Here is a 144,179-nt window from a genome sequence, read left to right as displayed (position 1 = left end):
CTGTGGATGGGGTAACAGACGCGTACTCCTGCAAGCACAACATCAAATCCTTCACCTTGTTATCCATACAAACTCTTTGGCTTCCAAGAGTCAAGTGACAGAAGAACTTGTTAACTTATTTGACAACTTTATATATTGCTTTAATGTTGTGGTTTGTCTTTCTGCATTTTTTTCTGTCTTTATTCCTTCAGGTGGCTCTGGATGCATACATGTCATAAGGCATGCTACCGCGAACACACACAAAATAGTTCAAATAAACTAGACTCACCCTTATGTTCTTTTTTGATTTCAAGAATGTTTTATTGAGAAAGAAAATTATACAAATAGTAAAAACCAGATACAATATGAGTGATACAATCAGTCACAAGCTGAAAAAATGTCTATCGGAGCCCAACTTGATAAATGAGAACAATATGTGCGAATAAGATACAAATGAAATTGATGAAAAATAAAGGGTCTGATCCAATAAAGGGCGTCCGTGGACAAAAAACAGACCGTATCACCATCTGATTGAGGAATGGGAACAAGGGAGGGAACAGAAGAAAAGAAAGAGAAATAGAAAGGCAAAGAAAATAGTAGCAAAAGAGATGAAAGGGAAGAGAGGACAGGAAAGCAGAAAAAAGAAGGATTCCCACAGGACTAACCCAATCTAGAGCCAAGGACAGAGAATAATTAGACAGACAGAGCAACAGGGAATTGGGGGATTAACCCCTTCGAGGAAAGTTCCATATATTCATCCAAAGCAGTCCATACCCCCTTAGAAATGGAAGGTGTAAGGTGTGCTAAATCGACCGAGGTGTGGGCGCTACGTAAAAAGGAGACCCATGCCCACCACGTATGGTAAGATACAGACGAAAAGGATTTCCATTCCATAAGAACGATTTTAACCGCAACAGTCAAAAGAAGATCTAGTAGCTGCACTACCAAAGGGTCCAAAGGAAGAGGGGTAGGAGCAGCCAAGGGACCTAATAAAACTAAGGGAAAGGAGAGATGAAGCTCAATGTTAAAAATAAGAGATAAGTGTTCTTGGATGAGATCCCAAAAAGGTTTAAGTAAGGAGCAATGATAAAACATATGGGGGAAATCCCCAGCCTCCAAACCGCAGCTCCAGCATAGATCATCCTCTTTAAGATTGAGCGAGTGAAGACGTACAGGCGTCCAGTGGAGGAGATTGATCGAGAAAAACTTGGATTGCATAAGGGAGGGAGCTATTTTATTACGAAGAGACAATTTACCAATGGATTGCCAAGCTTCGGAAGAGATATGGTCCGTGATATTATGGTCAAAATGCCGTAACCATTTTTGTTGGACAATCGTCTGATCAGGAAGCGAGGTAGCAGACAAAAATTTATAGGTTTTAGAGGCAACATGTCCAGATTTGATCCAGATGTGGAACATCGAAATGGTGGAGGAAGAGGGGTGCAGACGAACTTTAGAAACGGCAACCTTAATTTTAAGAAAGGTATAAAAATCGAGATTTGTCAAAGAGTGTGTGTGTGCCAAGGAAGAGAACGGTAAGGGGTCCCCGGAGGCACTATACAGATGCTGAACAAGCGAGATACCTTTTGCTGCCCAATATGTCATGAGGGTGGGAGAAATATTTAGTTTAATTTTGGAGTTCCTCCAAATAGAAGACCATCTAGTTTTATGTAGAGGAATGGCCATCTTTCTAATTTCTTGACCGCAGCAATTGTATCAAGAATAATAGACCGTGAAAATAGAATATGCAAAGACGATGTAGTACACAAAGAAGCAAGAGGTAACGGTGCCGCCAAATCTTGTTCCACGAGCAACCACGAGGGAACATGCCGAGATGGAAGAGCAAACCACAACGCTCCTTGAGAGGCCAAGAAAGCTGTCTGGTACTTCTCCCAATCAGGAAAATTACAACCTCCCATTTCACAGGGTCGACGCAAATACTTATATGCTAAACGAGCTCGTTTGCCATTCCATAGGAATTTAGATGTTATAGCATCAATTTCCCGAAAGAAGGAGACAGACAATTTAAGCGGGAGCATGGAGGAAACAAAATTAATGATCGGCGTGATCATCATTTTCAAAGTTTGTAGGCGACCCCACCATGAGATGTGTTTTGGAGACCATGTATCTAACAGACTACGGACCTTGAGGAGAGTCTGGGACTCATTATAAGCCACAGTGGCCTGAAGAGTGGAGCAGAAATAAATTCCCAGATATTTGAGATGTTTAGATTGCCATTTACAACCAGCCAAACCCATATGGGCAGGAAAACAATAGGCATTTAAGGGGAACATCTCCGTCTTATCTTTGTTGAGGGTGTACCCCGAGACCTTTGAAAATAAGGAGATGGTATCAGAGATAGCAGGGATGGCCAAGGCGATATCATCCGAGAAAATTAGAACATCGTCCGCGTAAGCGGCAGTTTTAAGACAATGAGGGCCAAAAGAAAAACCTTTTACATCAGGGTGTAAGTCAATCATCCGAAGAAAGGGATCAATAGATAATAAAAATAAGAGAGGGGACAAGGGACACCCCTGTCTCGTGCCTTGACGAAGATTAAAAAACGAAGACGTAGCACCATTAACTCTAATATTAGCTTTAGGTTGGGAATATAGGGACATTACCATGTTAATGAAAGAGTCTCCGAGGTTATGAGCGCATAAAACAGCTCGAAGGAATGGCCAAGACACCTTGTCGAAGGCCTTTTCCGCATCAAGGGCCAAGGCCGCAGCAGGGAGATGCGATCGCTTGGCAGCACCGATAATGTGACAGAAAGTGCGTATATTATCCCTTGCCAGACGGCCTTTTACAAATCCCGTTTGGGAAGGATGTACCAGATGGGGAATAAAGGATTCTAATCGTTTAGCTAGGATTTTAGCAAAAATCTTTGCTTCCATATTTAGGAGGGAAATAGGACGAAAGTTTTTAGGATCCGAATGATCTTTCCCCTCTTTTGGGATCACCACAATGGTGGCTTCAGCAGCCGAACCAGAAACCGAACCATTCTGAACAAAAGAATTAAAGACCGCTTGTAACTTAGGGACAAGCGAGGGAAGAAATGTTTTATAAAATAATATGGGATAACCATCAGGGCCAGGGGCTTTACCAGAACGTGTGGCCTTAATAGCATTCACTATTTCTTCAGACGAGATAGGGTAATTGAGAATAGAGCGATCTTCCTCAGAGACTGACTGAATCGGAATCGATTTTAGAAAATCTTGACATTGGGCAAAAGAGGATTGATTGGAAGGAGTATACAATTTATTATAGAAGTCGCGAAAGACTTCAAGTATTTCTTCAGTTTGGAATTTTTTAGATCCGGTGTGGTCCGTAATAGAAGAGATTTGTGAGGACTTAAAGGAATTATCTTGAAATTTTAACGTGGCAGCTAGAAGTTTCCCAGCCCTATTCTTTAATAGCAGTTTTTTAGACTTTTGAGCTTGGATACCAATATGAGCCCTTTTAGTAACAATTGTATTATATTTGTACTTCAAGAATTTTAATTGTTGTAAGCAAGACGGATTCTTAGTATGTCGGAAGGAGGCCTCAAGAGTTTTGATTTGAGAGGATATATCTGTAAGTTCATTTTTAATCGATGAGTTACGCTTGGACATACATTTAATAACCTGTCCCCTGAACGTACATTTAAAAGAGTCCCATAAAACGATCGGAGAAGAGACAGAGCCTTCATTTTCACGGAAAAAAGTGTCTATTGCTGTAGAAAATTCAGCAACCTGGGAAGAATCATATAGGACTTCAGTATTTAATCTCCAGGAACGAGAACGTGGTTTAGGGGCGAAAGATGAAAGCGTAAAACTTACCGCGGCATGATCAGAGACCACAATAGGGTGTATGAGCGGAGCGGAAGAAGATGAGAGAAGAGAAGAATGAACTAGGAGATAATCAATACGAGAGAAGGAAGAGTGTGGCGAAGAGAAGAAAGAAAAATCACTGCCAGTGGGATTATGAAGGCGCCAGATATCCTGAAGATGAGAGATGGAACACATGTTAAGCATTTGTTTATGGGATTTTGGAGGCCGAAACTGAAATGAAGAGTTCCTATCTAAGAGAGGATCCATTGGTAAATTAAAATCGCCACCAACAATGAGGTTACCGGCATGAGGGGTGTTATTCAAGGTGTTGGTAATGGCTTTCCAAAAAGCGGGATCATCCACATTCGGAGCATAGATATTCATAACATATAAATCATGTTGACCATCCGACAATTTAGACAACAACCACCGACCCTCAGAATCATGATTAGAAGAAATTATGGATAAACCAGAGGTCTTCGAGATCAAAGTAACAACCCCATTCCGTTTGCCGGAGGCATCAGAACAAGAAACATCTGAAACCCAATCCTTCTTTAGAAACAAGGCCTCCCTAATAGTAATCTTGGACTCCTGAAAAAGAACCAAATCTGCAGAGAGCGACTTACAATAGTCCAAAATTTTCGACCTCTTCACCGGATGGTTCAACCCCTTAACATTAAGGGATAACACATTTAAGCCAGGCATGAAACAAGAGAAGGGTAAACAGAGGACGACATCGATATCAGGAAGAGAAAATACGACATAAAGACAAGGGACCAACCATGAAACAACCGATAGACCGTGGGAGCGGGCCTGTGGGAGGACCAGGAGAAACAAAGAGGAAGAAAAGATGAGAAGAGAATAGAAAGAAGAGAGAAAAGATGGAGAGGGGAAGGTCTAAAAAAGACCCACATCATGCAAGGGAGAACGTGGAGAAAGCGAGCAAAGGACCCGAACAAGGAGCAATATTGGGTAAAAACAGTATCCCAGTACTAAAATAGAGTAACTGATAGCAACAAAAAAAAAACAGAGCAGTTAATAAGGAACAAATACTGTCAGAAATACAGCGTCACAATGTAACGAATAAAATTGATAATGAAAAAGTACCACATTGCAATAGTAGGTAAAAGAACCAGCTAGCAAAAGAGCTAGCTAAGGTATGTCACAGCAATATAATGAATATCAACCAAAAACTCATAGGAGAAAAAGCCAGAGTAGTATAAACCTTGACGTGAATAAAATACTAATCATAAAAGCTAACTACCTAATAAAAGCGCAAAATCTAACAACACATTAGATTACTATAGAGTTGAATTAGGAGAGAAAAAAGAGATGTATGAAAAAGAGACTAGCAAAAGACAGTATCGGAAACGAGTAGAGAGAGAAAGAATAGAAGGAGAGGAACCAGAGAGATAAATTGCAATCTTAATACTGAAAAGAACTATATCAAATACAATATACTAATATCTTAGCAGAATAAATATGTGTAAAGAATAAGAGTAGTAGGAGAAGGAAGATCACTGTAAATATAGAAGATACATCCGAGCAATTAGATAAATACAAGGCATAAAATACACTCATGTGAACAAAAAGCACATCATAAATGAGAAAGAGGCATAACTGTATAGGATAAGAGTAAAAACGTCAGATATATAAGGGAAAAAAGTAGGACTGTAATGTAGCATAAAAAGAGGAAAAAAAGAAAAAAAAAAAAAGAGGAAAAAGGAGAGAGAAAAAGAAAGAGAGAAAAAAAAAACACGTACTAGAAGAAGGAAAGAAATGTTAGAGAAGTGGAAAGGAGGGACCGAGAAGGACGAAAGCAAGAACCAACAAAACTAGAATGTGGATAGGAATACAATACAATTCAAGAAAACATTAGAGAGCCAACAAGTGGTCACATAGAAAAAGAGACATACCAAGAAGAGAGAGAATCGAGAACATCATGAAGAAAAAGAATAGCAGATTGAGCACAAACAAAGCATGAGGGAAAGACCTGCTAAGAAACCAACTGGAGACAGATCAGAAGCAAGCTATCAGAGAGAAACAATCAGAAACACACAAAAAACAGTTCAAGTTCCCGAAGACCCAGGAGACTGCGAAGTTGCTCTTTGGATTTCCATCTCTATCTCCAACTGGTTGTCCAGGAACGTAGCCAAGTCCGCCGGTTCATCGAAGATTCTAGTGCGACCTTTATGAATGATGCGAAATTTTGAAGGACCAGCAAAAGAAAAAGGAATTCCCAATTCAGACAGACGTTTCCGCAGATTTAGGAAGCCTTTCCTCCTTATAACTGTGTCTCTGGCAAAGTCTTGTGATATGGAGATGCGATGGCCTTCCCAGCTGACTTGTTTAACTTTCCGCATATGAGAGAGAATCAACTCAGTATGCTGATGGCGTAGAGGCTTAAAAATAATCGCTCTTGGCTGGGTCGCTGCCTTAGGACGAAACGTTGGAACACGGTGTGCTCTTTCAATCTCAAACTCTCTGTGGAAGGAGATTTGTAAAGTGTCCGGGATCCACTGAGATAAAAACTCTATCATAGAAGAAGCAGCCTTCTCCGAATCCTCCGGAACACCAAAAATACGCAGATTAGATCTACGATTACGGTCCTCCTGCTCAGTGAGATCTCTGCGCAATGCCGCCATTGAGCGCTCCAAATGGGTGAGAGATCTAGACTGCTTGTGCATACCATCCTCAGCTGAACTAATTAGTGATTCTGTGGCTGACACACGAAGAGAAAGGGCTTTAAAATCATTTCTGATAGCAGAGACCTCCACTTGTAGCAAGTCTGTGTTAGTTTTAGTGGACTGCGCAATATCATGTACCTCATTAAGGCGCGCCAAAATGGTATCCAACGTGGAAGCAGTGTCTGCCGGAGGAGACTCGGGCGACGGAGAGAGTGACTTGAGTCTTTTCAACGACGAGCCCACATCTTTTAAGTCTTTGGCGGTCGTAGACCGATTCATATTTGCAATTGTGAGGTGAAATACTGCAAGAATACCACTTGAGAAGAAAAAAAAACGGTACACAGGAATTGCGCAGAATGTCACAGAGAATACGAAATAGGCGCCCACACCAACGTGTGCCAGGAGAAATTAGCAGCGAGGGAATGCACAGAGCAGGAAAACACAATAGTAAAATAGCAGGAAAAAATATCAGCACTTTGTATGACAGAAGTGCGCCGAGAAATAAGCAGCACGTCAGCAGCTTCAAAAACCAGCCAAGCAGCAATGAAATACTGAAAAAACGATATAAATGTTACCAGTAATAAGCCTCATGAAAGGAACGCATTAGGAAGCCAGGCGGCACTTCAAAACTGCAAAATTGTATCCATGGCGGTGCCTCTGAGGTAAAATGACAGGAACGTCAAAAGCGGGAAGATGGCGGCCGCTCCTCAGGAATGCGAGCGCTGGCGAAGAGAGCGGCGGAATCCATGGAACCAGTGAGCCAAATGACAGGAAAAGAGTTTCAAGCAACTCTCCCCATGTTCCGCTGGTGAGGTGTGCCTTTTCCGCTAAGAAGGGCAGCCAGAAGCGGAGAAAATCGCTCCACGGGCCGAACTCGCTACGGAGCTCAAGCGCAACCCGCCATGTAGAAGCGGCGCGCAAGCCACGCCCCCCACTCACCCTTATGTTCTAAGCTCTAATTCTTGTTTGGAAAATGTGAGTTTTCTCATCACCACCACAGGCAGCAAACTGAATCAGTAGGCTTTACCTTTGACACCAAGCTCTCCTCCAAGACCCACTTCAGCAAAAAGATTGAGACAGCATGGTACCCCCATAAAAGGACCAAGGTAATTTAACCACATCTGTGAACTAACTCCAATAGGCATCTCTGCAGGCCAATATCATCTTTGAGGCTTGGTACATCATGAGCAAGCCTATTACAACCACATCAGCATCATATCTGACAGAAGAATTCCTTGTCTCAATGAGGAGTCAACAATACAAGGAGTAAACGGATGCTTTTAATGCTGTCTGAAAATGAAGTCCTCTGACACAAAACCATATTTAATGAATAAGGCATGGAAAAATCAATTGCTTGGACAACAGGATTCTGTACTTGAATAGGTAGAAATCTTTGTTTTTGAAACAATCATCTGGCCTATCCTCATTATCGCTTGTACATATGTATATGTTTGCACTGTATATAATGTTCACGCAATAAAAGCATCCGTTTACTCATGTTTGCTCTACCCGACAGAACCATTCTTGTTATATTTATATACTTACCCAGGTTCTGAGGGACACAGGGTCACCCCTTTTTGTATAAACAACAATACAAGGAGTCAAACCATTTCATTCCTCAAAGAAAAGAAGTGGAAAAAGTGATGTAGGGAAGATGACTTGTTCGAAGCGTGTGTGGCTGTAGATACACATGCTCTGCATATTCCTTCCATCTTGTGTTGGGCCCGGATGTGTGCAAGTTGTTTTTCTTTGAAAAAGTCTTTGTAGTCACAAGGTATTGTGACTCCTCCTCTTGTTGGTAATGCTCTGGGGCATCAACTCCATTGTTAGATTGTTTTATTTTCGCTATCCGGCTCGGATGTGTGCGTCCGTGCACCAAATCGACACAGTCTGTGCTCTTCTCGGTTACTCTCCCTCCATAAGTATTGTTTTCTATTCACGTTCCTTGAACTAATGCCTTGGGTCAATGTCTGGGCTCCATCACTCCGAGCGACTCTCTGATTGTCCTCAGCCCATCGTGGGGCCTTGCACTTTGAGGCCTCCCCATCTCGTCTCCTCCACTTGTCGACAATGGCTAGACTGTTATAGAATAGACACCCTTCCGATACTGTCATCGGTGTTAATCAAAATGTCCCAGAAGCAATCTCTACCAGGTGTGTAACCTCGGTCTCTCACCTGAGCATGACGAGGCTGCCTGTGGCTCCTTCCTCTCGAAAATGACTTTCCGCAACTGCTGGGTCTGTCACCTTGAGATGTCATGTAGGAGTGGAGATGACTCACCAGACCTCTTCAGCACCCAGGATCTAGAAGGGGAACAATCTGCGCACCTTTTGTCCACTGATGAGGAAGCTGTCTCACCTGATGCCAGTTTTGGCTCCGATCTGGAGATCAAAGACCTTCCACCGGAAAAGATGGTGGAGAGTACAGCTTCCCCTAACGATTCCCCTCAACTCCACTTGAATGTTGAGCATCCCTCTGGGGAAGGGTGTCCAGCTGCTCTGGACCCACAGAGCACAGCTTCTGAGCCACCACAGCCTTCGGGCCAAGGTCGGCAAAAACATCTACATCCGACGCAATGGGCAGCCTTGACTCGGCTCCAAAGAAACCATCAAAGCCAGCTGCCTTGGCACTGTTGGGTCCAGCCTCAGCTCAGACCCACCCGAAATTGACGTCGGTCCTGAAATCACCACTGAAGCTCTCGCCCCTGACGACTTCCAAACCAGTCTTACAAAAACTGAAGGATGAGATCGACGCTCTGCAATTGCACATTGTGATTTTACTCACACACAAGCCGCATTATCACCCGCCCACCAGTGACTGCCCCCAAATGCATCCTGATGTTTGAGGAAGGCCTCTGTGCCCATTCCAAAAAAACATAGAAAGAAGTCGGGCAAGGCCACCAGCCCCATGCCATCATTGAGTTACCATCACCTCCTTCATCTCCACCAAGACCACAGCATTCTCCAACCCCACCTGATTCAATACCTGGCCTCTCTCTCCAATACACCCCTGGGGTTGCTGCACTCAGTAACAGGTGAACATTTATTTATTATTTATTTATTTATTGAGCTTATAGAGCGCGACAGCTACCCAATGGGTTTCCCGGCGCTAAAAGAAGACAGTGAGCAATTGGACCAGAAAGGATTCCTACGTACTGGAGAGTTATTTATTGAACAACCAGGTCTCGATAGCTCTGCGAAATCGGACATAGCTGGTCTCTGTACGGATGTTAGGGGGGAGAGAATTCCAAAGTTTTGGACCTAGAAAAGAGAAGGACCTACCACCCATTCTAGCGAGTCTGTATTTGGGCACGCTAAAAAAGCCTTGAGATGAAGATCGGAGGCAGCATGCGGGAGTGTAGGTGTGGACAAGGGATTGCAGGTAACTGGGGGCGATACCCCTCTTTATTTTATGCATGTAAATCAAGGTTTTAAATTTGACCCGACTCGCCACTCTCAGCCAGTGTAAGTCACGGAGGTGCCCCGTAATATGATCAGTTCTGTGACTTTTGCATAGCAGTCTCGCAGCGGCATTTTGAACAAGCTGGAGACGTCTTGTTACTGCCTTAGTTGCCCCTAGATAAAGGACATTGCAGTAGTCCAGCCGAGAGGTTATCAGGGCATTGACCACGGACTTCTGGGTATCAGGTGGCAGCATCCAGATAATTTTCTTAAGCCAACGCAGAATGGTAAAGCAGATGGCTGCCACCTTGTTTACTTGACACTGCGTAGTTAGACCATCGTCCATGGTAACCCCCAGGTTACGCACATGTTCTGATGGAAGAGGGAGGGCACCCATCTCTGATGGCCAATGCTTAGAGCTCCAAAGGTCTTGCTTTTGAACGAGGACTAACGGGATTATACCTGTGATTCCTTGGATTCCTATGATGTGAACCCTCAAGGGGTACTGATCCTGACCTATACCAAGTCTGGCCCTTACCCTCAGATGACTGCACATCTTACTGTGAGCTGGCAGCGTCGTTCCACAAGGTTGACATGTTTGTCAACCACATAGAAGAGGATGCTGCGAACAGCCCCTGGTATCTTTCAAGACCCAGTCAGAGCTAAGGTTATCAATCCCCAGGTTAATAAAAAAGAGAAAGCTTCTCGAACTGACTACATCTACATTAGGGGCCAGCTGCCCCCCAACTCCTTGGCAGTATATAACACGCGCAAGTGAGCGAACTCGTAGGCCACCAGTGACACACCTCCACCGGATAAGGAGAGCAAACAGATTGACGGCACAGGCAAAAGAGTCGCCGCGCATCACCAATTCGATTACCACCGCACCCACTTGGATGAAATGGAGGTGGTTCTCCAATATCTCCCAGATTAGCACAGAAAGAGGGGACACATGCTAGTCTCTGAGGGCAAACTCATCTCGAACACTACCATTTGCTGTGCCCTGAATACAGCTGACACTGCCGCTTGAGGCGTCCACTCAAATTTACTCCTTAGTAGGCATGATTGGCTCCGTAGCTTTGGCTTCAAGCGGATCATCCAGCAACAGCTGCTCAACATACCCTTCGACAGCCATCACCTCTTCAGGGAACAGGTTGACCAAATGCCAGAAAAAATAAAGAAAGATAGAGAGACGGTAAAGGATATAGGCGCCCTGAAAACACTTGAATCTTGCGGGTCCTTTTGCTGCACACCTTATCGTGGAGGCTCGAAGGCCACTGCCCCCGAAACCTCTAACTTTCCAGCATCCACAGGCCAAGCAGTCCTCCCCTAGAGGCTAATTTAGGGGGTCCTATCAGGGCAAACATGCTAAAGGTGGAGGCATAGGTGGCTGCCCAAAGGGAGCTGCCACCGCCACTATGTCCCGACTTGCTGCTTCTCCCCGATCACAAAACACCTGTTAGGGGGCATCTACAAAGGTTCTTCCCCATGCGGTGGAATGCCATTTCCGACCAGAGGGTGTTAGACATTATCCAACATGGTTACTGTCTGGAGTTTACTTCCACACCACCCACGAACACAGACTCTTCCCAGAACACCAATGTCTGCTCAGGGAACAGGTTACAGTGCATCTCCTCAAAGGGGTCCTAGATTCTGCCCCACATCATCTGCAGGGCACAGGAGTCTACTCGCTTTACTTCCTGATCCCTAAGAAGATCAGCTCCCTCCGAACTATTCTAGATCTCAGGCCCCTCAATAAATACATCCTATCAGAGCATTTTCACAAAGCCACTCTCCAGGATGTTATTCCGCTGCTACAGCAAGGCAACATCATGGCCGCTCTCGACCTGAAAGATGCCCACTTCCACACACCAATCCACACTGCTATCTCAGGTTAGTGGTCAGCGGAAAATATTAACCGTTTGAGGTGCTTCCCTTTAGGGTTACCCCTGTGAATATTCACCAAGTGTCTTGCAGTGGTGGTCGCTCACCTGCATAGAAGGCGGGGTCCATGTCTTCCCCTAGCTGGACGACCGGCTGATCAAGAGCACCACTCCAAAACAATATTGTGAACACACGCAGTCTAACATAAACCTTTTATATGAGATAGGGTTTGCGATCAACAAGACCAAATCCCACACCCAACCCGTCCAAGTCCAATCCTATCTAGGGGCACTCCTCTACTCCAAAATCAGCAAGGCCTACACAAACCCTTCCCCGATATAGGTCTTCCAGGTACAAGTACCTTTCTTCCAACCTGGTCGACAGTTTACGGTCAGGACAGGCACGGGCCTCCTCGGCTTGATGACCTCCTGTATTGCTATAGACCCCCCATGCAAGGTTACAGATACGTCTGTTGCAGGAGTGCTTAGCGCACCAATGGTCTCAAGTGAAAGGTTATGTTATGTTAACTTGGTTTTGTATAGCGCGTAATCACCAGCAGGTCTCTTTGTGGTTTGAGAAGGTAGCCAAACCCACCAGCAGTTACAGAAGCAGCACTTAGAGGGATTTTATGCTGTGTCCAGAGCCTCCCTCAACAGCAGAGTCATGAGTTGTTTCCTGAAAGGGAGGAGTGCGGATTCATTGCGGAGATTTTCAGGCAGACGATTCCATAGTTGGGGAATTAAAACAGAAAAGGCTCTATCGCGATTAGATGTGGTTTTGAACCGAGAATGGACCAGGAGTCCTGCCTCGGATGACCGAAGTGCACGTCCTGGCACATAGTGCCCTAGACACTTCTTGATGGAAACCCAGGGCCTGGCCATGAACAGCTTTGTGGGCGATGCAGAGGCCTGTGAACTTAGCTCTCTGTTTAATGGGGAGCCAGTGCAACCGGTGCAGCAGGGGGGTAGCGCGAGCTCACCTGGGAAGTCTGAAAATCAATCTAGCTGCGTCATTCATGGTCACCTGCAGCTTTTTGATAAGCTTCTCTGGGAGACCGATCTATGTGGTGTTGCCATAATACAGTATGGACACGATCATAGCTGATACAACAATCTGTAATGTGGCTGATGAGAGGAGCGGGGCAAGTCTCTGCAGCTGTCTCGTGCCTAGACTTGTTCCGACCACAGCAGAGACTTGATTGGCCATAGACAAGTTGGCATCAATCTTGATGCCAAGGCTTTTTGCAACCGGAGCTGGCATGGGGGTGGTGCCCAGCTCTTATGGCCAGAAGAGTACACTCCAGGGATTATTTTTAGAGGGAATGATGAGGACCTCAGTTTTATCATGGTTAATTTTTAGGGAGTTGGATGTCATCCAATTAACCGTGTATCTGAGTATGTTTTGCACTTAGGTGTGGGTGTGGGTCTGAGGGGAGTTATCGATCTGGAGAATCAGTTGTGTGTCGTCCCTATAGTTAAATACTTGGCAGCCCATGTGCATCAGTGCTGCCACAAGTGGCTGGAGATAGATGTTGAATAGGAGAGGCAAAAGTGCTGAGCCCTGTGGTAACTGCAGGTGAGTGCACCAATTTTCGACACCTGCTCACCCAGTTGGACCCTTTGAGAAGGGTCATATAGGAAAGACTCGAGCCATTGGTGTGCCAGCCCACGGATGCCCAAATCGAAAAGTCGGGTCAGAAGTTGCGAGTGACTGACCGTGTCAAACGCCGCTGATAGATCCAAAAGGACCAGGGCGCTCCGCTTTCTATTGTCGGCCATGAGCCTAAGTTCGTCCAGGACTGACCGCATCACCAGTTCTGTGCTATGATGGGCCCTAAAGCTGCAGTAGCTGTTGTTCTTCCGTAAATAACTAAAGTGTTTTGAGGTCACGTTGTTCCACTACTTTCGCCAGGAACGGGAGCTGGGAGATGGGCCTGTAGTTCTTTAAATTAGGTACGTCTGCCCCCAATTTTTTTTTATTAGGGAGATGAATCTGGCTTCCTTCAGGCTGGCCAGCATACATACTATCACCAGGGAGCGATTGAGTAAATCAAGAATCTCCCTTTCTATCCTAGGAAGGGACATTCAAAATACCCTTGGGGGACAGGGGTCCGCAGGGAGCCCGATTTAAAAAGGGTCATCAGGGGTGACAGGGAGGCAGAGTCTAAGCTAGGAAGAGAGGTGAGTAGCTTGCCAGGGATGCTGGGGGCTAAATCCTCTTCCCAAGGGTGGGTTCTGATGTTGCCAATATCTTCTAAAAGGTCAGTGACTTTTTGAATGAAGGAGGCCTGAAACGTATTGCAGTCTGCCTTCTTGGGTATGGATTTCTGCTTTGATTTCTGACTAAGTTCTTTCAGGGCTCTGCAAGTTTCTTTCTGTATATTTGTGGCATCTGCGATTCTTGCCTCGTAGTATTCTGCCTTCCTGGCCATGAAAGCTTATTTGTAGGTGGCTAGCTTAGTTTTGTAGCTTGCGAGAGCAGCTGGGTCATAAGATTTGCGCCAGAGCCTCTCAGATTAGCGAAGGGTTTGCTTCCTTCCCCTCAAATCCTCATTAAACCAAGGGGCCCCTCTGCCCTTGTTCCTGACTCTCTCCCTCTGAGCAGGTGCTACCTGATCTATGGCCTCTCTTAAGATGTCAGTGAGGGCTGTGTTCTCCTGGTCAAAGTTGCCCTTTATAAAAAAAATTGTGAGGGATACTGTGCAGGGTATCGACTAGATTGCCGGTCTCAATTATATTCCAGCCACATACCACTCTCCACACTGGGGGAGGTTGTGTTGGTTGGCCAGCGGAACCCAGGAACTGATAAGTGAGTGGTCTGACCAGGCGCAGAGGCTAATCTCTAGTAGTTTAGCCAGTGGTCGAGTGGTACAAATGAGGTAAAGGACTTGCCCCTTGATATGGGTGGGAGAGTCAACCAGCTGATGGAACCCCATTGAGCTAATGGCTTTCTCAAACTGACTGGCAAGCAATTCTCTTGGTGCTTTATCCCAGCGGTAATCAAAATACCCCACCACCAGGAGTCATTAGCACCGTGAGCAAAGGTCACTGATGATTTCCGTGAGTGGCTCGATAAACCTGGGTGTTGATCTTTGGGAGCCGTACACTACTAGGAGTGCCAAGCAGGAGGATTTGGAGCAAATGTTTACCCCCAAAGTGTCCAAGCTATCAAGGCTTTCTGCCACTATCTTCTCTATCGTTAGTCATTTGTTAATGAATATAGCTATTCCCCCCCTCCTCTAGACTTCCCTTGTCTGTTGTACTATAGGACATCAAAATCCCCAGGGAGGGCCGCCACGACATCCGGGATTGAGGGGTCCTCAAGCCAGGTTTCAGTAACCGCCAGGATATCCATAGCCCCATCCTGGAGGAGAGAGAAGATTTCAAGAATATGTTTCTGCAGTGATCGTGTATTTAAAACTGCCACCTTGAGTCCTGGCAGGTTACTAAACAGTATTTTTCTGGGGAGATGGTCGTGGGGCCATGCACCTGCCACCCCCTTCATTTCCCGGTATATGTTCTGACCTCAGAGTGTCTTTAAGCCTTTTGTTCAAGGAGTAGTTCCCAAGGGCTAACGCCCGTAGATCTTCCGTGGAGTAGGTCATGAATTGACCTGAGGTCCTGGCCCCTGGACCAGGCCAGGCACGGACAGGTGCAGACGGGCTTGCCTTTGGCACGGCACCAGCATGCCCACTGCGGCGCCATCAGCCGACTTTGTAGCTGACGCTGACTAACTGGAGAGAGAACTAGAGAGTCTCTCCTCCAAAATGGGGACTAGTGTGGCACACCGGAAGTGAGTATTCTGATGGAAAGACCGTCTGATAAGGACCTCCCTCCACTCAAACAGCAGTTAACTGCTGCGGTGGACCGGGGACGCCAAAGTAGCGTGGAGTGTTACAAGATTGAAAACCCCCAAATTAATGTACCCCTAGTTAAAAGTCCATGAAAAAGCAAGGACGCAGATAAAAAACACAAAAATACACTTTAAAATATACTGAGTGCCAAAGTGTATTGGGTCATTGAGATGGTGTAGTGTTGATCAGCCATCACAATCCTTACTCTCTACAGTGGTGGAACACCAACAACCTTTTGCAGGGGTGGCCTATTCTTGACCTAGTTCCGCAGATGACCATCACCACAGATGCTTCCCTTACTGGGGGGTGAGGTGAGGTGAGGTGTAGTTATAGCACCTGACTGCCCAAGACCAATGGGAAACCAGACATCAGGGTCTCCACATCCACTACTTGTAGCTGTTAGCCGTCCACATAGCGCTGATGGCTTTTCTGCCCCACGTGACTGGCAAGGTTGTCCTCATTCGGACGGACAACATGATAGCCATGTTCTACCTACAGAAACAGGGTGCTACTCTATTTCCCTAGCTTTCTAAGTTTGCCTAGAGCATTTGGTGGTGGTCCCTTTGTCTCAAAATCCACCTGCTGGCTGAGTACCTCCCAAGATTGGACCCACCTTTTGAGCTTCTCCACTCCAATTTCTCTCCTGGAGGTGACTTTTCTTGTTGCCATCACGTGACTCAGGCTTGTTAGGGAGCTTCAGACATTAACACTGGAAGAACCTTTCTTTCAAGTACACTGGGGTTGGAGCAGAGGACAACCCTATCCCTAATTCCTTGCAAAATTGGTCTCCTTTTCCCAACTGAACCAGTCAATTGAACTTCCCGCTTTCTTTCCACAACCTGACTCTGTTGCGAAATGGGCTCTCCATAACTTAGATGTAAATTGAGCTCTCAAGTACAACATAGACAGGACACAACATTTGAGGAAGATGCAACAACTGTTTGTTGCATTTTCCAAACCCCATAAAGAGAGGTTTCCATTTAAAGCAGGAATAACCAGATGGTTAGTCAAATATATCCAAACATGCCAAAAAGTGTTTTGTCTCTTAGAGCCCCCTCTCCATGGAAGAAGGGGGCCTCTATGGCTTTCCTGGGAAATATTTCCATAGCTGACATCTGTAAGGTAGCTACATGATCCACACCAGACACCATCACAAAACACTAATCTGTGGGTGTGCTGACCCAGCAACAAGCCAACGTGGCCAGGCAGTAGTCCATACATTCCCTCAATTTTCTGCAGAACCCACAGGCTAACCACTACTTTTGTGGCAGGACCGCTTTTAAGTCTATGCAGAATATGTGTATCTACAGCCAAGCATGCCTCGAACTGAAAATTTTACTTAAACTGTAAGCATCTGTTTGTGGCTTGTAGAGCTGTAAATTCACATGTTCCCGCTCTCCTACCCTAACACTTTGGTCAGTGCAGTAAACGCTCTTTCTTAATATTCGCTCTCTCTTGCATGGACATCTCTTTCTATACATTGCTTCGCTCCATCTTTATCCTCACCCACTACTCGGGAAAACAATCTAAGAAAGGAATCTATGCCCATGTGCATTACCAACAAGAGGAGGAGTCACAACACTAGATGGCAGGAATATGCAGAGCATGTGAATCTATAGCACAACATGCCACGAGCAGACACTTACTGGGTAAGTAACATTTTCCCTTCAAGCTGTGCATCCGGAATCTGGAATGCCTTCCCAATGTACATGAGACAGAAAAGAACAGAAACCCATGTCTGGGCGGAACATCTCATCTATATATATATATATATAAAAACCAAAGTATGTCCGTTTGTCCTGTATGCATTACTACACCATTCATCCGATCGGCATGAAACTTTGGGAAGTTGTTGAGTACACTCCTGCGAAGGTTTCTGGCAAAAAAAAAAAAAGAAGAATTTGTTAAATATCGGCCCCTCGGCCACCCAGGGCCCTCATAATCTTTACAATACTGAACGTTTACAGTTTACGGTGCAACTCGTTTTTGAAATGACCATCAACAAATCCCAAGGACAATCGCTGCAAGTGTGTGGACTAGATTTGGAGAATCCGTGCTTCTCACATGGACAACTGAATGTGGCCAGCTCACGTGTCGGAAAACCTTCTGATTTATTTGTGTACGCACCAGACGGAAAAACTAAAAATATGGTGTGTCCACAAGCACTCGAATAAATTAAAAGAATTAAAACGACACTTTAAAATGTTTTCCAAATTAAAATAGAATACGTTTCAATAAAAATTACACAATGTAAATTGAATGTAATCATAACAAGTTTCATTGCATTTCCTTTCTTCTGAGATCGCAGCAACGCGCGACGGGTAAGCTAGTTTTACAATGAAAATCATATTGGCTAAGTAGGTGAACCCACCCGGCTGAAGAGACACCTGCATTCTTATTTAATACACAGTCATGAATCATTACTTAGTATTCTGTCCAGTTTTCCTTTTTTTTTTTTTTTGCAGAGTTTTATATAGCGCGAACTTGACCCGAAACCGAACCGGGTATCAGAGCGCTTTACATAGCACCAGTTACGTTACATGAGGACACCCATTCTGTCCAGATAGGTTTATGCAAAATACCAGTGTACTCAGACAAAAATATACACATATTGCCTGGCATCCAAACCCAGCCCCTAACCATAGGGGTGACCACCAGCTGAGGAAGGTGAACAAGATGATTGCACTGAGTGATGGGTAATTGTCCTTCTAACCTTGGATGAGGCAATGGTGGGCTATCTTTCACATGCTCAATTAAACAAAAATCACTTTATTTATTTATTTATTAAGAGTTTTGTATAGCGCGAACAAGACCCTTGGGTATCAGAGCGCTTCACATTACATGAGGTAGTTCTAGTCCTGCATTGTCAACGTAGTTTTCACAATATTATGAAGTAGGTACGTACATTATGCAAAATGCGACAATATCACTAAGATTAAAATTTCTACCAGAGAATAGCATACAGTATGATATAACTTTTCGTAATAATTGGCATATAATGTATAAAAGAGTCAGTCAGTCCTAATGGACTATTTCCTGTGTGAGTTTTAGCTCCCGTCCTTAAGCACTATTACTGACTTCCCATGCCTCTTCTATATGAGTTTCAGTTCCAGTCCTTAAGCACGATTACTGACTTCCCGTGCCTCTTCTACGGAAGGAATTTACTCATTAGGAAGATCTTCGTTTCCCTCTTAAAGGTTGCTGTATCTTCAATCTTTCTGATGTTCGAAGATTTATATAATAACAGTGCTATCCATCCATTTGTCTCCCTGTATCCGAAGACAGACATGCATCTAGAGATGACCCTGCAAGGCCAGTAAAGTTTGGCAGAGGTCCTATTCACACACATTGTAGCTTGGAACAGCCTGTAGAATACACTAAAATACCATGCGGTCTGTTATCAGCCTATGTTTGGCATCCACAAGAGGACTTACCTTTTTGAATAGTGTCAGTCATGCCCTGGTGTGTCTTGAAAACCTTGGCTACTGTATAACCTATCTGCACATTACTTATGCTCAACTTCTCAGACTCTGTATTCATGGTACAAGTGGTCAAGGCCATAGACTGTATTTCTGTTGACTGGAACTCCAACAGGGAACCTTAAAATTGGCCAGGTAGGCTGGCTTATGAGAGGCAAATGAATCATAATATCCTAGAGAGTATGATTTTAGTTGCTTGTTATATTAACATGGCATGCATCAAAGTCATGTTAGCTAAATATCTAAGGCCTTGTGCACCTGAGGTAGACTGGTGGCAAGACCCTGTACCCAAGAAAGATGCTGCTGTGCTCCAGGGAAGGTTAGTGACTAGCCTTCCTGTGCACATACCCTTAGTGGACACTTTAGAAGGTCGGATTGTCATTTTGAGAACCCCAATGTAAGCAAAGAGAAGCAGAGAGGTTCAGCTAAAGAACAGACCAGAGGTGAGCTTGAGAGAGTTAGTTTATTTTCGAAGAGGGGCACTTGGAATGTGGAGGCCCTGCGCAATTGCTCACTTTGTTCATGCCTGAAAATGTCTCTGATTGGTTAATCTCTAAAAGGCAGTTTAGGTAATAAAGAATTAGTGACTAACAAGATGAATGAATCAGTGAAGAAGTGTTGGGCAATTTCCTATTATACAGCATCACCGAAATAGGTTTAACGACATACCGTCGGGATTTTTATTATTGTTTACTCCATTACACAACAAAAGATTCAGGAAGAATAGAAAACAGGATAAGGAAGGTGTCATAAAAAATGTGTTATGCTTGCCTGGTAGCCTATGGTTCCAGTTCAGCTACATGTAACTGCGCTTTAAACATTTGAAGGTGTAGTGGGTAGATGTAGTCCAGAACACAATCTGATAATACTTGGGGCCATAAATTTATATTTGGATTATGGCCCAGATTTCCATGACATCCTCCATGAGTTCTTGCAAGACTTAATGGCCAGAAGTAACACGATCATTGTGCTGGGAAATTTTAATATCTGCGGTAGTGTTTCAAGTAGCACCATGGCTATTCCTGCAAGGCTGTTGTAGGCCCAGGTGATCTGAGTCCATCAGCTCTACTTGGGATTGACACTTGTCTTGAATACTTTGAAATGATAAGAGTTGGCCTGGTCACTGAAATTTGTCATTTGCTCTTCGACTTTAGCCTCCATACCTGTAAAACTGATTGCCTACTGTCTCTATGAAGTGGGTGAGAATCCCCTCCAGCTATTTCTACAGGGATCTATGCTGGGTGGGATATTGTACTGAGGTTACATTCCTCGTCCCTTTTCCTCACCATGTTTGCATGGCATCTAGTCATAGGTTTAGTAAAAAAAAAAGTCTGGCATGTAAAACTCAAATTCAAAAATAATTTATGCAGGGCTGAGGAAAAGTATTTTTGGGGCAAAACATGCTGCTGAGATATGGTTTGTTCATCCAATAACAAAGCAGATTTTGTTTTTATTCTGAAGTAGCAGTTTATAGTTAGGTTTTCCTGTTTCAGTTTCTACTTTTGGTAAATACTGGTGGGATTTTTTTAGTGTTTTCAATAAGTTAAAACAACTGTGGTTATCAGTGTTTACACATTTTCGTGCCATTAGAAACGACAGAAATAGTGTATTCCGGTGTTTATGGAACGGTTTGCTTTTATTATTGCTTGCTTTGTGCACTGATAGAGCATGGTGCATAGACAGTGTAAGTATAGTGTATATGAGGTCCAAATAGATTTTTGCAAATAAACTTATTGTGGTACACCATAAAATACTACTTCTATGAGTCTATGGTCATGTGAGCTTGCTCTTTCCTTCCCATGTAAACTTCTGTGAAAAGGCCCTCTCAACATTGGCCCTTGAGATGGCTAAAGCCAAAACCGCCAGTACACAATTTGTTAACTCTGGCCATTGACATAGCTTTCCATGCCAATACTGGTGCACTTGAAGATTGCGATTATCAGGGCACGATCTGCAACATTTGCATTGAGCTGGGCACTTACGCACTCAGAGTTATTGAATCAGTCAAATTTGAAGAAGCACTTTTGAAACTACAGAGGAAATTCCCCTTTACGGAAGGGATCTAGAACTTGTACATAGTACCACAGTGATGTTTCATTAACTTCAGATGCCATTGGTGGTGAAGGGACATTTCCATGCATCATTTTAAGCCATTTCTCATACATTGTAAAATAAGCAGTCCTGAATTGCTCTTCAACATTTATTTGCTTACCAAGTGGCAAGCAGTCTAACATGGAACATGTTTCAGCGCCAAAGTCACTAAAGGTGTTGCCCAGCTCCAGGAGATGTTTTACATCTACACCAATTATGCTGAGCACTTGGCAGACAAGGGTGTTTTCAGACTCTAGTTTTTTTACTATGTCCACTACAGCAGTTATGTTTTCCTGTAAAAATCTAAGAATGCAGTAGAGTTTACTTTTTTCACATCACTATCAATATGCGACCAAAGATCGTCGCATTTCTTGCCTTTGGCTTCATCACTCAAGAGAAATTCTGAAAATTGATAATATAGCGTTCATAGCCCCTTGGACTGAGAACCATCATCTAAGGGACACAGTTGGGATGACTCTTTCTTTGATGCCACACAAAGCACAAAATAATAAATATTTGTGTTTTAGTTTCTGTGCATAAGAAAACAGTGCATCAGAATGGAATAAAAAGTCAATAGAATTCCTCTAACTCTGAAGATTGTAAAGATGCTTTCAGCATACCATCTAACAAGTGGCAAGGATCTCTTACAGGGAAGCACTTCAGCTCGGGTATCAATTTTGACAGGTCCTCACACAAAATTGTTATATCTATAGCTGAATCACTGCAAATACGTACAATATCACTCCAATCTTTGTTGAACATGGAAAGGACCTTTTTTGCAGAGCATTCCAAGTGACACTGTATTCCATGTTTTCCAAAAGTCTGGTGTCATGTTTTCATCACTATCCGAGATGCTTGGTGATAGTGCTTTTTTCACATATACTTGTCACTATACCTTGCATTGAATGTTTATAGCCTGAGGTGTTGGTAATTTACCTACTATCAATACTGACTCACTAGAAAATGGGGGCTGATACATTAAGGTATTTTACCCATTCTCAGTGGGTAAATGTGATGACACACATTAGGAAAGAGTCTTATGAAACCAGACATTTTACCTATCAGTAAAAGAATCAAATGCAGACAAAATATCAAATATGATTTTGATATTTCCTGATTCACTACAGTTTATAAAATAATTAAACAAGACCTAAAAACATGCTTATAATCCCTGCATCTTCAGACCAAAGACCACAAAACTGAAAAAAAGAAAAAGGAAGAAGAAACAATATTTTAGTGCCATTCCTAAACAACAAAACTCAAGCAGAATAATGTTAACTCCGTCTTTCTTACTGCTAGCTTGTATAACAAAGTTACATTGTATTGGCCCTTTCAGAAAGAAAATAGGACAGAGACGCGTCAACCAAGATGGCCGCCGCCACCGGAGCTCCGTGATCCTCGGAGCCTATAACATCATTTAACGACGAATTCCTGTCAGAAAGTCGGCGAAAATACAGGCGCTTGCCTCCTGATGCGACCTCCTACCTGTGGAATCCTTTCTGTCGAGTTTCTGAATCGGAAGTGTTTCTCCAGCCTCCATGGTTCCTGCTCCCAGCTGCTCTTCCAGGTATTGCCGGAATTGAGTGCCTGGGGGCGGAGTAATATTTATGTCAGAGGCTGGCTTGGGCCTAGCTCCGCCTACTGTCCTATTTAGCTGCTGCACCTGTGATTCTAGTTTTTTTTGGGGTGTTTTGGTCCTTATTTACTACATTTCTCTCACATTTTGAGGTTATTTTTCCTCATTATATTTATTCTACACATTAAGGAATATTTTTGCACCTCAAAATGGATTCTAAAAATTCCTCCACTAATAAAAGGAAGCAGCAGGTTTCTCCTCCTCCAGCCAAATCTAAGGTGGTGGAATCCTCAGAGCCTTCTCTTGCTCTAATTTTGGAGGAAATTAAAGCCTTACGTCTGAATACTGACACCATTGCCTCAGAAGTCAAAAATGTTCGTAAGGATATGGCTTCTATTTCGATGAAGGTATCAGATAATGTCATTAAAATTCAAGATAACAAAATAAGTTGGACGCTTTTACACCTTTAATGGCCAAAATTATTCCAATGCACACTCAGCTGCTGGACTTGGAAAATCGCAATAGGCAATATAATCTTCGTATTTTTAATTTGCCTGAAGAAGTTGAAGGGACGAATTGTCGGCTCTATCTTGAATCTCTTCTGCCTGGTCTCTTGAATATTAAATTCACTGAAAAATTTGAGATTGACAAAGCCCATAGAGTCCCATCACACCGGAACCCTCGTCATACCAAGCCAAGGCAAATGATATTTAAGGTGTTGCGTCATCATCATTTGGTTCTTATTCGAAAAGCTGTGAGAGAAATCCCGTCATTGTTGGTGAATGGAACCAAAATCTTCATCCATCAAGATTTTGCTAAAGAAACTGTGGCTATTCGTAAAAGAATTTTCTTCCCTTCGTCCACAGCTGAGGAGCCTTGGTTTCAAATATGGACTATTTGATCCTTCTACAATGCGTGTTTGGAAAGACAATGTCTCCAAATCCTTTCAGCGTCCGGAAGATCTTCGACTTTTCCTTGATCAACAAGCTCCCCATTCCATGGATACACAAGATCCTAATTCCTGAATTGAGTTCGCTGACTTCATGTGGCACGTTTATGCATACATTTATTCATGGGCTCCAACGGTAACTGGCCAAGCTTGAGGAACGGGTGTGCGTTTCCTTGTCTTTATTCATGTTGCTTGTTTGTACCTTACTCTCTCTCTTATGTTTTTCTCTCTCCTATTTTTCGCTTAGAGTTACTCTTTTAACCTGTCTTTCTCTTCCTTCTTCTTGTTCTCACTCCTTTCTCTCCTTTCCCTTAACTCTTAATGGCTACTATTCACAATATTAAAATCGTTTCTCTTAATGTAAAGGGTTTAAGACACCCAATTAAACGTATGAAAATTTTAGATTATTTAGGTAGTTGTAAAGCTGATATTTGTTTGTCCAAGAGACGCATGTTGAAGATAAAGTTTTACACTATATGAACAAAAAGTGGGTAGACTCTATTGTTTCTTCACCTGCTGCGGGTAAAAAGAATGGGGTCGCTATTTTCTTTGCCAAAAGATTGCATTGCCAAATTTTAAATAAGATTTCTGACTGAAGGCAGATATATTATAGTCAAAGTCAAAATTCAGGACTCTATTTTCTTTTTGTTTAATGTGTATGGTCCTACAGCGGATGACTCTGTTTTCTGGGCTACTGTTACGACTGAAGTTCTAAAGTTGGGGAAAGTACCCTTGATTTTTGGGGGAGATTTCAATGTTTTTGCGGATCCATTGCTAGATAGATTATCTACCTTTAGATTTAGACCGTCCAAGTCTTTTCATGCCTTTAAGACTTTTCTTCAAACCACCAAGTTAGCTGATATTTGGAGATTGCACTATCCCACTGGTAAGGAATTTTCTTTTTTCTCCAATCCTCATAATTCCCATTCCAGAATTGACTATTTTTTACTTTCCCCCGCTCTCATTCAATTTGCAAATAGTCCTACCATTGATATATCCTACCATGCAATGATTTCTTTTGTTTTAAACGTTTCATCTTCTTTTGCTAAGCACTCAAGATGGCGTATGAATACTGACATTGTCCTTAATGACACTTATAAACCCAAATTGTTGCAAGCAATTCAGGATTATTTTACATTCAATCCGGAAGGCTCTACCTCTGTTACTAATCGATGGGATGCATTTAAAGCCTATATCAGTGGGTCTACAATTTCTATTATGGCGCATGAAAATAAGAAATTTAATTCTAATGTCAAATCTTTAGAGAAACAAATAGCTCATTTTGAGCGTTTATTTATTACGTCTAGTGATCCTCAATATAAACTAAAACTACAAAAACTAAGATATGAATTTAATGCTATTCTTAGTACGAGGGCTGGGGTTCAGCTTTCTAAGTCTAATGCTAGATTCCGTTTTAACACCAATAGGTCTGGTAAGCTTCTTGCTAATTATTTACGTATTAAAAGGGATAAAACGCAGATTACTTCCATTCAAGGTCCTCAAGGTAAAATTGCACTTTCCCATAATGATATTGTTCAAGAATTTTAAAATTTTTATTCCACATTATATAGTAAACCAGATTTTTGTAATGAGTATATAATTGATGATTTTCTAAAACATTCTGATTTACCTCATATTTCTCCCTCTGATAAACTTGGGTTAGATTTGCCTATTACTAAGGATGAAATCCTAACTGCCCTTAAATCGCTTCCAAAAAACAAATCCCCTGGTCCTGATGGCATCCCTGTCGAATTCTATAAAGAATTTCAAAATCATCTTTTGCCTTATTTGTACCAGATTTTTTCTCATTTTTCTTCGTCAGGTACCATTTCCGGCTCTTTTTCAGAAGCATTAGTTGTTGTACTTCCTAAACCTGATAAAGACCCTATCCTTGTTGCTAATTATCGTCCCATTTCTTTGATTAACCAGGATTGTAAATTATATGCTAAAATTATTGCCTCTAGGTTAGCTCCTGTCCTTCATTCTATCATTCACCCTGACCAATCTGGTTTTATGAAAAATAGATATTCTGCTAACAATACGAGAACGTTATTACATATTATTGAACAAAGCTCTACAATTCCTGTCCCAGCTGGTGTTATGGCATTAGATGCAGAAAAAGCTTTTGATAAAATTCATTGGCAGTTTTTATTTAAAACTTTGTTTTCTTTTAATTTTGGACCATCTTTTATTCGTATGATTTCTGCTCTATACTATGCTCCCACTGCTCGATTGTTTATTAATGGCTAGATTTCTAACCAATTTTTCCTTTTTCGAGGGACTCGTCAGGGTTGTCCCCTATCCCCTCTTTTATTTTTATTGGGAATTGAGCCTTTTCTTAATTTCATTCGTAAATGTGACAACATTCATGGTATCACTATCAAAGATGTTACTGTTAAAACGTTGGCATATGCTGATGATGTGTTATTATTTATTAGTAATCCTGCCTCATCTGTTCCATTTTTACTTGATATTATTTATAATTATTCAGCTGTATCAGGTTATAAATTAAATGTTAGTAAAACGGAATTTTTTCCGTTAAACATGTTATGTACTCCTGATATGTTACCTTCACCGGATATTGTCTGGCAAAAGAGTACGTTGAAATACCTTGGCATATTATTTTCATCATCCCTACATGCTACATTGAAATTAAATTGTGAGTTCATTCTTGATTATGTTAAACAAAAAACTTCCAAATGGTCTTCCCTTCATCTTTCCTGGTGGGGGAGAATGGAGTCTATTAAATTGACTATTGCTCCAAAAATATTTTATTCTCTTGCTATGATACCATCTCAATTTCCACTTATATTTTATAAAGATATTGACTTACTATTATCTAAATTTCTTTGGAACAATAAACCTCCCCGTATTGCCTATAAAAAATTAAAAATTCCTAAATGCCAAGTTGGTTTTGCATTACCTGATTTCTTTCTATATCATAAGGCCTTTATACTAAAACAAAGCTCTTTATGGTTTAATATTTCGCCTATTATTAGTCCTCCTATTTGGTTTCACATTGAGACTTCCCTTGTAAAACCTTTTCCTTTATTGTCCTTGTTAACTATGTCTCCTACTTCTAAGATTATACATTCTTCGTCTATAATCAAATCATCAAGATTAATATTTAATGATTTAGACTCCAATTTTGCATACCCTTTACTTTCTACGGTGCATTTGTCCCTGTGGCACAGCGCCTTAATCAAATTAAATAGGAATATCTCTTTTTGGTCTTCTTGGATTACTAAGGGTATTTTCTATCTTAAGGATGTTTTCTTAGGTGATGCATTTATTCCATTTAGTCAACTCCAATTAAAATTCAATTTGCCATTGTCAGATTTGTTAAAATATCAATCTCTATGTAATTCTATTTTAGATTCCTTCCCACATGGTATCCCATCTATTGTATCAACTGATTTTTTAATTTATGTCAATACTGTTTCTTTATCTTCTAAAGCTGTTTCTGTTTTTTATAAGAAACTTACCGTCTCATTAGGCTCCAGTGTTGATACAATCTACACTTTTTGGAATACTGAGGTCTCTTTGTCTATGTCAACTGATTCATGGTCGTTAATTTGGGCTAATAGTATTTCTGGATGTTTACCTGTATCAATTTATCAAACCAATGCTTATATTTTGTTTAATTCTTTATGGACTCCATTGCGTTTATTTAAAGCTAAATTATTACCATCAAACCTATGTTGGCATTGTAATTCTCATCCTGGTTCTTTACGTCACATGTTATTTGATTGTCCTATTATTATGACATTTTGGTCTGAAGTATGGAATGTGATATTGAAAATTTTACCTCTTTCTGATTCACTTTCCTATAATTTGATTATATGTAAATCAGTTGGTTTGAGTATTCCCCTTGAAGATACTGAAGCAAAGTTATTTAATTTTTTGGTTTCGGCTGCGTTAAAATCAGTCACTTTGTTGGAAGGATGCTACTTCTCTTTCAGTTCATGCTTGGTGGTCTTGGATTATCTTTACAAGAAGAGGTGCTCAATTATCTCTACAAGGTGTTCATCATAATTCTTCGCATTTTCAATCCTTTTGGTCTCCTATAGATTCTTATGTACAGTTATGATTCTTGTTCTCTCAATGTTAATATTTTATTCATTGATTACCATAATGTTTTTTATATCTTATTGGTAACTCTATTTATCTAAGTTATTATGCTATGAACTGTATATTTCCCCTTCCCTTCGTCCCTTCCCCTTCCTTCCTTCCCCCCCTTCATTGAGTTATCCTTTGATTGACAATCCTATTTTGCGATGTATTTTATTTGTGACTGTTTATTTATGATTATTCCTATTCGTTTTCATGTAATTTAATGAATTACTTTTTCAGTTTTTGTATGTATTTCTGTGTTTCTCCATTGTCAAAATTCAATAAAATTTTACTGAACTAAAAAAAAAGAAAGAAAATAGGACTCTTTCACTCTCTTTTTCAGTTCTTTGAATGACATTTAGTTTGTGGTTGTGCGGGTGTTTTTTCAGTGTTTGTGACATTTAGTTTGTGGCTGTGCAGGTGTTTTTTCAGTGTTTATATGTTTTCGCTGTTGAGGGTTATTTCTCATTCAATGGGGTTTTATCAGTTATTATAGGTTCAAACCTAAAACCAGACACCCTATTTATAGTCACAGAAGATGGAAAATCACTTCATGATATTCTTCTACAAAAAACTGTATATGAATAGTAAAGGACTTAGACCTGCTTTCATCCAAGTGCTCTACAAATCTTCCCTCTAGATACCCAATCTCATGGCTTTCGAATGGTTACACTGGAAGAACTGTACACAACGTTCGAGAAGCCAGACTGCTCCTCTGCTCTGGATCTATGCATTCACAACTGTATTGAAAACGTTGGCGTCACTGATTGCACCCACATTTCTTGATAATATAAAGTGCTTCTTTACCGATGGTATGCTCATCACAGTTGTTAAAAATTCACACGTTGTCGGTTTATGACCAGCAAGTTTACAGTGAGCTTGGATTCATCATACGTTATGTTATGTTATGTTATGTTAGGGCTATTTGTATTGCGCACGGCTGCTCCAGCGAAGGAGCGTCCCGGTTACTTATTCTTAACAGAGATTGATACACACATTCATTGTGTCATTCACATCCAGATTGGCCTGGTTATGTTGTTACCAATCCCTTGTCCAGATGAAGACACCAGATGATGGTTTGTAAGGGGTTAAAATGTCAACATTTAATGGGTCGACCCATATCTTTAATTGTAGGATTTCCAAACTCAAATACTCATATCGTTGGGTATGCCACTGTTGTATTCTTGTATCCAATGGGTCTTGACCCAATGTACATATTGTAACTATTTGTTGGTCACACCTGTTGGTTGTCTTGTATGACTCACTGAACTGCACTTGCATTGCACCGTCACTTTGAGCACCTACTGATCAGTGTATATCCTTGGGTTTATTTGTTTTAAGTAATTCCTGGCAGAACTTTTGCTTATATGTCCCTATAAAGGTCAGTTGACAACTGAAGACTCAGAAGGTTTTCATCTTACTTTAGCCCCACCTCTTGCTGGCAGAGTTATGGAGACATTAAAGGGTGCACTCGGCAAGATCTGCCAGCTGGAGCTTCGCCTGGGCCATTGGACCACAATTCCTTTGATGAGTAAAGTCTTATATGCATGTGAATGGGTGTAGCCAGTAAGTTTGACTTTACCTGGATCTCAAGGTTGACCTGGACAAAGTGGTTTATCTACTGCTGATTGAGAGGTTCAAGAATATGACCCAGCTGAGTGCGGAATCGATCCCTGCTTCAGGAGAGAGCAAAACAGACCAAGATATGTTCACTTTGTAATGCTTATAGAAACGGCCTTCTCTTTTGCAACATCTTTTATTTATGGCTGAGAGCATGAGAAAGCATTGCCTGAAGTTTTACATATGTGCATATTACTTCGAGCTGTAAGTACAACTGAGTAAGGAGTGGAGGAATGCTGGCCATATGCATTGTTCTTGGGGGATGTCTACACATCAATGCAAGAACACCTGGTATCCTTGAATGTGGCAAAACAAAGGTTTCAGCATTAACCAAGGATGCACTGATGTATACATGTTAATTTGTGATTTATAAATCACCTGCAAAGCATAAGAGCAATTCACACAAGACAGGAACGTGAGAGGAGGCTGGCCAAGATATTGTTCTTATCTTTTATCCCCTGTGTGCCTCTAGTAATTACTATTTCAAAGAAACCAGTGAAACCCTAGGAATCCAAGGAACCTGGGGTAATAAGTATTATGAAACGACAGAGGTCCTAGGTAGAAAAGGTAACACAAAATGCCAAACAACATATGCAAATCAAAACTAACCTTCTTAATATACAATAATCCATCCATAATTAACATTCCAAACTAAGTACTGCAGTGTACTGTGAACAAAGGGACGTGAATATAGTGAGGGAAGTATTCAGGCAAAGGTGTAATACATGTGACAACAAAGTATACTGTTTGTGCCACAATTGCATTTGCAAAGATACAGGCTATAATATACAAAATAAATCAATGTAAACTGGGTCTGAATATATTTTCGACAGTGTTTGAACCTTAGCCAAATAATAGGATCGTCATCAGGACAGGTACAATCTAGGTCGGAAGTACTAGCAATGCTAAATGGCTTCACAGGAGATGAGGAATCTTCAAAATCTTAATGAGGATCTGAAGGTATTGAGAATTTGTCACCCTTGACTGGGGAATCTTTGACCAATGTCGGGGCATTAAAAGTAAGGGGACTGTTCAGGAGATAAGCGAGGGCTCACGCTGTGACTTGGAACTGCTGGGGATCACGGTTAATTCCATCAAGGCTCCACCTCTCACTAAAGGCAGCACACATGCTTCAAAGGATAGCAGTATCGCCGTCCACTGCAGAAAACTGGGGTTATACTAGTCGCAGGGACACAGGTCAAACTGTGGCTACTGGATCCCAGAATTGGTGGTTGAGGTAATTTGCCACTGTGGGCTGTCTTATGATGGCTCTGCAAACTGGACCAAGTGCAAAGTCTTCTCTACTAGACTCTCAGATTAGTGATGCCAAGCAGTCACAGGCTTTCCAGAGTGGTAGTGTTGGAGTGCTAATGCTCAGAACTCAACAATCAGCCAACAGACACAATTAATTCAATGTTCAGCCCAGTGCATGCCTTTTAAGAAAAAGAATGACACAGGGGTACTAAATTGTATAAATTTCAATTTAAGATACACGTCATTGACCATGGTGATGCTTTCCCCTTGTGGTGCTACACCCCCAGATTCTCCTCTTGGTTTTAAATTAAACCCAGGAGACCACCTAATGGCCAGTTCCCCTCGTAGTGATGGCAAAGACGTGAATTAGGCACAAGTGCAGTCTCTAATGTTCTACAGAAGTGGTATCCACACACAATCCACTTTATTTCCAAGCGTCTTACCTACTTTGCTCTAGTGGATATGCAGCAGTTCCTTGAGCTATCTCTGTAGTATATCCAGCACTTCTGAGTCCTTCCCATGGATGAGCCAAGGGTGAGCAAGAGCTCACTTATGGGCTGCCACATTAGCCAGGTGCCGATGTGTCTCTTAGCACACAGCCACCCCTGGAATGAAGAAGTCCAAGTGTGTTATGCGTTCTAGAACTGCCTTTCCGTTCACCAATTATACTGAAAAATGTGCTTTCAAATGACACGTTCAAACTAGTTATACAAACAAAAACGGTCACGGGGCAGAACCCACCCACTCAAAGCATCACTAAAACTACACTAACTCGCTCAGTGACACTTGACTTTGAGGCTATTGTTATCTAAGATTTACCTAAAAGAAACAGGGCAACCTTATCAGTCAAGAAGAACCTACAAGTTCAGCGCTGACTGCTCGAGGGACTGAGGGGTTACAGACTATCTGATATTCACAAGTTGTGAACCGAGCGACCGAGCACGTGCCCTGCATGCCGTCACGTTACAATGGGCTGTGTTCCACGTGCACGACGTTGGCGCGTGACGTTAGTCCTTCCTCTCTGTCTATGAGGCAGAGGAGCTGTTTAGAGCCGTTGGTGCTGAAGTGACCGCGGAGGTGGAGGAGGGCAGCGCCGGCCGTGGCTTCTGGTCTACCAGTCAATGGTGTCCTTCCTCTGTTGCGGGCCGAAATTGGCAGCTTGTGGGATCGTGCTCAGCGTCTGGGGGTTCATCATGCTGGTGAGGGTTCAAGGAGAGACTGGTTGTAGTAAGAAGCCTTTTGGGGTGCCGCAAGCCTTTGGCATAATGCCCCCCTGTAATTTATGACACAATGAGGCTGTTCTTTGTTTTATCAACGTTCACGCTGCATTATGGGAGTTGTAGTTTCGCTTTTCACATTGCAACTAGAGGCTCAGAGCCCAGGAGGATGCGAGTGTTGTTGACTTGAAGTGGCCGAAGGCGTCACACTTGAAGGGGCAGCAGTGCCAGTCTTTGTGGGCTAAGTGACCAGTGCTTAGGCGCTGTTGAGGTACATTTACTAAAAAAAAATAGTGCAATGCAGTACACAAACCAAAGTTGCTGTGCTGATTTGCCTTGGGTTGAGAAATCAACACAGAGGCATATCTATTGAGATACTTTCCTGCTGCTCTCTATCAGTGCTGACCAGTGGTTGAAGTGGGGAAAAAAGTAGGGGACCTGTGGACAGAGAATCATAGGGCGGAAATACCCCGTGGATCGGGTCAGTGGGCCGAGTCAGAGGGTGTGGCCTGAAAGAGCAAAACATCCCAATTTTTAGTATTTGTTTGGCAGTTCACTGTCCAGTTGCAGCTTATTACTGTATTTAATTCAACCATGGATACACATGTTTATTAAAGGTTTAATATGAGTTATTCACATCACAATACATTCACAAAGCGGAATATGTTCCCAATCACAGAATGTCCCAAATACACTTTTTACATTTCTTTATTTATGTATTTATTAATTTCCAATAAAGAAAAGCAACAAAAACAATCACAGTGGTATTTCAGCATCACTCAGTGTGTGAAAGATTGGTTCCCAAAATCTGGTGACCGCTGGATATGTCCAAGCAACATGCAAAAACCCAGCCAGACAAAATTTGCAACGCTCACATTCTGCAGTGTCGCGCAGACCATATCGGCATTGCCTTTCAGGAGTGTGTGTAGTATATTCTATTAAGAAACTTGAAATGGATAAGGTGGTGCCTACCATTTAATGAAACATGCTGTGTGACCTCGCAGCAATATCGCCAGGTGGCATCAACTAGCGCCACTCCCACGTCATTCTGGCAATCCAATCTGGCTTTAGTGTAGTGATTCCTGCAATACTCTTTCGTTTTGCTGTAGATGTTGGAAAGCATCTTACTGGGTGCGCCGATCGTAATAGCAATGAGAAGGAGGCTACCTCTGTGAGCTCCAGATGTCCTCGCCTAGCATCTCACGGACTGCATGTCTTACTCTATAGTAGTGGGACAGCACAAGCGGCGTGTAGTTATGCCCCTCTGCCTCAATCTCAGCCCACTCTCGTATTTTACAATTAGAGAAGAGATTCCCTATTGTAGTAATGTTGACTGATGCCAAAGCCCGGACCACCTCCCTCTCGCAGAATACCGGTAACCAATAGCACCATTCCACCGTTGTCAGGGGGGGAGTATAGGACAGTGCGCGTCTATCGCTTAAACAGATTTTGTCATGCGTGCGTGACAGAGTTAACTGTATCCAAAGAGCCTGACCGCCTAGACGGGTCATGAAACAGCAATTCTGACAGGGGGAGGGTGCCGCCGCAACCTTTTCGATCTGCAGGTGCGGGAGGCCAGCCTGTTCGTGGACCTAGTGATAGGCATGTGAGCGTTGCGCCACTCGATAGTATAACTCCAAATCTGGGGCGCCAAGTCCTCCCATAGTGCAAGGTAGTGAAAGGATATCCCACTTAACACATGAGTGTTTCCCTGCCCAGGCCATTTTCAGCAGTACTGAGCAAATAATCTTGATGATGGGGGCAGGGAGTACCATTGGAATATTCATAAACAGAAATAGAAACCTAGGGAGCACCACCATCTTCATTAGGGATATGCGTCCCATGAGGGACAATGGAAGACAGATTCATCTCGCCACATTGTTTTCTGGTTCTGCAATTGCCTTGCCATAGATTTCATTTAAGACCAACTCAGAGTCCGTGTGCACCTGAATCCCCAGGTAATGCACCGGATCAGAGGTCCATAGTAAAGGGAATTCCATTTCAATAGGCTTAATAGCCGCGGTGAGAGGGAAAATGGTTGACTTGGCCCAGTTAATTTTAAGACCGGAGAGAGTACCATATCTCACTTCTTCGACCAGGACAGGGGACTGGTTAGACTCCGGTCCCTGATATACAGGAGAGTGTCACCTGCGTACGCTGACACTATGAGATTATATCTCAGAAAACGGATTCCCCTTTGCCCATGATACTCCCTTAGTGCACAGGCCAAAGTTTCAGCTACCAGGGCATATAGCAAAGGAGATAATGGGCATCCTTGACGGGTGCCCCTAGATATAGTGATGGAGCAGTCACTATGTCTCTAACTCTTATCCTGGCTGTGGGGGATTTGCATAGGACCGACACCATTTGTAGAAATACCTCTCCCACTCCCAACCGTCTCAGTACTGCCTGCATGAAAGGCCACTCCACAGAGTCAAAGGCCTTCTCTGCAACGAGGAAGACCGCAGCCTTCTTGACCTCCGGTTTGAGGTGTTATATGGCCCCAAACACAGTTCGCAGGTTGTAGGACAGGTTACGCCCTGGTACAAACCCTGATTGTTCTGGGCCCACCATGCGTGGAACCAACGGCGCTAGCCTATTAGCTAAGATCTTTGCAAATAGCTTTATGTCAACGTTAATAAGTGACAGAGGTCTGTAAGATGAGCATTGGTTGGGGGGTTTATTTGGCTTTAGTATTGTGAATATCAAAGCTTCCCTCATGGAGGGGGCATTCTTCCATCCTCTCCCATTTCCTCGAATAGCGTGATATGGTGAGGAATGAGCAACTCCTTGAATTCTTTATAAAAGGTAACAGTGAGGCAACCTGCCCAGGGGCACTACCTGATTGCATTGTTTTAAGAGTCTCAAGTATCACTCCAGCATCTAATGGCCTCATTAAATATTCCCTGTGCTCATCAGCCAGCCACTGCATCTTGATATGCTCCAGGTAGTCTTGGATCGCTGTATCTTCTGCATTTGTTCTAGATCTATAGAGGTCGGAGTAATACTGGTGAAATCTGTATGCTGTTTTATCTGGGTCTGTCAGCTGTTCACTCCCCTCTGCCCTCAGCTTGTCTCTGGATTCCCCCTATCTCTCAGCAATGCCACCAGAACTGCACCGGCCTCTCCCTTTACCCATATGTTTTGGCTACTGCATATTTCCCCATACGCTTAATCTCACTGTCCACTATCTCGTGGTATTTTTCCAGAGTGGTTTTCAATTTGCCCATTACCTGGGCATTCCCTCCCACCAAAGCCTCTCGCTCAAGATCCTTCAATCGACTTTCCAAGCAGGCTAGTCTCCCTCTAATAGAGCGGAAGACCCCAGAATGTTTGGACATAGCTATTCCCTATATATAAACTCTGAATGACTCCCATACTGTGGAGAATCAGGCAACTGATCCAATATTGATGTCAAACGAGCTTTCTATGGCCTCTGTCATTTCGGACCTAAACACGCTATAGAGCAAGGAATAAGGGGGGATTTGCCAGGTAAAAGGGGCAGGTCCTTTCTGTGGACACTCTATGTCTAGCATTATTGGGGAGTGGTCTGAGAGGGAGCGGGGATGAGTCCCTAATCTAGGGGAACATATGTCTAGAAACAACCCAGTAGTCAATTCTGGTGTGGAAGTCATGCGGTGCCGAATAATGAGTAAACCCTCCAACGGTTGGCGCCCGCATCCGCCACACATCTAACATATTGAGTTGGATTACAGCATCCACAATGACTTTGGCCACAGCTTAAGGGCGCCGACAGGCACCACCAGAGCGGTCTATTGCTGGTTCAAGCACACAATTTAGATCTCCTCCCCATATTTGCAGTAGAGAGGAAACTTTTTTCTTTTTAAAAGTCTGTTTATTGAAACATGCATCGTTTCAAATAAACAATACAGAGGACTCAGAAAATGTATAAATAATAGCGACTTTCGGAGCAGGAGGATTACATTTCGACATAGGAGGAGAACATCACGGGGTAAGGGGGACATACAGATTTCTCCCAGATATCTATTCCAAAGGCTCCAGATACGCGCCCATTTTTTTGGGCATCCCCTAGCGACATATACCGTCTTCTCTCTAAACATACACCAGTCAAGGTCTCTCTCCCAGGTCTCCAACGTAGGTGGTTTAGCAGCTCCCCATTATTGTGCGATGTTTCTCTTGGCTATCATGAATCCCAGGGTGGCCCATTGTGTCTGGTGAGTGTTAAGATCTGTGGGTTTCCATATGTTGAGGAGGCATCGCCTCACCTCCGGTGAAAGACGGGTGTGTAGTACAGCAAATATTGCCTTGTGTACCTCCTGCCAGAAAGAGCTGACAAATTCCCATTCCCATATAATGTGTAAAAAGGTTCCCAGTTGACGTCATCCTCTCCTACAATCCCCTTTATCGGTGACCCCCATATGAATCAAGCGTGGCCTGGTTATGTACACACGGTGAAGGATTTTTAGCTGTACCGTCCCAAGGCGCGCCAGTATGGCGACCACTCTACGTGAAGACACTGCTTCTTGCCAGTCTTCATCGTCTATCTCAATCTCGTCTCCCGTCCATTTCTCTCTTAATGCCTGTAGGGGATCGTCATATCGTTTATCAGTTTTTTGTATATTAGGGAAATCGTCTTTTCGGAAAGATGGCCATCTAGGATTCTGTCCTAGATGAAGGATTTAACTCCTCCTTCCCCCCAAAGATCTTTGATTTGTGTGATGTCAATGAGATCCCATCTGTCGAAGGCTTTTGATCTCCATAGGCTGCCCAGAGATTCAGAATCCCAAAGGGGGTTGACAACGTCAGTTTACATCCCCACCCAAGAGAATTGGTTGTGTCATGCCAAATCTGGATCAAATGTTTGGTGGGGCCCGTCAAAATACATTTAGTTGGCTGCGGATAGAGTGCCCTGTTATAGTTACCTCCGGGGAGGAGCCATTTGTCCATGGCGTAGCCAGGGTCATCGCCTCGTCCATAGTGCCATGATTTATGGCGGCCAGGTGTGCAGCCCAGTCATATTTTTTAATGTCTGGAAGGCTTATGCCACCATCGTACCAGTTTAGGGTCAATTTATTTAGGGCGATACGCGGTTTTCTGTCCCAAAGCAATTCTCTCTGAAGACCCTCTATTTCTTTTATTGTGTAGGTACCAGGTCATGGGCATTTTGCAATGCATATAGAAATCGGGGCAAGGACATCATTTTAAACAGGGCTGCTCTGCCCAATAGGGAGAGGGGATGCGACTTCCAACTTTTAATATTTTTTTGAGTCTACGCAGGGGCGGGAGGAGATACCTGACTTAGGGTTAACCCAGGTGAGCACACCCCTAGAATGTGTAGTAAACCCGCCTCATGAAAGGGCCTATGGAGCCGCCTGCAAGTAGGCATTTTACTGTCTGCAGGAAGATGGGACTCCTGCAGCAAAGCAACATCAATCCCATGCCTAGCGAGATACGCCACCACCTTTCACAGTTTTTGAAAGTCGTTTAGGCCCTTGATTTTCCATGTCAGTGGACAAAACTTATTGCTTTGTCTCTGTGCCATACCAATCTGAGCTAATCAGCAGTATGCCCTGGATGTCATTCATGTGCTTCAACAAATCTCCAATGACAAAAAGCACTGTATGAGTGTTATGTAAGTAATGTATACACACTGCCATTGTGGAATCGGAAATACATCCCCCAAAATTAAAATACCTCCCCACCCACGCTATGCAAACCCCAACAGAGCATAGACGAAGTTCCCTTCCCTCCCCCACAATTTAAATCTAGTGTACAATGCTAACAGCATTCGCTAGAGAACTTTCTTGGCAAACTGCCATACCGTGGGTAACACGCAGAGGTGGATGTTACCTGCTCCCCGCTTAGATCAACACTGACAAATAAACAATAACAAGTTGTAGCCATCTGCACAACATTTAACCCCTTCTCCGGGCGCCCTATGCGCTGGGTGCGTATACAAATCAAGGTAGTCCCACTATCACTTCCTTAGGTGCCACCCATCCAGATCGAAGTAAACCAGCAGCAAGTAATACCTGTGCTAATGTTCAATGTCTGACTCAATTCACACTGCACCAAGTTCCACTCAAGTCTATGGTGCGTTCTCCTTCAGAAGTGGGCAGCAAGCATCCGCATGCCCCATCAGGCATACATCTATCATCGGAACATGTTCGGCCTACCTGTACATACATGTTTGTGAGTGAGTCAATAGGTATCCACATCATTCCTGCTCCTCCAGGTCGCCGCCAACTGCTCCCGCCAGCTCCCTGGTATTTTCTCTAAGGGCCTTATGTAGTGCTTTTGGGTCAGTAAAGATTTTCGATTTCCCATCCATGTTAACCAGCAGCCTGGCCGGATACAGCATTGCATACTCCAGGTTATTTTCATGGAGGCACTGCTTCAGGAGAGCAAACTGACCCCTTGCCTTCTGCACCCTCATGGTAAAGTATGGGAAGAGCAAGATCGAGGAGTCCTCAAATCACAGTTCATGTTCTTCCCAGGTCTGTTTTAGCTCGGCGTTCCTATCTCTGTGGTTCAATAATTTGGCTATTACAGGCCTAGGGGGAGCTCCAGGTGGAGGCCAAAGGCCCAGGGAACGGTGGGCGCGCTCCACCACAAACATGTCTGAGAATGTATCCCGGCCCAGGAGCGACACCAACAGCTGTTCCACGAACACTTCCATATTTCCCATAGTTGACAGAAACAGGAAATAAGAGGAAGAAAGAGAGAGGGGGATGCAGCTGCCAGCAGCAGAGCAGGAGAGTGGACACTGTACTTGTCTTCTCTGGGCAAGAAGGAAGAGGCAAAATCCTTTTCCTTCTCCGCCCACCCTGCCCATCCCCGAATGGCTGAGCCTTATCTGTAGGCTTTGGCTATTTCTGCCGTCCTGGCACGCATTTTTAAAGTAAAAAAGTTGGGCAGTGGATTGTATTAAATTTTAAAAGATGGGGTACGCCGCACCCTGCCGATCCCACCCACTTCAACCGCTGGTGCTGCCACAAGAACAAGCTGTCAAGTCCTAAATCATAGCTTGCACCATAGTGGGAAGGTGTATATATAATGTGAAGGATAGGTTTGGTGACGGAATGGTAACCTTGCACTAAAAAATACTATAACTAGACACACTTTTAAACTTTTCACACATTGGATGTGTGTTGTACAGTGTAGTACATAGACAATGTGTGAAAAGTTAAGCTACATTAAAAGATTTCTCCTACTTAGCGCCTGCCTCAATGAAACTTTCTTTTTTTTGTTACAGAGCCCTGTCTGACAATTTTAGTAGATAGGACTTCGTGCCAAAAACCTTGTGTGACAACGTGGGAACACCTATCGTCCACTCATGGTGCCCTCCTTTGAGGCACGGCAGCACAAAGCGCGCAAAGTACTATATGCATTATCTGAAGAGGTACTTTTCAGCTCAAAAAAGTCAATACTTTATCAGCACTGTGTCTTTTTGCATCACTTGGCATGACTTTACGGTGGTGTGAATTGTTGATAAAACTGCTCTAAATGTTTAGTGGGTTAGAGGTTGTTAGAGGTTGTTATGTGGGGGCCAGAAGCCAAGGATGAGTGTTTAGGGCTTAGGGGGGAAAGGGGAGTCTGAGGGTTCTGGCCTCGAACTGAATACTCATTGCTTGGGTCAAACAGACTGAGGACTGGAGTGCCTAGTGTCTGGCTGGAGGGTCTGAAGCACTAAGACCCAGATTAATCAAGCCTTTGCGTTGTCCAAGGCAACAAAAAGTCAACATAAAGACTTCAGTAATATTTAGAAATACATGCAAGGAACGATTTGTGCCACCTTGTGTGGCTTCGTAAAGAAATGTAATGGAGTATACCTGCTTGCGCTGCGTCATGTTACATTTCAACCTGGGAGGTGTTATATGGGCGGTCCTATGCATCCACCCATGGATTTGGAACATTCCCAAATTTACTACAGCTATTAAACCTGGAAACTCGTTTAAACTCAATTCCTTCCCCCAATGTTCCCTTTAAATATTTTTCTTGGTGTACAGCAAAGCAGTGCCTCTGTGCCTACTTGTCAGAGCTTTGTGTGCAAATAATACATAACCGGAGTCACTGGCACAGTAACTCCTCAAGGCATGATTGTAAGGAAAGTAGTGTTTCCTTTCTGAAAGAAATGGCTTAAATATACATTTTAAAATATTATTTCACTCCACTGGCTAATATTTTTAGACAGTGGGGGCTCATGAAATAAATAATCCATTGCTTCAAAATTTACTAAGGTTGGGGCGCTAGAATGCCTGGCTACAAGATGGTTGCACTAGTGTGAGGCTACTCGCTCCAGGCACAAATATTCTGTTTTATATCCAAAATTAATGCGTCATATCACCTTCATTTGCCAGCCTTTTCACTCCTATCCACAGATAGACCCGTATCTGTTCTTGGAACTCATCGCAGGCTCACAGAGTAGCTGTGCGGAGTAATGCAGTCACCCCTCTTGGGACTAGACGTGGCAGCGAGCATGCATGGTCCTTGCAAGGGTGTCTCCAGCTGGGCCATCGCTAGAGAGGGAGAGGACTGCTGGAGCCCAGGGAGCACGCAGTGGCTAGCAGATCTGAGGGGCGACTCATTAGGGCGGCCGTTGCATCAGAGGTTGGCTGTGGGACCCGATTGGGATCTCGGGGACTGGTGAGGCCTTCATTGTAGTGGCGCCATTTTGGGGACTCCGATTGGCGCAGCGGGTTCATGACTGCCCGATAGCAAGTGGAGGTTGTGCTCGCTTACTGAGTGACAGACGAGGTGGCCATTGTGGACTCTTGGTGTGGGGCGGAGTCACTGGGCCTGCTGAGCTCCCCAGAGTGTGTATACAAAAAGGTTTTGGGTCCGACAAACAGACCAGCCTGGACCTCAACAGTTGCGAAACAGAACAAAATGGCTGGCCAGAGTATTTTAATTACGAATTAGAACCCACACAGCCCATGAGTACTGCGTGACCAAGCCATTTATTTAGCAAACCATTTATTTTGGTTCATAGGCAAGTTTCAAAATTCATAAAAACATGACATCAAAAGAAAAGCACTGTCAGAAACAGTCAAGTCAAAAGCAAAAACTGACAATTGTGCACACAATGAATACAAAATATACAAACGTGAATACTAAATATTCAAACAATCGCATAACACATGACACCAAAGTGAAACTTTGAATACAGTACATACAATCCAAATCAATTGTAGTCAAATAACATATAAAGCTAGAAAGGAAAAGACCAGTCCTTTGACTGAAATACCAGTGGACAGGCGGAATCAAGGGTGGAAAACAACTGCCTGCCTGTCTCACAAGACCTGTGACTAAATGTTCAGTCTGGTTGCACGCAAGGGCCCACACCAGTGGAATAAGTTGATCCCTAGCTGCACCCTCCTTTGTTGTCACAGGCTGGGGGTCAACGCGTTTCGAACCAAAATGATTAGAGGTTCTCCTCAGGACAGGGACTGGGTACGATCTTCACTGTGAAAAAAGTTTTTTAAAAAAACAAGTGGTGTCAGACTAGTAGTGTCACAATTAAGGGGACTTCTCTGTCATTCCACAAATACGAGACAAAGCAAATTACCTGCCCCACGAGCAAAAGGAATTGCAGGAGTGGAGGTAGACTGTAGAACAGGACAATTTAATCTGTAAAAAGAAATGAGTGGCAATCAGGGCAAGACGGTTTGGAACTTTGGCACACTCACCAAGCTTGTGTGTTTTCATGTTTTTAAGGGTGCTCAAATACCTGGAGTTGTGAAGGTGTCAACAACACGGGGCGCCCGCCAAGCGGTGCGCTGTTGAGAAGTCACAGGGTTCACATTCCTTGAATGAACTAAGAAAGAAAAGTAATATTAGCCCGCATGAAACAGCGAACACCCACAGAGTAAACGCAGACCAATACCAGAATGTGTGACGCTTCTCCTACCTGCACGTCATATGCTAAAGGAACCGGCTGTGTAGAGGCAAAGTCAGAGATTCTTTCTCAAGTGAGGCGAGATTAGTTCTGCCGCATGGAGACGCTGCAAAGAGCAGAAGAGAGGCACATGTAACAATGCCTGGGAAAACGGGTATTGGGTCTGCTGGAGTCGGCTGAGGGTCGGGAGAAACACTTACGTGTGTAACAGGGATTGAATCCAGACAGCGGCCGAAGGCGTTCAGAGAGTCCTTGGCGCGAGCTCGTTAGGAGGAAACTAATAGCTAGCTCAATGAAAACACAAAAAGCGAGGAAGGACACCGGAAGGTTCAAAGGATGCTTGTACTTGAAGTCCGTACCGCCGGTCCCACTCGTAATTCTGAACAATAAGTTATCATTATCCAGCAGAGTCTACGGGCATCGAACATTGTGTTTTGTACACTGGCACATGAATGAAAATATCTCACATTTCATTTGCAAGAATAGAATCTTCAAGTCTACAGGCAAAACCTCAGTGTGTAAAAAATCAAACATTGTGATGTGTACAATGGCACATACTTGCAAATATCCCACATTTCATTTGCATAAATCGAATCCTCAAATGGACTGCGGTCATAAATGTATCAACATCACATTTCATTTGCATAAATCGAATCCTCAAATGAACTGCAGTCATAAATACATTAACCATTGCAGATAGTATGTATGTACAAACTTACACTCCGCATATAGACATATTTATAATATCCATGAACTGGGACTAAAACCTCATCGATGTTATGAACACGAGGGGGACCAGGCATCGCCACTGATAGAGGGGATGCCACTCACCATGACCTGAAGTCAGTAGCATGGCAGGTGTTTGAAAAGAAAAAGGATTTATTATATAACAGATGCGGTTCTTGACCACAATCCAAGCAGCACGGCTTACAGCTAGACGCAGAAAGACCAGAGAATCAGAGATTGCCGAGTTCCGACATTTCATTGAGGCCAGAATTAGAAGTATCAAATTTCAGAATGAGATATGCCTCTTTTTGAGAGAGGCGTGCATCCGGGTCCCCGCTGCCACCTCTGATGACGGCAAGCACGGTCCATCTTATATCATTGGCTGAGTGTTTATGTTGTATGAAGTGGGAAACCAGAGGAGCTGTTAGAGTCTTATTGTTTATTCTGGATCAGTGTTGAATGATTCGTTGACGAACCTCCTGAGTTGTCTTCCCAATGTACACCTTTTTACAAGGACATTGAATGGCGTACACTGTGTTTTTGGTTTTACAATTAGTGTGTTCGTCGTGCCTCCAAAATTTATTGCCGTCTGTAAAGAGGGAACCCTTCATGGTAAGGTAGCAGACTGTGCATGTCCCACATTTACGGTGCCCCTTGACGGGGTTGGACCCGAAGATGGTACTTTGAGTATCTCTTTTGGCAGGAGGCCGTGTCGACGTAATCATCTGGCCGATGCTCCGATTCTTTTTGAGAGCAAACAGCGGTACTCCCACATCTGGTAGCACTTCCTCCACCAGGTGCCAACACTTCCTGATGGTTTTTTGAAGTTGATTGGTATGGGGGCCGAACGTGGATACGCACACCATCCTTTGGGTTGCAGGTCTGGATCTTTTTTCTAAGAGGTGCTCCCTAGGCGTCCATCTAGCCCTTTTCATCGAGTGCTTCAACAGCTTGTGAGGATAGCCTCTTTCCTGCAGTTTGTCCGTGAGTGCTTGTCCATGGAGATCAAACTGCTGTGTAGACGAACAATTTCGTCTCACACGGAGAAATTGTCCGTATGGGAGGTTATCCCTCAGACTCCTGGGATGGTAGCTCCTGTAGTGAAGTGCATTGTTCTTATCGGTTTTCTTTTGGTACAGGGAACACATGAGTCCATCTGTCTTGGCTGACACATCCACATCAAGGAAAGGTAATGATTTAGAATTGTAGCTCAGACTGAATTTGATATCAGGGCTTCTATTGTTGAGCCAGACGTGAAATTCTTCAAGTAAAGCAGAGGAACCATTCCAGACACACCAGACATCGTCTATATATCTGAGCCACTGCTCAATATGCTCTTTGTAGGGATTGTTGGTATACACATATCTCTCCTCGTATTGACCCATATAGAGGATCGCCATTTCAGGCGCAAAGGGACAGCCCATAGCCGAGCCTTTGATTTGCAGAAACATTTCTTCCTCAAATGTAAAAAAGTTCTTTTTTAGAGCCAGTGTAGAAAACGAGACGATGAGATCAGTGGGAACCCTATGTGGATGAGGTCTGGTCTCCAGATATAGTTCAATGACATCGAGGCCATCTTGCTGCGGAATCTGCGTATACAAGGAAGATACGTTCATGGTGACAAGCAGTTGAGAATTGGAGTCAAATTTAAGGCCTTCGACCCTATTAATGAAATCCATGGTGTCTCTCAGGTACGATGGAACTTGGACAACCAGCGGTTTGAGAAATATATCCACAAACTGAGAGATTGGTTCAAAAACAGAATCACACCCCGACACGATGGGGCGTCCCAGAGGTGTTTTGGAGTCTTTGTGCACTTTCGGAAGAAAGTAGAGATGGGGAGTTCGTGGATATTTCTTCACCAGGTATTCGGACTCCTTTGGACCAAGAATCCCTGCTTCTCTGGCCCCATTCACATGTTTGGAAACCTCATCCACTATCTGGGCTGTAGGGTCTTGTGTGATCCGGCGATACCAATCTTGGTTATAGACATGGCTTCGTCCTTCAGTTCTATACAGATCCTTGGACCAGAGGACCACAGCTCCTCCTTTATCTGCAGGCCTTATGATGGCCTCCTGCTGATTCTTCAATTCACATATGGCTTCTCTTTGTTTCTTAGTGATGTTCCTAGGTACAAATGGGCATCTCTTCTCAAGTATGTTCAATGATGACATAACAGAACGCTCGAATGCAATGATGTTCTTCGCGGTGTTGTGGTTAGGAGGGCAGAATGTCGATTTGTTGCGAAGCCCTGAGGCTTCTGTTGAAACCTGGTCCGGAGATTCTCTGAAGAACCATCTCAATCTTATTTTTCTAAAGAATTCCATGACCTCCAATTTGATTTTGGTAAAGTCCATAGCTGTTCCAGGAACGAAAGAAAGACACAGTTCCAAGACTTCTTTTTCAGCTTGAGATAGGATTTTTTCAGAGATGTTGATGATGGAGGATGGTCTTACGACTTGTAATGCTGTTTGCGTGTCGTCATCTCCCACTGTGGTTTGAATCGTGTCCGTTTCTGCTGTAGGCCCTGGCCTAAAAAAGGCCTCTTGGGGGTGTTTCTATTTTGTTGATTCCTATTGGATGACCCCTCACCCGCATCAGAATCTTCCATTGACTCTGAAGAGGATGTCTCGGAGAACGTCGTGAATCTTCTTTTAGATCTCCCTTGGTTAGTGTTGAGGTATCTGATAGAATCTGACCTGGTGTAAAACTCATCCTTGAGGTAGGGATATACTGTCTCGATGTTGAAGTTTTTTTGATCTTTCTCAAATTTAGTAGTTTTAAAGTTGATGGTGTTATCCCTAAATATAGTCAAATCTTTATCAATCTTTTCAAGGAGAGTTTTAGCCTCGAGCTCAGTATGATTGTCTTTTATAGCTCGTAGTTGTTCCTCAATTTCCTCTTCCTCCTTCTTTAAGATTCTTTGGGCAGTTTCCACAGTGTGCACCATTAAATCTCTGCTGCATTTTGTACTAATGAAGCTGAATCCTTTGCGGTACACAGGATCATCTGTGAATATGACGGGTACGTTCTTAATCTGGAGCCCCCAAGGTATCGTTCCTGCTCTAAGGTTAGCAAGTAGGAAGTGACCATGAAGCTCTGTCCTAACATGTTTTTTACGAAGTCTGATGAGTTTTTCTGCAAAATTAAGCTGTTTAGCCGTGCTGCTTAGTTTAACTGAGAAAAAAAGGGTGGAATCAGAGAGGAGTTTTTGGATATGATCCTCACTGAAATACAGGGTGTCTTTTTCAGCCATGTTGAAATTACCAGGCGAAGCCGCCTGACTGCAATTAGTGCACACAATCGACACACATTTAAATGTCGAAATGCGAAGAAACCTCGCGGGCAGCCGCCCGCTCTACCAACATGTATACGTTTTGGGTCCGACAAACAGACCAGCCTGGACCTCAACAGTTGCGAAACAGAACAAAATGGCTGGCCAGAGTATTTTAATTACGAATTAGAACCCACACAGCCCATGAGTACTGCGTGACCAAGCCATTTATTTAGCAAACCATTTATTTTGGTTCATAGGCAAGTTTCAAAATTCATAAAAACATGACATCAAAAGAAAAGCACTGTCAGAAACAGTCAAGTCAAAAGCAAAAACTGACAATTGTGCACACAATGAATACAAAATATACAAACGTGAATACTAAATATTCAAACAATCGCATAACACATGACACCAAAGTGAAACTTTGAATACAGTACATACAATCCAAATCAATTGTAGTCAAATAACATATAAAGCTAGAAAGGAAAAGACCAGTCCTTTGACTGAAATACCAGTGGACAGGTGGAATCAAGGGTGGAAAACAACTGCCTGCCTGTCTCACAAGACCTGTGACTAAATGTTCAGTCTGGTTGCACGCAAGGGCCCACACCAGTGGAATAAGTTGATCCCTAGCTGCACCCTCCTTTGTTGTCACAGGCTGGGGGTCAACGTGTTTCGAACCGAAATGATTAGAGGTTCTCCTCAGGACAGGGACTGGGTACGATCTTCACTGTGAAAAAAGTTTTAAAAAAAACAAGTGGTGTCAGACTAGTAGTGTCACAATTAGGGGGACCTCTCTGTCATTCCACAAATACGAGACAAAGCAAATTACCTGCCCCACGAGCAAAAGGAATTGCAGGAGTGGAGGTAGACTGTAGAACAGGACAATTTAATCTGTAAAAAGAAATGAGTGGCAATCAGGGCGAGAGGGTTTGGAACTTTGGCACACTCACCAAGCTTGTGTGTTTTCATGTTTTTAAGGGTGCTCAAATACCTGGAGTTGTGAAGGTGTCAACAACACGGGGCGCCCGCCAAGCGGTGTGCTGTTGAGAAGTCACAGGGTTCACATTCCTTGAATGAACTAAGAAAGAAAAGTAATAATAGCCCGCATGAAACAGCGAACACCCACAGAGTAAACGCAGACCAATACCATAATGTGTGACGCTTCTCCTACCTGCACGTCATATGCTAAAGGAACCGGCTGTGTAGAGGCAAAGTCGGAGATTCTTTCTCAAGTGAGGCGGAGATTAGTTCTGCCGCATGGAGCCGCTGCAAAGAGCAGAAGAGAGGCACATGTAACAATGCCTGGGAAAACGGGTATTGGGTCTGCTGGAGTCGGCTGAGGGTCGGGAGAAACACTTACGTGTGTAACAGGGATTGAATCCAGACAGCGGCCGAAGGCGTTCAGAGAGTCCTTGGCGCGGGCTTGTTAGGAGGAAACTAATAGCTAGCTCAATGAAAACACAAAAAGCGAGGAAGGACACCGGAAGGTTCAAAGGATGCTGGTACTTGGAGTCCGTACCGCCGGTCCCACTCGTAATTCTGAACAATAAGTTATCATTATCCAGCAGAGTCTACGGGCATCGAACATTGTGTTTTGTACACTGGCACATGAATGAAAATATCTCACATTTCATTTGCAAGAATAGAATCTTCAAGTCTACAGGCAAAACCTCAGTGTGTAAAAAATCGAACATTGTGATGTGTACGATGGCACATACTTGCAAATATACCACATTTCATTTGCATAAATCGAATCCTCAAATGGACTGCGGTCATAAATGTATCAACATCACATTTCATTTGCATAAATCGAATCCTCAAATGAACTGCAGTCATAAATACATTAACCATTGCAGATAGTATGTATGTACAAACTTACACTCTGCATATAGACATATTTATAATATCCATGAACTGGGACTAAAACCTCATCGATGTTATGAACACGAGGGGGACCAGGCATCGCCACTGATAGAGGGGATGCCACTCACCATGACCTGAAGTCAGTAGCATGGCAGGTGTTTGAAAAGAAAAAGGATTTATTATATAACGGATGCGGTTCTTGACCACAATCCAAGCAGCACGGCTTACAGCTAGACGCAGAAAGACCAGAGAATCAGAGATTGCCGAGTTCCGACATTTCATTGAGGCCAGAATTAGAAGTATCAAATTTCAGAATGAGATATGCCTCTTTAGGTCGAGCAGACGTACTCTCAATGCGTGAGCATTGAGAGTGTCTGTCTCGACAACTATTGTTGCCCGTTAATGGGAATGTGGACACCAATGTGCACGAGCGTTTCCTTCGCAGTTTTCACCGCGGCAGCGCGCGTCTCACCCGCGCATGCGCAGAGTAACTCAGCCATTTAAAAAAAAAAAAAATGTTCCAGCCCCGAACCGAATCAGGTATCAGAGCGCTTTACATATAGGCAGCCCCCACCCCCCACCCCTCTGCATGCGCACACACAGGCGAGCGCATGCACACGCAGGCACACACATACAGGCACACGGCACAGACACTCGCTCACACACACCCCCCTCCCCCACAGTCACACACACGCACTCCAGACACATACACACACGCACGCACACACACATACACAGCCCGCCCCCCCCCGCACTCGCGCGCGCGCGCACACATCGCGCGCACACATGCTAAACCCCCGCCCCGCTCAGCAACCCACTCACCGGCTTCATTCCTGCGGCGGCTCTCCTCAGCTGCAGGGCCCGGCAGCAGGACTCTTCTTCCCTCCTTCGGCACCCGCAGGGTAGGCTCCTGCCAGCTCCGGTGCTTCAAACGCGGCTCCCATCGCGGCTCTTCCGTTGGAGGCGGGGTAGGCTCCCGCCCTCCTACTTCCTGTTTCCTGTTGTCGCGCCGGCCTGCCTGACTTCCTGGTCGCAGGCCGGCACAGTGACGGCGGTGATTTGCGGTACTTATTAATTTAGTTATTTATGCATTTTTATATAGCGCGGACTTTACCCGAAGGCGGAATTTATTTCTTTATGTATTTATGCATTTTTATATAGCGCGGACTTCACCCGAAGGCGGTATTTATTTATTACTTATGTTTATCTGGTTTATCCGAATGAGCTGTCTGTCGCTCGGCGAAATGTTTGGGGCGTGTCTATAGTACACCGGTGTAGGCTGTGTGCACGGCAATGGTCTCAGCAAGGGGGAGGGGGGACGACGACTTTGCAGTGTTGCAAACGTACCCAATACCCGACTTGTGTGCTTATGTTGTAAAGAGACCAACACACCCCCTTGCACACTCTTGAACACAGGGCAGTGACACATAAACGTGGGCGAAGACGCAGCCCAAACTAACCTCGGCCTGCTGCAGACAAAGGGAGACGTACAGAGGAATATAGAACGTGTGGGCAGCAGGCATCAAGGGAACACAGGGTGTGTTGTGTACCAGGAAGGCACAGTGATGTATGTCAGGAGAGCACCAGGAAATGTGCTTCTAGACCGCCTAGCGCTGTCTTTGAAGACACCTAAAAAAGGACTGGGACAGGTAAAGAGTCCGAGGGATGGAGAAAGACCATATATAACGCACCTGCATTGTGCATACGCTAATCAAAATGCCAACAGGTATCCATGCACACTGTCCAACAGGCGTCAGGCATTCCCTCACAAAAGGTTTACATATAGGCATACATGCATGCACACAAAGACAACAAGAAAAGGCACCATTACAGACAACACTTAAAATCACTATTTACACACCAAGAAAGCACGTAAATGCACAACTGTACACAAAGACACACATAGACAGCACTCTTACCTGTGTGTGACAGACAGACAACACGTGCAAACACAGGCAAGAATCATACAGGCAGACATTGCTGGTGGGATGAAAGGACAGGCAGGGGCACCGGGACCGACTAAAGGATTCCTTGGTGCTGGAAGAGTCAGTCGCCGTTTTAATTTAGGCTCTTATTAAACGTATGACGGTAATCCCAATGTGTTAGCCCAGAAAGCACGCGCACTGGGAGCATCCCAAGTTCATATTTCGCAAGGCAAACCCTGATGAAATGTTAATGTTAATGGGAAAAAGGTCCCGTTTTTTTCCTGGAGAAAAGGATGAATTCAGCATGCAAATAATGGCCTTCCCAGATATTCCCTTTGCCCAGCCCTCCAACTGATAACTGAACAGAATTTTGCTACTGGGAATTACCAATGCCTGTGGTATTGGTAATTCCCGGGTGAAAGAATTCTCCCGGGTGAAAGAATTCTCCCTGGTGAAAAAATTCTCCCCCTATCACTGTATCAATACCTGTCACGACGTAACGGTCAGTAATGTCCTTCCGATTAAACCCTTCCTAAGTAACAATTCCAAAAATGTTTTGGCGGGGCGTGTGCAGTGTAGCTAAGTTCCCGTCTTCACAAGAGGCTGTTTAGAAAGATTTCCTGAATCTGCAAACGGGTCGATACTAAGAGGTGCACAGCAATTTAAAAATATTTCAAACATTAACAAAGCCAATGCGCTTGCATTATGTATTCCAGAGGGACACATCATAAGGGTAAATGTTGTAATGCTTCTCTCTTCTGCTATAAGTGTCACATTTACAAAAGTTATAAGTATTGGCATTGGAAATGACAAAGCTATTAGTTTCGCTATTTTCAAAACCAACACATAAATAAAAAATTTGTCGTTTACAAGACCAATAGCTCAAACTTTCCTAATGCGAGACCTATTGCATTGCAAATGCTTGTTTTGAGAGAGGCGTGCATCCGGGGCCCCGCTGCCACCTCTGATGACGGCAAGCACGGTCCATCTTATATCATTGGCTGAGTGTTTATGTTGTATGAAGTGGGAAACCAGAGGAGCTGTTAGAGTCTTATTGTTTATTCTGGATCGGTGTTGAATGATTCGTTGACGAACCTCCTGAGTTGTCTTCCCAATGTACACCTTTTTACAAGGACATTGAATGGCGTACCCTGTGTTTTTGGTTTTACAATTAGTGTGTTTGTCTGTGCATGTCCCACATTTACGGTGCCCCTTGACGGAGTTGGACCTGAAGATGGTACTTTGAGTATCTCTTTTGGCAGGAGGCCGTGTCGACGTAATCATCTGGCCGATGCTCCGATTCTTTTTGAGAGCAAACAGCGGTACTCCCACATCTGGTAGCACTTCCTCCGCCTAAGACTCTAACAGCTCCTCTGGTTTCCCACTTCATACAACATAAACACTCAGCCAATGATATAAGATGGACCGTGCTTGCCGTCATCAGAGGTGGCAGTGGGGACCCGGATGCACGCCTCTCTCAAAAAGAGGCATATCTCATTCTGAAATTTGATACTTCTAATTCTGGCCTCAATGAAATGTCGGAACTCGGCAATCTCTGATTCTCTGGTCTTTCTGCATCTAGCTGTAAGCCGTGCTGCTTGGATTGTGGTCAAGAACCGCATCCGTTATATAATAAATCCTTTTTCTTTTCAAACACCTGCCATGCTACTGACTTCAGGTCATGGTGAGTGGCATCCCCTCTATCAGTGGCGATGCCTGGTCCCCCTTGTGTTCATAACATCAATGAGGTTTTAGTCCCAGTTCATGGATATTATAAATATGTCTATATGCGGAGTGTAAGTTTGTACATACATACTATCTGCAATGATTAATGTATTTATGACTGCAGTTCATTTGAGGATTCGATTTATGCAAATGAAATGTGATGTTGATACATTTATGACCGCAGTCCATTTGAGGATTCGATTTATGCAAATGAAATGTGGGATATTTGCAAGTATGTGCCATCGTACACATCACAATGTTCGATTTTTTACACACTGAGGTTTTGCCTGTAGACTTGAAGATTCTATTCTTGCAAATGAAATGTGAGATATTTTCATTCATGTGCCAGTGTACAAAACACAATGTTTGATGCCCGTAGACTCTGCTGGATAATGATAACTTATTGTTCAGAATTACGAGTGGGACCGGCGGTACGGACTCCAAGTACCAGCATCCTTTGAACCTTCCGGTGTCCTTCCTCGCTTTTTGTGTTTTCATTGAGCTAGCTATTAGTTTCCTCCTAATGAGCCCGCGCCAAGGACTCTCTGAACGCCTTCGGCCGCTGTCTGGATTCAATCCCTGTTACACACGTAAGTGTTTCTCCCGACCCTCAGCCGACTCCAGCAGACCCAATACCCGTTTTCCCAGGCATTGTTACATGTGCCTCTCTTCTGCTCTTTGCAGCGGCTCCATGCGGCAGAACTAATCTCCGCCTCACTTGAGAAAGAATCTACAACTTTGCCTCTACACAGCCGGTTGCTTTAGCATTTGACGTGCAGGTAGGAGAAGCGTCACACATTATGGTATTGGTCTGCGTTTACTCTGTGGGTGTTCGCTGTTTCATGCGGGCTATTGTTACTTTTCTTTCTTAGTTCATTCAAGGAATGTGAACCCTGTGACTTCTCAACAGCGCACCGCTTGGCGGGCGCCCCGTGTTGTTGACACCTTCACAACTCCAGGTATTTGAGCACCCTTAAAAACATGAAAACACACAAGCTTGGTGAGTGTGTTAAAGTTCCAAACCCTCTCACCCTGATTGCCACTCATTTCTTTTTACAGATTAAATTGTCCTGTTCTACAGTCTACCTCCACTCCTGCAATTCCTTTTGCTCGTGGGGCAGGTAATTTGTTGCTTTGTCTCGTATTTGTGGAATGACAGAGAGGTCCCCCTAATTGTGACACTACTAGTCTGACACCACTTGTTTTTTAAAAAACTTTTTTCACAGTGAAGATCGTACCCAGTCCCTGTCCTGAGGAGAACCTCTAATCATTTCGGTTTGAAACGCGTTGACCCCCAGCCTGTGACAGCAAAGGAGGGTGCAGCTAGGGATCAACTTATTCCACTGGTGTGGGCCCTTGCGTGCAACCAGACTGAACATTTAGTCACAGGTCTTGTGAGACAGGCAGGCAGTTGTTTTCCACCCTTGATTCCGCCTGTCCACTGGTATTTCAGTCAAAGGACTGGTCTTTTCCTTTCTAGCTTTATATGTTATTTGACTACAATTGATTTGGATTGTATGTACTGTATTCAAAGTTTCACTTTGGTGTCATGTGTTATGCGATTGTTTGAATATTTAGTATTCACGTTTGTATATTTTGTATTCATTGTGTGCACAATTGTCAGTTTTTGCTTTTGACTTGACTGTTTCTGACAGTGCTTTTCTTTTGATGTCATGTTTTTATGAATTTTGAAACTTGCCTATGAACCAAAATAAATGGTTTGCTAAATAAATGGCTTGGTCACGCAGTACTCATGGGCTGTGTGGGTTCTAATTCGTAATTAAAATACTCTGAGCTCCCCAGAGGGCAGCAGGGGCTTGCTAAATTACATCTTGGCCTACCTGACTAAGCCTGGCCACCCACTTAATACCTACCGTGAGGTGCTTGATGCCCGATAGATAAACTGTGAAGGTGCTACCTGAGGCGAGGCAAGTGACCGCGTCCGGGCCCATACAGACCAGTAGGGAATACCAGGCAGCTGGGAACTACGGTTCCCCTTGGAGGAGGCCCCTTATGAACTCGAACACTCGGATTGCGGCCTGCTTGTGCCGTCTAGTGTGATTTTTGTGCTGGGAGGGCAGGGTTGCAGTTAAAAAGGCCCTGGCTAGATGGCTGCCCACCCTCGACAGCATCTTTCACTTTCGTAGGTTTAGCATATTCATAAGGCCAGGCCAAGGCCGAATTTTTTTAATGCACCACAATGCTTGTTGTATTGGTGAGATATGAGGTGGTGGAGGAGGGGGAACACCATACCCTATGCTGCATCAACACAAATAGGCTACTGCTTAACTTATGGCTTCTGAACATAAATCGGTCACATTTGTGAACCTTATCTCCTGGAACATTCGGGCGTAGGCAACCTTCGTAATCCGAGACAAATACTGGCATACGTATACCTCCACAAGGTCGATGTAGCGCTCTTTCACAGAAAGCGCCAGCATTCGCCATGCGCTAGAGCTGCTGCAACCGGTGCTTCTCCTGTTATTCCTCTTATGCACAGGGTACAGCTATATTGGTACGCAGAGTGTTACCATTCATTATTACAGCTGAGGAAAATGACCCACAAGGGAGATAAAAAGTTATTCAAGAACATATTGCCACACACTCCATGACTACTGTGAACACATACGGACTGAACACTGATGATCCCGGGTTTGTTCGACAAGTGTGGTACCGGTGTACCCTACTGTGCTTTGGGGAGGGGATTTCAACTAAGTTCTAGACTCAAACCTAGATAGCTCCCACCTACTCATTTGTACGCACCATGCTGCTGCTAGGGAGCTTTGGTACATAATAGTTACTCATGGCCTCCTAGACCTTAGGCGCAAGACGCAAGCAGGGGCGCACAGTAGTGCAAACATGTTTTGACGGCGCATGGCACCTGGGCACAACTTGATTGCTGGTTGTGTACCCACGACATTAGGAACTGGGTTTTACATGGCGACCAGGTTCCCCGTACATATTCTGATTATTCGCCTTTTCTGCTTACCATCACAATACTGGACTCCAAATACCGCTCCTGTGTTTGGTGCCTCCCCCCTTTAGCGTTTACTGATAAAGCGTTTGCTGCTAAGGTTAGAGAGGAGATTCTAGCTTTTTTCTCTGTTAATGGGGGGTTCTGTTACATCCCCTGGACTATTATGGGAAGCATCTAAGGCATATATGAGGGGGCTATGTTTTGCTAAACAACACTGAGTGTGGACGGCTATCTGCAATCGTTTAAACACCCTCGAAAAGGAGCTCTTGAACACCTCTATAGTCATGACCCTTTGCCCACAGTACTGGCGAATATCCAGGCCAAACTTCTGAGTTTCAAAAAGAGGCTGATAGGGAAATTAAACATTTATGTCAGTTTGCCACTGCCCGAGAACTCTTGTTAAAATAGTGCAACAGTATAGAGGATCCGCTCCTTTGGTTCAACTAGAGGGTGATAATGGCGTGATGAGACAACACTTGAAGGCTAGTTTGCAGGAATTTGTAGACTATTATTTCAACCTATATGTGACTCACCACTCTCCCAGTGCAACAGCTTTGAAAGGGTGGCAATGGCATGGCTAGAGGGACCCCATCATCTCTTCCTCGAAGAACCCATTACTGTGGATGAACTTTCTGAGGCCATTTCTGGCCTCCACACAGGCATATCACCGGGAGGTGGCAGGTTTGTAGATGGAATGTATAAAGCTTTTGCAATTTTTTGGGCACCCAAACTCCAACTTCTATGTGCGGAGGCATTGGACAGTGGCTCGCTACCTACTTCCTTTCAAGAGGCCATCATCATCCCGGTTGATCTACTTTGCACAACCTTTGCAACTTATTTGTATTGCTACATCAAACTGACCTTTTACAGGATGCAGTAGCAGCACTTTTAGATGCACCTAAAGCATTTGATTCTGTGGAGTGGGGTTACCTCTTTGCTGTACTGAGCAACATGTGAATTTCTGCACGCATTATGCATCTAATCCAGCTCCTTTACACTACCCCTTGGGCTAGGGTGTGGGTGAATGGTTTGACCTCAGATCTGCTTGCTCAAAAACGAGGTATGAGTTAGGGATACCCCCTGTCTCCCCTGCTCTTTGCCCTTGCGATGGAACCTTTGGTTTGTGCTATTAGACAGCAGCATGGACACAGAGGCATTTCGTTTGCACCACGTAATTTAATTATATTCTTATGCACAGACGATATTACACTGTACCTCTGTAACCCAAGCCAGAAACGTAATCCTTTAATATAGGAATTCACCCTATTCTGCATCTTATCTAGTATAGTGATAAATTGGTATAAATCTACCATCTTCCCCCTCACAGATGTGACGACAGAGTAAGAGCTCACTTACCCTCTTCCTTGATGCACTACATCCCTAGAGCACATTGCCATATGGATGAGCCGAAACTGAGAGACCATTATTACCAAGAATTATTATACTGCTATATCCAAAATGTAGGACCTGGTGGCCTGCTGTATCAGACCGCAGAATTGCCTTGAGGAAAATGATTCTCCTCTTAAAACTCTTGTACCTCCTCAAAAACATACCGGTCCCACTGACCAGACAATTTTTTAATACACTTAAATACCTCATGATTAAGCTTGTCTGGGCTGATAAACAGCCCTGAGTCAAGCGGGGAATTCTCACACTGCCATATGAACAGGGCGGTCTGGCTGCATCCAATATCAAGCTGTATACATGTGTGCGCACTGTGCATATTATTGGCTACACCCTCCACCCTATATAGAGCACATTGCTTTTGAGCATGACAAAGTATTTCCGGCCCTATCACATACACTTACATGTAACCCACACAGTGGCGCATACGCAGTTAGCATGGGACAGTATACGCCTCTGGTATGGGAGAGACAGATTGTACTCACTCCATCAGGCCCTCTCACATTTTACCCTACTGTTCAGTACATTGGGCTCAAGTACACTGACTAGGCTCGCCACTTGGGGTATGAAGACCATGGGTGACTTGCTTCTAATTGGCGAGTTCATACCGGCATGGCCAAGCTAGAGCGGGTGGATGCCAATGCATTGGACACATTTCTCTACCTACAGACCCGGGAAAAATGTAAAGAGCACTAATCTGAGTTTCCGTGAGCACACTCTGAATGTCAAGCCCTGAAGGTTCTACTCACGGCAGACACCTATCGACACATGATCACACGCCTGTACACCACAATACAAGCCACGGCCCGATTACTACCCCGGAAACAAGGGATGCTTGGGAGAGGGATTTCGATGACACTATTACACCCAAAGAATGGACCTTTTGCTATGTGCAGAATGGAGCTCTAGCCGCTAATAGTTGTTTGCGGCTAATCCATTTTAAGTTCCTTCACCACGTGTATCATACCTATCTCCAGTTATATACGTGGGGACTTCGATCGACATCCGATTGTGTCTGCTGCGGCATCTCTGAGGCTGACTTTATCAATGGCGCCTGGCTCTGCCACTATAGTTGCCTATTAGTCTCAAATATTTCAAGCCTTAGAACTTACTGATATGCAGCTATCCCCATTGCCTAAAATGGCCCTGTTTGGTTGCACCCAAAGCATAACGCAAGAAGAGCATAGATATGTGTCCATTGCCTTATTGCTAGCAAAGTGACAAGTGGCTTGCCACTGTGGGAGGGTCAATCCTCCTGTGATGGCTGACTGTGGCATAATTTAACATATTGTCAGGAATAGCTGGATGCATACTATCTCTTGATACCTCTCATGAGCAGGTCGAATGAAATCTGGGATCCTCCATGCCGGTATCTTTCACAGACAGAAGTACATGCCCCCGTTGGACAATCTGCCTAAGAACGAACATGGCTGCCCCATCCGTCGACGATCACACTGAGGCCATTGCTGGTGGCTGATCCCTCCAGGGGAAACCCAATATCGGAATGGACATTAATTTGGACTTTATAATTGCTGTCTCCAGTGCTGTAGATCTCCTTGCTAGTCACAGTGGTTCGTTCGTAGACATTCAGCCCTCTTGGACTGTCGACGTCATTCTTTACTCATCTTAACATAACAGTTATATCAACACTGCATTCTATGTTGTGCTTTGGTGCAAAGCATTATACTGGGCATTGTTTATGGCAATGTTGCTTCTATTGTTCTAGTCTTGCCCATTGTGTCTTAATAAATTAATAAGTACATAAATAAATAAAGATTTCCTCAAAATGTGCCACCACACCCAGAACGAATATTGCTCTGAGACAGAAAATTAATTTAGGTACCACTTGATTATTTATAGGTAGAGGACCAGATGCTGCTCGGATGCATGGCAAACCAAGTACATGGCACATAAGAACTCATGAGTATCTGGGAAATCATGCAATGGCTAAAAGCAAGAGAAATATCCATCATACATGCTAGGGCACATAATGGTTACCACATGTACTATGCCAGAGAATATGCTTGGCAGAATTACCATGCCATAGAATAAGTCATTTAAAGTTACTATGCCCAGAGGACAGAGTAGAGAAACAGTTTGCTGTTAACTAAATTATGTAAAAGTGTCCAACAGGGGGGGCGTGGCTTGGCGCCCGTGGGTGATGGCGGCGCCTGAGTGAGGCTCTGCCGCAGACCCGGGAGACTCGTCCTTTCACTTCCCTGGTTTCTTTCTCGGAGACTACGGCCAGCCGTCGGAACGTTTCGGCGATGCCCTGACACCCCTGCGGCATTTGTTTCTGCAACGGTGACAGTAATAATTGCCGTTCTTCTCCTGAGGGCGCTCTGTTGTGTGCGGCCGCCATTTTGCGCGACCTGACACGGTGCGCTCCTCTTGTGGGGACGAACGAGTTTCTGCCTTTCTTTCCACATCGACGGCTTCATGGAACTTGGTCGCCCTCCGCCGTTCCTGTGATGACTAATACCTGCTGCAGCATCATCATGGAGATGCCTTGTAAGTGAGTGCACCGATTTCAACTTACTACGTCCCACTGCAGCCGCCATTTTGTGCAACTTGGTGCTTTATGCTTTCCATGCTGATATGCTTTCTGAAGCTCTTCGCAGGTTTTCATAGTGCCACATATAATGCTCCAGCTTGCCAGAACTATTAACTCACTGCCATTATTTTGAAGTGATATGGAGGCGGCAGACTGCTTGTTGTCTCATTATTGAACTGCGCATTTTCATAATAGTGGCTTCAAAACTCCAAGGATTTTCTCCCTCACCTTCCTGGACTGCCTCTCATCTGGATGGCTATTGTGTTTGCTTATTCACCATTTGCTTGCAGGCTTCATCTTTTCAATGACTTTCTTTGCTCCTGCTGATTTCCTTCGCGCCTTTAACGGATGCGCAACGCATTTACCCTGGAAGCCCTGCCAATGTGCTTTCTCTTTCGTTGGTCCAGCTGTCTTCCTTATGTAACCTCTGCTACACTCACCAGCTCTCCCTACATGCATTTTTAATCTAGCGACTTCCTTACTTCATCAGTTCTACTCGACAGCCTATATGTTTATTCCCTTAATACATGTACCACATAGTCAGCATCCAGTATTGAACTTATCTTCAAGTGACTCTTTTCGCCACTGAACATGCCTCCCCGCACTTGTTGGTGATTCTCACCCTCTCTTTATGCTGTGACGATACGCGCTTTACTCGTTCTTCTCCAGCTGCTTTTTATGGGGCGACTTAAATCTATGTCTCGCCTGCCTTCTAAAGCGCCCACAAAGGTCGCTTTTGTGAAAAACTCTAAAGTTTTTTCAGCTTTCTCTCAATTAGAAGATTCTCTTGCTTCGTCTGGCTCGGAGGCAGCCATGGATTCTTCTCAACCAGCATTAGGGAAAAACACCATGAAAAGACTAAAAAAAGATCCCCCTTCACCACCTAAGCAGTCAACACCTGTTTCTATGGAGCTGCTGCTGGAAGAGATACGATCATTTCGTCCTTTTCTTGAGGAGATCCGGACACTTTGCCCTTTCATGGAGGAAACCAACGCTAAACTTCAAGTTCTAACAGACAATTGGTCACTCATTGAGACAAAAGTTTCCTCGGTTGAACATTCTGTTGTTTCTTTTCAGGAAACTCAAACCACGGTGTCGCATTTGTCATCACAGGTGGGCGCACTTCAGAAGCAGGTGGAGGAGTTAGAAAATAGAGGCAGGCGGAATAACCTCCGCATCTACGGCTTAGTGGAAGGTCTTGAGGGCTCAGACCTGCCTGCCTTCTTCAAAACTTTTCTTCCCAAGTTACTCCATCTACCAGAAGGAACGTCTCTCAACATTCAGCGTGCTCACCGCCTTGGCCGTCTACCGACGTCCATGTCCTCCTCGCAACGACCAAGAGGCATTATTATCTACTTCCTTGAGTTCACTGATCTCTTGAAGGTTCTAACAGCTGCTAAAGCTATGCCCAAGTTGGCCTGGTCTGGATCTCCTTTATTCTTCGCTCAGGATTATGCCAGAGCAACTGCAAATCGTAGAAAGGCTTTCCTGGACATGAGAGACGTCCTTCGTTCCATGGGTGCTCGCTATGGACTGTTTCATCCTTGTCTGTTTAAAGTCACCTACAACAACAAGACGACTACCTATGAAGATCCAGTGAGACTGCAAAGTTTCATTAACGCACATCGAGCATCTGCCATGGACGCCTCTGGTCCTTCTTCCTCTAGTCCTGGCTGATCTGTAGTTATGTCTACCTTTGACTTTTTTTTTTCTCGTCTTATAGCCATGGTCACTCCTTTTTCGCGTTTTTCACTTGTTTGACTGTTTTCTCTCTTACGGTGTTTTCTTGATGTTTGTTTCATGGTCTTTTTATTGACTAATGTTTCGTAACTCATTACTGTTATTCCCCTTCTTTGTTTCCACAGGAACCCTTCTTTGTCTGACGATGTCTTCCCGGGTCCCTGCCCAGCTGACCTCAGTTGTGTTGCCTTACCTACATGGACCCTTCCCCCCTCGATTTTTTCTCATCCTTCTTTTTTGTAGGTATGCTTCCCTCTTGTTTTCTGTACTTTCTTTGTTTTTTGTTCTCATTTTCTTCCCTTTTCCCCTTGTCTCGATTTTCTTATTTGTATGATGATGATAATTTTTTTCTTTCAGGTTGTATTTTCTCGCTTCTCATTTTTGCTAATTTTTTCACTCCTCTTTCTTATCTACTCTTCTACATGGCTTTTCTTTCTCCTACTTCTTACTTCTTAATCTTGGGTCCTTATTTTCCTCTTGGTACATATGTTTTCATTCCATATTGCTTTCTTCTTGTTCCATCAACTTTCTTCTTTCATTTCGTACTTTTATTCACATTTTCCTTCCCTCTTGATTTCATCATTTTTATTGAATTCATTTTGGATTTTTTATTTAACAAATTTGTTGCTCTACTGTACAAATTATGTCGTTGAATATACTCTCCTGGAATGTTAAGGGTATTAACTCTCCAATTAAACGACAGCACATTTTATCCCACCTAGCTAAACTAAATATTGACATTGCATTCCTTCAAGAAACTCACCTTTCTGACACAGAATCTGAAAAGCTTAGGAGAGGTTGGGTGGGTGAAGTCTTCTATTCACAAGGTGATGGCAAGCGCAATGGTGTTGCTATTTTGTGTCGCAGGTCCCTCCCCCTCACAGTCATCTCCCAAGAATCAGATATTAATAGTAGATGGACACATGTCAGACTATCGGTTAGAGGTGTTCCAATCTCTCTCCTTAATGTTTATGGTCCCACAAATGGTGAACCTCTTTTTTGGGCTGAGTTTTCTCCACGCATTACCCAATTCATGGATGATAATTTCATCCTTGCGGGAGATTGTAACCACCCTCTTGATCCTTTTTTGGACAGAAAATCTGATGCTACTTATATTCCCACAAAGCCACATAAACTCTTTACCCAAGCTATTTCACAACATAAACTTATCGATTCCTGGCGTTTATGTAACCCGACTTTGCAAGAGTTTACATTTTACTCACCTCATCACCGTTCCCAATCACGACTTGATTATATTTTTGTTTCCCATGATCTTGCTCAAACACTCACTGCAGCGGAAATTGGTCCAATTTTGCTCTCTGATCATGCCCCTGCAGTAGTTAACCTTGAGGTTCTCCCTAAAATCGATGGTCCCAAAAGGTTGCGTTTTAATAATGCCCTCCTTCTAGATCCTAAGTTTTACACTTCCTTCTCTACCTTCTTTGATGAATTTTTCCTTTTTAATGATGTCCCACCCGTCTCGAAACATACTCTCTGGGATGCTTTTAAAGCAGCTGCACGCGACTTCATTTTTACCTTTGTCGCTAAGAAACGCAAAAATGCTCGCCAGTTCACTAAAACCCTCCTTCATGACATTGAGAGATTGGAACACGCCTATTTTACTTCACACTCCTCAGATAGTCTGACAAATTTGGTCGCTGCTAAGATTAAATTTAATGAAAAGTCTACTGAAGATGTTTCTTTGTATTTGCTTAAGTCAAGTGCCAAATTTTATGGTGGTAGGAATAAAGCTGGGAAGATTCTTGCTAATTACTTAAAGGTGAAGCACAATAAAGTGAATATTGAATCGGTCTATGATGCTAACGCACACCTACACCATAAAGATGCTGATATTCTTGCTACTTTTTCCCATTTCTATGAGACCTTATATACCTCTGACACCCAATCTTATTCTCAGTCTCTTACCCACTTCTTTTCCACCATTCAAACTCCTACATCTTCCCCTCTTGACCTCTCCTCCTTAGAATCTGACATCTCACAGAAAGAATTGCTTACTGCCCTCCAACGTCTTAAACTCAACAAAGCTCCTGGTCCAGATGGTTTTACTGTTGAGTTTTATCTTCAATTCTCCAAATTACTGATTCCAAAACTTCATTCCCTTCTCCACTCTTTTGCTGAATTAGGTTCTTCCTCTGGCACTTTTTCGGATGCACACATTTGTTTAATACCCAAACCCGGGAAAGATGTCCAATATTGCAAAAATTACAGACCTATCTCCCTAGTTAATATTGACTATAAAATCTTTGCCAAATCATTAGCGATTAGATTGGATCATTTGCTTCCTGACCTTCTAGGTGAGGAACAATCAGGCTTTGTTAAAGGTCGTTACATTACTGACAATACCAGACTCTTATTTAACATCTTAACAAAATCCTCTCATCGCCAACATCCTCTCGCGGCGATAGCCCTAGACGCTGAAAAAGCGTTTGATAGGGTTGAGTGGCCTTATCTCTTTCATACTCTTAGATGGTTCGGGTTGGCCCAAAATTCATTTCCCTAATTTCACTATTATACTCCCGCCCATGTGCTGCGGTTTATGCTAATGGCCAAATCTCTCCTTATTTTGACCTCGGTAGAGGTGTTCGTCAAGGATGTCCTCTCTCACCCTTTCTTTTTAACTTGGCCCTAGAACCCTTTCTATCCAGACTTTGCCAAAATCCTAATATACACGGCTTTCAGACTAAGGATCTTTCCATAAAACTCGCTGCTTACGCCGACGATATCTTGCTTTTCATCTCGGACCCTGCGGTTTCCGTCCCCGCTTTTTTGGAGGAAGTTCAGAGCTATTCCTCAATTTCTGGTTATAAACTTAACCATGATAAATGCGAAATCTTGCCCTTGACCAAATTCACCTTTAAGCCTGATTTCAGCGCCTCCAATTTCACCTGGAGCTCTTCCCATATTAAGTATTTAGGATTGCATATTACCCCTTCCATCCCGGATACTGTTTCCCTTTGTCTTTCTAAATGTATCCAGAAATTATCCGACCGTACGGCTAAATGGCACCCTCTCTACTTGTCTTGGTAGGGCCGCTTAGATACTATCAAAATGATGCTCTCCCCTATTGTTCTTTATACTCTTTCCAATATTCCTATTTCTATTCCAGCTAAGTTTTAAAAAAAAATGAATTCAGTCTTATCTTCCATTCTATGGCATAATAATAAACCCAGAATGTCTCTTGCTAAACTCATTCGTCCCGCTTCCGAAGGCGGTGTCAATTTTCCGGATTTCCTGGCTTATCATAAGGCTTTTTTGCTGCGCCAATCTTCCTTTTGGTTACAAGATCCTGATTCCCCCTGCCCCTTGTGGACTAAGGTTGAGCGCCTTTTCCTTTCCCCTTTCACCTTTGCTGAATGTGTCTCCTTCTCGCGCAAGCCCTCTTCAATTCTTACTCCTATCCATAAATTCACTCTTAAACTCCTCTTATCTTCTAACCCTCCTCCTCCTGCATGTGTTGCTGATTTCCTTTCCTCCACTATTTGGCATAATAAATACCTTTTGATCCGGGGTAAGCCTATTTTCTGGAAATCTTGGAGAACCAAAGGTTTGCTTTGGATATCGCAGTTATTCTCCCAATCCACCTTCTTGCCCTTTCACACTCTTCGTTCCACTTTTGACTTACCCCTCTCTTTTGCTCCTAAATACCTCCTCCTTAAAGCGTCAGTCATGGACACTTACAACAAACTTTCCAACTCTACTCTTCAATCCATCTCACCTGATCCTATCACTCAACTTCATTCTACTTTACTAACCCTTCCTAAAGCCTCTGTCCTCTATAAACACCTTCATGCATATACGCCTCCCAGATCTAAATCCAAGGTGGAGGATCATTGGGAGAATGATTTATCCATGTCATGGCCAATTTCACTTTGGGACAAGATTTGGATAATGATTTGTAAAACTTCTAGGGCTGCATCCTTAACGCAATCTATATTTTTTATTTATAATCGTCTCTTACACACTCCTTCAACCCTTCACAAACGTTTCCCTACCACATTAGACACATGTTGGTCTTGCTCTTCACCTAATGCCACTTTATTTCACATGTTGTTCATTTGTAAGAAGGTACGCGCCTTCTGGTTACAAGTTTGGGCACAAATTAATGTTATTTTTTCTACTAGTATTCCATTTTCCCCTATCCAGATCTTTTTGGGCAGTCTTTCCCCTTGTTGGGACCAGATAGATCTCAATGTTCGCATAGTTGATTTATTATTGGCTGTTGCCTTTCAACAAATTACTGTTAATTCGAAGTCTCGTCCTCTATTACTTTTAAAGCATGGTGGTATAATGTTTGTCATAATCATAGACTTGATTCTGCTTTTGTTTTTCCTGCCCAGTTGGCAGCTAAGCGTGTTGAATTATGGCTTCCTGTTTCTCTGTATTTAGATAATTGTACAACTCGTTCCTTCCGTCCACGACCTGCTCAGCAGGAGGTTTCTAAACCCCCTTGATACCCTTTTTCTTTCTTTCCTCATGTTTTGATAAGATATTTAACTGCATAGTTATATTTGCATTTGTTTTTATTGTATATTTATTGTACCCTTTCTTTCGACTTCTTGTTATCCATGATTAGTTTATTTTGTTCTGAATTGCTCATTCCACTTTGCATTGTTCTTTTGTTTATCATTCTTTTGATTCCACTTCCCTTCCCACCCCCTTATTATTTTCCCTCATAACTCTTCACTTATATTTTGTATTATTACCTTGTAATACTATTAATAAACTTATTCTGAACTTAAAAGTGTCCAACAAACATATGAAGACCCTACTAAAGGCACGCCTACACAAAACTGGATCAGACTCTGGTCCGAGATGGAAGGTCATACCTCGGACCACCAAAATGAACTGGGGAGCTACACGAACGGCACATTGCAGCAAATGCACTTGCTACGTAACTGTAACAGTTACCTTGTACACCCTGCCCCTCTAAAATGCTTTAGAAATAAAACATGCAAAAGAGGGTGGGAGCCATCACAGAAATGAACGAGCATTAGTAAAACCAGCAGGTCTGGCGTTGACCGCCAGCCTTTTGGCTTTGTCAGTGCTTGTTTTACGTTGTCATGGTTTTTGCCATAGTACTTCCTAGTACTTAAGTGAACTACTTTGTGTGTGCATGTGTGCCTTGGGAAAGGGAAGAATGTCGTCAATCACAGTGTAGTTATCCAATGGCTAAAGTGCGCTGACTCATCACCCCATGGTGTAGAGCACGGAACAAAAATGTATATGACACAACACAGACCTATGGATGAAGACAGCTGGCTGGTGCCAGGGTGCCTGTGTTGGCACTAGAGTGCATAGCGTGAGCCAGCGCTAAGATAGAGGAGAAACTCTCGATATTTTTGTAAATATGGAGCATTTCTGATTTCCCTTTCACACAATGCAGCGCAGCAACTTTGCTTGCTGCCCTAGGCTGCGTGAAAGATTGGTAAATATGCCCCTAAGTGTTTGTCTGTTTAAGGTGTGAGGGTTTGTGAGCTGGATGGCTGGGCAATGGTTTGAAGTACGAATGCCTGTGGTACAGGAAGGGCTACTGTTTCGTGAGATAAGCATCACAAGGTTTTAGGGAAGGTTGGGAATTCAAGGTGTGGTGGCTTAAAGATTTTTGTGTTTGGGGTGCCATGAGTGAGAGTGGTGATGATGATATTCCAAGTCCTCTTGGTTCCTGCATTTGATTAAGTGATCGCCTGTTTTAATATCAAGGACCTATAGATTTTTCCAGTTGCCTCAGAAGGTCAGTGATAATATATCAACCCCTTAATGTTGCTTTACAGATGTGCACAGCACAAATTCTGGTAACATCACACAGACAAAAAATGTGGAACCGGAATGGGTGGCCCATCCTACTGAGCAGTGGGCAGTCCGCGTTGGCAGGGCAGCATTGCATTAATATTAGCCGTAGGGGCATCGTGTGCCCAAGCTAGATTCTGAGAGAGCAGGAGAGTGGCTGCACAAGGAGAAATGTGGCAGAGCAGCAACCTTATTGGTAGTGCAGCAACAATATAGATAGGATGCTGCATCCTTTTGAAGTGTGCTAATACATTTTTGGCCCTCCGGGATAGATTTTCCTTAGCTTTCTGAGTCCTGTAGTTAGCCTGTGGGTCCGCAGAGCCGAGTCTTGATAATCCCTCACTGAATGTGGTTTATGAGGGTTGGTTAATATGCCAATTTACCTGCCAGAGATTCTACATGGTTATCTTTACATGCTGAATCCCTGTTTGCTGTTAGCTGGCCAAGGCAACAACAATCATAATTTTTTACAAGGCTTTATTTAACATTAACCTTGACCAATAAAAGATGCAAGGGTGTTAGAGTAAACGTTAGTGTAACATTAGCACATGAACATTAGCACATATGAACATCAGAAATGAAAACAAAAAGTAAATACCAAGCATTTTATCACGGCCTAACAAGAGCCTGCATTTGATTTTCAGACAATCTACTAGAAATTTAAACCATCAAATCCCCTCATAGCTCTCCTTAGGTCAGCAATGAAGGGGCACTACTTGGTGTTTAAAGTTCATTGGCAGATGCTCAGCTGACAGGAATAGTGTGCCCTACAATCGAAAATGACCTCCCTGGAAGACTAAAACTGATTGTTTATAAACTTCTTGCCTCTGGGCAGCTGGAAATTTGTAAGGGTATGCTGCGTAGAATCATGTGACGATGGGCAGCTGGAGAGTGGAAGGGTATGTTGTTTAAGGTCATATGACGATGGGCAGCTGGAGAGTGGAAGGGTATGTTACTTAGGGTCATATGACAATGGGCAGCTCGAGAGTGGAAGGGTATGTTGCTTATGGTCATATGGCGAAGGGCAGCTGGAGAGTGGAAGGGTATGTTGCTTAGGGTCATTGGACGATGGGCAGCTGGAGAGCAGAAGTGTTTGCTGCTTAGGGTCATATGGCGATGGGCAGCTGGAGAGTGGAAGGGCATATTGCTTAGGGTCATGAACATGAACATGAACATGAACATGAATTATTTTATTGTTGAATTAATAAAAATCCTTACAATAGCAAAAGTACAGTTGGCCTAAATGCACAAAACAAATTTCATTAAATTGCTAAAACAAAAGATAATGTCAAAGTTAAAAGAAAAGGTTAAAACTTTGTCGGGACCCGTTGCGAACGTCGTGGGGGAGTAGCCTCAGGCAGTGTGTAACAAGATCATGCACAGACCTGTAGCTGCTTTCCAATTTCAATCATAAATTTAAGACCCCTACAAGTCAGGATTGGTGATGAACCTCCCAGCCAAATTATAACGGCCTGGCGACATGTTCTTATGTTCATTTGGTTTAAAATGTCCCGTAAAAACTGTTTTCTGGCTACCATGAGGAATGGGCACACACAAAATAAGTGAATTAAAGATTCGTTTTGGTAGCCGCAGAGTCTACATTTTGGGCAGTTGTCTTGAGATTTCCAGGAAGGTCTTAGGTCCTTGGACTCATGGAGGCCCATGCGGAGGTTGATGAGAATCTTTTTTAAGTGTTGGCTAAAGTGTGTTGCCAAGTAAGCCTGAGGCTGTTGAAGTTGGTAGGAGGAAATAACGGTCCAGGCGTGGCGTCGAAGGGTCAATGTTTGTTTGTCTACCAGTAATGACTTCAGTTTTGTATTTAAGTTGGTAATTTTACAAAAACTAGCCTGGTCTATTTTTTTGTTCCATGCTTCAAGCAATCCGAGGTCCGAAAGGCAAATTTGAAGGTGGGTGGCCCAGCGCTGGGTTGGGACAATATTGATTTCTTGCCAACAGAGATTATTTAATGTATGTGGATCAGCAGCACGGAGTTTGTGGCAAAATTTAACGAACCTTGATTTGGACCTGAAGATTTGATTCTGAAGACCAAATTCGAGATGCACCTGGGCTGGCGAGGGTCACTTCGGTAATTTAAATACCACTTTATAGATTTTGTTTTGCAGAGTGTTTAGTATACCAGCCTCCCCCCCAAGCCAGGTAACCAGACCGTAGGACAAAGCTGGTAAGATCTGAGCGCCATTACTTTAAGAAGATGGGTATAATTTGGGCCTCCCAGTTTTTGTAGGAGACGCCCATATCCATAAATTAAAGTTTGGGATTTAGCTTTTAGCACCGCAGAATGTTCTTTTTTTTAATTGTCTTTGCCTAGGGTGACCCCCAAGTACCGATAGTAGGGCTGTACGCCTAAGGCAAGATGGTTAAATGACCAATTGAATTTGATGGGTTTTCGCTCGATAAGACGTATTACTTTTGTCTTATCTCTATTTAGTTCCAGATGTTCCTCGTCCAGATAGAGATTTAGAGCGTTTATCAGCCTTTGCAACCCTATCGGGGTTCTGCTTAGGAGCACAATGTCGTCGGCAAATTGGATTATTGGCATTGGGGTGTTCCCGAGCTTTGGAGCATGGCTTGCAATTTGGCCGAGCCTTTTTCCAAGATCTGCCAGGTAGAGATTGAATAAACATGGAGCCAGGACGCAGCCCTGTTTTAATCCGTCCTCAGTTGGAATTTTAGACGTAAGGCTTGAACCCTGTCCTTGTTTCACCCTGGCCCAAGTGTCTGTATAGAGGAGCATGAGAGCGTTGAGAACATTTTTTGACAGCCCCCACTCGGTAAGTTTTGCCCAAAGTCTCCCCCTGCTGACACGGTCAAATGCCGCTCTGATATCAATAACGCAGCCATATAGCCGATTGTTGTTGGTTTTGGCTCTTTCCATCATGAGTGCTAGAGCTGTAAGATTTGTTGTGGTCCCTGTCCCTTTTCTGAAGCCCGTCTGATAATTTGGGATTAGGTTGTTGGTGTCGGCCCAGTCCTGGATCTCCTCCAGTATACAAGAAGCGTATAGTTTGGCTTCCACGTCGATTAGAGATATGAGCCGATAGTTCTGCGGTAATCTCCTGTCTCCCTTCTTGAAAATTGGGTGAATAATGTTGCCTGTCCACGAAGGGGGCTGCTGGTTGCTAGTAAAGACTTGTTTAAACAAGGCGGAAAGATGAATTGCCCAAAAGTCAGCGTTATGTTTAAATACTGCGTTGGGGATACCATTGGGCCCTGGCGCGCCTTCGGTTTTAAGATGGTTAATAAACCTTTTGACTCTGTCACAGGAGAATAGGTCCAGCTGAGACCCCAGATGATTGGACCTTCCTATGTCAGGGTAGCTTAATGACTCGTCTGACAGACCTTTCGAGAAGCACAGTGACGATGAAATGTTGTTGGGGCGATGGTGGTTAGCTGGAATACAGGATTCCCTTTTTAAGTAGAGGTTTTTTACGTGGGTTTCCCGGCTTTGTTTGCTGATGCCGGGATCCTGAGATATTGCATCAGCATGGTTTAATTTGTTAATGATGCCCCAGAAGTCCCTCGTGTTTCGCTTTTTACTGGCTGCTAGCAGTTTGAGCCATGTCTCTTCCCTGTGGTTTGACTTGGCTTTCCACACCATTTTAGGATAGTTATTTCTTAATCTCCCAACAAGAAGATGATTTGACGTGGGGCCCTGGGTAATGATCCTTGATGCCTTCCGTTGTGCCCGGGCTATTTTTCTCTTTTCCTCCCTTAGGGTATCGGTAAACCATGGTTCCCGTGGGACTAACGGGCCATGTTGCGGTGCAGGGTGAACCGAGTGTTTAAGAGACAAATTTTCTAACAGATATGTCCAGGATACGACCAAATCTTCATTTTGGTCGTTTTTGTGTTGAGAGAAGAAGCTACTTGCGGATTCGAAGATGGCTTTCGTACCACTGCCCCTCCATCGCAGTTTACGTAAATTAAACTTCTCTGCCTGGTGGGAGAGAACAGTTAACTGGGCAGACTCCGGCACCCCTAAGTTGATACAAAACATTTGTGGAAAGTGGTCACTTTCTGTTCGAGTTATGATTTCATAATCCGTTACAGAGTCAAGCAGGATGTTACTGACAAAAGTAAAGTCGATGGTTGATAATGACTTGCCACTCATGTACGTCGGAGGTGCTGATGCTGTGCCTGGTAATACGGGATTTAGAATTGTTAATCCCTGCAGTGACAGTTGCTTAGGGTCATTAGACGATGGGCAGCTGGAGAGCAGATGGGTTTGCTGCTTAGGGCCATATGGTGATGGGCAGCTGGAGAGTAGAAGGGCATATTGCTTAGGGTCATTAGACGATGGGCGGCTGGAGAGCAGAAGGGTTTGCTGCTTATGGTCATATGGCGATGGGCAGCTGGAGAGTGGAAGGGTATGTTGCTTAGGGTCATATGACGATGGGCAGCTGGAGAGTGTAAGGGTATGTTGCTTATGGTCATATGGCGATGGGCAGCTGGAGAGTGGAAGGGTATGTTACTTAGGGTCATATGATGATGGGCAGCTGGAGAGTGGAACGGTATGTTGCTTAGGGTCTTATGAGGATGGGCAGCTGGAGAGTGGAAGGGTATGTTGCTTAGGGTCATATGACGATGGGCAGCTAAAGAGTGTAAGGGTATTTTGCTTAGGGTCATATGACGATGGGCAGAGGGAGAGTGGAAGGGTATGTTGCTTAGGGCCATATAGCGATCGGCAGCTGGAGAGTGGAAGGGTATGTTGCTTAGGGTCATATGACGATGGGCAGCTGGAGAGTGGAAGCGTATGTTGCTTAGGGTCATATGGCGATGGGCAGCTGGAGAGTGGAAGGGTATGTTGCTTAGGGTCATATGGCGATGGGCAGCTGGAGAGTGGAAGGGTATGTTGCTTAGGGTCACAGCTGTGCCTAGGGCACCTCTTCGTCATGCACCACTGCAAAACCTCTCTGATTTCTAGCGGCTGCACCACCAGATGCCAAGGTACAAGTTTATGTTTTTTTTGTGCCAAAAAACCTATATGGGGAAATTTGATTTTAAATTAGAAGGTATGTTTGACAGACAACAAGCAGCCTGGCTGCTGATGCTTGTCTCGTCTGGTGGGAAACAACGTTTACAACGCAACTTTTACAACGCACTACCATTACAACGAAACTTTTACATCGCAAAAACTATTGCAACGCATACATTTACAACGTATGTTTTTACAACGCAGATACCTTTACAACGCATACCATTACAACGTAAGTATTGGTAAGTATATAATTATATTTAAAATGTTATAGTTTTGGGTTTTTGGGTAAAGGGGTATTTTTAGGGTTCAGGGTCAGTTTTGGGTTTTTGGGTAAAGGGGTATTTTTAGGGTTCAGGGTCAGTTTTGGGTTTTTGGGTAAAGGGGTATTTTTAGGGTTCAGGGTCCGTTTTGGGTTTTTGGGTAAAGGGGTATTTTTAGGGTTCAGGGTCAGTTTTTAGTTTTTGGGTAAAGGGGTATTTTTAGGGTTAAGGGTCAGTTTTTAGTTTTTGGATAAAGGGGTATTTTTAGGGTTAAGGGTCAGTTTTTAGTTTTTGGGTAAAGGGGTATTTTTAGGGTTCAGGGTCAGTTTTGGGTTTTGGGTAAAGGGGCATTTTTAGGGTTCAGGGTCAGTTTTTAGTTTTTGGGTAAAGGGGCATTTTTAGGGTTCAGGGTCAGTTTTTAGTTTTTGGGTAAAGGGTTTTTTTTAGGGTTCAGGGTCAGTTTTGGGTTTTTGGGGTACAGGGGTACAGTGTAAAAATAAAGTAAAATTAAATTTAAATTAAATTAATTTAATGAAATGAAATTAAATTAAATTATATTAATTTTAATTAATTTACATTAAAAAAATTATTATATACTTACCAATACTTACGTTGTAATGGTATGCGTTGTAAAGGTATATGCGTTGTAAAAACTTGCGTTGTAAATGTATGCGTTGTAATAGATTTTGCGTTGTAAAAATTTCGTTGTAATGGTAGTGCGTTGTAAAAGTTGCGTTGTAACGTCATACATCCCGTCTGGTGCTTTCACTAGTGTTTACACTCGTTTCTGACCTTGGAACCAGGAGTCTTGCACTGCTGATTTTCTCTATTATCTGAAATAGGCAAGATTTGTCCACCAAAAGCAGAAAAAAGCAAGAAGCTTCGAGCTGATATGTTAGCTGTGAGTGCATATAGCTCACCAGGTCGAGCATTCCTAGCCTGTGCCCTTAACACACAAGTAGCAAGCTTATCTAAAGCCCGGTTACAATGTTTTACAATACAATTTTGACCATGGGGTATCCAGTCTGAATTTGTCAGTAATCTTTTGTTTTCTATTAGGGGTTTTTATACCGGGCCTATCTCGCTTCATAGTCGTTGCAGAGTGAGTGCTGCCAGGCGGAACGCCAACTCGCAGGATCACACATTTTTTACTGATTTATAAGCTGTTGTGAACAGGTGACTCTTCTCCACTCTTCGGATCTTGTTTACTCTAAGAGAAACTACTTATATGGAGAGATCTTATATTGAATCATTTGTTTGCAGCTGCTTGGGTGTCTAATTTCTGTTGACATTCTGTGCTCAGGCGTCCGATTGACTTGTAGGCACAGAAGAGCTTCTCAGAACACATGAACCATCTCAAGATGATGCAGGCCATAGACTCTGAGGTTTGCAGACTTCCTTGGCAAGAAGCCCTGGGTATAGAATATTATAGTAACTGGGGTGTGATGTCGCAGCCGAAAAGATCCTCTTAGATGTTGAAGACGGTGGAAGACACTTTAGGAGACAATACTAACTTGTGGGATGATGCTCAGTTCAAAGATGCACAGTACCTGAAGGTTTTTCATTTTTAGACATATTGGACAGGGTGTCCAAAGGGAGGTATCCAGCTCAAAAGAAAACCGGTGCACGGTGGTCCAGGCTTGCATGATACCAATTAGTATCTCATGAGTCTGGCTTCTGTCCAGTTTCTGTGAGTGGTTCTCCCTTCCAGAATGCCCCCTTGAAATGTGTTGAGTTTCTGTTGTGTCTACTCCCAGAGTTATCAAAGGTATATTGGGGCTCAGTCCTTACATGTCCCTGGTCCTTCATGTTGAATGTTATAACTAACTTGATATGTGTTTGCTGGATCATGGTTGTGTCTAAGACGAATAACCACTCATGGTACCTGGATGTGTGGAAGAATCCATAGTACAGACCTCACTGCACTTTTCCTATTGTACCTGCTTGAGGAGTGGAATTGTGATGTGGATGGAAAGGCCAGGGCTTTGTTGCTTTGGTTTTTCCCGCTCTCATTGATGAGTGAATATGATCTGGTGGAAATCGGTCTCTCATCTGTGATTTTGGTCTGACATGCTGTGAGAAAAGCAAAGAGGCAAAATCATGTATGTTCCCTTGTGATGCAATTCAGAAGAAGACCATGTGTGCTTACTCTTGCAAATCGGGCCTCACGTCTAGTAGACATCTGAAGCAGATGTTTAATCTAGGTAAAAACAACTCTCCCTCCTTCATGCCAAAGGCTCCTTAATATATCTTCTCTGCTTTTCATTGGTCTCTGAGATGCTGTTCTGTCTCGTCACAGATCTTGCTGGGGGTCTTCTTCAACATGCACTCCTCTGTGCTCATCCACGACGTACCGATCACAGAGAAAGATTTCGAGGAGTAAGTCTAATTTCACATTTTAATTCTTTGTCTGTGAAAGTTGTGCACAAGGTCCTTTACAATACTATTTGTTTATATTGAAGAGCTTTAGGAGCTTATCCAATGCATCCCCATAGTCCTAGCTTTTCATTAGAGTCTTTGGTAGCATCCACATATCTTAAATATTGGCACAAGGGAAAATTATGTTGCTAATTTTGTATTACAACAAATCCAGTGTCAGGCAGCACGCATTGTATTCATAAACAAAAGTGTTTAGCAAAAACACAGTTTTAGCACATGTACAGTCTGTACAAATCTTTGGCACTAGGATGAGTTATGTCTTTTTTCCCGGGAACCTGAGGACCAGAGCACTACTTGGGCTCACGAATTCGCAGAACCTTCTCATAAGGCAGTGGATCCAGGGCAGTCCAGACTTACTCCAGGAGGGTGTTGGGTGGACATATAGAGATAGGTCAATTATGAATGTCAATCAATACATGCATGATCAAGGCAGTACTGAAGCTTTTTACAAATGTTAAGACGTTCAGTCTATTGGAAAGCATTAATTTTTTATTGTGATACATACATAAAATATAGAACCTTGTAGTAAATTACCATTGTATACATTCTCTACTTATGCCTACAACAGGGCATGTGGTAGCAGCATCCGACAGGGAACTCTGCCAAGCTTTAAAGCAATGTAGTCTTAAGCGTGGTGTCTTGTCTGCGTGGAGTAAGTCCAAATGTTTGTTGCTTGGCATTAAAGCAGTTTGAATGAAGCTTGTGTGGCCACTCGTGGACCTACCGTGTGCTTAATTTGTAAAATATGAAGTGCAGGTGCTCAAATTATTTTTAGGAGGCCACACCCACTTCCATAGGCTCCACCCACTTCCACCAGTGGCTCCACCCACTTACTCTAGTTGTGCCGCCCACCTCCTCAACTGGCACTGCTGCCTACTTGGGAGGTAATTTTCTTCTCTGGATTATGGCCTGGGAGGCCCAGGCTACTCACTGCACCCTTTTTTGTTTGCAGATTATTATAACGGTTTACATGAGCACAAATTACGTTACACTAGGACACATTCAATTGCTTGATAGGCATGGGCGGATGACATGATTTGCCCATTATCACGGGATGTTGAGCCGACCCAGAGACTCGAAGCTGGACCTGGATCCCACATTCCAAAGTGGGCAGATGTGATCATTATGTCACAAAACTTCTTCCCTTGACATGGAATCAGCAATGCTCCTTTCTGTACCCTAGCACTACCACAGTGTACATTACAATGCATTCTCCGTTTAGGTCCCAAGCTCTTCCCAGCTTCTGACTGGATGTCCCAGAGCCCTTCTCAGGTGCGCTCGTCCCTCTCCATCATATAAGAAGCGACTGAATCCCCAGGCAGGACAATTCTGCAAATACCACACTGGGCAGTGTTGTTCGGCCATAACAAAGGCACACACCCTATATGACAAATACCATATAATGTATCAGAACTGCACAACAAAAACATTAGCGGATTAAAAATGCCTCTCGGCCACTATTAGACATAGATGGGACACTGGCCCTTTCTAGCATCCAGTTAGAGATGCACTTGTGCAAATACCATGTCACAAACAAAACGTTCCTTAAAGCTTGCCAGGTTTCATTTGGTAAGTTTTTTGTGTGTTTCCTATCATAACATTAATTGATGTTTTTGAGTGCAAATTTTAGGCCAGCCACGCATTGCAATCCGAAGGCCAATCGATGCGAAAATGCAGAGCTAACTTTTTAGGGTCATTAAAGATATGTTTGTTGCATGAGCTTCTGCAAATGTTAAGCTTTTAAACATTTCTGCTGACAGGATTAACATCGAGAAAGATTCTGTACCGCCTGACCTTGTCTGAAAAGTTGAAGTGGTTTCTCAAGGCAGACTCATATTTAGATGGCACATGCAATATTTTAAGAAAACCTGTTTTAAAGTCAGCTAGTAGTGTCAAAGGTCGGAAATGGAGCAGAGGGCACCGTTACCTGTTCAGGTCTAATGTTTAAACTGTGTTAAACAATTAAGTAAATAAAACATATACACAAGCAGCCTTGTAAGGTGGTGAGGACACAGAGAGGAAAATTCAACTAGGAAGGCAGACATGCTCTGCAATAAGAATCGCCCAGGAGTTACTAGCCCATTCCAACACCACACAGATCTTGCATACATTCTGACATTTTCCTAAGCTACCCAAGATGGTCTTCAGCCAATAGGACGGCAGAACGCTTCATGCTCAGACTCTAAAAGGTGATACTAAGGGATCATGTGCAGCAGCCCTCAGTTCCACAGGTACTATGGCAAGCTCAATAGGCATACATGAATATATCCAATGCCCATACAGCAAAGTGCTCAATCATGGTAATGTTGGGACGGCTAATCCGTCCATGTCAACCCCAGTGGTATGCTGCCAGAGAGAATACAGAACTCAAGAGAAGAAGACCGCCACAGAAGGAAAGGGTGCTGGTGCAATGAAGAGGAGGGGTTCCAAGAAAGATGTCAAAGTTTCACACAGTTTAAGGCAAACAGTTGGAAGCTATTAAAATGTAGAAGCTCCCCCGGACACTGGACACCAGTTCTGGTCTCCGGGAAACACAGGTTATGGACATGGGAGAGATGGTCATCTCAAATAACTTAGTGTATCGTCAGCATGCTGGGGAATGGGCGCCAGCAGAAGCAGAGAAAGAGTGTGTCTTTAAAAAATATCATTAAATTAGCATACCTGGAATTGTGCCATCATTTACCTACCTCACAGCTTTTGCGTTTAGAAAAAATATTCTCTGTAGTTATTTTTTTCCCTAAACAGCTCCGATTTAGAAGCCATGAATTTACACTTTTCAGAACAAGATTAGAATAATGTTTTTCAAAACCACCCAGAGAGCAAATCTAATGTACAACGAAGTAGAAAAGTGTTCTGTAAGGTAGCAGTATGAAAAAATATGATGAAATCTATGAGGAATCAGTTTGACGAACCAATCGCTCCTGCTTCATAGTACAGACATGCTCTGCTTCCTGTCACCTCGCCGTGCCCCCCCCCCCCCTCCTGCCCTGAAACCTCAGCACTCACCAGTGGTAGCAGCCCTCAATGGCCTCCAGCGTCAAGCTGATTCTCATACCACAGGCCGCAGGGAAAGGAAGCAGCACCTGGCTTGGGGATGTTCAGCTCTGAGGCCCTCCAGTGCCAGGAAGAGCAGCGGGAGCAATCAGTAACAGAGGGTGCCGCCAATGAGCGATGTGGACATAGCTGCCAAGGTTTCAGATTGGTTATGTGTGACATTTTCAAAATTTCTGTGTAATTATGAGTGACATTCAACGACTATGAGTGACACTCTCTCGCAAGCAAAATCGAAAAATGAAGAAGAGGGAAGCATATAAATATTAGAAATTACACCCAGCTGCCAACTTTTGAGATTGTTTATATGTGGCATTTCCAAAGATTAATTGCATTTGAGCGGCATTGTAGTTCAAAGTGTGTGACACCTTCAGTAACAGTTTCTCATAAATGTGACCAAGGAAATAAGTCCATGTAAAGAGAAATATCAATAACTATCCACTTCTGAGCAGTGAGAAGGTATACAAACGACCTAGAAAGTGCTGCAAATTCCCTGTACTAAAAGGCCAATAACTCATTTTGCATTTGTAATGAGATTTGTACTGTAGTTAATACAGAATTACTCACTATATTGCTGAGGTTTTAAACTGGTTCAAATGGCTGGTTCTTTGGTAATACCTCAGCCACGAATGTGGCTCTTTGGGGGACGGACTGTCCCTCAAGCTAATGGTGCCTGCTGCACCAGCTGTCGTCACTGAACTCGAGTCAAGCCTCCAGAACAGTAAATCCTGGCATGTAGCTTTGATGATTAGGGTCACTCATGACTGGGCCGAGACAGACAGTAATTAAGTGGGGACACTCGCAGGCCCACCCGTGACCCCTCAAAAATACTCACCCACAGCAGTACGACTTCTTAAGAATAGCAGAAGAAACAAGACACTGTTAAACCCGACCCCTAATAGGAGACGCTCCACAGTTGCAAGTGCTTACAAATGCAGAGGGAGGCCTGATACAGGAGGGGATTATTATTAAACAAATAGGCATTTTAATGAAACAATTACAATTTCTACTAACTACGGGGGTATAATCAGGTTAGCACACATGCTGGGGGTCCGTGTGTGGAGACGTGGAGGGGGCGTACTCACCCAGCTCGTCCTGCTCTTTGATGCTCTCTGAGGCTATCTCCACTTTTTTTTAACGCTGAGTCTTCATTGTGCGATTCGATGACGGGGAAAGGGCCCACAGGGCAGAGTACAGTACAGCGTGGTGGGGCCTTGCTGCTCTCAGTGACGAGACACGCGGAGCCCAGGGGCCCCTCAGCCACCCAGAGAAGCACGAGCGCTCTGCCTCAACCCTTTGCTTATTACAGTTGCTCCATGGGCTTGTAAAGGCAGTCCCGTGGCACTGAGGCAGGAGCAGGCTAGAGCCACTGTATTTTTAATATTTTAAAATGTTCCCTCCAGAAAGGAAAATACACGCAGTTTGCCGTTATTCAGGTGAAGTCAGAACAAGGGCAGGAAACGGAAGCGGAGAGGCGGGCGGAATTTAGAGAGTAGGGGGAGGTGCAGATTGGTCCGAAGGCTGAACTTCCCTGGAGGCTGCGTTGCTTCTTTTAGGCAGGAGGGACAGGACGTGATTACAGGCGGAGAGAACGATGTATGTTGCCTTAGGCAGGAGCATGGACAGGCACTGCTCCCTGCCCTGTGTGCTCCCAGCAGTCCCTCCCCAGAGAGGCGGAATGTGCTCATAATAAGGCATACGTCCGTGCAGCATCCCATTCGAAATATTTGACGGCTTTTACTGTGAAGACTCGTGAGAAATACAAGGGGGGGCCAATAGGCCCCCACGCAAGCATGGCGGGCCCGGTCCCTCCCACACCCCGTCCCTTTCGGGGCCGCTTTCCCCGCCCCCTCGCCCCGGAAGTACTGGTGTGCTTCCGGGGCGAGGGGGCGGGGGCTGCGGCGGCGAAAGGGTTAAAAGCCTGGGGAGCGCGGGAAGCGGCCTCTTTGTGCCCGCGCTCCCAGGCTCGCTCCTCGCCCCACCGTGGGGCCGTTTAATTTTCTCTTTTCTTTTGCAGGTTCCTGAGTCGATCTGTGTCGCCGGAGGATTTCGCAATTCGGCGGAGTTTTCGAACTTTTCCAGGATCACGAGCGGAGCTAGTGAAAGGAGCTGGAGAACGTGTCGGGCGGTCGCGGAACCGGGAGAACGGTTGCAACGGAGAGGCGTTGGGACAAAGCGGCTGGACAAAGAGCGAGAGGAGCCCACACGGCGTACAGCGCTTAGCGGTTAGACTGAGCAGCAGGACACGAGGTATTTTTCGGGGCGGGTGGGCTGCGGCAAGAAGGCGGGGCGAACGTGCGGAAAAGCCTGTGCCAAACTGCCCCAAACAGCGGTGGTACCATTAACGGCAGTTGAGTCAAGTTCCCGCCAATAATTAAGGAAGCGGAGCGTATTTAAGTGCTTGGTCTGATTTGCCTGCCTGTTTTTTCGTACAATAAGCGGTGCGAGTATCATTAACAATAAGTGGGTCACTTTACTGCCAGTATTTCGGGAAGGCGGAGCGTCTTCCAGTGATTGCAGTCTGGTCGGTGTTGCATGTTTTTCGTGCCTGTTTCTCGCGTCAACATTAGCATATACCGATAGGGGCAGAACATTTTGAAAGTAAGTGTTTTTCTCTGTCTGTGCAATACGTGTATTACAGTAAAGTTAAGCAGGGACTGCGGGGGCAGGGGGCCTGTTCCTCGCATCAACATTTGCATATACCGATAGGGGGCAGAACGTTCTGAAATTAAGTGTGTTCTCTGTCTGTGCAATACGTGTGATTTTGAAAAAACGCATAATTCGGTTTCTGGGGGTCGGATTACTGCACGATTCATAGCGCTTTCGTTTTGAGGGATACAGTTGTGTATGACATGGGTATAATCCTGCAAGTATATGTTTAAACTTTACCACGTACCATTTGATGCACGTATCAGTGTTCGCTATTAACTTTATCGTGCTGAGGGGGGTTTAGCAGTGCATCTTTAGGCTGTGATAATTTCTATATGCTGACAAGTTTAGTCAAGTTCTTGCAATTTAAGTATTGACGATCAAGCAGTTAAATATCCTGAGAGGGAAGGACCTCCAGGGCAACAAGGGAATTTGCATTACTGCCTGTTAAGGATTGGTGTGTCTATGCGAATTGGTGGGTAAGCAAACTGGAATTTGCTAATATTGTTTTACCGGTACAAGGTTTCTCTAGTTCATGGTCACTAGTTGGAAGGTAACGCTCTTTGTTTTTCAGGACTGCGAGACTAGGTTGTGGTCGCCATACATCAGCACAGGCGCTTTTGATCGGGTCAGGTATTGCAGGTCGTGCACCGCCAACTGGGTCAGGTACGGAGCACGGTGTGCTCATAAATATGTCTCAAAGAAGGGGGCGTGTCAATCCAAATGTGGGTGTAATGTTACAAAAAATGATGCGCAGAATGTCTGCAATGGATAAGAGACTGGGGAAGGTTGATAAAATGGATAAGGCTTTAGCGGACCTGGGGGCCAAAGTAGATGCCCGGGCCGGTCCATCTGGAAGACCCAAGCGGACGATTGTACCGCCCAAACCAAGGGGCGTCTTTGTGACACCACCCAGGCGGGCAAGAAATAAGAGGGTGGGGGGGCAGCCACAGAGTATTACTCCCATCCTACCTCCTGCTGCACCAATTCTGCCACCACAGGTACCCCCTGCTGCCCCACTCCTGCCACCTCAGGTCCCGGTCCCCGTTCCAGCCCCGGTGCCCCAGTTGCCAGTGGCAGTACCAAATGTGCCAGTAATACCGGCAGCGGCACCAGTGCCACCCGTCGCGCCACCACAGGCTCCGGTGCCCCTAGGTGCGGGCCCTACTACCATTCCCGCGCCAGGGCCAGTGCCAATAGACCTGGCAGCTCAGGTGGCGGCTATTCTCCCTTGGTTAGGGGGGGTGCGTTGCCGGTCAATACTGCCCTGACAACGGAGCAACAAACATTGCTGACTCAGATATTGTTGGCTAGTGGTAGGGGCGCAACGCCGCCTGCACCGGTTTCTCCCCAAACAGGTACAGCGAATGATGGAGGCAGTGCCAAGACCGCGGAGGCAACGTTACCCAACGACAATGGGAATGGTAAGGAGACTGCCCTTCCTTTGCTGGGCGAAGGAACATTGCCCTCTAGGGGTGAGTGCTTAGCACAGCATGTGTCACAGAGTGTAAAGGAAATGATATGGGCTGACAAGTATGTGAACATGTTTTCATTGCTGATAGATAACAGGGAATGGGAATATGCAAAATCACAGAAGGAAATGTTGTTGCCCAGTGAATGGAGAGCGAAGTTGTACAAGTTTAGGGTAGAAGAAAACCTCATCAACTGGCTGAGGGCTTTTGCAGTGTTCGGCGCAGTAATGGGCGAACGTTTTAAGGGAATGCAACCAGCCATGAACTGCTATCAAAGTAGGATAACAATGTTTCATGAGAATCATGCAGGGGATGTATGGAAGGAATATGATGTCGCTTTCAGGAAGTCCAAAGAATTTGATAAAACTTTATCATGGGACAAGGTGGATTCTATCTCATGGCACAATCAATTCGAGAAGGGTCAGGGGGCAAGCACAAGCACAAATGCGGGTAGAGGTTATTTCCCCAGGCCGCAGCAGCCGTTTCAACAGCCCTTTCGATCAGCACCGGGAGGGGAGACGGCCCAAAAGCAGAGAGCAAATGGAGGGGCGAAGGGGGTATGTTGGGACTTCAATAGGCGGACATGCAACAGGGCACCAGGTACCTGTAAGTTCAGGCACGCATGCAGCGTATGTGGCCACCCTTCCCACCCCGAAACAACATGCCGAAATAAAAATAGTGGTGCAGGAAACAGGGGTAGGAGGAAACCTGAATAGTAAGATCCACCCTCTAATAGCACATTCACCCATTCAGTTGTCAGCGTTGATCCCCTGGTTGAACAGATACCCTAATCACACGTCTGCTAGGTTATTACAAGAGGGTTTCACACATGGTTTTCGAATTCCTGCTGGGGGGTATGTAGGGAGACCACAGTGTAGGAATCAGCTATCAGTCCTTGCCAATCCAACCGTGGTGTCAACAAAAATAGCTAAAGAAGTGCGTTTGGGGAGGGTAGCGGGACCATTTCACGTCATTCCCACGCAGAATTTTGTGTGCTCTCCTCTGGGGGTGGTGCCTAAGAAAGAACAAGGGGAATTTAGGCTCATCCACAACTTGTCCGCGCCGAGGGGGACATCATTGAATGATGCTATTGATGATACAATTTGCTCTGTGAAGTATGCGTCCTTCGATCAGGCAGCGGGCATGCTGAGGAGTCTGGGCGCGGGAACACTGATGGCTAAGTCAGACATTGAGTCAGCCTTTAGACTACTCCCGGTTCACCCAGAGGACCAGCACCTGCTGGGTTTCTCATTTAAGGGGAAGTACTACATGGATAAGTGTATGCCCATGGGTTGCTCAATTTCATGTGCTTATTTTGAACAGTTTAGCTCCTTTTTGGAATGGGCATTACGACAACATACGGGTCACCAATGGGTGATGCACTACCTGGATGACTTTCTTTTTCTGGGCCCGGCGGGTTCACGGGAGTGTGCGTCAGCATTGCAGGAATTTTGCGTGCTCATGCGCTCTTTCAGGGTCCCGTTGGCGCAGGGGAAGACAGTTGGACCAGTGACATGCCTGGAATTTTTAGGCATTGAACTGGATTCTGTTGAGGGTTGTTTTAGATTACCAGCAGAAAAGATCCAAAAATTCAAACAGACTCTAGGACTGTGCTTACAAGCGAAGAAGGTGAATTTAGGGCTGTTGCAGCAGACAGTGGGACAGTTGAATTTTGCGTTGAGAGTAATTCCTATGGCTCGCCCATTTTCACGCTCAATTGCACAGGCCATGAGGGGTCTTCGTGAAAAACATCACCGGACACGGCTGTCTGCTGAGGTGCGCCAGGACATGCGGATATGGATGGCATTCTTGGCGGATTTCAATGGAAGAGTGCTGTGGGGTGCACCCACGGTGTCTTCGGAGGACATTGGTTTATGGACCGATGCGGCGGGCAGTGTTGGGTTTGGTGCCATCCTTGGCAAGAAATGGGTGGCGCAGAAGTGGCCCGCCTGGTGGGAGGAGAGCGGGCTGACGGTGAACATTGGTTTCCTCGAGCTCTTCCCAATCTGGGTGGCACTGAAAGTCTGGCCCGAGGAGCTGGCCAACAGATCGGTAATATTCTGGTCAGACAATATGTCAGTGGTTGAATGCATCAACCAACAAGCTGCAAGGTGTCCACTCATTTTACGCTTGATCAAAGAGATAGTGCTGTGTTGCATGACGAGGAATGTACTTTTCAGAGCAAAACATGTCCCAGGGGTGTTAAACAATGCAGCTGATGCCCTTTCTCGCTTTAAGATGCAGGTGTTCAGGGATCACTTGCCGGAGGCAGAGACAGCGCCAGCTCAATTCCCGGCGATTCTTTGGCAAATTGGTGCCCCCAACTACATGACCTCGTGGCAGCCGGCCTAGCACCCAAGACAAGGACGGCATACGAAGGGGCGTTCAGGTCTTACTGTCACTTTCTGGGACAGGGCTGGGAGAGTACTTGGACTATGGAGGCTAGCTTCAATGGGTATTTAGGCAGCCTACACAAGGAAGGGCGCACGGTGGCAACAGCCAACAGGCACAAGGCCGCTATCTCCTTTTTTGCACGGGCACGAGGGGGCAGGGACCCTACGCACAGCTTCCAGGCCCAGAGGGCATTAAAAGGATGGCGGCGCATGCAGCCCCCCTCCATAGATTCTAGGAAACCCATAGGTTTTGAACGTCTATCAGCTGTTCTCCTCGCGCTGCCGGACACATGTAGCTCTGCATCTGAGGTGGGCCTATTTAAAGCTGCTTTCTCTTTAGCCTTCTATGGGGCATTCAGGGTAGGTGAACTTGTGGCGGCCAACAAAGGTGATAAGATAGGTGGCCTTCAGCTGCGGGATATCAGCATAAGGGGCGACACTATGTGGATCAGCATCAGGAAATCTAAAACTGATCAGGACGCTAGGGGCCAAAGTTTGGCGTTACATCGGGCAAGGACCAATCCCTGCTGCCCGGTGACACATGTGGAGGAACTGATAAGACAGCGGGCACAGGAGCGTGTGGGGTCACTGCTAATGCATGGGGATGGGACTCCTCTTACCAGGTTTCAGTTCCAGAGGGTACTAGCCATGAGCATGGCAAAAGCTGGTTATAACCACAAAGAGTTTGGGACACACTCCTTCCGGATAGGGGCAGCCACAGAAGCAACAGCTAGGGGTTTGACCACAAATAGTGTGCAAAGAATTGGGAGATGGTCCTCAAGCGCTTATAAACGCTACGTGCGGTTGCACATGTTGTGAGAGCTGCCGCCAGGTGGAGTATTGCTAATACCTGCTGTTTTTCTGGTTATTTACAGTTTCACGGGCCTGTGACGCAGGACGGAAACTACCCATGGAGCATCAAGGCAACTTTACTACAGCATGGAGGAACCAGGAGGACAGACAGAAGACCGTAGTCATTTGGGTAGTGGGGCATTCATATGTCAAACGTGCTAACAAAATTTTTCTTGCAGGTTCAGGCAAACAAAGGGTGGAAGGTAGGGGGTGCAGGGTCTCCTTCCATGGCAGGGGGGGCTCCGCCTCAATCAGTTCAGGGACTATATGTCGGACTTACTAGCGCGACATACTACACCACCCTCGGCGGTAATACTTCATTTAGGGGGGAATGATCTGGCAGGTCTGGGCAGAAGGGTCCTCCTTGAAGAAATTATATCTGCAGCGGGTTGGCTAGCAAAGCGGTTACCAGGTAGTGTTGTAGTATGGTCACAACTGATACCAAGGATGCAATGGAGGGGGGGAAACTCAGTCAGCGCGTTGAACAGCTCGTTATAGAGGGTCAACAACAAGCTGGACAGGTTATTTAGGACTCCGGTCTTACAGACCATCCCTCACGGTTGCATTTGGGGGGAACAATTCTACCTGCGGGACGGGGTTCACTTAACAGAGGAGGGGAATGCCCTTTTTATAAGAAACATCCTGGCATGGGTGGAAGTTTTTGCAGGAAGAGAATGACCTTTCTAGAAGGGGGGTGTTCTGGGGGGGGCCAGATAGTCGGTTAACTACCTGGCCTGTGGCGGTAAGGTCATTAATCGGTGAGCAGCATTTTAAGGTCCTTACGGGGGGGGCGGACCCATTCACGAAAGGGGCCGCCCGCGGGAGGGGCCATTTGGTCTCTCTCAGAACTTCAGGGGCAGGATATGATCTCCATTAATTTAAAGGGTGCGGGGGAGGGAGTCTACGCTTTCCTCAGGCTGGTAGCCACCCCTCACAACACTATGACGTCACTAAGGTGCGCGAGTGTCTGGGCCCTCCTGTTATGGTTAAATGGAGTTCGGGGAGCGCACGTGGGTGTAACGTGCCCTGGGTTGCGCATGCGCATCTTCAACGTGAGAGCGCAGCTGTAAAAGGATCTGACACCGGTTGGCGACCTTGCCGTAGGACTTTATTAAAGGTATTAAAAGTATTAAAAATATTAGAATGCAGTTTAATTTTCAGGATGATTAGATTACGGTAGGAGACACGCTGTATTAGCTATTTGTTAAGGTTAGCCCATCATACCATGTCGAAACGGATGTCAATCTAATATTCTGAAAAGTGTGCATTTTAATAATTGTCAGAAATGTTTATTTGATTAAAATTTTTGATTTGTTTTTATATTTTAATAAATACGGCCAGGGGGGGGGCCCCGTACCCCCCCTTGACTTCCAAAGACCCCCATGTGTTGACTGGTTGAATTGGGTAATTCAGTCGGTGTTCAAGGGGGGAGGTGGCCGGCAGTCCAAGACCATGATACAAGGGGGGGCCAATAGGCCCCCACGCAAGCATGGCGGGGCCCGGTCCCTCCCACACCCCGTCCCTTTCGGGGCCGCTTTCCCCGCCCCCTCGCCCCGGAAGTACTGGTGTGCTTCCGGGGCGAGGGGGCGGGGGCTGCGGCGGCGAAAGGGTTAAAAGTCTGGGGAGCGCGGGAAGCGGCCTCTTTGTGCCCGCGCTCCCAGGCTCGCTCCTCGCCCCACCGTGGGGCCGTTTAATTTTCCCCACCCTCCATCCCTTTTTAGCAGACCTTGGGGCTTGGCAAATGGTGAGTATCAGGTTTGTCAATGTGCCGGAACATAGATTTAAGGGGGGCTTGATCCAGTAGGCCTTGAATTTCCTGTTTACTGGAAGGAAGAACAGAATTTAAACTTTTGGTGCAGTGTCGTGATATTTAACTAATTCTTTCCTTAGGCCCTTTTTCCCGCTTACAGGAGTAACTATATATGTAGATGTTTGTGCTTTGCTGTGTGTTAACAATTTTATCCTTAGGCCTTTTTTCCTTTTAGAATAGCAATGTCGTATTTATTATGTGTGTCTGGCGGTAAGGTCATTAATCGGTGAGCAGCATTTTAAGGTCCTTACGGGGGGGGCGGACCCATTCACGAAAGGGGCCGCCCGCGGGAGGGGCCATTTGGTCTCTCTCAGAACTTCAGGGGCAGGATATGATCTCCATTAATTTAAAGGGTGCGGGGGAGGGAGTCTACGCTTTCCTCAGGCTGGTAGCCACCCCTCACAACACTATGACGTCACTAAGGTGCGCGAGTGTCTGGGCCCTCCTGTTATGGTTAAATGGAGTTCGGGGAGCGCACGTGGGTGTAACGTGCCCTGGGTTGCGCATGCGCATCTTCAACGTGAGAGCGCAGCTGTAAAAGGATCTGACACCGGTTGGCGACCTTGCCGTAGGACTTTATTAAAGGTATTAAAAGTATTAAAAATATTAGAATGCAGTTTAATTTTCAGGATGATTAGATTACGGTAGGAGACACGCTGTATTAGCTATTTGTTAAGGTTAGCCCATCATACCATGTCGAAACGGATGTCAATCTAATATTCTGAAAAGTGTGCATTTTAATAATTGTCAGAAATGTTTATTTGATTAAAATTTTTGATTTGTTTTTATATTTTAATAAATACGGCCAGGGGGGGGGCCCCGTACCCCCCCTTGACTTCCAAAGACCCCCATGTGTTGACTGGTTGAATTGGGTAATTCAGTCGGTGTTCAAGGGGGGAGGTGGCCGGCAGTCCAAGACCATGCGTAAATGAGTCAATATTGAGGGTAGACCCGGCCCTGAGAAATAAGTGCCGGTGCTAAGCACCGGAAAGCACCGGCACAAATTAAGCAGATGCAGCCGGAGTAAGTAGGACCTCAGCTGGATTGCTTGTGTCTCTACTTGTTGGGGACTTTAGCGGCCTCTGTCTGCCACCACAAGAGACAACACAGGTCTGATGGGCACAAGGGATTGAACATGCACTTTTAAAGATGACATTGCAACTTTCAGGGGGGAGGGGCCAGATTAGTAGCACTGCTAGAGAGTACAGGCATGCAAACTCGAGGTGAAGTGATCACACGGAAGGAAGTAAATCAATGCAAATTCAAAGTACAGAGGGGCATATTTACAAGCCCCTTGCACCACTTTTGCATCACTTTTCCCATGTTAAAAGTGATGTAAAAGCAGCGCTAGGGGCTTGTAAATCTGCCCCAGACTGTTCAACCTCTGGGCTTCTAGGGGGCATCTCTCCGCACCAGAGGACTTGGGTTACCAGCGATGGCGTCTCCTCCAGGGAGATGTGGAAGGATTCATGAGAGCTCACCTCTCAGCCGTATCAATGTTTTTAGGAGGCGGAGTAGGCCCCTATCACCACTGATGAAGAGTTGAGGGCAGCCTGTAGAATCAGGCGGGTTTTGTATGCGGGCTTGAGTACGACAGACTTTGCAGTTGAGATCATGAATTGACAGTATTTTCACCGTGAGACCAGTGCAGGGATTAAAGTAGATCTCACCTCAGACTCATATCCTGTCCTTAATGTTTCCCAGTGCTCTTCTGCCTGCACTCCCTGTTTCACTTGCTAATCCAGTAGCACTCCCCGCCCGCGTCCATCCATAAAGCTTAAGGTGTAGCATACATGCCTTCAGACGAGAATAGATAGACCAAAAGGGAAAATTTAGTTTGGTACTAATTAAAAAGTAAACCTGTTTGTTATTTCTCCAAAGCAAAGGAAAAAGAGGAAACCACCGTATTTCAACAGAATGGCTATGCACTAATGTATATATCAAAACATATTTCTTTTGAAAGGGCGTGGCTTGAACGGCGATGTGAGCAGACGTGCTCTTGCGGAGCTCCCGCCGCCGTTGGCCTCTTCATAAGCAATCAAGGCGGATTTAGGGGTACCCAGGCCCCCCCGCGACACCCCTGTGTGCTGGCCGGTTGTGGTCGAGTTTTCAAGGGCAGCGGCTGCAAGGAAGTGCCCGGAGAGACCCGTGGTACGAGCGGACGGCTTGGCGCGAACGGAGCCTGCCTTTCCGCCATCTTGGGCCACTGCGGAGGTGACTTGCTGCCGGCTCCGGAGGGACGCTGAGTGTGCCAACGGACACCTGCCGACCCCTTCTCTGCCCCTACAGCGAGGTGAGGTTGCCGGACTCCATATCTGCGGACTCGCGGGAGGGAGGAACACTCTGGCTGCACCCTCCGGACGCTCTGACCGCCTGGCGCGATCGGCGCCCATCTTCTTGAAGCATCGGGGCGGAGGCGCAAGACTTACTATTCGGACCCGGACCTGCTTCTGGGAGATCCCGTTCCCCGCCGCGCTCCGGAGTGGAGGGGCTGAGCTGCGGCTGGGGTCCGGACGGTGCTCCAGCACAGGCGGTGCCCCCGGGGCACATCTCGGAGCGGACGGCGCCCGCCATCTTCCCAGCCCGCGCAGTGGTGCACCGGATGTGCAGCGGTACGGCTGATTTGCACGACGGGGAGCGGCGACGGTGGGCTGCTGCTCTTGGTGCCGTCCGGGGACAGTCTTTCCCTCTACAACCTCTGCTGGCGCTCGAGAGGACAGGACCTCGGCGAACTCCCCTCGCCATCACAGGCGAGGGACAGGAAGAGGCGGTGCGCGGGGCCCTGGCAGTGTGGGGTGCCTGATACTCTGCTGGAGTGGTGTGCTGGGGGCGAGGACTACCCCCCCAATGTTGACCCCGGACTAAGGGGCTGGAGCGGAGGGCTCGCCCTACGCCCGTGTGCTCGGCCACAAGATGCTGTTGCCCGGTGGGTCCCGACCTGCCCGGTTTCCTGCGGAGGGTGCGCTGGGGCCCGCTGTTGCAGGAGTCGAGTGAGCGGAGCCTTGGGCCCTCAGGTACCCGGGGTGTGGGCTGACTCTCGGGGCTCCACGCCTGTGTTCCTCCCCTCCCCTCCTGGCCTTGCTCTCACGAGCTACTTTGGGCGGGAGCCCCAAACCACAGCGGCGTTCAGCGGCCTGCAACGATCTCCCTTGGCCAAGGCAGACGATGACGCGCACGAATAGGGGCGCTAGGGCAGATCCGACGACGGCCCCCAAAGATAACCCTGTGACAGCCATGTGGGGCAAGGCGGGGCGCCGGCGGCCGGAGAGGGCCCATCCAGAGGGACGGCGGACTCCCCACCGGTCACAGAGGCGTTCATGGCCGCCTTTATGTCTGACCTCAGGCAGAGATCGGCTCCCTGAGAACTGAGGTACACTCATGCGTTACAGAGCTCAAGCGAGAGGTCACGGAGCTGGGAGATCGCGTGGATAGCTTGGAAAGGACTATGGACACGCTTACGGAGGACCAGGAACATTTGTGGCAGCGCTTGACGGCCCTTGAGGAGGAGAACATCGAGCTCCAGATCAAGCAGGAAGACTTGGAGAAACGGGGCAGGCGCAACAACCTCCATATTCGCGGCGTGCCACTCGGCGAAGAAGGGAAGGACGTGATGGACTACGTGGCGCAGCTCCTCCACGAGGTGCGGGGTGATGAGGACGTATCGCCCCCCACTCTTGACCGGGCACACCGGGTGGCGGCCCCTGCGGGGAGGTCGGGCCTCCTACCAGACATTCTCACGAGGGTGCATTTCTTTGTAGAGAAAGAAGAGATCTGGAAGTGCACCAGGGACAAGCCGGATCTGCAATACAAGGGCCATAAGATCCAAATTTCCCAGGACTTGGCGCCCAATACCCTGAAGCGGCGACGTGCCTTCCGCCCGGTGACGGAGAAGCTGCGGAGCATGAACATCCCGTACCAATGGGGCCATCCCTTCGCGGTTATTTTCCAGTGGGAGGGGAGACGCAAAGCTTTAAGATCATACAATGAGGCGGCGCGGCTCCTCAATATCTCGGGCTCTCCCCCGGAGAGTCCTTCTAGGCACCCATCCCGCAAGAGAACGCCGACTGGGCCGGATTGGACCACGGTGCCGCGGAGGCGACGCGCACCACCTGCTGACGCGCCCACGAACAGCCAAGCTCGGCAAGATGTCATAGCCCACATTAGAGCTCTGGAGGAGGCAGAAACCGACCCTGAGGAGCGCTCTCCTAAGGAGCGTCCCCCTACGCCGTGAGGATGGCGCCACACTTACTGCACTCCTCTTGAGGTACTGCTGTCACGCGCTCCCCCAGCGAACGGGGGGTTGTCGGACGAGGGGGTGGGTCGGGTGGGCCCCTGATCCCTCGGTGCTGGGCCTGGTTGGGCGGGGGCTCCATACTTCCCAGTGCTTTCTGCCAGCCATGTCCCTCTGGAACTGCCCCCTGGGGAGTGACATCCCGAAGGACATTCGAACCCGAGGGTGTAGGATGCCCTATTCTGGGGACAGTGAACTCTGGCCCTGTTGGCCGCAACTTTACGGTTCATACCTCCAGCCTCATCGGCTGATGAATGTTTGGTTTTTGTACTTGACTATCTCTCTCCTCCTCTTTCTCTCTTTTCTTCCTTCTCTTATCTTCTATGTGGGACCTGGGAGGGTGGGTGTAGTGGCGGATGGGGTCGGGGAGGGTGGGACCCTTGTCTGGGGAGTATGGATGGTGTGTGACTTGCTGAGAATGGCTCTGATTGCGTATCCTAGGGCTCCCTGCCATGGCGAGTACTGTGAATAGACCCCTTAAGATCTTATCCCTCAATGTTAAGGGCCTTAATTCGCCCAATAAGCGCAAGCAGATATGGCATTACCTTTTGCGGCATGACCCAGATATCGTTTTCATGCAAGAGACCCACCTCCTTCAGGCGGATACTGGGCGCATGGCACATCTTAGATACCCTCTCCAATACTGGGCAGTGGCGAACACGAAAACGGCAGGGGTGGCAATTTTGTGCAAAGCTAGCATCAGGCGAGGTACCGATAGGCTCTTCCGAAGTGGTGATGGCCGTTTCCTCAAGGTGACTGTTGAGGTGGGACTTCGCCGTCTTACGCTATGCAATGTGTATGCCCCTAATCAGGCACAGGATCGTTTCCTCCGAGACCTTTTGCGCGACCAGGTACTTCGGGGTGGGCCCTCTATTGTCCTCGGGGGGGATTTTAATTTGGTGTGGTGTCCGAAGATAGACCGGAGTGAGGGCTCCTTTCATGGGGCGGTGGCGATGTCTCTGGCGCTTCGCAAGCAGATCGGCGACCTGGGCTTATTTGACGCATGGCGATACTTCTTCCCAGATAAGAGAGAGTACTCTTATTATTCGAGTGCCCACCGCTCTTACTCTCGCATTGATCATGTCTTCCTGTCCCATGATCTACTTCATGACGTGGTGGATGCTGGGATGTCGGACATATCCATCTCGGACCATGCTCATGTAGAGTTGCTTCTCAGGGACCCGCGGGACGGTCCCCCCAGAGAACGGAAATGGCATTTACCCCCGCACCTCCTTAGAGATGCAGCATCTGTTGAGGACATTCGCGCAGCCATTACCTCCTATTTCGAGTTCAACGACCTACCAGAGACGCCTTTTCCGGTGGTCTGGGACGCCTTTAAGGCCACGATACGGGGCCACATTACGTCCCTCGCGATTGCGAGGGCACGAGAGAGGAGGGTGGTGGAGGACGACTTGGTAAGGGACTTGAAAGAGGCGGAGACGCAGGATCAGGAGGGATCCACTTTGAGGACGCGGCGACGCCTGGCACATATTCGGGGCCAGCTGTGACTGCTGCGTGCGAACAGGGCTGAGGGCTCCCTTTTGGCTCTGAAGCAATTGCACTTTGATGGAGGGGATAAGGTGGGGAAACTATTGGCGAGACGGCTGAAGGTCAAAGCGGCCAGATCCCACATAGCGAACGTGATGCTCCCCGATGGGTCCCGAGCGACGGCGGCATGGGACAAGCTGGGAGCGTTTCGGGACTATTACGCCTCACTCTACACGGCGGACCCACCGGCCCCCGCCGCGTCGGAGGCAGTGTTGGAACACTATAGCGGGACGCGGCTGCACCCCCTTACGGCTGACTGTTTGGAGGAGCCGTTAACGCTGGATGAGGTGACCTCGGCTATTAAAGAACTAAATTTTGGAAAGACACCAGGCCCTGATGGCTTGCCGCTCTCCTTCTATCGCCTATTCCAATCTCAGCTGAGTCCATACCTCCTCCGACTCTTTGCCTCTTTCGATGGCGGTCAGGGCCCCTCCCCGGACATGGGGATGGCGGAAATAGCTTTAATTCCGAAGCCTGGGAAAGACCCTGCGCTCTGCTCGTCGTATCGCCCGATTGCGCTGCTCAATACCGACTTTAAAATATACACCAAGGTGCTGGCCAAGCGATTGGATCCCCACATGCCTGACCTCGTGAACCCGGATCAGGTGGGCTTCATTCATGGAAAAACACAATCTATGGCAGGGCTAGAGGGATGTTTATAGACCAAGCCTAAGTATTATCCCCCGTAGGAATCAACAGACCACGTACAGAGAAACCACCACTGGATCGTCTTACCTTAGTGAGCACTTTCAACACTAAATCGAACCATGTTCAAAAAGTGATTAAAAAGCACTGGAGAATCTTGAACAGTGGTAAAGAAAAGATTCCCTTCCCACTTTTTGCCTTCAAACGCTCAACTAACCTGAGGGACCGTTTGGTACACACACGACCTAAAGCCACACCCAGGAGAGAGCTAGGCACACTATGGGATCTCCCGCCGGTGGTAGGGCACCATCCCTGCGGGGGTTGTTCCATTTGCCCTTTAACAACCAAAATCACGAGCGTGGACATTGGTACAGATAAGCCTTGGGAGCTGCGGCAGTTTACAAACTGCAACAGCACCAACTTGATCTACCTCATCACTTGCACGTGCAATGAAAGATACGTGGGCATGACCACGAGAAAGGTGCGTGTGAGGATGCAGGAACACAAGAGTACTTTCCGCTGTAAGAAAGATATCTCTAAACTTACCAAGCACTTTATCACATGTAATCATGCCGAGACAGACTTTAAATGGCATGTTCTTGAGAAACCACACATTCCACCACATGTGAGTGATGTGTCTAGATATCTTTTCATTCGGGAACAAAAATGGGTGTTCAAATTGGGGACAGACAGACAAGGGCTGAACGATGATATTCCGTGGTTCGCCTTGTCTTGAGCTCCCGAAAACTCTATCCATGTATGAATATAGGGTTATGCGTGGGACATACCCTTGACCGAGCACATCAGGATTTGTTTTTGGACATAACATGATTCTTCCTTTGAGTGTAACACACTAGTTGGCCATCTTTAGCCCACTACTTTTTGATTGTCTTAAGAGCACTTGGCCTGTGGTTTGATGCTCTTTACTAGGTATATCTATTTCCAGCGTTGCCCGCATGGCAGGGTAGTTTGGCGGCTTATTCAGCATTTTCAGGCATATTTGACGGCGAGCCCTGTTTCCAAGGGAGTTGTTTATAGCGAACGAACCTTTAAAGGATAGGGGTCCGCTAGTTGACGAATACTCCCTGTCCAATCCCGGTATAAATTACATGCTGATTTGAGCAACCTCTCTGGAGCATGGTTGTGGGCTTATATACGCGTCATTACTAATGTTTGACCCAGCAGTGCACCATCTGACAGCCAGTGCGCTTTGCCACGATTATTTGGCAACTTGTCATTTCGTTACATTAAACTGCATATGAGACGCTGGTTGGGAGTAATTGCGTCCTGCTGTGGATTTTCTACCAATGCGTGAGTGTGTTTTATCAATAAACTTATAAAACTACAATCACGAACGACATGACGTCATCCTGTAGTTCTATACCGCCAATGCCAGAGCGCGTGAGAGGGCACCTCCAAATACGGCCGATTTGCAAGTCCTTACACGTCTAGTGGGTAGTACTTTGATCAGGCATATGTGTTATCAGTGCGGGTCGTGGCATGACGCGTTCTGTGAGATACTGCGCCTTGCCACGGACTACCAGTAATGCGGAAGTATACTTCTTTGTAAGAACTACAATTACGAATGACGTGACGTCATTCTGTAGTTCTAGACCGGCAATGCTCGCGAGAGTACGCGCGCGTCGCTGTGAATGCCTGTGGGACAGGGCACTGCCAAGGACAGGTATATTGTCAGCTCCTGAGACCATCAGCGGGCTTTATTAAGTAGGTAAGCGGCATATGGATACTAATGATAGATTTGCAAAGTGATCTTTGGAGAGGCGGCGATCGGGCCAGCCCCTCCCATACCGGTATCAATTGGCTGTGTGTTGCTCAGCCTAACAGTTAAGTAGCCAGAGCTCACTGTTGACTGCGCCTCCCCCTGACTCAGTCACGGCCTGAGATACCGACGGACAGGTATGATTACCTGTGTTGCTAGCCTGATATTAGGTGTTTGCCATTGTGCTAGCCAGATGTTGTATATAAGAAGTCTTGAAAACCATGTTTAGTTTAGCCTGTAGTTGTCAGGGGGGTGGATAGAGGGTGGTTTGTGAACCTTTTGATGGGTGTTAATTAACTCCATGTACAGAACACCGTGGATTACGTAGATATATACATCGGCAGAGCAGCGTCTTGTCTGGTCTTCTGGTCTCTGTATTTTACGTAGTTGGTTTCTGTTATTGTAGAGCGGGGTCTCATATATCCTGAGCCAGGTCCAGGAAGAGGTGAGGTCCACTCCCCGGACACTCTGGGTGAGTAAGTAAGCTGTTACATTGTTTGTGAAACAAATTATTATGTTTTCTACAGACCAGGGTAGCGGATTGTGATTTTCCTGTATGTTTGTCCTCCCTAAACAGTACATATTCAACCAGGTGCCGAAGAGAGGAGTTGATACAGTCGAAGGAACACTATATCCTTTACTGGTTTTCACTTGTGTGTTTTTTTCCTAATTTTTCACACTTTATTCACAACCAATGCAGTAGTATTATATTAGAACAGAGACCCTGACGAAAGCCAAAGGAGTTATCCCTTAGTGGCTGAAACATGTTGGTCTCCTCGCAGCTATTGGTTTGGACTGCGATGACGATATTATACTGTTCTTGTTTTTAATAAGGAAGGGGCCAACAATTATTAAAGCTTTCCGGGTTGAGTACCCTATCCTTTTTTAAGATCACCACTTATAATTTTTTGTTTACACTGCACTTCCCATCACATCAACACCATGTGGTAGTACCGAGTGATTGTGGGTCGCTACCCCGTATCTGGTCATCGGGGTATGCCGGACTCAATGATCTAGAGACACAATACCCGATGAGGACTTCCAAATGATAATATTGATCATTACAAGACTGTTGATGGGAATCCTACACCAGGGGTGACTCACGTTACTGGTTCTTCACATCTTGTGATCTGGTTTTGTTAGTATTATTATTGTGTTCGTACCCTTGTACTATTGATAAGGTGATGACGAGCAGAGGATTACGGTTGAATCCCTATTTAGACCCCTAAGTTTGTAGTTGTCTGTGGGCTTCATTCATGGCCGCCAAGGGGCCGATAACGTGCGGAAAGTTGCACATTTGGTGGGGAAGGCGCGCCATTGGCGTATCCCGGCGTGCCTCCTCTCGTTGGACGCTGAGAAAGCATTCGACCGCGTGGACTGGTCGTTTCTCCGAGCGGTCCTTTGTAAGATAGGGCTCGGTCGACTGATGGTTGCCAGGATCATGGCACCTTATGCTGCGCCAAAGGCTCGGATCCGCGTGAATGTGAGGTTGACAGACCCGATCGACATCGGGAGAGGGACTAGACAGGGCTGCCCTCTCTCACCCCTACTGTTCGCCTTGGCGGTTGAACCTCTTAGCGGATATGATCAGGCGAGACCCGGGCATCCACGGCATTACGATGGGTGGACAAGTCCATAAAGTGGCGTTGTACGCTGACGATCTCATCCTTACCCTTACGGAGCCCCAACAGTCCTTACCAGCGCTCCATGCAGCGCTCTGCTCCTTTGAGGGCGCCTCCGGCCTGAAAATCAACCACGATAAGTCGTGGGTACACCTTACGATCCCCCCGGCCGATGTCCCCTCGCTGGAACAGTTATGCCCCTATCGCTGGACTGCTCGCCATATTCGATACCTCGGCCTATCCCTGACCCCCTCCCTGGAAGATTGGTCGGCACTCAACTGGGCAGACTGTCGCAAATCCATCCTTGAGGACTTGCGATGCTGGAAACCACTTATCCCCTCATGGCTGGGAAGGTTAAACGCAATTAAAATGTCTATCCTGCCTAAACTCCTTTATCTGTTCCAGTGCCTTCCCACACCTATCCGCTTGCCGAACATCCGAGCCCTGCAAAAAGACTGCACTAAATTCATATGGGGAGGTAAGAGACCCCGCTTCTCTCAGGCACTTCTTATGGCCCCGCGAGATCGCGGAGGACTTGCGTGCCCTAACCTGGTGGATTATTACTGGGCCGCTCACTTGCGCTTTGTGATTGAATGGGGCACCAGGCGGAGTGAGAAGGGGTGGCTCCATATGGACCGGGAGGTCACGGGCCGCACCATCGGGAATCTGGCTTGGACTCATAAAGCGGGGCGATCCCCTAGTGCATATTTGGCGGTGCCCACGAAAACAGTTCTGAATGTGTGGGACAAGACAGCGGTACGGAGAGGTCTTACGACCTTCCCCTCACCGCACACCCCTATTGAAGACAACCCGTGGTTTCCTCCGGCTAGCCGCACTACTGCCTTTCGTAAATGGACGCACGGCGACTGTAGAGTCCTTACAGATCTCTTTGATGGAGGCACCCTTAAGACTTTTGCCCATTGTCAAGAAGAATTCCGTCTCCCGCCGGAGGCCGAGTTGCAATTTCTCCAATTATGTCATTGGGCCTTGTCGGACGCGATATACCCAGGGGCCACCAGGGCCTTTACCCCGTTTGAGCGTCTTGCCCGCTCCTGCACCGACACGAAGGGCCTAATCTCTCAGATCTATCGAATTCTGCAACACCCCCAAACTCCCCCCTTGCAGCCGTATCAGCAAAAATGGCATGCAACGCTGGGTGAGGATATTACGCCGACGCAATGGGCCCGCCTCTGGGGAGATATCCCCAAAGTATACCGCAGCATACCGCAGCAAGAAAACGCGTACAAAGTAATGACGCAATGGTATTACACACCACAGCGCTTACATAGAATGTTCTCCTCTTCCTCTCCCGGTTGTTGGAGGTGCCATCATGTGCCTGGGGATTTCCTGCACATATGGTGGACCTGCCCTCTGATCGCTATCTTCTGGAAAGAGGTACTGAGCCACATACGGGGCGTTCTGGGGTTCCCCTTGCCTGATGCCGCTAGTACAGTATTGCTGGGAATCAAACCTGCCAATTTGCTTGCCCTGACCCGTAATGAATGGAGTATATCGTTGCAAATGCTGGGTGCTGCCAGACAACTTATTGCCCAGTACGGGAAAAAAGCGGAGTCTCCCCCCCTTGCTGCATGGTTTGGGAGACTCTGGCAGGTCATCACTATGGAGATGCTTTCAGCAAGACTACAGTCCCGCACTACACGCTTTGAGAAAGTTTGGCAGCCCCTGGTGACTTATCTGTGCAAAAGCGAACATGCTAGAAGCATGCCCCCCAAGCTGCGGGCGCTGCGTTTAGTGGATGATGCTGTGATCCCCTTTACCCCCCGTAGCACCCTGAGATAATGGCCTGCGGGTCCGGCATGGAGTTGCGGAAGCGTGCCCCGATGACTGCTCCTCCTCGGGTCCTCTCGCTCCCCCTATCTTGGCTGCCTCTTTCCCACCTTTCTCTCTACTATCCCTGGCCACTGTCTCTATTTCCTCTGTTGCCTTCTTCTAGGTCTCTGGTTGTGTGTTGGACCGCTATGGTCTGATGTTTGTTTATGTTTGGCCCACTAGTTGCTGCCCGACCTTCAGGGCTGAACCTAACGCGTGGTGACAATTGGGCGTGGTTGATTGCACATAATGCCCTTTCATATGGCCGCCCGAGTGGGTTGCAAGCAGGACACGGAATGTGTAACTGAAGGAATTGCAGGTCCTGCATGCACAGAAAGCTATTGTACATCAAGTTGTGTGCCGCGGCCGGCCCCCTGGGGGTTGTAGGCTTAACGCTGTGTGAATGTCACCTTTTCATGTGCGTATCCCCGACTGGGGGTTTAATAAAACAGATGTTGAAATAAAAAAAAAACATATTTCTTTTATTATTTTGCATATGGCTCATATTCAATTTTGTTATTTATGTATTTCATTCAAAACGACATAATTATACATCAATAATAGACGATAGATGTAAAAATGATGGAGGCAGTGCGGCAGATGTCAACTACGCATGTTTCGGCATACGTGCCTTCATCAGGTAGCCGTCTATTGCACATATATGATCTGATGCTTGTGTTCAATAATATAATGATGATTTACTGTATCTTGTGTATTACGCCTGGTTGATAAAATATAATATATATCGCACGTTGGCTAGTACCCTCGTCTTCAGTAATTCGCCCGAGAGGGAGGTTTCATTCGTCGGGTCCGACGACCGATAAACTGGCTATAAGTTGTTTTGAGATGCTCAGAATTTGTTTGTGACTCTGGATGCGGCGTTACGGCAAGAGAGGTGTCCAATTCGTTATGCCCTCCAAATAGGGCCATACCCTCTCCGTATTACAGTCGGCATTAGAATTTCTGCCTCATCCTCGGCAGCGTCATGTGTTTTAAAGAACTGCACTAACTAAGATATCAGAATAAATACTCTGAGCAAATCAAAACAACTTATAGCCAGTTTATCGGTCGTCCGACCCGCTGAATGAAACCTCCCCCTCGGGCGAATTACTGAAGACGAGGGTACTAGCCAACGTGCGATATATATTATATCTTATCAACCAGGCGTAATACACAAGATACAGTAAATCATCATTATATTATTGAATACAAGCATCAGATCATATATGTGCAATAGACGGCTACCTGATGAAGGCACGTATGCCGAAACGCGCGTAGTTGACATCTGCCGCACTGCCTCCATAATTTTTACATCTATCGTCTATTATTGATGTATAATTATGTCGTTTTGAATGAAATACATAAATAACAAAATTGAATATGAGCCATATACAAAATAATAAAAGAAATATGTTTTGATATATACATTAGTGTATAGCCATTCTGTTGAAATAAGGTGGTTTCCTCTTTTTCCTTTGCTTTGGAGAAATAACAAACAGGTTTACTTTTTAATTAGTACCTAGCTAAATTTTCCCTTTTCTATAATTTCCCTATGTTTAGCTAGTTGTCAATATAGGGGTCCCTTGTTTCCTAAAAGAGAATAGATAGACCATCAGGATATGTGAAACTTTTCCATGACCAATTCTGGACTTACGGGGTAGTGTCCCTTTAAACTCAGTTTCACTGCTCTCTTACCTTCCTCTCATCTGTGTGCTCGATAGGGCGGGAAACCTGGTAACAGAGGACCTTACCTGGCAGCACAGGCCCTCTGATGCGCAGGTCAAGGCCACGCCCCTTATACTCAGAGTTCACCTCTAAAGAGACTGCTGGATTACTAAGAAATGCCTCCAGTGAACTCTAGATCTCTTCCTGTGTGTCGGTTGCGAGATCCCAAATGGATTCCTTTGTAGCCAAAGGTGACAGACAGACTCCACGCACAGGCACGCGCACACACCGAACGTATACATACACATGCAGCATCCATGTGCTACATGGACGGAGCAGAGCAGAGGACACGTTGCAGGGTATGGACAACCCAGTTTAAATATACCAGAGAGGCAGTAGGCGACTGTCACTACCACCACTGGCAGCTGCAGCAGCCCGGTGTCCAGTTTGTGACAGAAATGGGGTCCTTTACTATATCCCATCAGGTAATGGGGTTGGATCGTCCCTTGGGGGGATTCTTAGCTCTACACCCACACAGGCAGCTTCCAGTGCACAATCTTCGTCATGTGCCCAGATATCAGACTTCAAAACTCCACAGTGCTTGCAATGGAGCACTCCAGGCAGGAGAGCATGTTCCTCAGAGCCATGAAGGAGACTGATACTGCATATGTGCGGGTTTCATAGGGGGATTGTGTGGTTGTCATGTGCCTTGGGAACAGAGATGTCACTGATTGTGGCGCAGCAAGCTGTGTGCACAGCTAAACTGAGGAGAGGCTGGGCAGCATTTGCGGGCACGTGTGCACGTGTGCAGCACTCAAGAGGACAAGCTCTAAGGGTAGGCGCTATATGTGACCCCACCTTCATCCTCTGCCAGGCACACTCTAACCCTTTAGCCCACTCTTGCAAGTTCCTCTTCCTTTGAGGCGGTTAGTCCATCCTTCTCTTCCTACTTCTTTCCCCTTTGTTTGTTTTCCCGCTGTTGGGAAGTTTCTGGTGATGGAAAATATGTTCCGGTCCCCAAAAACGAGTGCTGATTGCCCCCACCAGCAACCACCGGCTCAAATTAAGCACTACTTGCAGCACCTCTGCTGTTATAGCACTGAAAACCAAACACAACTGTTCAAGAGAGCCCCGACCCTTTCCAATACTAACCCCCACACATATCTGTGGCTCCAGGCAGGCAGTCAGCCTAGTCCAGGTCTGACTCTTTGTACATAATTTTACCTAGGTACCTACGTTCTGAACTTAAGCACCAATGTTATCCTTCTCCTGACACCCATGCACTCCTCAATGCTGCATGCAAACTCCTTGTTATCTCAATGCTGATGGACCCATGCAAAGCTTCACTATATCACCACAACTTCTGCTGTTCTATCGTAGAAGCCCACACTGAGATTGGGTAGTGCACCTCAACTTTGACTCTCCTTTGAGTGCTCTCACACCCCACTCCCCCTCTCAAACACATTTGGTGGTGCTACGTATTCCACATGATTTGATGCAGTGTAATGTTGTGTCACTAAACCCATGTATTCTGTATTTTTGCAGTGAACATCCACCGGAGAACATTTACAGACTGTACGAGCAGGTCAGCTATAACTGCTTCATCGCTGCTGCAATGTACCTGGCTCTGGGAGCCTTCTCCTGGTGGCAAATCCGACTCCGTAACCGTGAGAAGTACGTGATCAGCTAGTGACACCTGATGGCATCCTTTGCAGTGAGCTCTCCTTACACCAATGTCAGAAAAGTGAACCAGTATCACGGGACCATCCCCGGCAACCATCTCCCCATCATCCTGACCACTGAGCAGTCAGACTGAGAACGCCGTGTACAACAGGCTCTTGTTAGGCAGGTACCAGAGCAGATAAATGGGATCAGCATTAGACGTACTCCGCAGCCACCTAACATCAGACTTATCCCAGAAGACTAAACTGAAACCAAGATTCAACCTTGCTATTAGCTCACTGATCCTGACCACTGAGCAGTCAGACTGAGAACGCCGTGTACAACTGGCTCTTGTTAGGCAAGTACCAGAGCAGATAAATGAGATCAGCATTAGACGTACTCCCCAGTCACCTAACATCAGACTTATCCCAGAAGACTAAACTGAAACCAAGATGGAACCTTGCTATTAGCTCACTGATCCTGACCACTGAGCATTCAGACTGGGAAGGGCGTCTACAACTGGCTCTTGTTAGGCAAGTAACAGAACAGATAAATGAAATCAGCATTAGATATACTCCGCAGCCACCTTACATCAGACTTATCCCAGAAGAATAAACTGAAACCAAGATGGAACCTTGCTATTAGCTCCCTGATCCTGACCACTGAGCATTCTGAGTGGGAAGGGCGTGTACAACTGGCTCTTGTTAGGCAAGTACCAGAGCAGATAAATGAAATCAGCATTAGACGTACTCTGCAGCCACCTAACATCAGACTTATCCCAGAAGACTAAAATGAAACCAAGACCAGGATGGAACCTTGCTACCAGCTTCCTTCATATACATTCCAAAGTAGTGGGACAGAAATCTTTTAATATTCTCCTTAGAGACGCTATATATGGTAGACCATGGCACCTATAAGAGTGGACCTCTCTGCTTACGGTCAACGATTTAGCAACTGTTCAGGGGACACAGACATCTTCTGTTCCATTCCTCAGATCGATCTCTTCAAAACGTTGTATCCCTTGTCACAGTCTCATCTTCTGTCTTCACCTCCTGCTATTTGAGCTCTCTGCACAAAGCATTGTGGTCATTGGAGCTGGAGGCTGCAAAGTCATTTGTTTGATTTGCAGCTGTGAAAGGATCCTTTTTGCTGAGGTCTAAGTAGTTTTCAGAGTCTCCTTTTTAACCTGGTGTCCTAAGACTTTCAGTCATCTTGAAGTCTCTCAGGGTTGACATGGGCTCTCTCTGGCAAATGTCCAAAGGTATTCAGTTTCTGCCTAAGGTAATGGTAATCGGGTATGGAGAGGAAACAAGATAGAAGATTAAAGATGAACGTATACCATTTAGTGTGGTTCACTGAGTAAATCAAACCTTGCCCATCACAGAGAGGCGGGTATGTCATTCTGCTGCTGTGGGCCTGCTTGCCTTAACTTTTTGACGCTGGTTTATATCGTCTAGGATGTGGCACAGTTATGAGTGAGGTAGGGTGCGAATTTTATGTGTAGGCTAAGGACTGCATGCGTGAAGGCAGGGCCTGTCCATCTTCCATCCAGCGAGCCAATGAAATTGCATTTACAAGTATCTCTTCCTTCCGTTTGGTCTGGTGAGAACAAAACTGGACACATAGAGAGTACAGACTGTAACAAAAATCTGTCTTCGGGGTTGGGGTGGCTTCTGCAATTTCTGCTCTATACCTTTTTATGTTGAAGTCTTTTATGTGCCAAGGTGAAGACACCAGAGTACGTGGAGGTTACGATTTACCCCATGGCTATGTTCAGACCCACGCAATGTAAAACATGAATGTGAGGTGTTACTCTCAGATGAAAGGAAGTCATCTAGTCCTGACCCACAAATTGTGATTGGTGTGTTAGCCTGAAGCTGGGTGTTGTGGACCTAATCCTTTTAGGGTATGTGTGAAGTACACTGGTGGGAATAGTTCTGGATCTTCACTCATGTGCTGGAAAGTGAAACATATAGATTTTGTGGATGAGGAGAGAATCCCCTGGCCTTGAATCACATGTTTGGATGTGCAGATGAATAGTATTCTTTAAGGTCATTTGTGCATAGTTTTTCAGACTCCTATTCAACTAAATCCTATTTGCTAGTTTAAGTACCAACCTATTTCTCTTGTGACTTGCTGCATAGGACTGGTCTTTGTATGCCCTTGTCTATCTCTACTCTTTAAAGGCTGGAAAAAGTGTATTAATTAAATTGGATGGAAACAAATATTAATAATAAAGAATGTTGAAAATAAATTAATTTGGGATTTAAGTTTTGTTGTTGTCCCGTTGTTAACATTCACCATTCAAACCAAAATTGTGTACTCTGCTGCTCTGTCACTTACAATTTGATGTAGCAATCCAAGGTTGCCAGTCACATATAAGACATTCAAAAAGGTAATGAAAGCCTATTTTAGCAAAGTTTGTTTTATTGTCTTTTTATTGCTATACTACAGACCGCTTTCATTTATAGATAACCCAATGTAGGTGGTTTAGAGTGTGCACATTTTTGGTTGGCTGCTTGGCTTAGGGCTTGATTTATGGTTTGATGACAGAGAATATTACCTCCATCCTCCCGACAGACTACTACTTTAGGGATTACGACCAGCACTCTGCACATTGAAAGGAACCGCTGTCACAGCAGTTCCTTGCAACATGCAAAGCGTTTGGTGGATAGCTGCCATCCGTTTTGACAGCTGTTCACCAAACTTTTTGAAAGTTTTTGTTTTCAAGAAACAAACTCCAGCCTTTTCAGACCCAAACTCCCAAAGCAGAAGTTTGTTTCTTAAAACATAAAACTTCTTCTCACCCTTACTGCCAGGCTTGACACCGTCGATTCTAAATAGGGTGAGCTGTATACTCTCCTTCCTCCACCATCACCTACTCTGCCGGGTAGATGGTAGAAGTTTTCCAACAACGGAAAACTTGAGGTCTGCCTCTCTCTAAATGAGGCAGACAGACTTATGGTTTGGTGGAGAGGATACTCGGTCGCGTTAACGACCGAGTACCATTTCCACCAAACTCTACATCAGGCACTAAGTCTACTCTCAGCCACATAGGACACTGTGCATAGCCTCTGGCAACTTGCTTGAGCATATATCCTGCCATTACAGAGGTTGGGAGTAGGACCTGGCCCTGAACATGCCCCCATCCATCTTACCCTTGCAGCCTCTCACACATACACTCTGGTCTTGCTTAGCAGCAGTTGAGGAAGCCTGACTTTTGACCAGGCCCTTTGACAAACCACCATTCCCGCGGAGCTACTCCACATGGCATCTTGACATAGGGTGGCTGGGGTTGGTTACAGGACCAATCCTTTAGCCTGGCTCTGCCATCATGCCTACACTGTACGCTGTGCATGGTTGTCTGCCTAGTGCAAAGGGAATTGGACACAGGGTCTGGACTTTGACCTTACTGCCAAGCCCAGCCTCAGGGGGGCTTTGACCCAGTTCAGCGTACCATTTTTCCTACTCTTCTGTCGCATGGACACCAGCCAGAATGTTTTAATGATGAACTCCCAGCATACCAGTCTACTAGATGGGAGCTCTAGGAGGCTACCGAAAACCAGGCAAGAGCTGAAAAAAGGTGAGAGTGAGAAGATAACCGAGGGTCTTGAGTACAACCAATAAATAAAGGGAATAAGGAGCTAAATGGAACTTAATGCATGGGAACAGAGGGCAGAAAAAAGGAAGAAACATGAAGGATCCTTAAACAGGTGTGAACTGGTACGAAGCCCAACGAGTATACTATACCCCAGGAATTAAATATCTAATGGTAGCAGTCATTTAGCTGCCTAGTGTTCGCCCCCTATTTAGTTTCCACTCTCCTGTTCACAATCTCCAGCCCCTGCTAGGTCTATGCCTGATTCCCTAACCATGCTGATCCTGAATCCTGACAGCAATGGGGCCAGCATAGCTAAGAAACAGCAGGTTCCTATTCATAGCCGAAACACTTAAATGGTGATGGGAGGCTGCTTGTAATAAGTTTAACCACTGGCAATGGGTCGGGGTAGCACTCCAACCCATCTTTCTTTTGCTCACCATGACACCTCAGCTTGGACCCAGCTATATGCAAGTCAGTCTTGAGGCTGCCCCCAGCCCGAACTGTATTTTTGTATTTTGTATTTGTAGTTGAATTCATAGGGCGCGCAGCTACCCAGAGGGGGTCTCCCGGCGCCAGTAGAAAAGTGCTTACAAATCACAGTTATTATTGAGGGAAGAGCCAGGTTTTAAGGTCGCTGCAGAATTTCAACAAAGATGGTTCGAGTTTCAATGTCACCGGAAGAGAGTTCCACAGCCTAGGGGCAATGCAAGAGAAGGAGCGTCCACCCATTCTCGTCAGTTTGAAACGCGGAATCAGGAAGTTACCTTGGGATGAGGATCTGAGAAGACGAGATGGAGAGTATTGTTGGACAAGAGACTGTAAGTAGGTTGGAGCTGACCCTTGTTTGATCTTATGCATAAAGCAAAGAGCTTTAAATTTGACTCGATTTTCAATACGGAGCCAGTGAAGGTCCTTGAGAAAGGGGGAGATAGGAGATTTGGACCCTCCTTGAATGAGAACACAAGCAACCGAGGACTGGTTTCGCCCTATTATGGGCTCATCAGCTGGATACAGTTTGGTCCCTGTGACACAGTGAGCATAGGACCCACATCTGGGCATACACATGGCACTTAAAGCGGTACATGAAACACACAAAAGGTGATGGAAGGCTGCTTGCCACAAGTCTGAGTCCCATGCTCAATGTGTCACTGGAACCAAGTTGTGCCTGACTGATGAGCCCAACACTAGAGAGAAATCCGACCTGGGTTGCTTGTGTTCCAGTTCAGGGAGGGACCTGGCTTGGCTGGTCGGGCTGGACTGGTCCCATGAGGAACAGGGTCAGGACTGATTTGCATATGGCTGCAAATTGAGGTGGCATGGTGAGCAAAATAGCAATGAGTTGGAGTGCTACTCCGAGATATTGCTAGTGGTTAGACTTATTGCACGCAACCTCCCATCACCTTTCGTGTGTTTCAGTTCATAACCACCCTCAATAGAGATTCAAGATGACAATGTGGTTGGAATATCAGCCACTTCAAGAAGAAGTGAGCATCCATCCACGGGGATCCTGGTGCGGAACTTTTCTACTCCCCTTTGAGATGAGAAGAAGGTGAATGTAAGAAACGTCACCTGCACTTTGTGCAGCTTAGTTTTCCAGTGGCGCCACAGTGGTCTTCACTCTTTTGGCACTACAGGGATGATAAACCATCTGTAAGCACTGCATTCAAATGTTCTTTGCAAGTTTGAAGTACAGTGGAGGAGACAAGACCTGCCAGGTCGAATGGACAAATGTGGGAAGTAGCCCTCAACCTGGTACTCTGTTCACCCAATGAAATGGTATACACTGGTAGAGAAGAGTATCCCCGTCTGCCCCTCCAGGATAATTGGAAAACTCGTTAGAAGATACCTAAGAATGATGGTTCAGAGGCTGATGTTGAAAAGAATTAAACTGGCAGGGCAAATACTATATCAGATATGATTAGAATAATAATATTCACCTCCAGTAATATTGGCAAGAAGTAGACCAGTAGTAAATAGGCAATTGACTGACACCGCACATATACTAGAAAAGTTGAAATTGGTGAGGGGAAATTGAAAAGCCACAGACAGTAAAGAGAAGGTCACTGTAGAAAATACAGGAGCACTCCTGAAGCTTTTCAAGTCGAGGGTTGACAATTTCATTAAATAGCAAACGCCAAACTAGAGGAAGTGCCTTAAGGGAGATGAATGCGTAGAAGACAAACACTAGTCAGACACTAATCTTACGTGTATTTATTAATGTTGTGTGGAATGTGGGTTGGCCCTCTGGAGGACTGGGTTCATGAGCCATCCTTAGCTGTCCATGGCCAAAGGCTGTGAGGAGTGCAGCTTTGTGCCTGCTGAGGGTTGTGGATATTAGGGGCAACCTGTGCGGCACTTGGCTAAAGGCTATATGCATTCTGATTTGTTACCCATGGAGGGTTGGGCTCAGGGCTCGATTAACGTCAGGTCCTGCAGCCAGTCCCTCCGTGCACAACAGAAGGTCATATGCAGCGGGGTTGGCCATCTGATGGTATGGCTTCAGGACCTGGCAGACACGGTGCTCAACAGCCAACCCCTGCTGTGGACAGCTAAGCATATCTTGTCTGGAAATACTTCCACTTTCTATTTTGCCAAACAACAATACATAGATACGTTTCTGAAGTACAAAGGCAGCTGCGTCCAACCCATAAAGGCATTTGTCTGGAGTAATAAAGGCTGTAATATGGTTCAAGTAGGGTTAAAAGCAATCTGATTATACGAAGAATTTAGATTAGTGCAGTGAAATATTTACCTCTCATTGTCATTGCTACCGTAACATGCATGTGTGGAAAAGGATGACAGTCAACCAGTACCTATTTGTTAGCTTACCAGAGCTGTAGACTCAATTTCAAACTTTGTTAGGAACATGGACGATCGGGGAACCCTACTGTAACGGCGTGGTTCTGCCGTATACTCCTATTCACGACCCAGAGACAGTTCATCAACTCTCACCTATCCCCTCCCCTCCCCTCCTTTCTGCTCCCTACAGAACGTCAATGTTGACTTCCAAGATCAAGAGACCGATACGGTAAACTGGCCCTTTAACTTTGAGACGGCTGAAGAGTGGGCGGGTCTACACCAAGACGTGGAAACGTCTTATACGGGAATACGCCAATCGGAAGTGTGCTTGTTCACCCGGAGGGAGAGAGTTGACGAGTGGAGCGGTGAGGAGAGGAAGAGCGCTACGGAGGAAGAGATTTCCAGAAACCACGACGAAGCTGAGACCGGAGGAAGACCAACGTGTACCTCCGAGGAGAAGCCAGGAGGCCAACGACTTCACGAGTCGCCCAGCCATACACCCAGGGGAGGTGTGTGGCTCACCCAGGTACGGAACAAAATCAGGGGTTGGGCCAGGCGTAAGGGTGGTCCCAGTATATGATCTTGGCATCCCCCTATCCCGGTGTTCCCCTACCCTGAGCACTATCCATCACTTGGCCACTGTACATAAGCAAGTGCACGGGTTGCGTTTGTCCTCACTCCTTTTCCCTGATTGCGGTACAACTCACCGAATAGTTCACTCACAAAGTGCTGTCTTGTCTTGTTTATTTCGAGAGTCAAGACGGAGCCGACCGAAGTACTTCCCCGACGGATCCGAGAAAGAAGTCGTCGAGCTGAGCCTACGAAGCCCTGCCCTCGAAGGTCCGATAGGAGCCGCTCACCGCGTCGGACTTTACCAAGGAGAAAAACATGTACTGACTTTCTGTATAAATCAATAAACCCTACGTTAACAAAGACACGCTGGTTCCCCATTCCTCCTGCGCCCGTCACACCTACTCTGCTGCGTTCACTGCTTTGATTACTCATTCTCTCATCTTTAAAGGAGGCTCTGTTCTGGCACTGATTGAAACATTCATTGGTTTATGTCTGATAGATGTGCCATTGTCCTTTAATTGAGTATCATAAGAAAAACCTTTCACCTTGCCAAGCTCCTTCCAAAATACACCATTATATTTGTCTAAAATGTTTTCTAGAACTGTTACCTCATCAGTCATATAAGACATTAAGGTCTCAAAATCACTAATGTAAAATACAGGATGTTTAGAATTCGGGTTTATAGCAATACCGAAATTTCCTCAGTGATGCAAAAACAGAAAATGTTGATATGTATTGCTACATAAATGTGATCTAAAATTCGTCTTCCCTAAGAGCCACTAGTCTTTGCAAAATAAATAGTCGAATACATTTTTGTTCTCCTACATCTTCCCTAAGGATAAGCTCTTACATCATTGACTTCCAAATGTGTTTATCCTCCCAGTGGCTCTAAAGATATGTGTAAGAAGTGAGAGTGAACAGCAAACATAAATCTCCCTTAACTCCACTATCCAGCCATCAATTTCGATTTTGCATTTGGGAGATATAAATGGCTTTTCATGAATACCAAAAAATCAAAATTTGTTTTAATATATTTTTTTTAGCTTGAAGCTCCACGGACACCTTCTACACCACACCTTTTGCATCTGAAAGTGTCTCCACTGGTATTACTAACTTTTTCCACCGAGGAACTGCTCTTCATCATGGGATTTGGTTGGATATTCATAACAAGCATTTACAATGCAATGGTTTCGCCTTTGGAAAAGTTAGAGCTATTGGCATTGTAAATGACAAAATGTGTATTTATGTGTTGGTTTTGAAAACAGATAAATAAATGGCATTGTCATTTACATTGCCATTAGCTTAATCTCTACAGTCACTCTGCACTCCCTAGCAGTCACTCTGCAGTCACTCTGCAGTCCATAGCACTCCCTAGTCACTCTGCAGTCCCTAGCACTCCCTAGTCACTCTGCATTCCCTAGCACTCCCTAGTCACTCTGCAGTCCCTAGCACTCCCTAGTCACTCTGCAGTCCCTAGCACTCCCTAGTCACTCTGCAGTCCCTAGCACTCCCTAGTCACTCTGCAGTCCCTAGTCACTCTGCACTCCCTTGCAGTCCCTAGTCACTCTGCACTCCCTTGCAGTCCCTAGTCACTCTGCACTCCCTAGTCACTCTGCACTCCCTAGCACTCCCTAGCACTCCCTAGTCACTCTGCAGTCCCTAGCACTCCATAGTCACTCTGCAGTCCCTAGCACTCCCTAGTCACTCTGCAGTCCCTAGCACTCCCTAGTCACTCTGCAGTCCCTAGTCACTCTGCACTCCCTAGCACTCCCTAGTCACTCTGCACTCCCTAGCACTCCCTAGTCACTCTGCACTCCCTAGCACTCCCTAGTCACTCTGCACTGTCTAGCACTCCCTACTCACTACTCTGCACACTCACTACTCTGCACACTCACTACTCTGCACACTCACTACTCTGCACTCTACACAAAGATCCGTTACAATTCAAATAAAATAAACCGAGGTGTAAAAAATGATATGAAGTAATCTTCCTCGAGTTTTTCTAGCACCCGATTCTCTCCCTTCCTTCCCCCTTCTAGCTCCCCACCTCACCTTCTGCCCACACTTTTTCAGATAATGCTGTGAATGGGTGCAAGTATTTACTTTACTTAATGCAGTTTTATATAGCGTAAACTTTTCTAGCACCCGATTCTCTCGCTTCCTTCCCCCTTCTTGCTCCCCACCTCACCTTCTGCCCACACTTTTTCAGATTATGCTGTGAATGGGGGATGGCGGGCAAAAAGAGATGGGGTGAAGGAGGGACGAGGGGGTCGTAGGGAGGGGGGTGGGGCGCCAAGGACGGATGGTGGACGTGGTATACAAGGACGAGGGAGGGATAGAGTTATTGGGTGTAGGGATAGGGAGGGTCGTAGGAAGTTAACTATGAATCACGGCCAATTCCAGCACTGTGTTTACAGCCAGAAAACAGTGCTTCCAAATGCTTCTAAAATAGTACAGACATATGCATACATGTATCCTGCGCCTAGAGAAGTGTAAATGTGAGAGAGAGAAGCCGGGTGCAATCATAGTTCCCGTACATTTGCAATGAACTGGACGGCTTCTAACGAGGGCCATAGAGATATTTATTGCACCTCATAAAATCTAACTCTGCTGAATCGGAATGTATCGGGTATGATAAATATGACCGAATTAAGAGTTTTGGGGGAATAAAATGCAGTTGCTGGTGCTTACGTCACCAAACATCTACATGTTCTGTTAAATACTTGGCCTTTTACCCAACAAATGTCGACAGGCTTGACCAAGTGATATTGCTGCCGAAACTTAGAATTGCGATTTGTGTGATCTCATTAAAAGAAATCATAAATAAAAACAGCAATTACCTCACAAAGCACAATTAACCAAGATTCTTGTAATGATGGTCTAAAGTTGCCACTCGGAGCAATATACATAGTTTTTGCATTGGAAGAACGTGTGTGGATTTAGTGTGGCAACCTGAACATGAGCCCATTCTTTTATATGGCAATCTCTACAACTACAACAACGGTGAACATTTCATGTAAAGTTGTGCACATTCGAGATAAGATATCTGCAGAGACAGAAGAGAGATGAAACCAACATCTTCTCAAACGTGTACACGGTGACAGGCAGCCTTGGTATGGATCCTTGACAGAAAAATGAGATATACCTACAAACAATTAAATATGTTTATTCACACCGTCAACGCTTAACCTGCAATGGCGTAGCAAGGTGTCGTGGGGCCTGGTGCAGGCAGGAAATAGGCCTCTCTGCCCATTGCTTGGATAGTAAACTGGGTAGCACTCCTCGGTCCCGGGACCACTTTACCTGCTGCACTATTGATAGCTCCTCTTCAGCTAACTTGTTTTTCTTCTCAGCGCTGCAGGCAGGATGCAGGGACTGCAGAAATGAATTTTTGGCGGTTAAGACGAGCCAGACTTCTGATTGTTTGTTTTAAAAATATATAGATTATTACCTTCCTTCTTTAGTGACCTGCCACAGAAACAGGTAGGCCTCTGTTAATAATTACCAGCGCCTTTGGGGCCGTGAGGATTGTACATTGTTTGAGGTATGGAGAGGCTGATCCCTGGGTTCAAGGGGTCTGAACTCAGACTGTTTGCTCGGGTGCACCAGGACGGCTGCAGTATTAACAGTCACATATCAGCCTCTCTAACATTACCAAAGAAACTCGAGGGCAAACCGAGTTAAACAACTGATATGAGATGGACTGGTGATGTGTGTTCTTTAGTCCAGCACTCTGACAGGATTACATTTTGCTGCGTCTCCTTACCTAGCCTTATGCTAACACTTCACACATGCACCGACTGCACAGTTAGAGTGGCCAAGCTGCAGATACCACTTCATACATCAGTTGGAGCCAATGCCACCCACTCCGAGGTTATCGCAAAGCCTTTTGTCAGCAATGTCTTGCATACCCAAAATCCTTTCAGGGGATGAGACCCTGGGTGGTTGTCAGGCTCCCCTAGGGAGGCCCAGGGGCTAACTGTGCGCACCTTTAAAAACGCAAGATGAAAACCTTCATTTTTTATGGGTGTCGTGTCGTTACATGAAGATATCAATAACCTCCTAGGTAACTACACAAAAGCAAACTTTGCGAATTGTGCACCGGCTAATTGCGTAACAATATGATCAATTAAGACGTCTGAGCAAGTTTAGCGCTAACAGCGAAATTATCCAACACCAGACTACATCAGTGACTAAATGCACAGACAATTTCTTAACAAGCACCTACGGGGACGGGGACACGAACAGCGGGGGCGGGGGGGGGACATGGGGACACGAACAGCGGGGGGGACATGGGGACACGAACAGCGGGGGGGGGGGGGGGAAACACGACCTTACCCTACGTATCACCAGCACTATTCAGAAAGTAAATAAACAAGCATTTACAAAATGGAACGGGCATACGGACGGGAGGGGGGGCACCTACGGGGACGGGGACACGAACAGCGGGGGTGGGGGGGGACATGGGGACACGAACAGCGGGGGGGACATGGGGACACGAACAGCGGGGGGGGGGAACACGACCTTACCCTACGTATCACCAGCACTATTCAGAAAGTAAATAAACAAGCATTTACAAAATGGAACGGGCATACGGACGGGAGGGGGGGCACCTACGGGGACGGGGACACGAACAGCGGGGGCGGGGGGGGGGACATGGGGACACGAACAGCGGGGGGGACATGGGGACACGAACAGCGGGGGGGGAGGGAAACACGACCTTACCCTACGTAGCAAACAGCAAATGAAACCCCTTGGAAACGAAACCACGAATCTCTAAATGTAATGTAATCTTCTTAATGTCGGCAAAGTCGATAATAAAAAAATGTGATAGTTTTCTGCATATGTCATAAATATTTCAAATGGTTTGAACTTTATATTTTCGGTATAGGGTGATTACATTTTCTCTACCGCGGACGATAGCAGCGCAGGGCCCCCTCCTTCTAGAAAAACCATCAGCCAGCCACTGAAAAGCCTCGGATATCACCCCAGACTGGGCTGTACCACTGCACTCAATGGGTCAGGAAGCTTCACGTGCGGTTTTAAAAGGATCCTTCAAGTTGCTTGCCCATTTGAGTCCTGGACGTGGCATCTGTTTCTGGGGAGCATGTTTAATGCTTCCCGAATCACTGGAGTCTGGGTGGGGGTCGAACCCCCCTTCCTTGCTGGCATTTGGTCTCTCCCGAGCCATCTTCGGATGAGCAGACAGGCCGCGAGGACTGCATGGGCGGCAATGAGCCGTCTGCTATTAGCGTTATTCATCTTTGCAAAAGCATCCTGTCGCGCGACGGCGGCCTCTGCTAGAATGAATGGTATGTTCATAGGATGCGCCTAAAAGCTCAATTAAACCATTCGCAATTAAAAAAAAGCGAAACTCTAATTTACGGTTGATCACAGAGACAAGTAGCTCATCGCCCACAAAATGGAACGGGCATACGGACGGGAGGGGGGGCACCTACGGGGACGGGGACACGAACAGCGGGGGCGGGGGGGGACATGGGGACACGAACAGCGGGGGGGACATGGGGACACGAACAGCGGGGTGGGGGGGGAGGAACACGACCTTACCCTGCGTATCACCAGCACTATTCAGAAAGTAAATAAACAAGCATTTACAAAATGGAACGGGCATACGGACGGAAGGGGGGGCGGGCAGGAACGTTGGGGGGGGGGCGGGAAAGGAACGGACAGCGGGAGGGGGGGACAGGAAAGGAACCACTCACCTGGACTTTCTCGGCCGGCGGTCGGCCGCCAAATGGCCCAAACAACCTCGAAGAGCCAAAAAAAAAAAGCCCCGCCCACCGCCGCATGACGTGGCAAAAAGAGAAAAATTCTCGGGAACGCCCCCGAATCTGGTCCGGCCTTGACGGACAGATCCGGCACCCAATGGCTAGCCTCCATTTATGGAGCTAGCGAATGGGAGCCGGGGGACGTTCCCGAAGTCCTTATTGACAACAAAGGATTTCGCCTGCGCCGAAAAGCTGCGCAGAGCGCAGCCTTCGGCAGGCGAAACCCAAAAAGGTAGAATATCCTGAAACAACCATTTTTAGAAATGTCATATCTCCTATTCAATCATCATGTGCAAAGGTAACACCCTACACATATACTTCTAGGTCTGGGAAAAGTGGGAAAAAAGAGACAACTAAATTAGAGAAAATTTGCACTTGACCTGTATTTCTTCTCATGCATCTTACAAATACCCTTGGTTCTGATCCCCAAATAAATTTATGCTACATATGGAGTACCTTTTTAAAGACCATGGGCTAGATGTAGGTAATTCTATTTTACCACTTCTAAAATACCGAATTTTACCGATTCGGTATTTAAGAAGTGGTAAAATAGAAGGGGGCACATGTAGGTATTTCAAAATCGGTAAATACCGAATCTGTAAGATTCGGTATTTACCGATTCGGTAAATACAGAATCGGTATCCCCCATTGATTCCTATGGGCCTTGAAGCCCATAGGAATCAATGGTGAATACCGAATCGGTATTTACCGATTCGGTAATTACTGATTCCTGCAAGGGTACAGGGGGTGTCACTTTGACACCCTCTAGCACCCCAAATACAGGCATGTGTGCCATGTGGCACACATACATGCCCTAAGGGCATGTCTGTCTGTCACATGGCATAGGTGTGCATGCACACATGTGCATGCACACCTGGATTCGGTATTTTACCACCTAATTGGATTAGGTGGTAAAATACCGAATCTGAAAGGCCTGCGGCACTCAAAGATGTGCTACCTACATGTGCTTTTACAGAATCGGTATTTTTACTGAGTCTGTATTTACCGATTCGGTAATTTTACCGAATCTGTAAATACAGATTCGGTAAAATACCGATTCTGTAAAGCATGCTCCTACATTAGAAAACCCTAATGCCGGTCGGAAACGGCCGAAATCGGCCATTTCCGACCGGTATTAGGGCTCCTACATCGGGCCCAAAGTTTATTAATTTCTCATATTTTTTATGATATTCATTGGTCTTAGTAAACATATCTTATAAAAAAAGTCTACATGTACATTTTAACATTTACTTCCATGTACTACGACAAACACCTATTTTTCACAATAAAGAAATAACGGATATATTTTACATACAATTAAAATGACCCCCCACATATCACTCCACTCACTCATACACTCATCCAGGATCACTCCCTATCATACACTACATTTTTACTGTGACCCAGCATTCTACACATACACTAGAACATGGGTACTCACAATCATTTTCCTGGGAGCCGCCAAGTTTGGTCTTTGGTGTGACAGAGGGCCGCACTGATGACTGCGGGTGGGGGGGGGGTTAAAATCTGTGTAGGGGAACAAAGAATGTCTATTTAGTGGCTAAATTCATGTTTGAAAACCATCACTGAAAGGAAAATACTTCATAATGCACTGCTATAATTTGATTTACTGGGGTGAAAATGGTTCTACAGGTCAATGAAATACACTTTTTGAATTTTGAAAACACAATCTTATTTGTACACATTTGCTGTCTTTAGAAATCAAGGTGTTCCTAAAGCTAAGGGCCTAGTTACTTCCTTTCCTTTCCTGCAATTAACTTTTACGTATGTGCTTGCTTTATATTTAACATTTTTATTTGCGTTAGTGCTGAGTTGAGTAAACAGCAACCCGTGCTGCTGAATGTAAAGGACAGGAGGGTCTCATGCGGCTCCCGTGCCCTACTGTGAGTATTACTGCACTAGACAAACAATAAAGAAAAATACATTTTGATTTTTATCCATTGCAACGTTGTGGGATGGGATCACTTTTCTAAAAACGGTCAACACATGTTTCGGTATGGACATTGGTTGTATCCTACCACCTTCTTCAGGACCACACAACATTACAGACTTCAAAGGGTGGTCATGAGAAATCTTCTCTGTCTCATTTACTATGTCTCTATTGGCATTACTAACTTTTTCCACTGAACAACTGTTCTTCATCATGGGATTTAGTTGGATATTCATAAAAAAGTAGAATATCCTGGAACACACATTTTTTTAAATGTTATATTTCCCAGTCCAATCAGATAAAAGGAAACATGCCCAAAAGGCATAATTGACAGATGTGTTAACCAATTAGCCAAAAATCTGAATAAGCAGTACGTTTGGTTGAAGCTACAACTTAAAACAACATATACTGTTGCAGGGATTCTGCTCATACACAGAACTAAGCGGTACAAAAGGGGATGGTGATGGACGGAGCATCTGAACCAATCAAACACTCACACCCAGTCAACAGATCTGGGTTTAATCCATCACTGTTCTTTAGCCCACTCTGCCACCCCAGTTCCGACATGGCCATTTGCAAATCAGTCTGACCCTGTGCCTCATGGGAACAGTCCAGCCCGAACTGCCAAGCCATGCCTTCCCTGGACCGGAAACAAACTTCCTAGGACCGGTTTCTGGCCTTTCAGCCATCTTCAGCCAGGCTTGCTTGAATCCAGTGGCAAAGTGACCAAGGGACTCAAGTCTGAGCATACCCTGCCAACTTATGGTGAACAAAGAGGTACAAAAGGGGGGGGTGATGGACGGAGCATCTGAACCAATCAAACACTCACACCCAGTCAACAGATCTGGGTTTAATCCATCACCGTTCTTTAGCCCACTCTGCCACCCTTGTTCAGACATGACCATATGCAAATCAGTCTGGCCCTGTGCCTTATGGGAACAGTCCAGCCCGAACTGCCAAGTTCACCACCTTTTGTACCGGTTTGTTCGACATAAATTGGCAGGGTATGCTCAGACGTGTCCCTTGCTCACTTTGCCACTGGATTCAAGCAAGCCTGGCCGAAGACGGCTGGAATGCCAGAAACCGGTCCTAGGAAGCATGTTTCCGGTCCAGGGAAGGCATGGCTTGGCAGTTCGTGCTGGACTGTCCCCATGAAGCACAGGGTCAGACTGATTTGCATATGGACATGTCGGAACTGGGGTGGCAGAGTGGGCTAAAGAACGGTGATGGATTAAACCCAGATCTGTTGACTGGGTGTGAGTGTTTGATTGGTTCAGATGCTCCGTCCATCACTACCCCCTTTCATACACAGAACTATGCGCAGGATTATATAACCTTGGTGTATATGGCCTGAGCCTTCTTACCTCCTTAGTACCCATGAGCCCAGGACCGACTAGCTATAGTGTGTCACTCGCTCTCCAACACAAACACGGAGAAGCAAATGATTAGACAACCCAGAACACAACACTTCCGTATCTCTCAGGATTCGCGGTAACAAGACACACCTTTTCGCTCACACTCTCGTACCTGTCCATAATAAGATCTGACCGAGACATGAATATAGTTTAAAATGTTTATTTTAACTAACGTCCTTTAACATGCAGTACACGTGCCACAACAAGCAGAAAAATGCATAACAGTAATGCAGTTAGCATCTGGGGCGGTGCAATCGGTGCAACCGCACCGGGCACTGACTTGGGGTGGGGGCGCCATTTTTATTGTTTTAAAAGGACCAGATGCCAAGTTACTTGTCCCAACAATTTTTAAACATCAATAAAAATGTCAAAATAAATCCAGTGATTAATGCTCTTCCTGGAGAGAGGCCGAAGCATTGTCTGGTAGAGGAAGTTTTGACTCATCATAGTGCAGAAGGTTAATATGCATGCTACAAAGAACATGTCCCATTCAGATCACAAAGTGCTTATGCTATAAATAGGTCAATGGGTTGTTGCTTTTGTCAGAGAGATCCTTTTGTTACTTGCAGTTTAAAAGTTAAAATCTTAATATAGATCAGTGAGCTATTAACTGTCATCACAGAGCTGCATGCAACCTGCAAGGAATATATTACAGCTACGTGTTTTTTTGCCCAGTCTTTCCTTATCCTAATATTGCAAACAAGGTTCATTTGGGTAGAAATCAATTCTTATTATTACAGAAAGCCCCTAAAAATGATGTTACATTTTATATTCTGAATTTGTGCTTTTCCAGACCAAGAACTCAAACTATCCTGCCTACCAGTATGGATGACATGTGACTCCTACACCTTGTAGGCCTCTATCTTATGTAACATTTCCTATACACTGATTTTCAAACGTATGATTGGCTCCGTGCAATGCAGGTGTGATGTAAAGTGTTCTGGCACCTTAAACTGGTATGAGTGGCGATATAAAACTAAATGAATCTAAGAGGCAGTGGTTATGGAGACTTGGGGGGCATTGTGTAATGGTGGTAGCTTGGGAATCTGTGACGGGTTAGTCATTGGGGGTGTGGGGGATGCCAACAAACAATGTTGCACAGGGCACACCAGTACTAAAGCCGGCCCTGGTTAGCATTGCAGCCAGTCCATACATTATGAAGGGAGATTTCATTGTATAAAGACAATGGAGAAAGAAATATAGTGCCTAACCTCCCTCCCCTTGGTAGGAATGAATATTATTATATAATAGAAGATCTCTGGATTTGTTAGCAGACCACATACTTTAGAGCAGAGGTCTTCAAACTTTTGGATGCTGAGACCCCCCTGTCAAAATTTTGAGGTGTAAGGACCCCCTCCTGACTAACATTGTTAAACCTGTGGGCAGGGCTACTGGAATTATGAGGCAGGTGAGGACCAAATTACATGACAGGCTTGACTAAATTGTGTTGAAAGAAAATGTAAATGATGTTATGTGATGCCGCGTATTTTATTTTGACATTTATTTTTGACACACAGTAACATTGAGGAAAGATTTCACTCCATCAGTACCCGTTTGTAACCAAAATACAGCAATTAACATCAGAAAGATTTGCAGTCAACCTTTGTGAAGGGCCTTCCACTCCGCAGGAATATGTGCTGCCACATTAGGAGCTCACTTGGCCCTGGCCGGTAGAAGCAGGGGTCCCTTAAAATCCTGGCGGTTTTGTGAAGAGTTAAATAGTTTAACCATGCAGCTTTCCTCTTACCCCCTCCCTTCCATCCTTCTCTCCTCTGCTAATCTCCTAACCCTGGATCCCTCTCTCACTTTGCAGGCCATTATCTTTCACCCCTTTTTACAACTTCTGAACTCTCCCCATTCAACTTCTCACTTCACCTTTAATCACCTCTTGCCATTCTGTCTTTTCACTGCCCCCATCTCTAACAGTCTCTCGCATTTATCTCATGGCCTCTCTGGCCCCCTCACCTCCCATGCCCCTCAGCACTTCTCATTCACCTCGTCTCTCCATTCAAATTTTTGTCTATCTGTATCTTATACCTCTCCAGTCCCCCCATTCATCTTTCACATCTCCCCTTTGTTCTAACAGAAACCCTCACCTGTGGCTCACATTCACTTCTTGCGTGTCCACACTTTGCTTCGACAATTCACAGTTCTCCTCATCCCTGACCTTTTCAGTCAAATTCTCTCACTCCCTTGCTGTCCTCTCTCATCCTCTCATCTTTCCTCCCCAAGCAAACCTGTAAGCTCCTCTTGGCCTGTACCACTCTGCTTATTGTTCCCTAATTCAAGAAGGCATGAGTTTTCTGTCTCGCTGTTTAGGTGCAGGCCGCGCAGTTATGGAACTTGCACCCTCCTTTGCTTCACTCCACCAAGAATCTATTATCCTTCAGGAAGATATAAAAACCTTTCTCTATGCTCTATAGGTTACCCCATTTGACTGGTTCGCCTTCTCCTTCTGTGTGTTTCTTATTTGCCTTCAGGCAGCAGATGATTATTAGCCCCAGGACATCTTTTGGTAACAGTTGCGCACTACAAATGTAAATAATAATAATAGGCAGAAGCAGGGGAGTCACTAGACCAGAACTTCGTGGGGGGTAGGGGGGGGGCTAACACGCCCAGCAAGGGCTGGTCCTAACACTGGTCGCACACGGTGCAACCGTTTTTTTTTAGCCCCACCCCCGTTTCCTCCTCCTCCATGAATTCCTTCACTGCCACTCACCAACAATGCACCTCATCTCTCTATAGCACCTTTCTGACAAACATTTCATTTTTTATAGCACTACTCATAGTTTACTCACACTCATTTCTGTGATCTGCATGGTACATATTCTTTGTAGCAGGCACATTAACCCTCTGCACTGTGTGGGTGACAAGAGTGCCCATTTGAATGTACGGTGAGCAATGCAACAGTGTGAGAGTAGGGTAAGAGGAGTGACTGCAGGGTGAGTGAGGTGGCGTATGAATTTGGGTGCGGATGCAAGTTCAGAATGGGATGAAGGAATGTATGATTACTGATGGGCTTGTTTTAGTGAGTTGCATATTGAGCAGTGAGTGGGACAGGTGAGTGAAGTGTCACATGAGTGCAGGAAGAGTAGTGTACTCGTGTGACTGCAGGGTGAGGTATAGGGTGAACAGCGCAAATACATTGTAAGTGCAAAGTGATCACTGTGAGTGCAGGGTGAGCGGGTGAATGGTGTTAGTGCATGGTGATCAGTGTGAGTGCATTGTGATCGCAGTGAGTGCAGGGTGAGAGTGAAAGTGAAAGGCGAGAATGAGGAGTGAGTTGTCTGAATGCAGGGTGCATTCCCAGACACTTGAATTAACTCAGCATGTTATTGACAGCAGCATAGGGTTTAAGATCTAAGTTAAATTATTGCTATTATGTCATTAATCGGGGATCGGGGTGGAGGAAATAACTAATATGCTGATCCTGCAACAAACTTACAGTCCTATGGTTAGGGTTGCCAGCAAATTAGTTTGATGGCCCAGTCGGTACAAAAATAAGCAGTCACCTAAAGCTGTATTTTCAGCACTTGTCTGTGCATACTTCGAACAGCAAATATAAATAGAAAGCACTTTTAATTGTGTTCCAGGGCTGCCTCAATGATCCATGACTGATAACTAAAGAGAATAAAGACAGCAAAGTAACATAATGAATGCATACATACTTTTTTATTTATAAGTTTATTTAGTGTCAAGAGGAGGTCTTTGCAGGCTCTTTAAACAAAACACGGCAGGCATTTTTCTTTTGGCAACCCTTCTTTAAATTTCTTTTCATGAAATGCATTCTCACACTAAAGCAGTAAATGTGAAATACAAATGTAAGGAAAAGGCAGAGTGGGGACCCAAGGGGTACTGAAACCAGGAAAAAAACGAAGCCTCTGTAACCAGTCTACAAAGGCATGTAAATATGCAAATGGTCTTTAAAGATCTGTGAAAAACTCAGGCGTGCCGCAGATAAGACTCCAGACACTGCCCAGCTGAGCCCCCAGCAGCTCGAGTTAAAATGCAGCAGCCCGGGCTGAGATAGGACGGGGGAGGAGGGGGGCTGAAGCCCTTGGGCCTGGGCAGAAGTGTGTCTGGAAAGGCAAGACCCCCTTTGCATCGCTCCACGGCCCCCTGGGGGTCGCGCCCCACAGTTTGAAGACACCTGCCTTAGAGCATAGATGGGATTTCTACATCGAAGGTGGGTGTTGCTCTTCTCCCTGGAAAGGTCCCTTTCCATATGTGTATCACCTAAACATGTATCCCCATAATATCAAAGTATGAGTCTACAGCAGCAGCTGCAGTGGTATGTTTTGTCTAGGTGCTAGGGCCTGACCAGAACAGAATAACAAGGGACATTGTTTATCGACCCTCCTCACAATGTTAAGACTAAACTCCAGGAACAGGCAGAGAACAAACTAAGCAGACAGTTCTCATGTGAAAGGTATAAACAGAGTCTTGCAATAATAAAGTTATGTAGTAACTTGCGCAAAAGCAACATCATGGTTGCACAAGCCATGCTAACTTAGTGATGTCGACAATATCCCAATCTGCCATGTGACACCCTCCTCTTGGCCAGTTTGTTGCATATAGTCAAACAGAAAGCAACTCATCTGGGTCCCCTTTGACACAAGACGCTCCTCCTGGACGTATTTCACCTACCTTGTAGTCGAAGACATCATCGTCAAAATCCATCAACAGCCCCGCCGACGTCGCTCTCAGTGACGAAGAAGGCTTCAACCGCCGTTGACCTCCTCATTGACGGGGACTCGGACAACGACGATGTCGAAACCCAAAGATCTCCTCAGGATCCGGGCGTTGCTCAATGGGGTCCACCTCCCGACATCCCCAGCTCTGAAGAAATAATATCCAGAGCACTGAGGCGATCAAGCGAGGGAAAAAAGGGTTAGGGAAGGTGCAGCGAGGAAAGAGGGATAACTGCAAAACAAAAGAACAAATAAGCACCATATAAGAAACAGTCTCGCTTCTCTCGTAATTCTCGCTAGTGATTTCTACCAACCTAGACTGTTTGTACTGAGATGAGATATTCTGATTCCACGCTCTTCAGGGATACGTCACTGCAACTAGCTGTCTCCCTTTTCATGGAATCACGAGAACAGGCACCTGTGGCATCAAAACACATATAATTGTAACAAAGGGGGAGAGAGAGACTATAGTGGATTCGTTCTCCCTGGGCAACGTAAATAAACAAATGAGAATCCACTAGGGATCAAGAGAGTGGTCCCTACTATGGTGGGGAGCACACAGTGTTGTTTTAATACCCCTCACACACCAAAAGGACCCTTGGTGTCATTCTACCATCATTGGGGTCTTCGCACCCCTCTACGGGATGCGGCGTGCTGTGACCAAACGTTTGCGCGGGAGCACTTAATCTGTGGAAAAGTAAATTTTGCCATGTTGTATGTGCCTACGTGTTCCCCATCTTATGTTATATGTGCATGATCGATATGCATTTATTCCCCTCTGATCGATTAAAGACGCAATTACAGTTGTGTCCATCTCTAGTATGCCAGTTTCCAGTCTTCGTGAAAGCAACGAATATTAGGCCCATGTAAACCTACGTTGCCACATTTTACAGTGTGCACGTTAATTCATTGAATTGTCCCAGTTTCTAGGCCTCAAAAGGGCCCGGACTCAGATTCAGCTCCTGTCTCCTGAACCCTCTCCAAGGAGCGATACAGCCCCCACCTGTATCCCTGACCCTTAGCTTACTTTCATGCCTCGCAGTGCCCGGCTCGGCCTGGCTCTGCCTCCCAGTCTGCCAAGAGTATGTTATGTTTCTAGTTATCAGTCCAGCCCTCCTTCTCTGCATTCCTAAGCTACTGAATCGCATCAATAGTTTCCGTCATAGTCTAGCCTTTATGTCTCCATGTAAGAGAAATACTGTATTAATATTCATAGAATATTCCTCGCACACGCACTACATATAGAATAATGTATGCACCAGTCTTAATGTCTATTAGCCTTTGCCCTGATAACTTTTGGATTCTATCAACATGTACTCTAAACAACAGATACTAGATATGCCTGGGTACATGTCGCTCTGACACTCCAGACTTTCGTCTCCTCTTCTAGCGCAGAAGTCATAGCCCCCAGTTCTCCCTGGTAACACGTCATTGCCCGTTTGCGCGCACCACTAGGTTAGAGGTCCCAGCTGCTCAGGTAGCCCCCTCCATGTTTCCGCCCCGTTTATGACATATTCTGTTACGTCTACATCACATGTCTATGTATACGCCCTGTACACGCCTTCTTGTTACATCATTTTACCCTTATCTTTCGCGACTGTTACGAACCACGCCTACTGCTACGCCTACTGTATTGAATGTAATGCGTTTGTTTTGATATATATACTGTGCACCCATATTAAAAGTTACCCCTTGCCCTTGTCCATTCCCAGATCCTGCCCGACAGCTGTCGGGCCCTGCCATCCTACTCCCGTACAGGCTGTCCTGTTCCTGTCCTTTATGCTTGATTAAAGCCTGTCAACTCCAACTACCTCGAATCTTGACTCTTATTTATTGAGCTATCTGTTTATATGAGTATCCTGAAAAATAGATCCGGTAATAATTTATTTATTTACCACATAATGGCGCCCGAACAGGGACTTGCCCTTTCCCCACGCGCCGGAGAAGCCACGCAGGCCCCCTGATCCTCTGCAGCCGTGACGGAACCATACTGTGCACGTGCAGATATTTCTGCTTCAAGTATCCCTCAGGCCCACGGAGGAGACGGAGGTTGCGGTCCAGCGTCCAGACGAGGCGGTGGAGGAACGCGGCGAGTCCCGACCAGAGCCCAAGCCGAGAGTCCAAGGTCCGAGGTATCCAGAGGCCCACCTGTAACTGAAGTCCGAAGTTCATAGTCCGTCGTCGTAGCAGTCCAGTCCAGTCCGAGGCCTTCCGTTCTTGCTGCCCGGTGAGTACCGTTGCTGGGGTAGTATCTAGACAGGGTCAATCAATTTGTCTCTGGTCCGTGGGTTTGGGTACGCAAATCCAACACGAAGTGTTCACTTAGGTGGGCGCGGGTCCTGACGTATCTCTTTATGGGACCGGTAAGTTTCGTACTGTTTTAGCAGTGCATCCAGTAATTCTAGTAAAGTTTCTGTTCTAGTAAGTTCTGTTCTCGAGAAATTCATGTGTTCTGTTTTCAGTATTCCAGGTAATATTCTGTCCGAACTGTTATTTTAAATGTTATTTCATGTGTTTTCAATGTCGTGGTATGAGTGATTCGTTTTTCAGTTATTATTGTGTTTATCGTGTATTGTATTGTGTCCAGACTCCAGCCTAAGTTATGCCTCTGTTCTCGAAATTACGTCAGCTAAAAACTAGAAAAGGTCTGCTCGAGGAAGCAGTTCCTGTCCCGCCTAGGGACAGTCCAGGTCATTTTATGTATCATAAGCATGGCATAAGTGCCATATTATATCTAGACTTATGGGTGGAGTACACCAAAGAATTAGAAGAGAAATATAGATGGCCCGTATCAGGTACGTGGGATGCCGAGTGCATCATGCGAGTAGAAGAAGCATTATGGAAAAAGAAATCCAGACAGTCCCAGAAAGATGCCATCGAGTTATGGCGCAAAGAATCTCATAGAAGAATCGAAAAAGAAATCAGAAAGACAGAATTAAGTAGGGAATCCTCAGAAAGAGCCCAAGAAAGGGAATTAATCGAAGTAGGTGAACGAGTTAAAGCCGAACAGTCAGACAGACAGAGAAATGCCCTTATTAAGGGTATGTATCCTCTTCTTGCCGAGGGCTTGCCAAAAGCAACCCCGGAAGCACCGAGTAATTTTCCGCCGCCATTAGTTCCGATTAAGCTACGTCACAAACCGACCGCAGCTGATATTTTTCTCTCGTCCTATTTGGACGACACAGTCCCAGAATATGCAAATCCTGTTCCGCCAGCTCCTGTAAATAATGTAATTCCTGTTCCTCGAGCCACCGGGGCACCCGTTGCAGCACCTGTTACGGTACCCCCGGTCCAGCCCACAGTACAAGTACCCGCTGCATCGGTCACTCTGCCAGCACGAAGAGTATCAGTTGACGATTCTAGTTTAGGAGCTGCGGGGGGAGGTCCTCCTGGTACCCCGCCGCCACACAAACGTGTAACGTTAGTCGAGTTACATGAACGTGCGTTACAGCGTACGCCCAAACATCAGTCCGTTGCAGATATCAAACGAGCTCTTACAGAATGCCGTTATGATCCAGTCCCAGGCGATGATGGTATGGTCATATATTCATTGCGTGTAAGACGGGTGACCAAATATTTGGACACCCTACCGAATATGAAAGAATATCTAGACAGAATATATCGTTTCATCCGTACAGGAGTAGATCCAGGAAGTATTGGCGAAGCCATGTCTCAAAGAAAAGTCGAGATCCAGCTCATGCTTTTAAAGTTTCTAATTAATTGTTTGATAAGAGAACAAGATTATACGGATAAAGATCCGGAAGAAATGAAAGTCCTGACCAGGTGGAGTGACCAAATAGCCGAGGGAAGACACAAGACACTAGGTAGTATAGAGAGTATGTATAGGAAGATCCGTAGGGAAATAATAAAGTTACACGAGAAACGAAAAGCAGCACAAGTAAGTGAGAAAGAAGACAACTCTTCTACTGAAGAGGTAGACGACGAGAATCCCACCAGAATAGCGTATGTAGGTAGAACTAGACTTCCCGACCGACATTCACGCCTAGAACACAAGAAAGTTTTTCCTCCTCCAGCACCAGAACAAGGTTCTCTTGAACAAGTATTTCAAGCCACCGATCACATTCTGAAATCGCGAATCGGTTATAGTGAACTTAGTACCATGCATGAACAAGAACTAGCCCGATCAGCAGTCCGATGGGTTACTGATTCTACCACTTTTCCAGACGAAATAGTGGCACAAATGTTTCTGAAACTGCCCCCAGCCGAGCAGAGACTGGTGGGTATGTATATGATTCAGCACCTCATTACCCTGTATGAGGGTCAACATTCTGATCCAGGTCCGTTACATGATGTCCTGAACGAGTTACTCCAGTATAGATGGAAAGGTTTAGGTACCGATTTAATTAGTGTCATTCTAGAACAGCGCCACAAATATAGAACGTTCCTGAATCCGCATTTTGTTCACGTCTCACCTCCAGAAAGTAAACCGTTTTACATAGATAGACAGCATCCGTTACGAGAAGTACACCCAGTTAGGACAGCGGGTGGTGAAATGCAACGAGTATTTGTTTACACCCCTGTCACAAAGATGGAACTCTTAGAGATGAAGAAATTAATTCCTTGTCACGATAAAGATCCAGCAGGGTTCCATCGAGAATTAAAAGACATGCTCCGTATGGGAGAATACACGTATCCAGATATTATTAAAATGCTAAAGGTCCTGTTGCCCGCAGGGGTATATGAAAAACTCAAGGAAAAAGAATGGGAGGTGGGAGAGAAAAAGATTGATTGGACAGCTCTAGAAGCTGAAGATAAAATACGAGTACCAGGTACCGGTCTTGGGGACAAATGTAAAGAATTGCCCGAGTTATTGATACAAGTTTTGCCAAGGTTACTAGCCACGAAAAAGGAAGATTGGGATGCAATCTCAGCATGCAAACAGAAACAGGATGAAGACACTAGCGATTTTTATTCTAGATTTGAGAAATGTTTTATTATTAATAGTGGTTTGAAGACAAGTAGCGAATCGTACCCTCATCTTTTTGTTTCTAAATTAGTCGAGAATTCAAGTCCACAAGTTAAAAATCGAGTATTGAAAGTCGAAAGTAGTTGGCAAGCTAATACCCCGTCACAAATGCTCCAGATGCTCCAGTATCACCAGAATAGAATCAGGGAAGAGCAAGAACACGAAAGGAGACGTATGAAAGACACGAAAATGAAAGTATTAGTTGCACAATCTGTTCCACAAGACAGTCAGAAGAGGGGTCCGAATCAAGCCAGTCATCCTGCAGCTCCCGTTAAAGGGACTTGCAATTATTGTAAACAGCCAGGTCATTTTATAAACGAGTGTGCAGTTCTGAAACACAACATAGCTACTGGTAAGACTAAAGAAAGACCACGTCCGCCTAGACAAGAACAAGTTTCACAGACTTCTCAGTCACCGCAGAATGCACAACAGACAGTTCCAGCATCGCAGCCCATCGCTGCAACACAGCATGTTACACAGCAGATGTACCAGTATGCCCAGTCAGAGTATCCAGAGTATCAACAGTATTCATGAAACAGCCTAGAGAGGGAGGTAGGCTTGCCTCTCATCGAGATACCTGTAGATCAAGAGGGTCCCTATGTACACAGTCAAGTATTAGGGAAAGACAGAAAGTTTCTGATTGATACAGGGGCAAGTAGGACTACTATCAGTCATGACGAGGTTCCAGGGGCTCCACTCTCAGGCTCTAAAAATGTTTCCCTTGGATTTTCAGGAAAGCCTATTGTTAACGAGATTTCAAAGCCAGTTTCTCTAGAAGTTGGTCCATTGTCCCGAACTACTGATTTGTTACTTACGAAATCATGTCCAGAAAACTTGTTAGGCATTAAACATTGAAAGAATTAGGTGCAGTTATTTGCTGTTCTCCAGAAGGAGTCCGATTGTTTTTGCGTGACTTCAAAGGTCACTATGTATTACGTGATTTTGATCCAAGGTTACTAAATGTCCCGCAGCATCTATGGGCGCAAGGTCCAACTGATGTAGGTTTTATGCACATCACACCCCATCGTGTGACTCTCAGGCAAGGTATAGTCCTGCCACGAATCAGACAGTACAGATTGCCACCTGAGGCTGTAGCAGCCTTATCAAAAATTATTGACGAGCTTATTGCTCAAGGAGTGGTTGTAGAAACTGACTCCAATGTATGTAATTCTCCTATCATTCCAGTCATGAAACGTACTGATCCAAATGCACCTCCAGTATATCGATTAGTGATTGACCTTCGAGAGCTTAACAAATGTATCATACCCCAGTACCCAGTAGTCCCAGATATTTCTTCTCTATTGACAGCCATTGATTCTGAAGCTACATTTTTCACAGTTATCGATCTCAAGAATGCATTTTTCAGTGTCCCCATTCATCCAGACAGCCAGTACCTTTTTGGTTTTTGTTTAAATGGAAGGAGCTATAAATTCACACGAGCTCCTCAAGGTTTCACAGAAAGTCCTAGTATTTACAGTCAAGCACTTAAGAGACAACTAGACAATATTCACATGCCAACTGACACTGCCCTGCTCCAGTATGTCGATGATCTACTGATCACAGCCCGTTCTGAACGTGACTGCGAGCGTGCGTCACTTACAGTTCTGTATTTCCTAGCCGAGCAGGGGCACAAGGTGTCCCCTTCGAAGCTCCAGTTCTGTGTCCAGCAAGTGATCTACTTAGGCCACTTACTGTCCAAGTGGGGTAGGCAGTTGACACCAGACCGTATCCAGTTGATAGCGAGTCTTCCACAGCCCAAGACACAAAAGGAGGTACGAGCTTTTATTGGCCTCACTTCTTATTGCAGACAATGGATTCCTCAGTATGCATTTCTAGCCAAGCCACTGATACAGTTAACGACACAGGAGGCAGCCGTATCGACTGTCCTCCCTTGGACCCAGGAACATACACTTAGTTTTAATGAATTAAAGAAAGCCTTATGCCAAGCACCTGTTCTAGCTACCCCGAACTACAGTAAGCCTTTTACACTTTTTGTCACAGAACGTGATGGTACTGCATTATCTGTTCTCACACAAGATCAAGCAGGACAGTACAAGCCTTGTGCTTATTTTTCTAGCACATTAGATCCAGTAGCCCAGGCTCTGCCTGCGTGCCTCAAGTCAGTTGCAGCCACAGCTCTAGCAATCAGACAAAGTGATTCCATAGTGTTAGGACACTCCCTGACAGTACAAGTTCCACACTCCGTGGAAGTTCTTTTAAACCGAACACAGACTCAGCACTTGACAATTGCACGTTTAACAGGTTATGAACTGACACTGTTCCAGCCACACGTAGAAATCAGACGCTGCAACATTCTAAATCCTGCTACACTGTTACCGTCAGTTACTTCATATCCTGCCACACATGACTGTGTGGAGGTTGTTAACACTATGACTAAGCCAAGACAAGACCTGACAGACATTGCATTACCTAATCCCGACCTGACACTTTATGTGGATGGTTCATGTACGAGAACAAGTACAGGAGAACTAGTAGCCGCGTATGCAGTGACTACTGAAACTGAAGTTATAGAAACGCATCGTATTGACACCCTGTCTGCTCAAGCAGCAGAGCTAGTTGCTCTGACCCAAGCCTGCATACGTGCCAAGAACCTGAAAGTAAACATATACACGGATTCACGTTACGCGTTCGGAGTCGTACACGACTTCGGAGTGCTCTGGCAGGAGAGAGGTTTCATGACTTCTCATGGAACCAAGATTCAGCATGGTCTCCTCATTCAAGCTCTGTTAGATGCAATACATTTACCGACAGCTATTGCTATCATGAAGTGCAAGGCACATACGAAAGTTACTGACATCATTTCCCAAGGTAACGATCTAGCAGATCGAACAGCCAAGCTTACAGCTCAGACCCCAGACATTCCGACACAGACACTCACTCCAGATCCGACTACATGTATGACAGTAAAGGACCCTACACAAGATGTCATAGACATACAGTTACATGCTACTCCTGAAGAAATCAAGAAATGGTCCGAACAAGGAGGGGTCCAGACAGATCAAGGATGGTTGACGAAGGGAAAAGCCACATGGTTTCTCCCCGACTCTATGGTTCAAGTCATTATCAACACCGCACATAGTCCAGCACATCTAGGAGAAAAAGCCATGTTAGATAGTATACAGAACCTTTGGTTCAACAAGCACTTACGAGCTGCAGCCAAGCAGAAAGTCCGTACCTGTATGATATGTTGTCAATTCAATCCAGGTAAAAGTGTCCCGGTGGAACAAGGTGGATTCCAACCCCCTGACTACCCTTTTGAAGTCCTCCAGATGGATTACATTCAGATGGAGCGATGTCGAGGTTTCAAGTATGTTCTCGTAGTTGTATGCGCTTTGTCCAGGTGGACAGAAGCATATCCAGTTCCAGATTACACAGCCGCGACCACTGCCAGGCAGTTGGTTCGTGAATTCTTTCCCCGTTATGGACTCCCTAGGGTCGTGTATTCTGATAACGGCCAGCCATTCTCATCTGAGCTTATGAGACATGTTTCCCTCTTGTTAGGGTACCAGTGGAAGTTCCATTGTGTACGCCATCCTGAAGCAGCCGGTCTCGTAGAGAGACATAATCAGACCCTGAAAATCCGTATTGCCAAGACATGTAAAGAGAAAGGTGTAGACTGGCTAGTTGCCCTGCCAGTTGCTTTATTCTTCATGAGGATGGTTGCACATTCCAGATCAGGTCTGTCCCCTTATGAGGTCGTATTCGGCCGCCCCCCAAACATGTGGGGTACACCTAGACCCCGCAGTATTACAGATGTTTCCAGTAATATGTTGACAGATTACCTAGCTTCCTTGATGTCTGCCCTACACTCTTGTCGTTCCCAGGTTGCCGCTGCATTTCCAGACAATACTGAAGTGAAACCGCATGAGGTCATTCCAGGCGACCTCGTCCTTGTAAGGAACTTTGATCGTTCAAGTCCGCTGGAGCCTCGTTGGAAAGAGCCGCGACTTGTCCTCCTGACCACCCGCACGGCCGTGAAGTTGGAAGGCCGCAAGGGGTGGGTCCATCTGTCCCATATAAAGAAGTTCCATGGAGTTCGAGAAAAAACATTTTCAAAGAACTTTTCCAATTCTAAAGACTGCCTGAAACCAGACTCTAATCTGAATCCTGAACTGAAAGTTCCTCTGTTAGAGAAAACTCCGCAACAGGAGTATAAGTTAAAACTTCGGTCTAGTAAATTAAGTCAGCCAGTTTAATTGTCTAAGTCCCTCTCGGGTGAAACGGTTAGACAGGTTTCTGACATGTATGAGATAGACCCCCATAGTGAGAGAGTTAGTCAAAACTCCATAAGATGTATCGTTTTTCTAAGTTTTATATTGTTTCTAAGTTTGATGGTTACCTGCACAAGTTATGCATTACATTTATGTTTTCCAAGTTCACATGTAAACAAGTTTTCTAATGCTACAGTAGAGCACACATTTAGTGATCTGCCTCCTCACGAGTTATCCTATCGTCTTGCTATGCGCAATAATACATTTATAAGAATGTTACACTATTCACACCAGACCAGCAATGCTACTAATTGTTGGGTGTGTGGTCGACTCCCCCCTTTCCAGACACCGAAGGGAGTTCTGCCACTCTTTCCTTATCCGTTTTCTCATAATGGTTCGTGTGGAGCATGGTCCACTTTAACGTCATCCTCCAATGATATGTCCCTTCTGAATAGAACATGTTTCCCAGACAAGCAAGGTCTCTCCCATAGAACAGGGTTAGATCTAGAAAATGAAGTATATGATTTAGGTAATTATTCTTCGAATTTTATGGTCCTGAATGTTCAGTCTGATACTACTCCAGACTTGCCTGCTATTTCAGTACTACCAGTCAAAGGCGAATTATGTGTCAGAAAGAATGGTTCCGCACATGTAGGACATAGTGATTGTACTACTATTGTCGAGTATGGTGACAGTGGGAAATCTATTTTCAAAGCCTCACGTCATTCTTATTTTGTTTGTGGTCAGACCGCATATGTTCGTCTGCCCCTCGATTGGGATGGAACATGTTACATTGCCTTCCTACTGCCACCAGTTTTTCTAGCCTCATCCGATTATCACAGAAACACACATCTAGTACACGTCAGACCTAGAAGGGAGATCGAGTCCCCAATTGTCGATCAAACTGAAACTACTCTAGAACAGTATCAAGACTTCAATAAAGGTTTCTTCTTCTTTATAGGCCCTGTCCAGAATAGTAAGTTAATACGTAGGTTAACCAGAACCCTTGAAGCGGTAGTGAATGAGACTACTTCTGCTCTAGGTAACTTAACCGAAGAGCAATCTGCTATGAGATTTGTCGTGCTCCAAAATCGTCTCGTTCTTGACGTCATACTGGCCGATAGAGGAGGAGCATGTAGAGTCATCGGATCTAGTTGCTGCATTTTCATTCCTAATAACGCGCCGTCTGTTTATTCAGCTATAACCAGACTTCATAAAATTGCCCATCAGTTACACCAGAATCCAGGCACCTGGACATGGTCCGGTTGGCTCTGGAGTACTATATCTGCCTGGGGATGGAAAGTATTGTCATTCCTAGGTATTGCAGTAATGATCATATTCAGTTGCTGCCTCTGTATACAATGTGGCCCTGCGATTTGCGGCATGTGCGCTACCTCTTGTATTCCTAGTCCTAAGTCCCGTTCCAAGACAATTCGAGACGAACAGATGATGCTATATGAAATGATAGATGGTATCATGAATATAGATGTTTCCTGATGGAAACGTAGGGCACAAGGAGGGAATGTGGAAAAGTAAATTTTGCCATGTTGTATGTGCCTACGTGTTCCCCATCTTATGTTATATGTGCATGATCGATATGCATTTATTCCCCTCTGATCGATTAAAGACGCAATTACAGTTGTGTCCATCTCTAGTATGCCAGTTTCCAGTCTTCGTGAAAGCAACGAATATTAGGCCCATGTAAACCTACGTTGACACATTTTACAGTGTGCACGTTAATTCATTGAATTGTCCCCGTTTCTAGGCCTCAAAAGGGCCCGGACTCAGATTCAGCTCCTGTCTCCTGAACCCTCTCCAAGGAGCGATACAGCCCCCACCTGTATCCCTGACCCTTAGCTTACTTTCATGCCTCGCAGTGCCCGGCTCGGCCTGGCTCTGCCTCCCAGTCTGCCAAGAGTATGTTATGTTTCTAGTTATCAGTCCAGCCCTCCTTCTCTGCATTCCTAAGCTACTGAATCGCATCAATAGTTTCCGTCATAGTCTAGCCTTTATGTCTCCATGTAAGAGAAATACTGTATTAATATTCATAGAATATTCCTCGCACACGCACTACATATAGAATAATGTATGCACCAGTCTTAATGTCTATTAGCCTTTGCCCTGATAACTTTTGGATTCTATCAACATGTACTCTAAACAACAGATACTAGATATGCCTGGGTACATGTCGCTCTGACACTCCAGACTTTCGTCTCCTCTTCTAGCGCAGAAGTCATAGCCCCCAGTTCTCCCTGGTAACACGTCATTGCCCGTTTGCGCGCACCACTAGGTTAGAGGTCCCAGCTGCTCAGGTAGCCCCCTCCATGTTTCCGCCCCGTTTATGACATATTCTGTTACGTCTACATCACATGTCTATGTATACGCTCTGTACACGCCTTCTTGTTACATCATTTTACCCTTATCTTTCGCGACTGTTACGAACCACGCCTACTGCTACGCCTACTGTATTGAATGTAATGCGTTTGTTTTGATATATATACTGTGCACCCATATTAAAAGTTACCCCTTGCCCTTGTCCATTCCCAGATCCTGCCCGACAGCTGTCGGGCCCTGCCATCCTACTCCCGTACAGGCTGTCCTGTTCCTGTCCTTTATGCTTGATTAAAGCCTGTCAACTCCAACTACCTCGAATCTTGACTCTTATTTATTGAGCTATCTGTTTATATCAGTATCCTGAAAAATAGATCCGGTAATAATTTATTTATTTACCACAAATCGTGTGGGCTATGTGTGGTGGTGTGTGGGGTATAGAACCTGAGAGGTGGAGTGGTGAAAGTGATGTTAAAAAATACCAGGCTCGGGGTTGAAAAAACTTGAATTAAGCCCCGGCTGGTATTGTTAAAAACGTGCTCTATGAGGTAGTGGCTGTGTAGTTATGTACAGCTACCTCTCTAGTGCGTCGACATGAACATGTTTCGGAGTATCCAACTCCTTCTTCAGGACGGGAAAGCACTTAATTCCCCACCTTACTCACATGTAGTGTATATTTAAAAGTGTATTATACAAAAAAAAAATTTTAAAACTAGGTGTATGTGTGCCTAATATGTATATAATTCATGAAGTCCTAGCGCCCAGTTGGCGAGTAAGATCGGACATATTATTATAGGTTACTTTGCCTCATGAGCTTTTGCGCAAAAATATTGGGGCGTCCCATCAGGCTAAGAATCAGCAATGGTGATTCTTAGCCTGATGGGACGCCCCAATATTTTTGCGCAAAAGCTCATGAGGCAAAGTAACCTATAATAATAAGTCCGATCTTACTCGCCAACTGGGCGCTAGGACTTCATGAATTATATACATATTAGGCACACATACACCTAGTTTAAAAAAAATATTTGTATAATACACTTTTAAATATACACTACATGTGAGTAAGGTGGGGAATTAAATGTTTTCCGGTCCTGAAGAAGGAGTTGGATACTCCGAAACATGTTCATGTCGACGCACTAGAGAGGTAGCTGTACATAACTACACAGCCACTACCTCGTAGAGCACGTTTTTAACAATACCAGCCGGGGCTTAATTAAAGTTTTTTCAACCCCGAGCCTGGTATTTTTTAACATCACTTTCACCACTCCACCACTCACGTTCTATACCCCACACGCCACCACACATAGCCCACATGATTAAGTGCTCCCGCGCAAACGTTTGGTCGCAGCACGCCGCATCCCGTAGAGGGGTGCGAAGACCCCAATGATGGTAGAATGATACCAAGGGTCCTTTTGGTGTGTGAGGGGTATTAAAACAACACTGTGTTCTCCCCACCATAGTAGGGACCACTCTCTTGATCCCTAGTGGATTCTATTTTGTTTATTTATCAAAACACATATGTCACCAGTTCAGTTCTATCCATTCACCACAAAGAACCAAAAACACCACCAGACACCAGAGTTCCTCTTACATACCCCCTTCCTCGCACTCAAGCAATGTTGTAATGAAAAAACAAATGGCCAAAAACAAAAGAAGAGAAAAGATAAGGCCAAGGCAATTTAGTTCAATGCCACGAAGTAGTCACTCTCTGTTCATTAGCACAGATGAGGTTAATCCACAACTTAGATGTCCAGGTATAACGAACATGAAATGGGAGTCAAAGATACGGCCTGGATCCAGCCCTTCCTTCACATGAAACAAAATGTACCTGCTTGGTAGCCAATCCCCACTATGAAGAATCCTTGGCTCAGAATACCCGAGGTTCCCCTCTCACTCCGCAGGCCTGGCAAATCCTGCAAGGGAACCCGGAGCACTATCCAGGACATACAGAGAAAAACAGCAGCATCAGGACTTGAAACCGCTAGACATCAATGTCCTAGGAGACGGGACGCTCTTCCGCGCACCGCCCGACGTAAACAAACCAAGGTTCCTTCTTTCTCCCCAGGGAACGCGTCTTAACTCCAAACGCGCTATCAAGCTCCCCGCAGAATCTAAAGCGGGGAAGCACTAAGACGGAGTGTTTCCGCATCTGCAGCAGCCAGATCGAGAAAAAGCCTCTTCTCAACAACAGCCCAGAAACCAGGTACTGTGAACAAGCTGCTTCCGCACACACCAACTTCCAAGGAGTCAGTCAAAATTACGTACATCACTTCCTGTATGACAGAATGTATTATAGAATTCCAGCCTCCCTTTACCTGCTTGGAATTCTGGGATCTGTAGTGCAGTGTTCGGTAGGCGCAACGGGACTTCAGGACCTGACAGACGACCTTCTCGTCGGCGTCCTCGTCGACGACGTTGGTTCTTTCAACGACCTCATTGTCTATGACTACGTCGACCTCTTCGAGAACATCGGCGATATTGACGAGGGCTTCATTATCCGCCCCTTTCATGTCTGTGTTGACAACAGAGACAATGGCGAAGCTCACGATGCTGTATTCCACGCCTGGTTGCAGCATCCGTCGACGTTGCAACTCACGCCTTTATATCCGTCAACGATGTTCTCGTCGACTACACCGGCGTTTTTTCCAGAATCCTGCAATAGTCTCACATTTTACCACCTTTAACTTTCTTAGAGGAGTCTGGTGATGATGGGATGTTTGGCCCTGCTAACAGCCACTCTTAGCTTCATGTGAAATATCAAGATCAAGATTTTGAGGACTATGAAGGTTACTATCAGCAAGAATATTACCCTCCACGTGCAAAAATTCAATATATGGAGCCTGTTAGTGAGCCTATGGTCCACCTTCCTGTTGCTTAGGTTCAGGACCTTCAAGACTTGTTGCATGACTACCGCACTGGTTTTCCTTCAGCAGCTGCTCCTCCACCACCACCTGCCCCTTTACCACTAGCTTCTCCTCCACGTAGGTCTGAGCCCACCCCTGCGGTTTCCCCTGCGAGGTATACTCTTTTGCCACGGCAACATCAGGACACTTCTGCTGATGGAGAATTTGAGGAGAGTCAACCTCAGAAAAATAAGCAAATAGGGGACAAATAGGAGGACTATGTTATATCAACACCTGCTTCTCCGTTTCCGGAAACTATGGATTCTCCGCCAGAAGATATTGGCGGCTTACATGCGCTAATATAAAGAGCAGCTTCTCGTTTTCAATTGTCATTGACAGTCAAGCAATCTGACTGTTTTCTCTATGATTTCAAGGATTTATCCAGAAAGTCTGTGAGATCTATACCCATTGTAAATCACATCTGGGAGGTAGGTGTAAAAGTAATGAGTGCGCCCGCCACAGTTATACCGGTCTTGCCCAGGATTGACAAACAGTATAGAGCTCCTGTGATGCTCCAGCTTGTCTGATAGGACATCCTAAGCCAGATTCCGTTATCTCACAAGCCACCCAACGGAGATCAAGAAAGCCTTTAGTGCCTATTACTGCACCGCCTGATAAGGAGGGAAGGCTCTTCGATAACATTGGTAAAAGATTTACAACCACTTCAAGTACTACTGTAGATGTGGCTAACACTCTAGCAATATTAGCAAGATATGACCACCGGATGTGGTCAGACATCGCTCATTACATGGATCTCCTTCCGGAGTATAAAAGACTAGAAGCAAGAAAGATCCTTCTTGAAGGAGAAAGATCTGCATCAGAAATTATTGATCTTTCTATGGACGTGGCTTCTTTGTCCTTTCGTCAGCTTTCTGGAGCAGCTGTCCTCAAGCATCAGGGTTGGCTGAACGCAACAACGTTCCATCCCGAAGTGCAAAGCAAAATTTTAGGCATGCCATTTGATGGTGAGACACTTTTTGGCAAACAAATTGATGACGCTTTGTAAACTATTAAGACACAGCTAAGGCTTTGGGCACACTCCAATACAGAAAGACCTACTTTCATGGAGCACGTGGCACAGGAGCCTTTTCTTTTCAAGGTGTTTACCAGAGATACCAGCCACAGACTTACTCCTCTTTTCGTCCCTCCTACCAGCATTACTCCATACAGCCTAACAACAACAAGTTCAGTCCAGGGATACTGTCAGAAAGCAGTGACGAGGTATCTGCGGCTCTTCCCTTGATTACTTCAATAAAGAAAATTCCCCTCTCTTATTGCCTAGGCCAATGGAAGAAAATAACAACAGACAAATGTGCCCTGGATATAATAAAATATAGCCATACCCTAGTGATTACCACAGCACCTCCTCCTCATCCGCCTCAAAAATCAATACCACCCTATCTTCAGTTGTAAAAGAAGGAGAAATTGGTTATGCTCCAGAAGGGAGCGATAGAATGTGTGCCACGCTCTCAGAGGGGAAGAGCCTTCTACTCCCGTTTCTTTGGGGTGAAGGAGAAGAAGTCGGGAGGATGGTAGCTCTTTCTAGACATCAGAAAACTCAACAAATACCTGCAGAAGAAATCCTTTCACATGGTAACTCTCCAGGAGATATTACAGCTTCTGAAATCTTCAGATTTCCTGCCAAGCCTGGATTTGCAGGACGTAAATTTCCATATCCCTATTCATCCCAAACATCGAAAATGCCTCAGTTTCACTGTGGTAGGCGTACACTATTAATTCAAGGTAATTCCCTTTGGCCTTCTTTCAGCTCCTCTGGTTTTCACCAAATGTCTTGCTCCCGTAGCAGCATATCTATATTTAAAAGGCCTACAGATCTTCCCATATCTCGACGATTGGTTAGTGAAAACTCATTTTCTTTATCAGGCTTCGGAAACCATCTCCTTCTGCCTTCAGCTATTCCACTCTCGGGCCTGGCAGTCAATCTTCAAAAATCCCTTCTAATTCCTTCTCATTGGATAACAGTTCTAGGAGCAACATTGGATACCCTCCAAAATAAGACATTTTTGTCAACAGAAAGACAGAGCACCATTCTATCTCTGGCTCACAATATCTACAAAAGAGAGTTTGCTTCTGTCCATCTCCTCAAATCCTTTCTCGGCATGATGTCTTCCGCCATCCTCATGGTGCCTCACGCACGTCTATGGATGAGACCCTTTCAGGAGCAATTGGACAGACAATGGCTTCAGATAACAGGATCATTCGACGATACCATTCAGATAATGCTTATCATGAAAGAAACACTTCTTTGGTGGCAGTCCACCAACAATCTCTTTCTGGGTCTGTCATTCCTCTCTCCGCTTCCAGAGTTCGTTCTGACCACAGGTGCATCATTGGAAGGATGGGGAGCTATCTTCAGGACCTCAGGACCTCAAAATAAGTGGATAATGGAGTCTATCTCTATCCCAAATGCATATCATTTTTCTGGAACTGAGGGTGATTTTTCTAGCCCTCCAGTCGTTTCTCCCAAGGATAAGAGTCTCCTCAATCCTCATCCATACAGACAATACCACCTCCATGCACTATCTAAACAAGCAGGGAGGAACAAGATCTCCAGTCCTGTCTTTGGAAGTTCAAAAGATCTGGGAATGGACACTACAGCATCACATAACCATCAAGGCAGAGCATCTCCCAGGGGTAAAGAACAACGTGGCAGACACCTTGGTAAGATTACGTCAAACAAATCAAGAGAGGGAACTCAACCAGTCGGTTCTCGATTCCATCTCCCAGAAATGGGGAAAACCCAACTTAGACCTATTTGCGTCTCAAAGGAACCAGAAATGCTGTGTCTTCACCAGCAGGGAACCTCAGATAGGGTCATGGGGGAATGGGTTTTTGATAAGATGCTCAGAAATCTTTGTGTACGCTTTTCCCCCATGGCCCCTCGTCTCCAGAATGCTGATGAAAATGAAATGGGAACCGTGCCAGCTCATCCTCATTGCTGCACGTTGGCCCCACCAGCATTGGTTCACTGAGCTACTCCTGCTGTCTCAATCTAAGCCTCATCGCATGCCAGTGCCAACCACTCTCCTAGCCATGAACAAAGGACAGATCCTGCATCTGCATCCAGCTTCTCTTCAATTGCATGTCTGGAACCATAGTTCAATGAGTTCAAAGATTTAGTCATTCCTCAGGACTGTAGGGCTATATTATCCAGGGCTAGAGCTGAGTCTACTACTAAAACGTACAGACTAAAATGGAAACGTTTTCGTTCTTGGTTCCTTCGGAATGATATAAACACTCTTCTCTCATCTCCAGAACAAATCTTGCCATATCTCTTATCTCTGGCAAAATCTGGTCTGGCGTATGCGTCAGTAAGGGTCCACCTCGCTGCCCTCTCCCGATATAGACACACGTCCGATGCTCCTTCTCTCTGCTCTTCTCGCATCATTAAGCATTTCATGAAAGGATTATTCAGGACTTTTCCCCCATTCTACCTCCACCACCAGAATGGCACCTTAATGTTGTCCTGTCTCAATTAATGAGACCACCGTCAGAGCCAATTCACATATTTGAGCTCAAGTTTCCCACATGGAAAGTGGCATTACTTCTTGTGCTTACTTCTGTAAGGAGAGTAAGAGATATTCAAGCCTTCACCATAAAAGAGCCTTACTTGCGATTCACAGAGGAGTATGTTATGCTGCGAACAAACCCTAAGTTCATACCTAAGGTCCAATCTCAGTTTCACCTTAATGAGCCTGTTATTCTGCACACTTTTTTTGGCATCCTCTCCTCCGACGGAGAAATCTCTCAACTCTTTGGATGTCAAACAATGCCTTAAGTTTTATTTGCAACAAGCAAAGCAGCTACGCATAACGGATCAACTAGTATCTTATGGGCCTCTAAGACTGGGTTCTGCTGTCACAAAAAGAACTTTTGCACGATGGAGCTGCTATTCAGCTCTATCATACCAAGGTGGGTAAACCACTTATGATCAAAGCCAAGGCGCATTCTACAAGAGCAGTTTCCTCTTCTACTGCTCTTTTCGCTGGTGTACCACTGGACAAGATTTGCTGTGTCGCTACATGGAAGAGTGCTCATAACATTGGGAGTCAGGGACTGCACAGTGCCCTCCAGAGCATGGACCCTCTCCGAAAGTTTCCGTGAGTCTTCCCGGATAAGGCCCCGCTCCACGGAAAGCAAGTCAATTTTACCTCCTGACATCCCCAGAGGTGGCTATGGCAGCCAGGAGTGCCTCAAACATGCCATCCATATAGGTCTTATCCCCGCTACCAGCATTGTTTAATTCCCTCATGGGGACGCTTACTGTCGCATCTTCTTTGGCTTGTTGTGTGTTCCCCAACAAAAGAAGAGAGCACCGAAAATAGGTGTAGTTGCACACAACTAGCTATCTGTAATTCCAGTCAATCAGATCCCAGGGTGGGCCATGAACACAACCAGTCGCTCATCAAATGTCGAGGGGTTCAGGAAAACACTGAAAGGCATAACAAAGTAACATACAGGATCCAAAACAACATGGATATGGCTGGACCACAGGGGGGCAGCCACCTAGAGCTGTGTAATCAACCAGAAAATTCAATAGCACTGTACATCAAAGGGAGTCCACCTCCCCAGGAGCACGCCAGAAGGCCGCTGCTCACCAAATACTGAACGTCCCACACCGGTCACCGAAGAACCCCTCAAAAACAGGAGGAGAGCCAGTTCCATGCAACATGAAGAAGAGGTAGCACTGTCATCACCGTGGGCCCTCGTGGTGAAGTAAGAGAAAGCCCCCACAAGCCCTCGCAGTCTCCATCAGCAAATCACAAGCGTGTCCCATGGAAGGGGTAAGGCCAGAGATACAGCAGTCCACTCCCATCCAGCAGCATTAATGCTCCTCCTGGTTCCCAGTTAGGCAGATGGGGCTGGCAGGGCAAGGAGGCTGTAGCCCCCGCAGTCAAGGCCTCCCAGGGACTCCACAGCCCTCAGTGTAACTCTCCTTCAGGTCTAGGGGAGAGAGAAGCAGGCAAAATCACAGCTGCTGCGATCAAAGCAGGGTCATTATCTTGGGTATGGCAGAGTTCGGTTGCGGCCGTCACGTATTGTGCTCCTGCTCCGAACACAATTACTGTGTTTCTTGAGGGGCACATGTCCCCAGGGGCTCTCAGTACGGGCAAAGGAAGCAGCAGCAAGAGTCAAGAACGGCTCAGGAGCTCAGCCGGAAGAGTGCTTTAACGCGGCTTACGCGCACAAAGCGAGCTGCCATTTTGTAGCCTCTCTGGCGTCCAGGGCAGTCCAACCCCTTGAACTCCATCTCTGTTCCTGAGGTGGTGTTCGGAGACTGTCACGGAGGCACCAGCACTCCAGCAGCTCTAACTCTATCTCAGTGGGCAAGTGCGGCAAGCAGGAGTGGCCTGGGGATAGCAGGTGGCTAGGAGCTCAATCTGCCCATGTCCTCAAGCCATGGCAGCTGCTCCGCCTCCTCATCTGTGAATTATACCACAACTTTCCTGATGCCCTTACTGTCCACAAATCTATCCGGATCTGTGCCTGAAAACAGAATGAGTACTTTGCTTGACTCCATGATACATTGCAGAGACTGCAAGAGGAGGACTCCTTGTTAAAGTGACAATTCTTAAAACCACATCATCAATTCTTCTGATACATGGTGCCTGTGCCTGTTGGTACTGCCAATACCTGAAGATGCAAGGTGTGAAGTTGGCAAAAGATTAGCGGAATGCGCAGAACTCTAGTATTTCCTTGGGATGATCACGCACTACAGTGACTCATAGCAAACATGGCCACCAGGACTGATCATCTGCAGGGGCTCTTGAAGCAAGAGAGTGAATGGATTTGGGATGACATTTAATTACAAAACTTCCAAGAACTAAAGATGCCACACCATGACAAATCTTAACTGGAAAAAGATACTGAGATGGTTGTCGATACCAGCTCTGTATTACTCTGGGTGACCAAGGAATGACACCCACCCCATGCCTATGATTGTCGAACCGTGACTTTCTTCGAGCTGTGCTTTTGTATATTGAGACAAAAACATATGCATACTGTGATATGACACACTATAACTCATAACTCTATTGACACCCCTTGAGCATGAGCATGGATCACGAACACTTGGTGCCATTTTTTCACTAGATCAATACTGCCTGCTTCCCATTGAGAATTGTATCCTCCAATTCGAAGTGTGCCTTTTCCAGTACAGTAATGAAGTGGTGCTGCCACCAACAACCTCTGTCGGCTCCAACCACCCACAAGGAGCAGGAGGTGGAGCACAGAGGAGAATGTTCATGCTATAGTGGGGACTGCTATGCCTCTAGCCATTGACGAGGAGGAGGGGTTGTGTCGGGAAGTGGGAAGATAGAACTGCTAGTGGAGGACTTTGGGGAATAATTAATTTGTGACTAACAAAGCTAGTTTCTTTAATTACCTGGAGTAATAAATTGATGTGATGGTGGACAAGAGTTTGACTTCCCAGGGAGAACAGTATTTGTTTATTCACAGTTATATTGAAGATATGTTACTGAGCCAACCTTGGGGAGATGAATCCATAGAATATTGTAGAAAATGACCTGGTTTCCTGTATGTTCAGCCAGTATAGGACTGTTTATCATATTATTTCCAAAGCCCTCAATGAGTGGCAAAAACAATGGTAGTGAAATACATATTGACTGTGCTGTGGCATGACTCTAACTGGACAAAATGTGTTAGATAAACACCAAACAAATGAATCAAATACATTTGAACTTGTTTATGAATAATGTATATTGACATTCAATCTATTGATGAAAAATGTTAATAATTTCTAATTTGATATGGTCTATACAGCACCGAAAGGGAGTTTTTTGTGAGAATATTGACTGTCAAGGATGGGTAGGAATTTAAATAATCTTGTTGAAAAGTAGCATTGGTGTTACATTTTTTGTGTTTTGAAATTCATTTTGCAAAATGATATTATAAATCAGGTAATTTATCGAACAGAATATGATTTCTGTTGTTTCACTTCCGCTGATTTTTAACATCTATTGTTACAGTAGTTACTTGAAATAGTTTGAAACATGCCTGAAAGCAACCATTTGAATCCATTCCCAGACATTGTGAAAGAACTTACTCCCAACCCACTCGAAAGGAGCCACTCTTGACTGGATCATCACTAAGGAAACAACCGTCAAGCTCATCTCAATAGACCCCTGTGACTGGTCCGACCACCACGCCATTGCCTTCCTACTCCCTGGCTCCCTCAAGACAAGGGCCCCACAGCCGGTGCTTCCTAAACGATGGGTCAGAGACACTAAGAACCTAGACCACAAGGAACTCGAGGCTCGGTGCAAATCTGACCTCCCCCCCTGCATATCACAAAGGTCAGTGACCTCAACGGTCACTATTCTGCAACTATGTCCAACATTTTGGATGACCTGGCCCCACCAAAACTAAAAAGAACTCAAATCAAAGATAGAAACCCCTGGTTCACTGGATCCCTCAACATTGAGAGGAGATCCCTCCGACAAGCTGAAAGAATCTGGAGACAGCACCCCCCTGCCGCTCACCTAAAACCTTTCCGCCAGGCCAGAAATACATACAACAAGAACATCTTCAACTCAAAAAAAGAATTCTTCAGATCGGAACTGGGGAATACTCAGAACAGGCAGAGCAAACTCTTCAAACTGGTCAAACACCAATCCAACAAATTGACCAAAACTTCAAAAGAAAACCTCAAGTCTCTAATTTCATCCGAGGAATTCTCCTCGTTTTTTGCGGACAAAATTAAAACCTTAGGTAATGAACTTATTTCCGCCCCATTCTCTCTACCCCCGACCTGCCTCCTCCACTCACGCCGCCCCAACAGGCGTCACCCAAGAACCAAGCACACTGGACTGACTTCACACTCTACGACGAAGACTCTGTCTCCAAAATCCTATCTACCTTAAACCCGAACAACCACTTCAATGACCCGCTCCCCTCTAAATGCCTAGCTACCGTCGCCCAATCCATTGTTCCTAGCTGGACTATGATAATTAATGCCTCCCTCTGGCAGGGATCAATTCCTGAATCCCTGAAAGTGGGCCAAGTCCTCCTCTTGCTGAAGAAGCCGTCTCTGGATCCAGCCGCACCTGACAATTTCCGACCTATTTCCAAAATCCCTCTCTTAGCTAAAGTGCTGGAGAA

General features: G+C 45.5%; 1 protein-coding gene across 2 annotated transcripts; it reads left to right on the top strand.

Annotated features, from left to right (window-relative positions):
* The first annotated feature begins 31,733 nt into the window (after nucleotides 1–31,733).
* On the top strand, nucleotides 31,734–103,031 carry RNASEK (ribonuclease K). Of its 2 annotated transcripts, XM_078671098.1 has the most exons (4): nucleotides 31,759–31,897; nucleotides 39,153–39,299; nucleotides 73,356–73,435; nucleotides 100,649–103,031. In XM_078671098.1, exons 2-4 carry the CDS (start codon nucleotides 39,234–39,236, stop codon nucleotides 100,791–100,793), a joined length of 291 nt encoding a protein of 96 aa, XP_078527224.1. In that variant the 5' UTR covers nucleotides 31,759–31,897; nucleotides 39,153–39,233; the 3' UTR covers nucleotides 100,794–103,031. The 2 variants fall into 2 exon arrangements, with proteins under 2 accessions (XP_078527223.1, XP_078527224.1); XM_078671097.1 differs by lacking the exon at nucleotides 39,153–39,299 and having other exon boundaries at nucleotides 31,734–31,897; nucleotides 100,649–103,030.
* The last annotated feature ends 41,148 nt before the right edge of the window (nucleotides 103,032–144,179 follow it).

This window comes from Lissotriton helveticus, chromosome 12 (assembly GCF_964261635.1).
Source record: "Lissotriton helveticus chromosome 12, aLisHel1.1, whole genome shotgun sequence".
NCBI classification, from domain to species: domain Eukaryota; kingdom Metazoa; phylum Chordata; class Amphibia; order Caudata; family Salamandridae; genus Lissotriton; species Lissotriton helveticus.
The sequence above is the reverse complement of the archived record's forward strand: the minus strand, read 5'-3'. Positions and strand labels throughout refer to the sequence as shown.

Bases quoted from the DNA above. Each gene is read 5' to 3' on its own strand.
- RNASEK (XM_078671097.1), top strand. From the start codon at position 31,820: ATGGTGTCCTTCCTCTGTTGCGGGCCGAAATTGGCAGCTTGTGGGATC. The intron at 31,898-73,355 runs GTGAGGGTTCAA...GTCTCGTCACAG, and splicing joins TCTGGGGGTTCATCATGCTG to ATCTTGCTGGGGGTCTTCTT. The intron at 73,436-100,648 runs GTAAGTCTAATT...GTATTTTTGCAG, and splicing joins ACAGAGAAAGATTTCGAGGA to TGAACATCCACCGGAGAACA.